The following is a 112,988-nucleotide window of genomic DNA, read 5'->3' as shown; positions in this document are numbered from 1 at the left end:
CAACCTGAATGATAGTGCGGAACCATTCATCCTTGCATCTCAAGCTAAGCAGGTGTTTTACGTGTCTGACCCTGCCGACTCAAAATGGTCTATTGTGCTAGCCGGCAAAAGAAGAATCCTTGGCGTTGGAGATGTCGAGGATGAGGAAGAATATGATGCCTTTGATGACTCGGCACCTTTCACTGTTCCTAGACCTGCTGTGGCAAATGAGAAAGACGACCAAGCCAATTACATGAGATCAGACCACGATGAAGGAATATTAGATTGAGGTACTGTATATTTTCTAGCTAGTTTGAATTGCAGGCGTAGAAAGAACTAAAAAATCACATTTTACGTGAAAATGCATGAAATTGTTGAATTACTTGGCCATTTTTCCTATATTCTTTTAAATGAATAAAGTAACTTACATCACCATTTTCTATGTTTATCTCTATTATAATTAAGCAATTTATATATGATTATAAGTTCACCTTACAATTCAGCAGCTAATAACGTGTTATGTTTGTAATGACAGGTTTTAACATCTAATGGCGGACGATCGATTCCGTGTTCGAGTTGAGGATGCTGAATCTAACTCAGATGATTCATCTAATGATGGGGACCAGCCGTATGATGTGAACAAGGAAACTGATTTGGGTGAGCCAGAAGATCAGGCGCAAGATGTATTGGAGAGAATGATAGATGACTTTGAAATTGCAGCTGAGCAAGCGCCTCCAATCGATAATGCCATTATGGAGCCGTTTCGTGAGGATCAAAGTGGAGCGGGGGTGCGGGCACCAGCGAAGAAAAAGCAGAGGGGTCCGACGACAGCTTTCAAGAAACGTGTCGGTCCTATGGTCTTGGAGTATGACAGAGTAGGGCAACCCTCGGGTAAATGGCGTCGTCAGTATGCTGGTCAAGTTGGGATATGTGCGCGCAAAATCCCCATTACGCTTCGTATGAGCGACGTGCCTACAGGCTTGATTGACACGTTTTGGAATGATACTAGGGTAAAGTTTATGGATTCCACATTATTTATAAACAATTTCAATTTATTTGGGATGTTATGGGAAAACTAACAATGTTTGTTATTTGTACTTGCAGAGTCTATTTAACATTCCAAATTAGTACTCCAAGCGTAGGGTGTTTGAATCCTTACTTGCGGCAAGATTCAGAAGCTTCAAGTGTAACTTAGTTCGTCGGTTTATCACAAAGAAACTTGTGAGGAAACCAAAGAACAAGAAAGGAGGTGACAGTGATGATGATGTCATCGATGAAGAGAAACTCCCATGGCAAATATGGCCTAGCATATCGAAGGATGATTGGGGCGCTTTCGTTCTTCAAAAATGTAAAAAAGAAGACATTGTAAGTTTAAAGAACTCTGATGAAAATTGTGTTGTAATTTATCGTCTTTTTTATTAGTAATGAAACTAACATATATATCTTTTTATGTAGGAAATGAGGGAGCAAAATTCCAGGAATGCATTGCAAAAGCAATACCACCATCATATGGGAGCAATGACGTATGATGAATGGAGGGATACGTGGGTGAGTGAAGGAGTATACCCCACTGCGCTTCTAGGGTCCTCCACAGCGCCGTCTGACTCCACGACCAGTACTTTGGTGAGTCGTGCTGGGGATTTCTTTTGCTCTATGCATTCGCGGGACAAGAAAACCAAAAAATGGTCCATCAAGGCTCCGGAAACCAAAGAAATGACAGATAAGCTAGTAAGCAACTATGAACTAGTGAACTAACTTATTCATTTGCATGTATATCACTTTATATAAACACTTACTTCATGTTGCCATTTTGTTTTTGCTACAGCTTGAGTACACTGGAGAGCTTGTTGAAGGCAAGCTCGTCCCGACGGTAGAGAAGGACCCCTTCACCTTGGCTATGGGAAAGCCCTACCATCCGGGACGGGTATTAGGTGTTGGGGGGAGCTTGCTAGGATGGGAGAAGGTAATGGGTCCCGAATATACCAAATCTGGAAGATCCCGAGCAAGTGTGAACTCGCCACAGAACTTCGATGCCACAGTGGCATCAATTAAAGAACAAGTGCGCAATGAGATGCGCGAAGAGTTCAACGCATGGGCGAAGCAAATGAATTTGCCGACCTTGCCCTTTTCCTCGACAACACCGGCCGACTCAAGTAGCCACCCATGAAGAGAAGGAGAACAGGAGGTAAATGATTAGAATTCAATTCTATAAGTTTTGATATGTTGAGTTATGTGGGTACGGTTCTAATTAATGTTTCACTATCAATACACTATTGCAGATTGGTACTCCTTCACATGCGAACTCAAGGGGGCTTGATACTCCGACACCTCATCATTTTCCTATTCTACAGGTGATTTTGTGCTTACTTGTTTGGATAATGATATTTGTTTTTTGATTGTGCTGTGAAATGGTTAAGTTGGCTGTGAAATGGTCAAGTTCGTTGTGTTGTGTTGTCAGTATGCTTTGTTGATGTCATGTGTTGTTGTTGTTTGCTCTTCCTTCTCATTCTCCTCATTCTCCTCTTCCTTCTCCTTCTCCTCATTCTCCTCCTTATCCTCCTCCTTCTCTTTCTCCTTCTCCTTCTCCTCCTCATCCTTCTCTTTCTACTCCTTGTTAAATATTATGAACAAAGGATATTAGTTTATAAGAAAAAAAAAATAAGAAAAAACCAAAATTTTCATGAGTATCACAACACCGAAATGCACCAATATCATAGAAATTCACCGAAAATCACGAAAATGGCCGAAATGCACAAAAATCACATGCATCACATGCGTGTGCAGGCTGCTGGGCAGCTGCCTGGCTGGGCTGGCTGCCTGACTAGGCTGCTGCCTGGCTAGGTGCCTGCCTGGCTGCCTGGGAAGGTGCCTGGCAGGGCAGGTCCCTGCTTGCCTGGCTGGGCTGCCTGGCTGGCTGGGCAGGTCCCTGCCTGGCTGGGCAGGTCCCTGCCTGCCTGGCTGGGCAGGTGCCTGGCAGGGCAGGTCCCTGCCTGCCTGGCTGGGCTGCCTGCCTGGCCGGGCAGGTCCCTGCCTGCCTGGCTGGGCTGCCTGCCTGGCTGGGCAGGTCCCTGTCTGCCTGGCTGGGCAGGTCCCTGCCTGGCTGGGCAGGTCCCTGCCTGCCTGGCTGGGCAGGTGCCTGGCAGGGCAGGTCCCTGCCTGCCTGCCTGGCTGGGCAGGTTCTTTTTTTTTTTTTTTGCACTCATTTTGGTTTTTTTTTTCTTTTTTTTAACTAGCACCTAAGATACTTAGTGATGAATATGTATGGCTTGAAACGATCTAAAAAAAGCAATTTCACAAGTTCGAGGTTCATTTACAGTATTTACGGCTCGAAATGGCCTAATTCAGTTCTAACTTGCCCATTTTTCACGATTTTAGCTCAATGCTTGATTTAACTCCTATCTTACACCTAAGATACTTATTTATGAATATTTATGGCTTGAAACAACCTAAAAAAAGCAATTTCACAAGTTTTAGGTTCATTTAGAGAATTTACGGCTCGAAATGGCCTAAATGAGTTCTAACTTGCCCATTTTCCGTGATTTTAGCTCAATGCTTCATTTAACTCCTATATTACACCTAAGATACTTAGTTATGAATATTTATGGCTTGAAACAACCTAAAAAAAGCAATTTCACAAGTTTTAGGTTCATTTAGAGAATTTACGGCTCGAAATGGCCTAAATGAGTTCTAACTTGCCCATTTTTCGTGATTTTAGCTCAATGCTTCATTTAACTCCTATATTACACCTAAGATACTTAGTTATGAATATTTATGGCTTGAAACAACCTAAAAAAAGCAATTTCACAAGTTTTAGGTTCATTTAGAGAATTTACGGCTCGAAATGGCCTAAATGAGTTCTAACTTGCCCATTTTCCGTGATTTTAGCTCAATGCTTCATTTAACTCCTATATTACACCTAAGATACTTAGTTATGAATATTTATGGCTTGAAACAAGCTAAAAAAAGCAATTTCACAAGTTTTAGGTTCATTTAGAGAATATACGGCTCGAAATGGCCTAAATGAGTTCTAACTTGCCCATTTTCCGTGATTTTAGCTCAATGCTTCATTTAACTCCTATATTACACCTAAGATACTTAGTTATGAATATTTATGGCTTGAAACAACCTAAAAAAAGCAATTTCACAAGTTTTAGGTTCATTTAGAGAATTTACGGCTCGAAATGGCCTAAATGAGTTCTAACTTGCCCATTTTCCGTGATTTTAGCTCAATGCTTGATTTAACTCTTATATTACACCTAAGATACTTAGTTATGAATATGTAAATGAAGTATCTTTGTAATTGGTGCAGGAAGAGACCCATTGTGAACTTCTTCACCCGGGCGAATCATATGATGGACCTTTGCATGTTGTTGCCTATGGTAGTGCACAATCGGCCGAACAAGGTACGGTCCATCTTCGACCTCTTCTGCCTGAGCATTATTCTGTCGGGATCCATTCTGTGGTTCTCGGGTCCGAGGACCTCTTAATACCTGTGCCCGTGGAGGAGGATGAGTTCACTACATTCTGGGCAGCAAAAGGTAGTTTTGTGCAATGGCCATCTGCTTGGATACGGTTGATGAACCAGGTAATTAAGATTTAGATTTCACGCTTTAATCCTTTCTTCCCATGAGTTGGATGGAAATCTTTTCTAACCATTTGTGTGATCATACTTATTAGCCATCGAGGAAAAGCCAAACGCCAAAGAAGAGGGTGGAGGGGCCAAAGAACAGAAGTGAACATGGATCGGTGAGTGGAAAGGCGTCGGCGAAGAGCCCTTCACGAGGTTCAGCTACGCAAGCTACTCCATTAGTTGAATACACGGTGCTTCAATCGCTATCTCAGGAGTTAGCTTATTTGCACAACCGTGTTTGCGTGTTGCCTAATGACAGCCCCATCCAAATCCAACTTCCTAAGGAAATGTTCCACTACGATGATGATGCAACGGCATGGCTATTCAAAGAAGATGTGAAGGAATTTCTAAGTGGTGCAATGCTTAACATTTCCCTCATTCAAATATCCATGAGGTAATTCAACTGGTACTCAATTTATGTTATTCAGTTTAGTGGTGTTTGTCGGTTTGTTTTCGATTAACATTGTGTTATATATCATGCATGCAGAGCACTCCAGGAGCAAATATGGGAGCTTGAATCTCCTTGTCAAGTTGGGTGGTTGTGCCCTGAGCAGATGTCCACTGCTAGAATCTTAGGCAACTCCGCTGACGTGTTGTACTATGCTGAACGGGGTATCAGGCAATCAGTGAGTGCAGTAGACAAGTTTATATTCGTCCCATACTATGAGGAGTACGTCTGATTATGCTAGTCAAGTTCATTTGTTTTCCCGGTTTATTTGTTGAAACAGGCTAACCATTGATTTGTTTGTCTCGTGTGTAGTTATCATTGGACCCTACTTGTGATTTGTGTTTCCAGTAACACAATCTTCTACTTTGATTCTGCTCGGTTACCTCAAGTAAGAAAGCGCCTCGTGAGGTCCATACTGCAAAAGTAAGCATCTAGTTTGTTTCACTTCTTGTTATTCATTTTGGTATTTTAACTCATATGTATTGATTATACTAGTCAAATTTGAACTTATTACTTTGTTTTTTTGTAGTACCATGAAGAAGATAAATCCTCGATCTCCTCGAGGTCCTACATGGAAAGCACCCAAGGTAATTCACCCATGATGTTGTGATTTTCTTAATGTACAATGCTTAAGACGTTGCTTATTTGCTATGCATTTTGATTCATGTGCTTTGTTCCTCATGCTAGTGCGCACAACAGGAAAACGGAGTTGACTGTGGCCTATACGTGATGAGATTCATGTATGACATAGTGATGAGTCATTGTACAGACACACGTCAGCTTGAAGAGGTATGCCATTTTGGTTGAAATTGCGTCCCAAAACCTCCTACTTGCTCTTTTCTTGTAATCTCAAGCATTAGTCACCTATAACTAAGTGATAATGACATGTTTTAACTAGTTATGAGTTCAATAGACATGAATTGTAGAAAATAGGCATCCTAGTAGCCAAAATGGCCTTACTTGAGCCATTTTGGTTGAAATTGCGTCCCAAAACCTCATACTTGCTCTTTTCCTGTAATCTCAAGCATTAGTCACCTACAACTAAGTGATAATGACATGTTTTAACTAGTTATGAGTTCAATAGACAACAAATATAGAAAATAGGCATCTTAGTAGCCAAAATGGCCTTACTTGAGCCATTTTGGTTGAAATTGCGTCCCAAAACCTCTTACTTGCTCGTTTCTTGTAATCTCAAGCATTAGTCACCTATAACTAAGTGATTATGACATGTTTTAACTAGTTATGAGTTCAATAGACAACAAATATAGAAAATAGGCATCCTAGTAGCCAAAATGGCCTTACTTGAGCCATATTGGTTGAAATTGCGTCCCAAAACCTCTTACTTGCTCTTTTCTTGTAATCTCAAGCATTAGTCACCTATAACTAAATGATAATGACATGTTTTAACTATTTATGAGTTCAATAGACAAGAAATATAGAAAATAGGCATCCTAGTAGCCAAAATGGCCTTACTTGAGCCATTTTGAAGCAAATTGCGTCCCAAAACCTCTTACTTGGTCTTTTGTTATAATCTCAAGCATTATTCACTTATAAATAAGCGATAATGACATGTTTTAAGTAGTTATGAGTTCAATAGACAATAAATATAGAAAATAGGCATCATAGTAGCCAAAATGGCCTTACTTGAGCCATATTGGTTGAAATTGCGTCCCAAAACCTCTTACTTGCTCTTTTCTTGTAATCTCAAGCATTAGCCACCTATAACTAAGTGATTATGACATGTTTTAACTAGTTATGAGTTCAATAGACAACAAATATAGAAAATAGGCATCATAGTAGCCAAAATGGCCTTACTTGAGCCATTTTGGTTGAAATTGCGTCCCAAAACCTCTTACTTGCTCTTTTCTTGTAATCTCAAGCATTAGTCACCTATAACTAACCCCAATTATTATTATTTCACTTCTACTAACTCATGTTTTGTGTATTCTAAGTTTTGCAAGGAACTCCATGTAATTCGGGAGATGTTGGCGACCTACATCACATTTAATTTGTAAATATCGTCATACATTTTTGTACTATATCATCTCTTCATCAATCCTAGCCTTATCTTATTAATTATGTACTATACATGAAACATTTTTCTAATTTATTATATCATCTCTTGGTATTGTTATTATTAATTATTTATGTTTTGTTATTAATGTTACTAACTATTGTTACTGTTATCATATATAATCATAATAATTATTATTATTATTATTATTAATATTAATATAATAATAATAATTATTATATTAATAATAATATTGCAGCCACAAAAAAAAAAAAAAAAACCAGGTCAATATTAGTGCAGCAAAAAAAAAAACAAAAAACAGGTCAATATTATTAATGCAGCCAAAAAAAAAAAAACAATACAGGTAATTGGCAACGGTTAACCGTTGCCACTATTTTAAAATAAAAAATAAAAAAAAAGCGCGCCATTGGCTTTGGCAACGGTTAACCGTTGCTAATTCAAGCAATTGGCAACGGTTTTACTTTTAAAAACAAAAAAAAAATGCAGCATATTCAATGGCAACGGTTAACCGTTGCCAATTGCTTGAGTTGTTGAACCGTTGCCAATTTTTTTGGGATTTGGCAACCCTCAAATACTCAACGGTTCAAAACCGTTGCCTTTGGGGGGGTTTGAACCGTTGCCAATTTGTTGGTTTCGTGTAGTGTAGCTTGGTGGTAAGTCACTTAGTTTTAGAATTAGCAGTTGTAAGTTCGAATCTTGTGGGTAGCAATTTTGTATAATAAATTGATGACATGCATAAAATGAGAAATGATGAGAGGAGAGTGCTTCTCATATACTTTTTTTATAGTATGGACCACCCCGAATAGTGAGCTACCATTATTGCCCTCTTTTCATCAAAGGATTATTTCACCAAAGCATACCAAATAAATTATTTCACCAAAGCATACCAACTAAGCCATTAACAAGCCCAGAACTTGAATTCTCATTCTTAATACCACTCCCACCCCTATCTTCTTCAAATGCTCATTCCCACATGGCAAACGCCCGTTAGAGCACCCACGTTGGTGGAGTAGCTCACAATTTCTCTCTCCAATTTTAACTCTTCCACATTATATTCACTAATTTAAGTCACTATTATGAGTCACTCATTTATTTTTTCACAATGGTGAGCTAGCCTACCGACAATTAAAAAATTGTTTTATGTTAATTTTGGGCAAAAAATTTAAATGAAAATGCAAAAATTTGTCACTTGTCATCTTCATTTGCATGTTTGTTACTAGGCTCGTGTGCCGAGACGGTCAATGACTTGGAAGTGGGAGGAGCCTCACCTCATGAGTCACCATCCACAATTATGAGCTACCTCAAAATAGGAGAAGGAGTATTGTGGAGAGGGTCTTGAGTCACCCATTGTAGGTGCTCTTAGAGCATCCACATTCATTGGAAATTAGGGTCTCCATTTGACAAAAAATGAAAATGGGGACCTTCCCACCAATGAAACTACTTTCCTATTTACTAATTATTTTTGTGGAGGTTATTTTGATTGGAAGCCTCCCAAAAAATCAAGTGATCCCAATTTGCACAATAGCACGCCAAAACCCACTGAGGCACTGACCATGTACCTTTTTCTTTTTTAAAAAAAATAAAATAAAAAGCTAAACAAAGCAAAGCATTTCAACGGCTATATCAACGGTAACATAATTTTTATGTTCACTAAACGGTAATATTACAGTTTTTATTGAATAACTTTTTTAATTTAATTACTCCCTCCGTTTCTATTAGGGGTAAAAGTTCAGTTTGCTATGTGGTTTATAGCCCAAACCAAAATCAAACCACATTAATCCGGTTTTGGGATTTTTCAAACCACACCGCACCATATTATTATTGAAACCGAACCAAACCACATTGTAGGGAATATTTCAAACATCAACTTTGAGCCCCACGGTAATCATGCTTTTAGGCATGGTGGCGTCCAAAGGGAAAGAAGCTAGAAATAGAAGAGTCGCCAACAAGTTTTAGGAACTTGTAAACCGTTCACGGGTGTGAAGGTTACACCCTATTCACGATCACGGACTTCGCTAACTCCATATATAGTGGTCTGGAACCATGACTGGATATTCGGGGGTGATGGTACGAATCCAACCTAAAAGAGATTGAACCCACCCTAAAACGGCCTTAACTTAATTCTTATGATATTCATGTGCGCTTTTCAATCAACATACATCCAACAAGTTAGCCCTAAACCTGTTTAATCTATGTTGGTTGATTATTAATGCACAATCAAATTTATTATTGGTGATCACTTGAATTAAAATCATATTAACCTAAATCAAATTATTAATTATCTTATTAGGCGTGATTTCAAGTACAAATTCCCTTTAAACCTGCAAGAAAGGGTGTGATCAAGCAATAACAATAAATCATGAAAAATCAAGCAATGTATAATTGACACAACAATTCATCATCATAATAATATCCTCAAGCATAATTAGCAAGACCCTAGGCATGATACTAAACGGATTAATAACAAAACCTAGCATGTCACTAAATAACAAAAATAAAAGCTTTAGCCTGAACATGATACCAAGAAGCATGATATTAGAAATATTAGAACATATCCTTGATACTAGAAATCATAAAGACATCCTAACGTGATACTAGGAATTAATATAATATCTTAAACATAATTTATATATCAAAATCAAGGAATAAGGATAAAAGATCTACTCACTTTGATGTCTCGTACTTCTTTTTATCAAAACAACACACACGTTAGTAACTTCAAGAAAAGATTAAATCAAACAATAAATGTAATACCCCAAATTTTTTTTAGTATATTTAATAACGATTTTTCTAGTATAAACTTTTAAATTATAATTATTTTTCAAATTTATATATTATAGTAAATTTTTTAATAATTATTATTTTTATTTTCGGATTTATTAAAAAAAACAAAAAAACTGATTTTGGATAATTTCCAAAAACTGATCTTTGAAAAAAAAAAAAGAAAAAAGAAGAGAAATTGATTTCCTAGAGTTGGTTTTATCGGGTTGAAATCAACAACAAACTTATTTGAAAATCAATTCTTACCTTGTAGAACTTCTATTATAAATCCACCTTCACAACACTAAATTTATAAATTCCCAATCCCAACCAAACTTTATAAATTCAAGAAGCTTACTTTTTCTTTTTCCTCAAACATATTCTTCTTTAATTTGTATTATATGCTACAATACCAACCATATGTTGTAGAACTTCTGGATAAATCCACCTTCACAACACTAAATTTATAAATTCCCAATCCCACCCAAACTTTATAAATTCACGAAGCTTACTTTTTCTTTTTCCTTAAACATATTCTTCTTTAATTTGTATTATATGCTACAATACCAACCATAATTGTTGAGTATAGTGGTAAGCCATGGTCCTTCACCTTCATCTTTCTTGACAATAATTGTCAGCCAACCCACTACGAACTACGTCTTCATTCATTGACCTTGAGTTATATTTTTTTTATATGGCTTCTTACGATTCATAGTTAAGGAGTATGATTTCAAAAACAAAAACAAAATTTAAAAGGGGTTTTGTTTTTTTTTTTTTTCGTAACTGTAAGACAATTCTTAGTATTATAGTAGGCGAGTATCAATGGTGGAAAGATGAATTAATCACCTTATCAAGCTTTTAAAGTGTTGCAGATTTTTTTTTTCTTTCTTTTTTTTCTTTTAAAAAAAAACAATTTACTTTTTTTTTCCCTTTCTTACGTAATGATGAAGTATTGGTTCATTACTATAATGGATATTAACAAGTGTCAGTAATGTGGTCTAACTATTTCGATTATTAGTGTACTAAGACTAACTTAGACCCGTTTATTTGTAGACGGTGAAGGCTACTAGGTGAACGTTTCGGAGGTTAATTACCTTGAGACTTTACGCGCAACTCAAGGTAATTTTCAATGTCCATCATCTTTAGAATCCCGTTAGGAAATTGTTTTGAAATATTGTGTGCCAACTATGTGCTTGTGTAATTATATGTGATGAGTGTGTTACTGTAAGATATTATGGAATCAAATTATATACTAGTTTTCTATATCTGTGTACTAGTATAAATATTTTCGAAAATTTGATTAATTGGTATCGTATAAGTTTTTTTTTTATAATTAAAATCTTGGGAATTGGATGATTATATGTGATTGATGGTCTCCAAGGCCTATTGGGAAACGAGTTGTAACTAGTATGTCACGTAAAATGACTATGTTCTAATGATACTGAAATTAAAACATTGTTACTTGGGATTAAATTGATTTGTGCAATACTTGTGTGCAATGTGATCGGACAATTTAATCTATTAAATGTACATTAAAATTAAGAAGGAAAATGAAACCTGAAAGGGTGAAGAGCAGGTTGCCCACTAGTAGTTATGGTTGCTACTAGTTGGTTTAAATTAACGTATTTTGCTGTTTAGTCTTCCTCCTAATTAATGAGTATTAGTGAGGGGTGTGCACACTAGGGACATTCTGTTTAATTTATGGCCATTTGGGTTTGCGCACGACCCTCTGTAAAGCAGGTGGTGACAGGGACTAGTCCCGGCTTACTGGCGTTCTCTTTCCCTTTCTTAACTAAGTAATAAATTGTTGTGTGACAACTTGATTTTGGCTTAGTATTATAATGTCGATGAAATTGTGTTGTGTAAGATGTTTTCGAACTAAAATTATTTATTTTACGGGATGGAGTTGGAATTACTCAATTTATCTAATTTTGGGATTTTTCTCTTTTTCCTTGTTTCCGATTTATTTTGCAGGTTGGTAAGAGGGTACTCGGTTACGTGTGAGGAGACGTTAGAATAATCACGTAGCTAAGACAATTTAGTTTACTTCCGAATTTATTTATTTATTTTTACTTTATTTAAAATGTTACAGTTTGGATGTAATGACTACTTTAATTTGCCGCCACTTAGATCACTTAGTTTATAAAATGGTATTTTGTTTTGCTTTGCATTTGTTTTCTACGGAAAATAAGTGTAGCAGTAACACACCCAAGGTTCGATGGTTGGGTTTGAAAGGTAAAAAGGTTACTCTTATTGTTTTACAAAGACTCGAAATCTGGGGGTGTTACAATAAATCTAATCAAAGAATTGAAATATAGATTTGGGACCAAACCTTCAGAACTATCAACCTTTCACGTCAAGGTCTAAGCAACTACGAGATTGGCTTGGAGTATTCGAAGCTCGTGAAGGAAGTATGGTGTATGATATCAAGAAGGTGTTGGGATGTGTTTAGGCTAGGCTAAGGCAGGAAAAAAGAGAGAGAGAGAGAGAAAAGCTTTTAGCTTAGAGAGGGGATTAGATGATGATTGTTGATGATCAAGCTTGTTGATGACTGAAAACGGGGTGAAACGACCTCTATTTATAGGGAAAAAAGAAGGTTGAAGATCAGAAAAGAGCCAGAATCCGACTCAAGTAAAACAGGTTTCTATCGCGACGCGATAGATTTATCACCGCGCGATAAGCTTATCGCGACGCGATAGGCTTATCGCAGCGCGATATTTCTATCGCTCAGCAATGCTTTTAGAAGATAGAATCCGCACGGAATCCGACTTTCAATCAAATTGGGTTAATCGAATTTCCGTACGTATTCTAATTTTATCAGAATTAAAATCCTTGAAAAACAAGTGTTTTATCCGAAGTAAAATTCTTAAATCTTTATCTTTTCAAAAACTGGATAAATTAGAACCTTCTAGAGGATTCTAGAAGCTAATAATAAATCCTAAGGGATTTAGGACTGAAAACAACCTTCTAGAGGATTTTAGAAGCTTATAATAAATCCTAATTGGTTTAGGAATGATGTTAAGGTTAATGGACCCTCCAGATGGTCATTGGGTCGCAGGTAAGACTCGGTTTAGTATTTTGGCTATAACTTCTTCGTTATAATTTGGATTTGGGCTTATGCAAATCGTTGGAAAGCTCTTTTCAAGCCTCATCCAACTACACAATAATTGGACCAGGATTACGGACCAAAATAATTAGGTTTGGACGTTTTATAAAGAGGACACGAAATGAATGATTTTCAAAGACACGAAATGAATGATTTTGGATTTAAGGACACGAAATAAATGATTTTGGATTAAAACATTTAAGGAAAGGTTAGAAATGGTCAAGGCTAAAGGAAATTCACGAGACTCTTCAACTCTTTACCTAACTCGATAATAAAAGACGTGAAAGATACTCATCACTGAGTTTGGCTTTTGGGGAGACACAATCAGGTCTCTACACACACCGTTTTAAATTCGGTTTTTCAAAAGAAAACCAAACCATACCGAAATTTTTCATCCTCTTCCTTTTTGCTCCATCTAACTGGTCTTTCATTCCAACATCGCCCACATTGGTTGACATTTTAGGACTTTAAAAAACACGAGTTTTATTATTTTTTGACTTTTAGGGTAGAAATTAGTATTGGGCTAATCTTAATTTCTGTTACTATTACAAATAAACTATTTTGATGTTTTTGATTTAATATCCTTTTCGTGTTATATGCTGATACTTTTGATTTCATTTTCAGTTAGCTCTTCTTGCTCACTTTTGAAATAAAATTAACTGTAGGTTGAAGCCAATCTTTACCAATTCTTCAAAGGATATTCCACATGTCAATTTGATTGTTCTGGGTGGCCTGTGATGCTGAAGTTAAATGATCGGCCTCATACTATCAAATTTGAGAAGCGATTGCCACGCCATGGTGCTGAATTTATTCGTGCATTACCATTTAAAGAGTACACACATCCACGAAAAAGGAGTATTAAATCTGGTTACCAAATTGCCCAAGGGATCTTGGATGCCAGATATGGGGCCAAAGGCCTACATAGCTTATGGATATTTTGAAGAATTGGGTCGTGGAGACTCTGTTACAAAGCTTCAATGTGATATGTCTGACGTGGTATGATGGACTTATTACATTTGCGGGTGTCTTCGTTTCCTTGCCTGTGTGGCGGTGTCAGTGTCTTCTTCTTGTTTCCAACTTGACTTTTTGTTTTGTGTGGGCTAGCTGGCTCTTAAGGTTCAAGTTGAAGAGTCAAGAGTCTTAAATAGTTTTCTTCTAGATATCACCCAAACTATTTCAGCTTGACAATTTAATTTTTATCTGGCAAAGTTAAATTAAAATCTGATATGGTTATAATAATAATAGAAATAACTTACTACTTGATGCGTATATTGAATTGTTAGATGATGATTATCTAGAGGTAGAGTGTAACAACAGCAAAAATAACAAGCAACAATGTAAGGTACTTTTCTGAGAGAAACTTGTTATATATACACTGTCAAATGAGGTAATTGTTTGTAATAACTATTCAATGTCATTACTATTTACTAAGAAAGAAATGTAATATCGTAGAGAGAGAATGCCGATCATAGAGGAAAGTAGCAGTTCAAGTATTCACACAGAAACTATATTCATATCCAATTTCTCTGATCGTATAGTCTCAGACTAAGAAGACGAATTATTCATGGCAGACTGAACTCCTAAGGTGTGCTAAACCTGATTTCTGGTTTTGACCCACTGCTGGTACAGTGTAGCTCTCGATCTAATCTTTCATAGATGGAATATGATGTCCAATATGCTGAATTTGAATTGCAACTACTCTATTCATGCTGTCTCTTGTGATCTTGAACTCAGTCTCTAATTTCTTTGCTGAAAATAAACATTAGGAATGATGCTATATTATAATTTGTAAATGTCTAAATGATGATAACCATATATATTGTTTAACAACTTGAACATGTAATTACCTTCATCATCAGTGAACTCAACTGCTAATCCCTGCTCTGACACTATGTACTCCAAGCCCAGGCCATCTATCTTGATACTACGGCTATCCAGCAGATTAGACAAAGCCAAAGCCAAAGAGTCTGCTGATGGATCAACTATGAAACCACTTCGACTATCAGTATGTTTTATGTCTATAATATCCGGACAAAATTCCTCAAATCCATCCATCAGATGCAGCTTTGAATGCCACAGGGATAACATGGTTATGGTCTCGTCACACACAGCTTCACAATAAGGGCAGATTCCATTATAGACATCTTCAAAAGAAAAAAAGAAAAAAAAAAAAAAAAAAACTGTTAGCTGTCAATTATATATGTGAGGTAATATTACCATAAAAAATTATATCAATCTATCTATCTCTCCAAGGATTATATCTATGAAGTATCTCAAATTGAATAAGAAGGCTCTTCATCTCATTACTATACAGAGTACTACAAATTCTATGTTAAGCACTAATTTAATTTGTTCTCTTCTCAAATAAACTAATCTTTCTAATGTTTCTCAAGCTTAGCTTGCATACTCACTCACTCACTTAATGTTATTGAAAAATGCAGCACAACATCAACATGCTCAACCTCCAACTATTGTTGATTGAGAGATACAGCAATGGTGAGAGTTCTCTCCAAGCTAAGGTGTCATCATAGCTTACATAATTAACAACTAACCGGAACCAATTCATATTATTATACTAGTATATAACATTACACTAAGATAAATATATACCTGTAACCCATAAACCTGGAAGGAGATTAGACACAAAGTGTCCATGTTGATTCAAGTCAGCACTAAGCGCATGATCTAATGCTCCAACCCATACGCTTGATGACATGATCACACCTCCGAGCCTGGCTCCAGCTGCCAACAATTTTTACTCTATTTAGATCACTAACAAGCAATAATGTACAAGTTTAGGGTTGTTCAGGTCAGGTCAGGTCATACCCATTAGACAGTCAGCATATACATAGATGGGATTGTACTGGGGTGCTGCCTTGAATATAGTGTGTCATATGTATCCTTCCAAGTCACATCCTCCAAATCTGAAATTCCGTCTACTGGCATTGTCATACGGAGGTCACGAAGAAGCAATTCCTTCCACAATGAGTTATCGGAGATGATGACATCCGCAATCCAAGTCCCAGAACATATCAAGTTGTACATCGAGCTTCTATCCAATCTCAAAACAATATTCCTCCATATATCCTAATAAAAAAAATTAAAAAAAAAAAATCAATCAAAAGGAAATTCAGTAAGAATATTATAGTGAATCAAAGATCAATTGCGATAATTATTCAATTTTCCACTTACGGGAGGCAGTTTATCGATTTTCGTCCTCACATTACCTTGTATGATTGTATCTCTATCTCATTCTCTGTCATCACTTCAACCGAGAAAAAGAATAAGCAGAGAATTAATGACATTTTATTATAGTACCAAACATGAAATTCATCATAGATCATACATACATATTCAAACACAATCATAACTTAAATTATTCTAAGATTGTAATTATCATCAAAATTTGTTAATAGAGCTGAAAAACGACAATAAAACAGTAAAATTACAATGTGATTGAAAATCTTCAAGCGAAAGCTAAATTCATCAAGAAAGAGAAACTGATTAATTAAGGAAAACAGAGTAATCAGCAAAATTATATATCATACACAATGCAGTGAATAAAACTTACAAAAAAAATGATCAAACTATAATAATAATAATAATAATAATAATAATAATAATAATAATAATAATAATAATAATAATAATAATAATAATAATAATAATAATAATAATAATAATAATAATAATAATAATAATAATAATAATAATAATAATAATAATAATAATAATAATAATAATAATAATAATAATAATAATAATAATAATAATAATAATAATAATAATAATAATAATAATAATAATGTGTAATTGAACTAATGAAATCATCATCAAAATATGTTAATAGAGCTAAAAAAAACAAAAATCCAACAGTAAACTCAATACTTGATTGAAAATCTTCAAGCGAAAGCTAAATTCATCAAGAAAGAGAAACTGATTAATTAAGGAAAACAGAGTCATCAGCGAAATTATATATCATACGCAATGCAGTGAATAAAACTTACACAAAAAGGATCAAACTATGATAATAATAATGAATAGAACTGTGCACCTGAGATAACTGAATAACGATCCTCAAGATCTTTCCAGATTTCTTCTGCAGTCGCAAGGAACATAACACTCGTGTTATCCATGGATCTCAGAAGGTATGATATCACCATATTGTTACACCTTTCCCAGGCGTGGTACAAAGGATCTCCAGGTTCTGGTTTAGCCACGCTTCCATCTATGAATGCAAGCTTATTCTTCATCGAAAATGCTAAAATCATTCCTCTCTTCCAATCTGCATAGTTATCTCCATTGAATTTTTCAGAAACCAGAGAAACTGTAGGATTCTCTGATGGATGAATGTAGTATATTGAACCTACATCTTGTGTAACAGATTGTCCATTTTGAGAATTGTTTGCCATGTTTTTTATTGAAAAAAAAAATCTCTAAAAAAAAACTTTGATCAAAGAAAAATTGCTTTGAATTTCAGATTCAAAGATGATCAACGATCAAAAAAAAATTGAAAGATATGCGGAAATCACAGAAAGCAGTAATCAAACCTGCTCTGATACCATATTGAAATTCACAGAGTGAATTGATTCAGGAAGAACATCAGAATTACAGTAGCAAAAGAAGAAGAAGAATTAGAGAGAGAAAATGAGCTGATATTTTTTATTGAATGAATAATGAAAAGAAGATACAGGAGAATATTTATATAGCTATTACAACTATTAACAAACCCTTCTTTTCATCATAACAGAATTGTAACAAACTCCTTGTAAGTAAGGAAATGGGTATAACAGAATGCCACCTAAGCAGAATTGTTATAACAAACTTTTTCTGTAAGATTTGAGCTGGCAGTCATTGTATCAGTAGTAACAATAGAAATGGTGAATTTAATAGAATGAAGAAGAAAATTTACCTAAATCCAGGTGTTAGCTGTTTTTCAAATTTTTTAGAGAGAGAAGAGAAGCATATGAAAAAGGAAGAAGAGAGAGAACTGAAGTTTTGTTTCCCGCTAATTTGCTCGAACGAGTACGTATAATACTTCATTTTTTTAACTCTCACAATACACAAGGGTGTTAACCTTGCGGGCACTTATATCACGTATACATTCCAGAATTTGTTATTATTTCACAAATATTTGTTTTTGCTTTTTTTTAATACAAACAAATACGAAGTACAGAATACGGAGTATTAATCTATATTAATATTAATACTTCACCATTCTTATCTTATATTACGTTTGTCGATGCATAAATTCAATCGTAAACATTCTTAATTATCAATAATTAAAATTATAAAAAAAAAGTTAGGAAAAAGTTATTTTGAAAATACACATTAAGAGGGTTCTAATCAAGATACCATATAGCTATATTTTTCTTATCTATAAATTACAAAAATTAGTCAAAGTAGAGTTTATAAATAATGTCAAAAGTTAACATGTGTCATCTAATTGATAGAGATGAATTATGTAATAACACGAGAATTTTGTTAGATGGCATTGTCTAAAGATAATTAAAATAGGTTCATTAAAAAAAAAAAAAAAAAAAAAAAAAAAAAAAAAGCATTTTAGAGTTATAAAGTTACATATATAAAATACATCTTCAGTCATTTACTAATCACTACATATAGTGGAGAGACACACACACATTAAGGAAAGAGGTAAGAAAGAGATAGAAACATATTTAAAAAATTCAAAAAATCATGTGATGAGTAGGGAGAAAGAGATAACATATTATCAAATACAAATGTATAGCAATTAGCTAATATAAACATTACAAATGTGAAAAATGTAGCAAGCAATAAAGAATAGAGAAAGTACTGTGATATCAATTATTTTACCCGGCCTGAACTCAATCCGAAGTTGATATGATCCGACTTGAACTCAAATTAAACCGATTTGACCTGACCTGAACTTAAGTCGACCTGAAATTGATCGGATAAAAAGTCGATTCAATCTAACCTGTTTTGACCCAAACTCATCTATATACTCGAAGTTTATTTAATAATTTTATTCAAGTTTTTATACTATTATATTTACTAATTAATAGTAATAATTTTTTTTTAATGAATAGGAAGTAATACGGAGTAACACGTTTACTTTATGTATATCGAAAGTATATAAAATTAAATTCTAAGTTTAAAACATGGCATTCTTTATCGTATATATCACCATTTATGGCTATTCTCTATCAATCAATCACTAGTTGATCTGAAAATTATCCGCAAATTATACCTGATCGGAACCCAAGAACGACTTTGACTCATTTTAACCCGTTGAAACCTGAACTTAATCTGACTTATTTCTAACCCGATCTAGATGCAACACAACTTGCAGGACGACGACCCGACGTAATCCAACCCAAATATGACTCGACTCAAACCCGAACCACATAGGAATATAGGATACTCTACAGCTCGACTTGACCTGACGATCCAAATTGATCAAACCCAAACACAAACTATAATAATAATAATAAACATAATAATAATCATTGATCTTTCATAAATTACAGGAAATGTATCAGATATCTAGATGAATCAAAACAAGTATTAACTCCCACAAAACAAACTGGACCACGGCGGATCTATTGATAAACTATAATCAATGATAAACATGTTAATAGAGGACTTTAAACTGTCCCGAACTTTGCTCATGAAGTACCCAATCAAGCAAGATAAACATGGGCATGTTAATAGAGGACTTTAATTAACTAAAGAAGCTACATAATCTTTCGTTTCTTAGTAATCTTCTCTGAATCATCGGCGTATTGAGCTGCTATTCTTGCTCGTAGTTCTCCCAAAGTTTCGTCTTCATTTGCTCTTTCTGTAACCTGAAAGTTGAAAGAAGATGTCACAACACAGATAATCCGAAGAGAGCTTATGTTAAAAAACATGTGTACTTCAATAACCAAAAATGTATAACTAAGGCATAAACAACATATGAATAATGACCACAATTCATACCATCGGCCGCCCATAAAAATGGATCCTGGATAGCGCTTTCAATGCTTCCCGGGCCTCTTGCTTAGTGGAATACTCCACAAAACCAAACCCTCTGTGTTCTGCTCCCCCATAATTCTTCGGAAGCCTCAAACTTTTTACCTGTATCATATTTAACAAGCCAAGTGTGGGTCTAAATTATACCAACTTTTGTGTGTTCAGGAAATACAATGAGATTATAGATTATTGTAACAATCACTAATTTGAAGTGTTAGTATTAACAATTTAACATAGATAAGAGCCGAGTTGAAATTGAACTATATATAAGAGTAACCCTTATCTACCTTCGTCATATATAGAACACAGACATAAAAGAGTAACCTTTGTCTACCTTCATCATATTAAGAACATACTCCCTCCGTCTCAAAATTAAGTGCCCATTTTTTATTATAATATAATAGGAAATGAGCACAATCACTAATATTTCTCTGGTGGACAAAGCATGGCACTTACCTGACCAAAAGGACTGAACAATTGCCTTAACTCCTTCTTTGTTGCTTCAAACGGCAAGTTTCTAACTATTAATTTCGTGGAACTTTGACCCTGCTCAACTTTCTCAAGAGCTTTCGTATCTTTCTTGGGCTGAGAAAGTTGCAACTTCAACATATGTCCATCCAATATAGTCCCCTACATGATGCAGTATAACAGAATTCGGCTACAAAATTAAACCCATTTTAATAGATATGAACTTGATGCAAAATACTATTCCGTAATACCTACCTGTAATTCCCTAAGAACATTATTTGCCGTCTTTGAAGAATCAAACTCCACAAACCCGTAACCACTTGAGACATACTTCCCACCTTCTAAGTGCTTCACAACCTAAAAACATCAACCAGAAGCCTAAACAGACAGAACAAAACTAACATATATAATATCAAATGTGGAATAGCCCAAAATACTTACCCTGGCACTCAAAACCTTTCCTTCATTCGCGTTTTCCCTGAAATACTTCCCCAGCTTTTCATCGGTTGTGCCAAAATGAAGGTTCTTCACATACAGAGTTCGTAACTGAAATCCGCCAATCAATCATTTATTAAACTTAGAAAAGTGTCTTCATGAGCACGACATAATAAATATATAGTGCATCCAACCTCAGCTCCGTCAGAATCAATTTCAACTTGGTTCATCTCCTCAGGTTGCTGCTGCTTTAGTAAAACTTCCTTAGCTTCTCGATTCTTCACGGAAACATCATTGTTTGAGTCATCACTAGGCATCAGATCTTGACAGAGGATATTGCTGGGAGCCCATTCCAAGTACAATATAGAATCCCTGAGGGAAAGGTGTTATAGAATATTTGTGACACTGTTGTAGAATGTGACCACAGAATGGCACAATGAGGTTTATGATAACAAACAATGATTTGGAACGGAGGGAATATATCAATCTAAATCTCATGCACAAGACAATTATACTTGAACCCAAAATATCAATGGACAATGTATCATATACTTGATAGGAAACAACGTCCAAAAATGTCACTTTCCACCCACAAAAGAAAGAGAAAATATTGAATAGGGCTTGGAAGTGAAGCAAACACAGAAGGTATCTCAGTTCCAAAAAAGAAATATGCATGCATTCCTTACAAGATTCAAGATCAACAAGTGAGGCTTTGTCAACACCACTTGCCAAAATTTCAAGAAAATGGAGCTATTAAGGTGAACCCAGTCTTAGGGTATCTCAATTCTCAAAGGCACAGATTAGCTAGTTATATAGATCCAGGCCACCTGACCTGGATATTCTAAGGTCAGGTGGCTCCAGCAATGATATGAAAAGTATGTCAGCAGGCTATCTTATGCAATCACAAGGCAGAAATAGCTCAATCAAGAGGCAGAAATAACTGTAAGCTCAGAAATTCAACATGGTGAAATAAGGCATATATATTCGAGATGAAATAAAGTATAATATATTATTTATAGTGAGATTGTAGGAACTGGGTCCTTATATTGATATGATTTTGAGAGAAAATTAATAGCTATTCAAGGGAAAGCAAGAATGCTACTCCGTAGTAATTTGTAACTTTATTAAAGTCCCCAGTATTGAGCACATATGTAAGTTAGGTTGACAGCTAAATTCAGGGGAACCACAAATTCCTAGGAAGTAAAAGTTTGAAGAGTTGTTTAGTTGATATGAGCATAGGAAGTAAGTGGATGTCCTAAATCCCACAAAAAGGGGGAAAATTTTGAGAAGCATTATGATTGAATCTGACAGTTCATTGTTTTGTCCCCTTCTAAATAAGTTCCTCTAATACTAGAACATACAAACATCTCAAGTTGATCTACTGCCATCAAAATCTCACAGCACGAGTACCAGCATTAGACTTGGAAATGGCCTCTTAGAATGTGCATTTCACGCCATGATCTAGAGTCCGGTAATAATGGTGCATGAGATGGAATAAGGAATTTTGATTTGAAGAGTAAATAGTTTAACCTCTATCCCACATAGTGTCTCATACAGTGTCCAAATAATTCACATCTTGTTATCTCACCACTTTCATTATTTATTTGAGGTGATTAATATCAGATCGATGAGATGGCAAAATTAGAAACGAAATAACCTACCAATTTCCTGTTTCAGAGATAGATAGGCACATGAAGCATGAAAAAAAGAACAAACAAGCACTTGCCTGTAACGCTTGTAACGGAGGCAATTGAAAGCAGCACGAGCTTCAGCTGGTTCAACAAAGATAACCTAGTAAAAAACATTAAGGAAGCAATGAGGACCTATATATTGCTCTCAGCCATTCATAGCAAGTAAAGTCAACTATCATAATTTTAACCAAAAACAAAATCAACAAGAAAAACATAGCGAGATTAGAAAAGGTGAAGTAAGGTGAAGTGATATTGTATAGTGAGGATACAGAAGTAACAAAACGAGATACTAACAAGAACAGCAAATCGACTATCTGAGATAAATCATCAAACCAGAAGTTGAACATATTGGTATTATGCACCTTACAGAAGCACCAATAAACTACAATTAGCATAAGATTGTCGTACCAACGCCAATGTTCTTGTTGGAGGAAAAATTACATTGTCTAGACTCCCAAATCTGCCAAACATTTCAGAGAGTTCATCTTTGCTTGAACTGAAAGGCAAATTCTTGACTAGTAGGACATGGTTGCTTCTATTAGCACCTTCAGATTTCCTAGCAGCAAATTCCTCCAAGGAAACCACATTTACTCCAGCTTTTGTTAGAGCTTTCTTAGTTTCTGCAATAATACTAGTTTCTCCAAGAGCAATGCGTACAGCAACATCATCAGCTTCACGATCTAGCAAGTCACTCTTACTGACCCCGTATTTCCTAGCCAAATTCTCAACAATCTGCAAAAAAATCGGAGCAACTGATGTATAAAAGCTAGATTATTGGAGAAGGCATAGACATAACAGACAGTAAAGCACAGAGAAGTCATGCAAAGAGCTAACTGAGAAAAGGAGATGGATGCTCATTTTCTAAAAGCATCCAGCAAAATTCATAATCTAAAGCCATTGTTGAACTGACACTCTAATTAGCAAAAATAGTTCAGTTTAAAAGTTCCTCACAATTCTGATGCACAGAGTTCCAAACCAAAAGTGCTCTTTCCAGGATGCCAAATAATTAAATGCTTGTAAAAGCAAGAAGCAAGATTCTCAAAGAACCATATACTACCTCCATTTCGTATTATTTGCAACAAAGGAATAATTTATGTATCACAAATAATACCACTTGGTTGCAAACAATATGAAACTGAGGTAGTATTAGTAGAAAAGAAGTTTTCTACAAGGCATTTGTTCGTGTTTCCAAGTCACTGATATAAAGTTAGTTCTTACTCTTCATGCCATAAGCAGAACACAGAGTTGAGAATGCACATACACTACAAAAGTAAAATGTGTAGAACCAGATAATAAGTCCCAATGATTGCTCAAATACCAAAAGTAAAATGTGTAGAACCAGATAATAAGTCCCAATGATTGCTCAAATACAATAGTTACTGGTAGCAATAATGAATGTTCAGAGAAGACAACAATTTAGTTTCTGGAAAAAATCTGAGAGGAAAGGGTTCAACCACTATTTTAATTGAAAGCTCCAAGATAGACTCATGCAGATAATACCGACATCAAGATGGCAGGACATAGATGACATTTATTAGACGTGCCTCCTGTGATATACAATTGCTTTAGTATGCTAAGCTAACATAATTGTATAATTTGGTTCTGATATAGGACACCTATCTAGACATATTTACTTTTCTTCTAAAGAAGTAGATCATACAAATAAGCCTATGTAGTCATGAAAAGAGGGGAAAAAAGAAGGAAAACCTCTAAGTGTTTCTTATTAAAAAAGTAAACTTGAATATATGACCTTAAGAGCAGATATGAATGAAAGTAAGTACAAGAAGCAAGCATAAATGGAAAAGTGGATCTAAAGGCAAACAATTATCCTAAAATCACAGCACCATTAAAACCATCATCATATCAATCAAATTGTCCCTCCACCCTCAGTAACGGAAGCCACCCACCAGACCACCACTAATATAAGCAGCCACAACACCCCCATAATCATTTATAGGATGGTGAAGAGAAGACAAGAGGCTAGGAGGGATATTGGCATGGTAAAATGTGTCAAAGATAAGAACCAGTGCAGCAGTGCTATTAAAGAAGATGACGTGGGACAGGTGGAGGTTGTGGAGGCGGCATTAGTGGTGGGATGGCGGTCATGGTTGTCGGAGGATGGGAAGGGTGAGGAGAAGGGAATAGGGAAAAATTTAAGATGGGAGGGGATAGTGAATTAGTGAAATGGAACCAATTTTTTTTTAGGTCTTCAAAATTTCCAGATACACATAGCAAGGAGCAACATATCAACATCCCTTAGACAATTAGCAATGACTAAAATTCTTTAGCTTAAATCATAATGATAATTATATATAATATGATTAGAATATAGAGCATACAGTATCAGCACGCATAAACAAAGTATTCCATGCTCGAGTATCACCACTTGCTTCCAAGGCCTTCCTCTTTTCCTCCTTATGTTGTTTATATGTTTTGCCTTTTCCCTCAGGTACATGGTTTCTGGTATGATGTTGAATCAAGAATCAAACCCACATTTATAAATTTAGCATAAAATAAATTAACAGCAGACCTTAAAGAAGCTTACTCTAAATTATTTAAACCACGTGCATTTTCTGCTGGAACTACATGAAGAACTCTCCCCTGGAAAATATGATCACCAAGTACCCTGAATCGAGGGGGACAACACCATGACAAGTACATTATTATATATATATATATATGTATTTTACATAACTATAAACATAAGGGAGGATCAAATCTCTACTTCTCGCACACACTGGATTTGAGAAAAAACTATACTACATCATTGATGGTTATCACTTGTAACTGCAAGTCAAGAAGCACAGCTTTTATATCTCCACCAATAAAAATCAGAGTTATTACCCTTAACCAAGATTTGCAAGACCAAACATCCAACTATAACTGAACAGCATAATTCACATCAGATGAGCCTTAGAATTATACCTTGCAGCTTCTTCTGGTGAGTTATAATGAACATAGCCAAAACCTCTAGGTTGTTTAGTCTCTTTATCAATGACTAAATGGACATCTTTGACCTTTCCAAATTTATTAAAGAACTCTTCCACTTCATCTTCCCTATCAAATATGTAATGCACATCAAACCAAAAGGATTAGGATGACAATATTTACAAAACAATCAAAACCCACAAGTCTACAACAAGTCAAGAAGACTAACGTTGCAGCATAGGGAAGATTCCAAACATAAATACGAGAGGTTTGAAGCATTTTGTCTGCATCTTCTAAATGAAAACTTTGGTTACCAAAGTTTATCGATTCATCGTGAAGACCACCTTTTAGCATACATTCTTGTTTCTTTAAATCAAAGTTTCCATGAATATCCTGCTGCTCCTGAATTATTCCTCGAAGAGGACAACCATTACCCTGACTTAAATTAATACCATTTTCATCAGTATCACTTTGTGAATCAGACCAGTCTTTTCTAATTCTGCTTTTAAAGTAATCCATATCTGAAGAATCACAAGCCATTTTTTGAGATTTTGTTGGGTTTTCATGATGCATCCCACCCTCCTTTTGAGCACTTTTATCTATTTCTATGGACTTATTCCAAACTTGTTGATTTAACTGAGCAGGCTTCTCTCTTGCGGTACAAGCTTGTTTACACATAGGAGATTCTAGATCATTGGCCCAAAATTTTCTTTTAGAACATGGCCTCATAACTTGGAGAAATTCTTGAAGCTTAGGATCATAACTTTCATTAATATTGTTGTTGGTCTTCCTTTCTATTTTAGCATCAATGCCAGAAACCAATATATTTTTTTCAACAGAATTCTCTTTCTCCTTTGAGTACCGACTCCAAGGGCGAGGAATATTTGGATCTGCAGATTTCCAACCAACCTGACAACATACCATGAAAGATTCTTCATCATGTGCTGAACATCAAGTCAAAGCGTTGCAATAAAAAAGGAACGGCAGAAGTATGTATGTACAGGTGAAGAGTCTTTGTAGTGACAACACTATTTTTTCAACCAGGTGAAAAGTTTTAGTAGTGGCAGCAGTAATTTTTCCATCAAAGCATTAGATTTAGAAGTAAATTATGTTATATTGGTCAATGCAGAAATTACAGGTCAATTTCATCAAAACTAAACTCCTAATAGTCTACTAGAAGACTTTGGTGCCTAAACTCCATCTAATGTTTTGATTGTGCCATACTGTGCTTCTGCATTGTCCTCTTCTACTTAAATAATCAAAATTTTCAAGTTGTTCAAATGCCATGAACAGATAAGCAATATTATTACTTTTATTATACCTAATTCTTCTCAAAGTCTACATCTTTGCTTGCACCCACAACTCGAAACCCAACATTATAACTTCTATCTTACCCCTTGTTATTTTAATATTCACCAAACAAATCCACATTATAACCAATCGAACCAAATCCATATTATAGTCATAGCAGTTTATCTATGCTCTATTTAGATCCAAAGGGTACATTTGGTTGAGAATTTTCACTTGAACAAATTTCCCTTTTTTTTTCAAAATTATGATGGAACTATTAGAGTTTTGCTTGTTTAATTAAAAAACAAATTAAAAAAAAAATTAAAAATTCACAGTTTCACTTGTTACATATTCCTCCCATAAACTCCAAAAGGGCAACTGCTTAGCTTATATGGTACATCCACAAAATAACTATCAATGATCATCACTTTTATCTCTTCCTCCATCTATATAAAGTAATTTGCTCCAATCTAACTATATATTACACGCACAATGCAGTGACTCCAAATAGTACATAAACAAGTATAGTGGTCAACAACAGAATAGTAATTGAGGATTAATTATTGTTTGAAGCAGGAAAGCAAACCTCACAAACAATTCTGCAGCAATCTACATAGGATTTGTTGAAATATTTGATAGCCTCTTCCGCTTGTTGCTCAGTCCTGTACCCAAGGAAGCCCATACGCCTACTCGTCCCGTCTCTAACAAATTAGTAAAAAAAATATAACGGTTATGATATATGCAACCCTAAGTGTAGTATTGCATATAAGAAGTATAAGCATTCTCTAAAATAGTACTTAAGATTCAAGGATTTGTGTCCAAATCAAGCATCGATTAGTGTTATTAATATTTAGTTCATGCTTAAGAAATATACTACTTCTATATCATATTATTTGCAACTATTCATGTCAAATCGTTGCAAATACCGTGTAACGGACGAAGTAATTTAAATTGAAGACGCAAGAAAAATACTTGGTACGGAGAAGCATGGCATCAGTGAGCTCCCCTATTTGGGTAAAGTGAGCTTTGAAACGATTCAAAGTAAGGTATTTTGGCAAATTCTTCACACAAACTCGAGATTTCTCTGTAATTTCACTGCCACCATTGGAATTCGCTTTGGAAGACCTAAATTTAGCAGCAGCAGCAATACATTACATTACATTACATCAACAAATTACGATAAATTACCTAAATTAACAATTAAATTCACGGTTTAAACCAGCAATCTTACCTTGAAAGCTGCTTATGCTTCATTAGAGGAGAGAAAGCTCCGATCAAACGCGTCAATTGAGAAAGACTCAAGAGAACACTGCAATGATATTTAGATATTATAGAGAAAATTTTCAAAAGATAATATTTATACAGCCCACGCAAGATTATTAGATTAATGTTTCCAAAAAACCCCACAATTTAATCAACCCAAATTATAGTATTCAGTGGCGGATCCAGGATTTGATTAATAGGTTGTCCCATCATCGTCCATCGACCGCATAAAGTATCAACAAATAGCCAAATCTTGTATAATGAACAAAAAAAAATACATTGTCCACCCTTCAACCCCAAATCTCCAAATTAGCAATCACCATTCTCAATAGCTAATAAGCAAGTTGGACAACTATTATCATTTATCAATTAAATAGAAATAATACTATAAATCTATAATAGGGCTCAAATGGTCAAATATCGGCCACAACTCACATTCACAAATCACAACATTCAAGCATTAATAAAATCATACAGATAATCAAGTGACGATAATCAAGTCATAACATTCAAGCTCTGATAAAGTCATACAGATAATCAAGCTCTAATAAAATCAAGAAATTTCACCCAAAAAAAAAAAAAAAAAAAAAAAAAACAACTCATACAGTGAATCGGTGATATACAGATAATCTGATAATTTTGATAATTAAACATTTAAACTGATGATTTGATATAGATCTAATCAATTTATATATTATTGCAATGTAATTGTGTAAATTAAAAGTTTAAAACTAACCTCAAAAAAAAATCGAATTCACAGAAGGACTGAAGTGCGCCTCACGAAGTCACGAGTCACGCCTGAGCCTGAAGGACGAAGCTTATATAGGCGACGGCCGACGGTGAGAACAAGGAGTGATGGAGCACGAAAAACGGCCGGTGAACGGCGACGGGGTTGCTGCGGTTGCGGGACAGACGGACTGAAGTGACGCCTCTGTTCTCACGCCTCAACGCCTGACGGACTGAAGCTAATAGGCGACTGTGAGAAGTTGAGAACAAGGAGTGGTCACCTTATTTTTACTTATTTCAAAAAAAAATAAGTTCAGATCAGATCAGAAAAAATAATTTCAGATCAGATCAGAAAAAATAAGTTCAGATCAGATCAGAAAAAATAAGTTCAGATTAAATCAGACCAGAAAAAATAAATTCAGATCAGATCAGATCAAAAATAAATTATTATTGATTTATATTGATTTATGATGTATCAGATTTGATTTTATCGTTTGTTTGAACTAACTACATTTTCTATGTTATTAAATAGCACAAACAATAAACGATAATAATTAAAATTTCATTATAAGCTCCAAATCATAAACGTTTACAAATATAATTTTCATTACAAGAAGTTCCAAATTTCCTTCGCTATATTAAGTTGTACTTCTTTCATTACAGCTTTACGATTCTCGTTAAACAAATCATAATCTGCTCTTGGTTTGATTTCTATACCGCTATCAATGGGTATATCCAACTCATGTAATCGAATAAAATTGTGAAGTGTGAATGTAGCAACCATAATTGCCAATTGATGTTTAGTGTCCATATTTGGCATCATTGTCAATATTTTCCATCGAGATTTTAATTGTCCAAAACATCTCTCGATCGTTGTTCGAAGTGAAGATAATTAAAAAGTTCAAGTATGCCTTGTGGTGGTGGACCATTTCGAAATTCGGGCAAATGGGTTCTAATATCTTTATCTTTTATTGGACTCAAATATCCAACGGTATTCGGATATCCAGAATCTACTAGATAATATTTTGTACTGTCATCAGACCATGCTACCCTACCAGCCATTACACTATGATCAAGAGCACTTTGAAATTATTAGTTTCATGCATGAAATATATAAGTAACTATAATTTAATTTATGTTATCAAAAAATTCTGGTCGGGTTACTAATAGGTTGGGTTAGTGACAGATCGGGTTAAAATTAGGGAAAGAAAAAACAAGATATGATGTAATCCTAGATTGCTTGTTAATTTCGGGTCAATAACAAGTCGGGTTGATTTCGGGTCGGGTTAGTGACAGATCGGGTTGAATTTTGGGTCGGGCTAGTAATAGTTCGGGTTAAATTCGGGTCGGGTTAGTAATAGGTCGGGTTAAATTCGGGTCGGGTTAGGAATAGGTCGGGTTGAATTTAGGTTAGGTTAAATTCGGGTTTTGACGGGTTAAAACGGATTTGGGTCAATTTCGGTTCAGGTCGGGTTCGGTTCAAGTCAATATTTTATGGGTTATATTCGGGTCAGGTCAGCTCCAGTTCGGTTCATGTTCGGGTTCGGGTCTCAAATACTCGGGTTAACTCGGGTCTAGGGTTGGTTTCAGGTCGGGTCATATCGGGTTCGGGTCATCATTTTTTCGGGTTTAGATGGGTCAGTTAATAATCGGGTTCGGGTCAGCTTTTGACAGCTCTAGTCGGAAGAACCTATGAGAGGTTCCGACTCGGTAGAGTCTTTTTCTTTATCAACAAAAAAAAAGTTCAGTAGAGGAACAAATGAATAAAAAAACACTTAAACACCCTAAACAAGTTAAATATAAAAGCTTAAATAAAAAAAGGAAAATGAAACCTAATAATCTCACCTTTGCTCCATCTTCCAGAAACAATCTCAGCTTTTGAAATTTTAGAAACAATTCCATTAACAATAATGATATTATTATTATTATTATTATTATTATTATTATAATATAATATAATATAATATAATATAATATAATATAATATAATATAATATAATATAATATAATATAATATAATATAATATAATATAATATAATATAATATAATATAATATAATATAATATAATATAATATAATATAATATAATATAATATAATATAATATAATATAATATAATATAATATAATATAATATAATATAATATAATATAATATAATATAATATAATATAATATAATATAATATAATATAATATAATATAATATAATATAATATAATATAATATAATATAATATAATATAATATAATATAATATAATAATAATAATAATAATAATAATAATCATAATAATAATCATAACAATAATAATTAAACATTAATATTGATTAACATTAAAAGTAGAATATTGAAATAATTAAAATAAGTTCAAATCAGAAAAATAAGTTTAGATCAGATCAGATCAGAAAAAATAAGTTCAGATCAGATCAGATTAGAAAATATAAGTTCAGATCAGATCAGATCAGAAAAAATAAGTTCAGATCAGATCAGATCAGCTTAAATCAGGTGAACTAAACAATGCCTAAATCTTGAAAATTGAAAGTGAGGTTGTAAATAGGGGTGAGCAAATCGGGTACCCGATTAAAATTTTAAAATCCGGACTTGGGATTGGGTCCTAAAATTTGGAACCGAAAGTGGAAACGGTACATCTGAGTCCTAAAATTTAGGAATTGCAATTGGTTCCGCCGGGTACCGGTTCCGATTCCGGGTACCCACTTATATATATAAGTGTTGAAATATAATACAAATCATAATTTTTTTTTTTTTGATTTATTTTTACTTTTAGAGTTTAATACTTATATTTTTATATACATTAAGCTATTTTAATTATATTAAATATTAATATTTCTTTATTTTACTAATTGATTACGTTCAAAATATTTTGTTTTTTAAAATATATTCTGTACAATATATGTTGGGTAACCGGTATAGTAGAGTGGAGAGAAAAATCTAGAAGTTTTAGGGTTTTGTTTGATAGTGAGTTGAGAGTTTTATAAGCAACTGGGTTAGAAATTAAAATGGGTTGTACATAACTCTTTAGTTTCTTAAAAACACAAACAATTCACATACTACATCATATACAATCGGGTGCCCAGTGGGTACCGGGTCCAAAATTTTAGGATTTGGAACCGAAACTGGTTACAATCGGGTCCAAAATTTTGGGCCTGGTCCCGGAACCGATGAGACCAGTTCTGGGTCCGGACCCAGCGGGTCCTAGCCGGTTCCGGGTCCGGTACCGGGTACCCTGGATCTTTGCTCACCCCTAGTTGTAAAGCAAAAAAAGAAAAATTTTGTGAGTAATGGGATTTGAACCCACATCTCGTGTGTGGTGGAATAGGAAAAAAACCACTAGGCTGCAAGCTAAACCTCTTGATATTTAGTTTTTTTTATATAAAATAATAGGTTGTCCGCGGACCCACTATGACTACACGTGGGTCCCCCACTGATAGTATTCACCCAAATTTCAAGGGTTTAAACTAGAAAACAAACAAAATTGACAAATAAAAAAAAAAGATAAAAATAAGAAGTGATTTATAGGGTTAAACTAAAAAAACAGAGCTACTCTCTATATACAGTTAGAATGGATTGCGCGCGAAACAGAACGTACAAGGATGAAGGCGCTTTTGGAGGAGAGAGAAGGCCAAGGGATGGTGGTCGGCCGGCTAGGAGGTACGCCGGCAGTGGAGGGGTGCCGGTTTCCGGCGACTTGAGGCGCGACAGCAGCAGCGTGAAGCAGCACGTTGAAGCGCTTCCCGTGCTTCTCACGCAAGAGGAAGAAAAAAGAGAAGAAAATTAATAAAGGAAAATTAAATTAAATTAAGGCTAAATTGACTTTTGCTACCAGCAAAAGTCATGAATTTGAATTTTGCTACCAGTTTTAAAATTTATTAAATTTTACTACCACCAAAAATCACTTTTTTTAAATTTTGCTACCACTTAACGGGATCTTAAAAGGATTCCGTTAAGTGGAAAAGGATTCCGTTAAGTGGGGCCCATTATATAATTAAATAATGTTTTAATTTATTAAAAAAAAAGAAAAAATAATAAAAAAAAGAAAAAACTTAAAAAAAAAAACTTGTCAGCCCCCCTCCCCTCCTCTTCAGCCACCCTATACCCACCCCCCTAACCCATCAGCCACCCAAACCCCCCCTCCCTGCTGGCGGCCGGTGCCCAGAGGTGCGTCCGGCGCCGGCAAACACCGCCCCCCTCCCTTACCCCCACCCATGCAGCCCAGCCCCCTCCCTTTCCCCATTCCCGTTGCCCCCCACCACCGTGAAACCTTAAAATAACCCCTCTCTCGTTCCCCCATGTCGGAAAAAGCCTCGTCCCCCTACCCCACCCTAAATTCCGACGAGTGGGGTAGGGGGACGAGACTTTTCCCGGCGTGGGGAACGGGAGAGGGGGGTTTTTTGGGTTTTACGGTGGTGGTGGGGCAACGAGAATGGGGAAAGGGAGGGGGCTAGGCTGTGTGGGTGGGGGTAAGGGGGGGGGGTGGTGTTCGCCGGCGCCGGGCGCACCTCTGGGCACCGGCCGCCGGCAGGGAGGGGGGTTTGGGTGGTCGACGGGTTAGAGGGGTTGGGTTTAGGGTGGCTGGGTTGGGGAAAGGGGAGGGGCTGGGTTTTTCTTTTTTTTGTATTTTTTTTATTTTTTTTAATTTTTTTCAATATAAAAATTATTATTCAACCAAAAACCTAACCAAATCTGTTAAGTGGTACCAAAATTAAAAAAAAGTGAATTTTGGTGGTAGTAAAATTTAATAAATTTTAAAATGGGTAGCAAAATTCAAAAACATGACTTTTGTTGGTAGTAAAAGTCAATTTAGCCTTAAATTAACCTTGAATTCTTGATTTTAGGAAAGTTTCACTTTTGCTACTTAAAAAAAACATCCCTTTATCAATTATCACTTTTACTACCCACAAAAATTATTTTATTTTGCTACCCAAAAAAATTACTTTTTTAAATTGCAATGCCACCTAACGAAATACGTTAGGGTTTCGTTAAGATTTTATTAAAAAAAAAACCCCAATAGTCAGCCACCCTCCCCCCACCCAGTCACCCACTGTCAGCCCCCCTGTCGTCGACTACCAATCTCCCCCCCAGCTGGCGGCCAGGGAATCGCCAAGCACCTGCAATCTCACCCCACCCCCCTTTTCGCCACCTGCGCAGCCCACCCTCCTCCCATTCCCCATTTCCGTTGGCTCGAAACCACCCCCTCCCTTATTACTCCGACTGGAAACGCCACCCTCCTCTTCCCCCCACATTGAATTGATCCCCCTCCCCTTCTCCTACCCTTAATCGGTCACCACCACCTCTAAACTACCCCTAAACGCTCCCTTTCCCCTTCCCCCACCCTTAAATGACCTAAGCGTGGTTTTAGGGTGGTGGTTTAGGATTAAGGTGGTCGATAAATGGAGGGAGAAATAGAGGGGGTCGTTTAAGGGTGGGGGAAGGGGAGAGGGAGCGTTTCGGGTTGGAGGAATAGGGGAGGGGATAGTTTCAGGGTGGTTTCGGACCAACGGGAATGGGGAATGGGAGGGGCTGGGCTGCTCAGGTGGCGGAAAGGAGACCCTTGATATTTTAGGCGAACACTTCCATTGGCCTAGAATGATCAAGGATGTTACTCATGTTGTTGAGAGATGTGCTTCTTGTCAAAAGGCTAAGGGACACTTCACTAAGGGTCTCTACACTCCATTGCCGGTTCCCGATTCTCCATGGGAAAGTGTTAGTATGGATTTCATTGTGGGGTTGCCACAAACGCAAAGGGGAAGGGATATCATAATGGTAGTTGTGGATAGATTTTCTAAAATGGCACACTTTGTAGCTTGTAATAAAACTGATGATGCAGTGAAAGTGGCCGAACTGTACTTCAAGGAAATTGTCAAACTCCATGGCATTCCTCGAAGTATAGTATTTGATAGGGACTCCAAATTCCTTAGTCATTTTTGGAGGACCCTATGGAAACTTGTGGGTACCAAGTTGTTATTTAGTACCTCTCATCATCCCCAAACTGATGGGCAAACGGAGGTAACTAATAGGACTTTGGGTACTTTGTTACGTGGTCTTGTAAGCAAAACGCAGAAAGATTGGGACATCAAACTAGCCCATGCGGAGTTTGCTTACAATAGGGCTCATTCATTAACTACTTCTCGTTCTCCATTTGAAGTAGTTTATGGAGTGAATCCGTTTGTGCCAATTGATCTTGTTCCTATGGTTAAGAGTGACATTGTGGAGAAAGATGCTAAAAAGAGGGTGGAAACCTTTCAAAAAACCTGTGAGCAAGTGAAGAAAAGAATTGAGGAGATGAATAAAAAATACCCAGAGAGAGCAATAAGAAACGCAAACAGCCTATTTTTCATCCCGGGGACTTGGTTTGATTACATTTGAGGAAGGAAAGGTTCCCTAAGCTTCGCAAAAACAAGCTTATGCCTCGTTCTGATGGTCCTTTTAGAGTTCTTGAGAGGGTGAATGATAGTGCTTACAAAATTGAGCTTCCTGATGAGTTGATGGGTGTTAGTGCTACTTTCAATGTAGGGGATCTATCGCCATACTTGGATGATTCAAGTTTGAGGGCAAACTCTTCTAAAGAAAGGGGGAATGTTCCAAAGTCAACTTCTTTGGCTCATGAACCAGTTGCTTTAGTCTTGTAAACTCTTGGGTTTTATCCATTTTCAAAGAGGGCCGAAATTCTATGTTGCATTTCATGGGTGGATTGAAGATTGGAAGCAATTGGCATACATCACACTTAGGCCCATTTTCACTACTATTTTGGGCGTGTGAATCATGGTCCATTTACTTATTATTATTAGCTTAAGTTTTGTAACTTATTTTGCTGAAATAATGCCAAGAGTTAAGTTCTTTGGTCAGTTGTAATAGGAAGAGTTTAGCTCTTCATAATTAGGCTTAATTATAGCATTTAAAGTTAGCTTGAATCAAGGAAAAACCGTTGGCTTTTGGTTCATGAACCTGGACGGTTTCTCCTTGTCTTTTGGTGTTCTAATTTGCTGCTCCTTTCCACTATAAAAGGGAGAGCAAACCAGAAATAAAGGCAGGGTTGAAATATTAAACAAAACCTTGTGTTTTTTTTTTAGTGTGTCTCAATCAAAGAGTCTCCTTATAACTTTGAGTGTGTTCTTGAGTTATAAGATTAGGGGAAACTTTGTGTTTTTTCTTGAGTTTCTAGCCTAAGAACCCAAAACTTTGAGTGTGTTCTTGAGTTTTGGTCTAACTATCTTGTTTCGTGTAATTTGTGAGTGTTCTTGTTCTCTTGAGTTTAGAATCATCATCCATCACTTTGGAGGGTGTTTTAGACTTAGATCATCTGGTATCAGAGCCTAGGTTAGGGTTTTCTTGAAGAAAATCAAGTTTGAAGGCGTTTGGAACAAAACGGCAGAATTCGATCAGTTTGGAGTTGCGGTTTGAGAAAGCCATATCTCCTTCGTTTTCTGTCCAAATTGAGTGATTCTTTTTTGGAATCTGGATATTTTTTTGTGTAGAATACTCACAAAAAATTTCAGATTTTTTTGATTTTTTCTGATAATAAACTGGGCAGGTTTTCCGAAGCAGTGCAGAAAAGAAACAAATCTGGGAAGGCAGAATTCAGTTGAAGATTTCTCCCTCATCCGAAGAGCTTTTGAGGAGTTTCTTTTTTTCAAATTGGTTGTTTTGATCTGAATTTTCTGAATTTGTAATCCTTTGAGAGTCTCGAGGCAAATTTTGTTTTGCATTTTGTCTCTAATTTCGGCAGTTTTTCACTCATTGTACTTGTAATAGCCTAGCAAAATAGTGGAAATCATGGCTAGTGAGGAGCTTTCTAGAATGTTGCAAGTAATCACTGAAAAATTGGAGATTTTGGAGAAAAAAACAGAAGAAAGTGAGGAGGAGAAGGCTAGGCAAAATTCGAGGATTGATACAATTGCCGATATGGTGTTGCAAACAACTAGAAAAGTGAACGAGTTAGAAAATGAGGATGTGGGTAGTGGAAATAACCTTAGGCAGTTTGATGAAGATAGGGGACTTAAGATTGACCTACCAGAGTTAGATGGGGGACATGATAGTGAAGCCTTTCTAGATTGGGTGAGGCAAATTGAAACTGTTTTTGAGTATAAGGGGTTTAATGATAAAAAAGGTTCAAATTGTCTGTTCTAAAACTCACTAAACTTGCTGCCCTATGGTATGAAAACCTCAAAGCAAATAGAAGAAGAGAGGGAAAAGAAAAAAATGACTCATGGGAGAAGTTGAAAAAGAAGATGAGGGAAAAATGGGTAAATAGGGAGTATGAACAAGAGCAATACCTAAAATTAACCCATCTGTCCCAAGAAAACATGAGTGTAGAAGATTACATTAAGGAGTTTGAGAAGTTGTGTTTGGTGTGTGACTTGCAAGAGAAGGAGACCTTCAAAATGGCTCGTTTTGTAAAAGGTCTTCTAAAAGTATTAGCCAAAAGGTGGAAGTGACTCACTATACCACTTTTAGTGATGTTTGTAAGTTGGCTATTCGTTACGAAACTCAATTGAAAGAAGAGAAACCCAAAACTTCTTCTTTCAAAAGTCATATGAAATTTACTCCTACTTACTCAAAGGGGAGTACATTTCAAGACAAGACAGGTGGTCCCTTTTCACATAAGTCTTCCTCTTCTAGTTCTAAGTTTGACAAAGGAAAGGAAAAGACTGTAATTTCACCTAGTGAACTTGCTACTAGGAGAAAGTGTTTCAAGTGTCATGGTAGAGGTCATGTAGCATCCGAGTGCCCTAGCAAAAATGTGTTGATTGCCGCACAATATGCAATGTTTGATGAAGAAGAAAACCTCTACAACTTTGTTACACAAGGGGAAAACGAAGAGCTTGATGATGACTATGATGAAGAGATTCCTCCAGAAAATGAGTTTAACATGATGGTTGTTAGAAAGGTGTTGTTTAGTGAGCCTCAAGTTGATGAGAGGCAAAGAAACAACTTGTTTCATACTAGATGCAAGATTGGAGAGAAGACTTGCAATGTGATTGTTGATGGAGGAGCACAAACGGATGTTGTCTCATCCGAAGCCGTGAGTAAGTTGAAGCTTACCACTAGAGATCATGAGGAGCCTTACAAGCTCAATTAGTTGAATGATGGCAATGGTATTAGGGTAAAGAAGCAAGCTTTGGTTTCTTACTCTATTGGAAACTTTGAAGATGAGAGATGGTGCGACGTTCTTCCTATGGATGCATGTCACTTGCTACTTGGAAGGCCATGGCAATTCGATCATGATTCGGAGCATAGAGGCAAATCTAATGTATATCTTGTAACCACTAGAGATGGTAGAAAAGTGAAATTGCTTCCCCTACCCCCTAAAGTTTCTAGGAAAGACAAAGAAAAGAACAACTATCTTGTATCTTGTAATGAGTTCGAGAAAATAGTGGAACAAAATGGTGTGGGGTATGCTTTGGTTGTGAAAACCAAAGATGAGGAAGTGAATTCTTGCAATGACTCATCACTTTTGAAAGAGTTGTTAGAAGAATTCAAAGATGTGTTCCCCAATGACTTGCCCAAGGGACTCCCTCCAATAAGGGGCATTGAGCATGCCATTGACTTGATTCCAGGAGCACCTTTGCCCAACAAGGCTTCCTATAGGTGTAATCCGGAGGAGAGTAAGGAACTTGAAATTCAAGTGTATGAATTGATAGAGAGAGGCTATGTGAGAGAGAGCCTTAGTCCTTGCGCCGTTCCCGCTCTCTTAGTACCAAGAAAGATGGTACTTGGAGAATGTGTGTTGATAGTCGTTCCATTAACAATATAACCATCAAATATCGTTTTCCTATGCCTCGCTTGCAAGATATGTTTGATGAGTTGAGTGGTGCCTTAGTCTTTTCGAAAATTGACTTAAGGAGTGGTTACCATCAAATGAGAATTTGAGAGGGAGATGAGTGGAAAACGGCTTTCAAAACAAAGCAAGGGTTGTATGAGTGGTTGGTGATGCCATTTGGGCTTTGCAACGCCCCAAGCTCCTTCATGAGGTTGATGAATGAAGTTCTCCGTCCATTCCTTAATGATTTTATTGTCGTTTACTTAGATGACATTCTTGTGTATAGTAAAAGCAATGAAGATCATGTAATTCATTTAAGGAGGTTGTTTGAAAAATTGAGGGAGGTGAAGTTGTATGGTAAGCTTGAGAAATGTGTATTCATGACTCCTAGTGTTGTATTCTTAGGATACATTGTAACAGGAGAGGGGGTACATATAGATCCTGAAAAGGTGAAGGCGATTCAGACTTGGTTGGCTCCAACCAATGTTCACGAAGTAAGGAGTTTTCATGGGCTAGCCTCATTCTATAGGCGATTCATAAAAAACTTCTCATCCATCATGGCTCCAATCACGGAATTGACAAAGAAAGGTGATTTTGAGTGGAATGAAGCGGCACAAAAGGCCTTTGAGAGGGTCAAATATCTTCTTTGCAATGCTCCTATACTTGTGCTACCAGATTTCAACAAAGTCTTTAAGGTGGAGTGTGATGCAAGTGGGATTGGAATAGGTGCTGTTTTGATTCAAGAGAAGAAGCCCGTGAGTTACTTTAGTGAGAAGTTGAATGGGGCAAAGTTGAACTATTCCACTTATGACCTTGAGTTCTATGCCATAGTTAGAGCCCTTGATCATTGGTCTCACTACCTTAGACCAAAGCCATTTGTTCTTCATTCTGATCACGAGGCTCTAAAGTTCATACATGGGCAACAAAACTCAACAAAAGGCATGCTAAATGGGTAGAGTTTCTCCAATCATTTACTTTCAGCTCTAAATACAAAGATGGTAAGAGTAATGTCGTTGCCGATGCATTGTCTCGTCGAAACTATTTGCTTTCCATGGTTGATGCTAAAATCTTGGGTTTTGAACAACTCAAGGAGTGTTACATAGATGATCCCGACTTTTCTAGTGAGATCGAAACTCCGACTAAGGAGTTTGTGTGGCAAGATGGTTACCTCTTTAAGGGTAACAAGTTGTGTGTTCCGAAAAATGGAGTAAGGGAGTTGTTGGTAAGAGAAGTTCATAGTGGGGGATTGGCCGGATATTTTGGGATAAAAAAAAGTCAACTTCCCAATCCTCATCCTTCATATCAGCCGGCATTTTCTCTTTCCCTAATAATGCCCTATGCAATTTTTGTGAAATAAGCAAATTTTTCATTTGCATCCTCCAATAGGAAAAATCATTTTTTCCATTAAATTTTTCAATTTCATATTTGCCTACTTTGACATTTCCACTAGTAGAAGCCATTTTACACTAAATTGAATTTTACCACTCAAAATTTAGACGTTGGCTCTGGTACCAATTAGAATCAAGATGCATGATGAAGTTGTGAGAACCTTGAAGGATGTGAGACATATTCCAGATTTGCGGAAAACCTAATCTCTATAGGTTTGTTAGAGAAAAATGGTTGCAAAATAGTTGCGGAGAACGGGGTTATGAAAGTTGTTCGTGGTTCCTTGGTTGTGATGAAGGCAGTTCGTAACAGTAATTTTTATCCGCTTTTGGGAAATACTGTTTCAGAAGATTTAGCAATTGGAATCAGTGGAAGTAAAGACCACACAGAATGCACGAGAATTTGGCACATGCGGCTAGGGCATATGTCGGAAAAAGGTCTATCATTGCTTAGTGGACAAGGTTTGCTGAAGAACATGAAGAAACCACAAATGGAATTTTATGAACATTGTGTGTACGGAAAGGCGCATAGGGTGAAGTTTTGCACAAGCAAGCATAAAAGCAAAGGGTTGTTAGACTATGTGCATACAGATGTATGGGGTCCAGCTAAAGTAACTTCCAAGGGTGGTTCCATGTATTTTGTTACGTTTGTCGATGATTATTCAAGGTATGCTTGGATTTACTTTCTCAAGCTTAAGAATGAGGTATTCGACACTTTCAAGCGGTGGAGAGCAATGGTTGAAAACAGAACAGGGAGGAAGCTGAAAACTCTGCAATCTGATAATGGCACAGAGTACACAGATGTTGCTTTCAAGGAGTTTTGTGATCAACAGGGCATTGTAAGACACTGGACAGTGCGAGACACACCACAACAAAATGGAGTCGCAGAAAGACTGAATCGTACACTACTTGAGAAGGCAAGGTGTATGCGCTCTAATTCTGGGTTAGGCAGAGAATGGTGGGCAGAGTCGGTTGCTACTGCTTGTTACATAGTGAATCGATCCCCACACTCTTCTCTAGATGGAGACACACCTTATAAAGTGTGGTCAGGGGAACATGCAGATTACGGGAAACTTAGAGTTTTTGGATGCACGGCTTATTATCACGTCAAAGATAATAAACTTGATGATAGAGCTAAAAAAGCAATCTTTTTAGGGTATCCAAAAGGAGTTCAAGGCTATCGTCTTTGGAGTGTAGAAGATTCTAAATTTGTAATCAGCAGGGATGTGACCTTTGATGAACGATCTATGATAGCTTTATCCAAAGCTATGACGCCAAGTGATGGTGATGTTAGAGAAACTTCAAATACTCAAGTGGTGGAGATAGAGTCTAAAGAGCAACCAATAGACTCTAGTCATGTTCAGGTGGAGCATCCTAGTGCAACTCGATATGAGGAAGAAGATGAACTTGATCATGAAGAGATTCAGCAGGAAAATGCACATGTTTTACAACAACAGCAGCAGGATTTTTTGGCATCAACAAAGCCAAAGAGAAATTATAAACTAGTTCAGAAGTTTAGGTCAGACAAACCTCTAAGGCATTATGGGCAGTTAAATTTGGTAGAGTATGCACTCTCGGTGGAGGATGATGAACCTGTCACCTTCAAACAAGCTATCAGGGATAAGGATAGTGAGAATTGGTTGGTTGCCATGAAAGAAGAGATGAAATCTCTTCATAAGAACAAGACATGGGAGGTGGTCCTATTGCCTATAGGGAAGACTACTATAGGTTGTAAGTGGGTCTATAAAAGAAAAGAAGACCCTACCGAGTCAAGTTGTACAAGGTTTAAAGCCAGGTTAGTGGCTAAGGGTTATGCTCAAAAGGAAGGTGTAGATTATAACGAAATATTTTCTCCAGTCGTAAAGCACACATCAATACGGGTGCTTTTAAGTCTTGTTGCTCATGGTGATCTTAAGTTAGAACAATTAGATGTGAAGACAACGTTCTTGCATGGTGACTTGGAGGAGGAAATCTACATGTATCAACCTGAGGGATTCAAGGTTGAGGGTAAAGAAAGTCATGTTTGTCGCTTGAGGAAATCACTTTATGGATTGAAACAATCTCCTCGACAGTGGTACAGGCGATTTGACTTCTTTATGTTAAAGCAAGGTTTTTCCAGAAGTAATTATGATTGTTGTGTATACATTCGTAAGCTTCATGGAGGTGATTATATCTATCTTCTATTGTATGTGGATGACATGCTTATTGCTTTGAAAAGCAAGGTGGAGATAGACAGATTAAAATTTCAACTTGGTAAAGAGTTTGAAACAAAAGACTTGGGTGCTGCAAAGAAAATACTAGGTATGGAGATTAGAAGAGATAGGTCAAGCCGGAAATTGTTCTTAAGTCAGAAAGGATACATTGAGCGAGTTATTGAAAGGTTTGGTATGAAAAGTGCCAAATCGGTTGTGACTCCATTGGCTCCGCATTTTAGGCTTTCTAGTAAACAATCTCCCACAACAGCAGAAGACAAGGCTTACATGGATAATGTACCTTATGCTAGTGCAGTAGGCAACTTAATGTATGCAATGGTTTGCACACGCCCTGATATTTCACAAGCGGTAGGTGTTGTTAGTAGATTCATGGCGAATCCTGGAAAGATACACTGGGAAGCTGTGAAGTGGATTCTTAGGTACTTAAAAGGTACCATTGATACCGGATTATTCTTTGGTGGAGATAACTGTCAAATTAGCCGGTTTGTTGATTCTGATTATGCTGGTGATCTGGATAGACGACGATCTACTACTGGTTATGCATTCACGATATTTGGTGCTCCAGTTAGTTGGCGATCAATGTTACAAGCTACAGTGGCTCTATCTACTACAGAGGCTGAGTATATGGCCGTGACAGAAGGGGTAAAGGAATCATTGTGGCTGAGGGGTCTTCTAGATGATCTGGGCTTACGACAAGATAGTGTACAGTTGAGTTGTGATAGCCAAAGTGCTATTCATCTAGCAAAGAATCAAGTGTATCATGCTCGGACAAAACATATAGATGTAAGATATCATTTTGTTCGAGATGTTGTAGAGAAAGGTGATATTTCTCTTATGAAAGTGCACACAGATAAGAACCCTGCAGACATGTTAACCAAAGTGGTGTCAGGAAGCAAGTTCCAACATTGCTTGGAATTGCTAAAGGTCATCCCATGTTAGGTATTACATGGATAAACAATCGAACTACGATTGGTTTGATCCCGGCCAGGGGTACGTAGGCAGCCATTTTATAAATGGTGCAACCGGATATACTAACCACAATTTGTTCGTTCAAAATTTTGTTCATCCTCAAATTATGAATGAGGTGGAGAATTGTAGGAATAAAGGTGAGGAGTATTTTTAGGAGAAGAAAGAGAAAAGTTAGGATTCTTAAGTTATCAGAGAAGCAGAGAAAACGTAGGAAAGGTTTTCTCTTTTTCATTTATTTAATAGAAATGGAGGCAGTGTATATATATTCCTTATGTTGTTTAGTTTTTTAAATCAATCATCAGTAATTCACATTATTCAAAGTTAATATGAAGTTTATTTCTTAAGTTATATTTTGTTACTTCATATTGGTTATTTTGTCTCATTCCTATAATTTGCATTTTGTGAAAGGTGTTATATTAATATTATTTTATAACTATTAGAAGACCAAATTCCGCTGCAGCTCTAACACTTATATTATTTATCATTAATATAGTAGTCATATTTCAAACGACCGTGTAGAAAAAAGTTCGATGCCACTTGCCCACTCCAATGCACACAACTTTTGAATATGGTGAATCAAATACCTAAGCTACCCAAATTTCTATCTTGCCTCGCTCATATAATGCATTGATTATGTATAATTATTACAACAAAACAATTTTTATATATTTATTTGGCTAACTTAATGTAATTTTCATGTATTATTACAACTACAATTATATTCTACGTAGTAAATTTTTGAGAGCATAATGTAAGTTCATCTAAATATAAATGTGGGAAGTTTGATTGAACAAGGTTGGATGAGATAAATTAATTCTCATTTTTGTATTTTCCCAATTATTAAAGGGCAATCAAACAAGGCCGCCTAAGCTTAACTTTGTGAATTTTTTTTCCCTAGTTATTGATGTACTCTTACATGTACATTTTAAATGTTCGGCATTGAGCCTTGAGTTGAATTGAGGCATCTATCTTACTATTCAACCTTCGAATATTCAGAAACCAAAAAAGTAAATAAAAAACATAAAAATACTATTCCACGCTTTGACGGATTTTTATAATTTGGGAGCTTAAGTTTCATACTATATTGTCTATATAAAAGTGGGCAAATACAACCTTGTTCAGTAAACTCTTTTCTAAAATACCTGAATTAAGAGAAAGAGAGAATGGAAGGAGAAGAAAAGAGTAGTAGGCAAACATCAACAGCAAGAACAAAACCATGTACCCCAATTTCTCAAGGTTTGTCATCGATCATATGAATCAATCAACTGTAAAATATTTGTTTTACACACGTGTCTAGTATCTGTACTGAAAATTCTGTAATGGCCGTTTGAAATATGATTACCATAATTTTTAATGATTATATAGTTTATAAATTAACGTATTTTTTCTCCAAGTAATAAATTATATTACTTTATTTATACTATAAAATATTATTATCAACATTTCTTTAATTTATCAAATTTTTAGTTTCATTTATGTATTTTTTTTATTATTCTTATTTTATAGTTTGATAAATAAGAATAAGATATATATATATATATTTATTTTATGTTGGATTAAAATTTTCAAAAATTATATTTGTATTGTAGATATTAGAATACTAATTATGTCCAATTTATAGTGTGAAAAAACAGATCACTCATATTGTTTATCATTAAAATAATATGGTAGTTATATTTCAAACGATCGCTGTAGAAACATCTGCACATTACTGAAACACCCACCAAATAACCGAATAATGATCACGTACATATACATGGGTGTATAATATAAAAATTAAGTGTCATTTATATTAAAGTTGACACATTGTTGAATTTGGTTTAACTTGGCATGTACAAGTATTTGTGTACATGTCCAACTGATTGTATTGCCCAATCAGTAAACCAGCAAACCAGTATCAATAAACATAAATTTTCTTGTAACTTCATCAATTCATTATAATAAAAGTAGTAAATTTATTAGCAATCTAATTTATGCATGAGCATTGAAGAAAATATTCATCATATTTCAGGTATGAGTAAGAAGACTCTTGTGTTATTTGTGCTTGTTGCTAGTTTGGCTTGGGTTGATAGGGCACTCCGTCCACCACCACCAAAACTGTGTGGTTCGTCTGGCAGTCCATCGATAACGGCTCCGAGAATAAGGCTAAGGGATGGAATGCATTTGGCCTACAAAGAGTATGGTGTCCCAAAAGACGAGGCTAAGCACAATTTCATCTTTATTCATGGCTTTGACTCTTGTAGGCATCATGCTTTCATTGCCACTGAAGTTTCATCGGTATGTTTTACCCTCTTTGTTCCTTTTTGTTTGTTCTTAGGTAATCTTTTGACACATTTTTTTAATGCACTAGCCTCATTATGTTCACTTACATCAAATAAAAATTAAAAAAACGAGATAACTAAAATTTAATCAAAATTTACGTGAATATGTAGTGTGCATGAGTTGGTTTTCTACTTTTATTTTCTTATAATCTTGTATATAAAGTAGTCGATAAATATTACGATCATATATTTTACCTTATGTTTTAATTTAATTAAACATTAATCAGCTTAATCAAATTTTCTCGTGCACACTATTATGAGTTAGATTTCATACACATCCATTTAGTATGATTAATATTTTTTTTGAAGGAAACGGTCGAAATATGATCATTTTTTTTCTATTTTTTTTGAAGTATAGTAGTATACGATCGAAAGTTTGGGGCTACATATTGTGGGATTTGATAGACCCGGATATGGAGAAAGTACTCCGGACCCGAATCGAACACCGAAAAGTCTTGCATTAGATGTAGAAGAGCTAGGCTATAATTTGAATATGCGCCATAATTCAGTTTGGATTTTGATTTTTGGTTTTTCAATCTTGAAACCGAAACCAAATCATATTAACTCAGTTTTGGGATTCCTAAAACCGCACCACATTTCTAATTCGGTTTGGTTTGTGGTTTGGTTCGGTTTTAAACCACATTAGTTTCACCCTAGTTTTTATATGATAGTCCCATTGGAATCAATTAAATAAAATTAGAAAAGAAGAATATTTGGAATCTAACATTAATGTACAAAAACAGTTCATTTTGTCTTAGTTAAATTTTTTGATTTTTTTTTTTTTTTTTTTTTTTTTTTTTTTTTTTTTTGAAAAACATCAACCATAACTGCATAATTTAAGGGAGGAATTTCCTTACTTAGAGCTATGTCATCAATCAACAATCAATTAATTTAACCAATCAAAATTTAATATGTATAAAATAAGAAATAAAAACTAAGTTAAAAATGGAATATATTCAATATAGGTAGATCTTTTTGAAACGCCTAAAATAGTATATGGGACTAACATTATAAAACGGAGGGAATATTTTTCTTAAAAAAAAAAATAATACCTTTTGATCATATTTTTTTTATGTTAATAATAAATTTTATGTTGTATAGGCTTAAATTTAAAACCTTGGCGCCAAAAACTGTTAAAAAGAGCAAGTGTAGCATTGTAGCAACTACCAGCAAACACCAGAAGATCATTTTCAGAGCGCACAATGTTGGAGCTCTTCCAATCCTCTCAACTCTTCTCTCATCAGCAACTCTGCTATGCCGACATTCTCTCTCCTTGTCAGGTCATCTTCCTCTCTGAATTCTTCTCCTTCTCTCTCTAAAGAACTCACAAATTCTGGCTGAATTTCCAACAGGTTCGAGCACGAATCGAGGTTGCAGTCTTGAATTTCCTGAAGATCTTGAACTCGCCAAATCCAGAAATCTCCGATCTTCCTTTGGTTTGATTTCATCTTCATCTTCTTACTCTATCAATTTCAATATCAAAATTTCACCGTTTATTTTTGAATTTTATTGTAATAATGTTGGAATATCTTGAGTTAATGAGCAGACAAGTCGAAATTCGAAGAATACGAATGTTTATCGAGGATTAATGAGTGATAATTCACACATTTTTCTCTCGCACTCGTTCTCGAAACGATCATTGATGAGAGAAAATGCTACAAAAGCCTTTGTTCGAGGTCGGTCTATCTGTTGCCTTCTAAGTGTTTGTTAATATGTCAATGAGAAATTTCTTTATTTTGTTCAGTTTTTGATGGTTTCAATGTATTGTACAGTGTGGAAGGTGATGGAAATGTGTTACCAGATATTGGTGGAGGAAAAGAGAGTAACTCAACGAGAACTCTACTACAAGTTGCTTTGTACTTCATCTGAATATTTTAGCTCCCAAACACAGGTCAATAGGACTGTTCAAGGTCAATATTTATGCTCTCGTTTTAGTTTTCGTGTTCTTTTATTGAAAAACCTTCTAGCAATTTGTGTTGAGACATTCATGAAAATAGAAATTGCATACATAAATTTTATTATGGAATAAAATATACTCCCTCATATTCAAATTATGTCATTTTAGCTGATTTTGTTGGTTATAAACAAATATTAGTCGTTCTATATATGTATGTTACAGGTAATATCAAGTATAAAAACATATGAAAGGCCACTTTACCATATTGATGCAGTTACCAATTTCTTAATGTAGGAATATGTTAATACTGTGGCTAAAATCACTCATATTCTGGATTATGAGGACTAGACACTAGAGTTAGTTACTTGAGGCATCTCATTTATTTTTTCCAAGGGCGCCTAAAAGAATCTTAACTTTCTTGTTTCTGTGGCAAATTTGGACTAATCACTTGCTACAAGGTGGGTAAATGTTTGCTATATATGTTGCAGATGTGGTTGCATTGCTTCATTGCAGCCGGTATAGTCTTGGGATCATGGCTTCTACAAGAGGGCTTATTGCTGGCCGGATACTGCTTCAGGTACCAATTCTCTCTCTTTCCTGGTAAATACTAGTACATTAATAAATTCAAACTCGGGGCCAAGGATTTGGTTCAAGTTCGGATATGATGGTCTGACCCCAATTATTATAGTTAAATTGAAGTGTCCAAGACTCCAAATGTCTACATATGTTGATATTCTAAGTTGCAGTGAAGTGTCCCAGAAACATAAGTTGACAATATTGATTAGCAATGGTGCAATAGCAATGCCTGAGTTGTGGGTTTCTTCCTTTTCCAAAAATGACCATGTAGCTATATTCCAAATGTTTCCATATTTAACATATGAAGGAAAATTTATAGAGCTTTGAAGAGATTGCTGCCTCTGTCCACAATATCTACATACTTGTATTATAATCACAGGTCATTTAGTAGATTTATACAGAACTTGCTGACTTGTTGCATGCGTTTTCTACGATGGATAGGAGCCAAACAAAGAGGTCGTGGACTGTTCAGTTTGTGGGTCATCAGGGCATCCTATCTCAGGCGATCTTAGCATGCTAGAATCTCTCAATATGAATACAGATGCACGATACATAATTGTGATAGAGAAGGTATTTTCATCGTTTTGGATTGAACTATTGAAGTAGCCACCAAATGAAGGCTAGTTGCATTTCTTCAACAATTGTTTTGATCTGTTCAGCATGCCATATTCCAACGATTGGTTGAAGATTGCTTCTTTAACCAAGTCCCAAGCATACTTATCACAGCCAAAGGGTACCCAGATCTAGCCACAAGGTATGCTCCTATGCTACACGTTAACCAACTTGCAGCTTATTCTAGGCAAGATTCATAATCAACTCCCTCATTGCTCTTCCAAAGCAGGTTTCTGCTTCATAAGATGACCAAAGCTTTCCCAAATCTGCCTATTCTGGCACTGGTTGATTGGTACATATCTCTTTTTCTCTTTCTATTTTATCCTTGCGTTGCTGATATATTGATCTTTCTAGCGTCCACCTGTGAAGGAATCCGGCAGGACTAAGTATTCTGTGCACCTACAAGTATGGAAGCATTGGAATGGGACTTGAGGCATATAAATATGGTAACTGCAGCTAATAATTGTACAAGCACATAGATGTTACTTTCTCGAGCTGCGGTTTGACTCCTATCATGTTTTTGTGTTTCAGCTTGTAATGTGAGATGGTTAGGAGTGAGAGGAGATGATCTGCAGCTGATACCTGAAGAATCTATGACCCCATTGAAGCCGAAGGACAAACAAATTGCAAAAAGCCTCACATCTTTGGAGATACTTCCGGTAGTCAATAGAAGCTCATCATGTTCAGCACTAGATCTTGTGAAAATTACTTTGGACATAAACTTACCTAGAAGTTTTTTCAGCCTAAATTGAGCACAATTCCGTCTACTGCAGGATGATTATCAGGAGGAGTTATCCCTAATGGTTCAACATGGCCAAAGAGCAGAGATTGAAGCTCTCTATTGTCATGGATATGATTTCTTAGGAAAATACTTGGCAAAGAAAATAGTCCAGGCCAATTACATATAGAAGATGAACAAGAGTGGCACATACACAGCATCATAAAGAGCGAGTCTGGTAAATACTTGAACCTTCTTTGAGGAAGACTGATCAATGTGATACACCAAACAATTACGTGCTGCTTTAAGTCAATTACATCAACTGAGGATGTAGAACAATTTAACGCAAGTAAAATAGGCATACTTGACATTCCTTTATACTTTGATGTATGTAAATTATAATACCAAGAGTAAACAATGACTAACATGTATAACTGTCACAACAAGCATCATAGTATTAAGTGTGAGAATGTGAATGAAGCACCCTTATTCTTTCATAGTGAATGGTTGCACTGATTTTGAACTAACAACTATAGTACTTCCTCTATTTTTATACTTGACGTTTTAGCCTTTTTCACTTGTTAATGTACTTAAAAGTTTTTAAGTGATTTTGTATAAGAAAGAAAAAGTTTGGCTTCATTTCTCAGTAGTCTCAATGTTTGAAGTGAATTTGGAACCATATCAAATGTATTACGAAGTCCGTCATTGAGAGAAATTGAAATCCAAAACATTATTGCACCTTAAAATTCAAAAAATTGTGTAGAAGCTTAAGAAAAAGATAAAAGGACAATGAGTAATAATTATTGTTATTGGCAATATTTATTTTTAGGAATAATTAACTCTTCAATATGTGTCTATGCTTTTTACTTGAGTTTAGAATTGTACTTTGCACATTGCTATTTCTTTGGTAAATATTAATGCGGGATCTAATAAAAGGTTAGAACAACAATTAAATGAATCAATCGGAAATCATTTCCATGGCTATAATGGATTTATAGATCGATAGACTCATAGACCCCCTTGTTGAAACATGAAAGAGGGTATGAAAAATCTTCCTCAAAATACTCTTTAAATGATGTTTTTAACTATAAAAGCAAATGTTAAATCTCTTAAAATCCTATATCATGAAAATAAGAGTAGAGTAATTGAATAAGATACTCTCATAATACAAAGTAGCAAAGAGAACTTGCCTCGTGTAATAAATTAAACAACACTCGTAACGAGTGAGTACAGAAAAGTCTTGCCGATGGTGACAATCTCTAATTTATTATTAAAAAACTTTCTTAAAAGAGTTAAAATTAACATTGTTTTTAAAAAAACCACAATAACAAAAATAGTAGTCTTAAACATTAAATAACTTCAAAAAATTTAAACATACAATTAGACCTCCAAATCTTTCTAGGAATGTTAAATATCAACAAGATTAATTCATCCCCAAGTAAATTCACATTGCGCGTGCCTTTATCTATCTATTGTTTGTTGATATTTTACTTAGTTTCCTTTTTTAATTCTCTTCAAAATCTACTTCTTTTGTTAATAATTTACTTTTCTACCAAGAAATAAAATATGTTAATAATTTACATTGTTTCCTAATTTAAACAACCGTGTTAGAAGATAAATGAATGAAGTTCCTTGTTCGTCAAGCACTGCTTCTCATTATAAATACTGTACATCTCTCACCATTATAATTATTGTAACCTCAAATAAACCTCAAGCCTCAAATCTTCAACCTCGATCTTAACCTCAACCTCAACCTCAACCTCGTCGAATTCGTTTCTGAAAAAATGATGGTGAAGTACGAGCCGGTGTGTATGGAATTCAGTCTAGGAAGCCATAACCTAATCAAAAACAACGATCCATACGCCGAAGAAACCATAACCATGATCATTCACGTCAAAGACAAACGAGCAGGGATACCCCCGTGTGAAATCTACACAGTGCAAACGTTCAAGACTAGTGCTCACGAATTCAACAATACTAAAAATCCCGAAGATATCATACAAGGTTGGCTTAAACAAATGGAACTGCTTCCTGACTTTTGTCCTGATGCCGTCGATTACATCCTTAGATGCTCTTCTTATCAAGTACCTATGGGTTGGTCACTGCATTTGTCCGTCTTTCTAGAATATTCTGATTTTTCAGGGCCTTACGACGAATGCCATAGGAAGGAGCAGGCCGTACTAATGAAGTGTCCTATGAGAGTTTCATACTCGGACAATATTGAAGAATGCCAGAAAATTGTTGTGAATATATATTGTCAAGATAGTAGAGAAGGTGTTAAGTCGGAGATGTTTTCGGTTTTTGAGGAAGATTGTGGTGTTATGTTTCCGGTGTATGGAGGGAAGAAACCGTTGGAGAAGATACACGAGTGGTTGGAGTTGATGGATGTTGATCCTTATTGTTATTGGTATGGTATTGATACTATTCTCAAGTTTGCTCGAATTTCGTACAAAGTTTCTTGTGGTAGGTCTCTTGAGTTGGATGTTAATCTTAGAATCTCCGATGCAAAGGGAGGTTGTCCGGTGGATGAGGACAACGAGGCCGAGGCCGAGGCCGAGGCCGAAGCCGAGGAGGAGATTGATCGTGTATGGGAGCTCATGTCAACTCTCAAGAAGTTTCATCGTGGTGTGTAGTAGGGGGGTGTACGTTAAGTCGTTAAGATCGTTTGTTTTGTTTTTCAAAATTCAAGTACGATGTGATTGATGAATATTTTTGCCAAGAAATACAAGTTGTTTGTATTAATTTTGTTTGTTTTAAGATTACGGAGTACTTGTAATTATTTTTTAACCGATAAGAGTTCTTTACTTTTAACAAGAATAATGTATTACGGAGTATCTTACCATTTCAATGCAATCTACTTTTAATTTGCAATATCTTATTTTGTTAAGGTTTTTTCATGCATAAATTTCATGATTGGATAATTTATAATTAATGAATAAATTATAAATAAATAATTTAAATCCTAAATTACTATTTGTTATTTTTTACATTTTAAATTAAATTTTCAAATTTCTTTCGTTAATTTTGCTTACATGACGATTGATTTTTTTTACTGTTTTTTATACTTAAATCTCATAAAGGATTATTTTCTTAATTACATCCTTAATATTTGATTAACTTGCTATTGCGGTTTAGAAAAGGACAATTATTATTTTTATATAGTTTAAAATGCAACCAAATGTGATAATTTTTAGTTTTTATACTAAAAATCTCACAATTTATGACAGTTCACCAAATGTGCCGGATAAAGTTTTTCATGTAAAAAGATAATTTTCTTGATTCTAAAATAAAATGTGAATTTTATTTTATTAGCTGACTCACCAAATATCATTCATTGATTCTTAAGTGGCTTTATTTTTTAATTCAAAAATAAAATATAATTTTTTTTATACGTTTATTTGTGTGAGACATTAGATGGGTTTATATGGGATAGTAAAAAAATGTTGAATTTAAAGTGAAGATAAAATTTTATCATTAGACTTGATTATACTTTAATATGATAACTTTGTTAATGTAATATTTAATCTTTTAATGGGATAAATGATAAAGGATGAGACGATTTTTTTTTTTTTGAAATATAAAAAGAAAGGGTATTTGTTAGTTTTATATTTTTGTATTTTGTTTTATTTAATCCAAAATTGAGTTTTTCTAAATGAACATGGTTTTAGTTGAAAGCAAAATAATTTTATTATTTATTTTTATCTAATTCAATTGAACATTTTTATTAATTTAAATTGAAGGTAATCTATTAACTAATACTAAAACAAAACATTGCTAACATCATCGACTCTTAAACTATCTTGCGTGTCACTCTCACATTAAAAATTTTCCCTCCAATTCTATGTGTGATGTCATCAATTATTAATGATTTTTTTATTTTTATTTTTAATCTACACTTTTGACTTCAATGCATAAGTGTCTATATAAAATTCAATTAACTAAGTTTCTCTACTAAATTATACTTTCACATACCTAATTTGTTTGATTTTTTATCATGGTTTCAATTTTTTTTTTGCTTTACTTAAGTGTAAATTATTTTTATATCTAACTAGGTTAAAATCCCTTGCAATGCACGGTTGTTAAATATTTTTGACAATAATATTACAAAATATAAAGTGTATAAAAGATATTCAGAAATATTTTATTTGTATATATACACAAAATGATTGTCAAACTGGAAAGAAATTATCATAAGGTATATATATATAGTTTACTTAAAGATTTTGCGAAAAGAAAAAAAGAGAGAGAGAGAGAGAGAGAGAGAAGCATAATGACAAATGTCATGGAAGGATTTGCTTTTAGTATAGGTTAATAGATTCTAATCTTCATATACAACGTAATGCTACAAATTATAAATTACAACTTACAAGAAAGATAATTCTAACAGTAAATTATACTTTCACATACCTAATTTGTTTGATTTTTGATCATGGTGTCAATTTTTTTTTTTTTACTTTACTTAAATGTAAATTATTTTTATAACTAATTCTAATCTTCATATACAACGTAATGCAAAAAATTTATAAATTACAACTTACAAGAAAGATAATTCTAACCGTGCATCGCACGGAGATAACCTAGTTTTAATATATAAAGTTAACCCTTTTTCCTATGTAATTAAATTAAAAATTATGAAAAACACATTCAATTAAAATTTAAAATGTTCAATTTAATGTTCTTTTTCAAAAATAAAAATCAATAGTGACAAATTATGAAAAATACATTTAATTAAAATTTAAAAATGTTCAATTTAATGTTCTTTTTCAAAAAAATAAAAATCAATAGTGATATGGAAATCTACATGGTGTTCTAAAAACTTGGAAAAAAAAACTCATTTATATATAGGTTTTTTTTATAAATTATTTTGTATATTTTTTTAAAAATAATTTAAATTTTAATATCTAAAGATAATTTTTTAGCTTTTAAAATAAAAAAAAGATAATTTTTAGTTTTTGAAATAATTTAAATCCTAATAAATCACTATACGTTATTTTTAGTTACGTGAAAAAATACTTAAATATCATCTGTCACTTTTTGCTTAGGTGGCGAGTGAATTTTTTAATTCTAAAATAAAATACAAACCAAAATTTTAATTGGTCAAAATAATACCTTTGCTTATGTGGCGCGGCGAATGCTCTTGAAAAATGGCTACTTTATATATATATATATATATATATATATATATATATATATATATATATATATATATATATATATATATATATTAGATTTGTATTATTTTGCTTATTATTCGAATTCGAAACAACATAATTTAGGGTTTAGGTCAACTATGGTTTAGATGGTAGATAATCAAAAGATTTTACACAAATTTTTATATGTGGCTGGTCACACCGTGTGACAGGGGTTATTTATAGGAGGTTACTCGTTTGCTCAGGGGTTACTTGTAGGGGTCACTCGTTTGGTTAGGCGTTACTTGTACATGTTACTTATTTTGGGGTTACTCATTTGGTCAGGGGTTAATTATTTAGGAGTTACTCGTTTGGTCAGGGGTATATTATAAGGGTTACTTATTCAAGGGTTACTCCATCGGTTAGGGGTTACTCTCACATAGAAAACACGCTAACCAACTCAGTAAGTACCCCCTACAAGTAACCCTGGAATAAGTAAACCCTACAAGTAAACCCGTAATAAGTAACCCCTACAACTAACCCTTGAATAAGCAACCCATACAAGTAACCTCTGAATAAGCAACCCATACAAATAACCCCTACCACACGTTGTGGCCAGCCACACAGAAAAAGTTGCTATCTCAAATTCTTATTTGTGGCTAGCCACATGATGTGTCACATAATCACAGATAAGGTAATCAATTAAGTAATAGGGGTCATGGTGATGAGCAAATGGGGTTACCTTACCGTATGTAGGTTATTTAAATGAGAAAAAGGGGTTACTCTCTTAAATATGTTTTTTTTAAAACAAAAGAATAGGGGTTACTCGAATGAACAAGTGGGGTTACTTATTTCTAAATTACTTGATTTTACTCGTATAATGAATTTGAGTTAATTTTATGGACAACATGGGTTACTCTTATGAAAAAATGAGGTTGCTCATACATTTAAATGAAGATTACTCTTATAAACCAATGTGGCTACACCGTGTGGCTAGCCACATACAAGACTTACCCAATCATAATATTATCAAAAAAATAATTTTCAATTTTTTATTTGATTATCTCATTCATGATATATTTACATTAATGTCATTATTTTGCCTACATGGTTAAAATTATTATCTCATTCATTGGATATTTACATTAATATCATTTTTTAAAAACATTTTTATTTAGTTTTTAGAAATAAATTAAATCATAATATCAAAAGATAATTTTCAATTGATTTAAATCATAAATTACTCTTTGTTGTTTTTTTTCCTAAGTGGTTAAATTTTTAAATCTTATTTGTTACGTTTGCTTAGGTAATTTTTTGTTTCTAAAATAAAATATAAATATAATTTATCATTGATCAAAATAATACTTTTTTTGTGGCACATTGAACCCGTGTGAGGTACGCTTATAATTTTTAGTTTTTTAAATAATTTAAATTTTAACATCTAAATATAATTTTTAGTTCTTAAAAAAAAAATAGTATTTAGTTTTTATATAATTCAAATCCTAATAAATCACTATTCGTTATTTTTATCTAGAAAAATTCTTAAATCTCATTCGTCACTTTTGTTTGGGTGGCATTTAAATTTTTTAATTCCAAAATAAAATACAAATCTAATTTTTAATTGGTAAATATAATACCTATGCTTATGTGGAGCGTCGAATCCTCCTAAAAATGCCTACTTTATTTATATAATAGTTTTGTGTCTGGGTGATGTCCAGATGATTGATTGATAAAATTTTAGTATGAACTTTTTGGCTTGAATGTTAACTACGATCATATAATCCTTTATGATAATGGAGAATATTTAGAAGATTTTTTTTTTTCATCTAGTAAACGGTTACTTGTATTATAGAAGAGTTTTTTTTTTTTTTTCATCTAGTAAACAACTATTATAGACCTCTTCTCTAATACGAAGCATCCTCATACTTTATAACTTTACAAAGTTTCATATGTGGCTGGCCATACCATATGGCCAACCACAATATGAGGCCCATCCGCATTTTAGGCCGGCCTAGTCCGTTTATGGAGTTCTGTTATAACGGACTCCGTTATAACCCTTTTTTTTAATTTTTTTTTGTTTTCCTTTTTGTCTAAATTTTGTTAACCGCCATTTCGTCTCCCTTGTCACTTCAACTTTGCAACTTTGTCTCTTCATTTCCTCTCTCTCAATTTCTCTTTCTTCATTGATTTTCTTTGTTTAATTCTCTTTCTTCTTTGAAATTCTCTTTCCTTCATTTTCCTCCATTAATCTACTTCGTTCTTCAATGGGAAAACTAAGAATCATTTACGGCAAGAGTACCAAAGGCTCATCTTCGAACAAAAATGGTGACAATTCAGGTAATTTCGCAACCTATTTTTGCAGCTTTTATGAACTTATGCTTGTTTTCGATTTCTTTTGTATTTTTTTTTTGTCATTGTGCATTTTGTAATTTGTTTTCAATTCTTTTTTGTAATTTGTTAAATTATGTACTTGTTTTGAATTTCAATTTTTAAACCCTAGGTCTTCATTATTTTTTTAGTTTCAGATGTTTTACCGCTTCTATTTTGTTTTTTAATTTCAATTTTGAAACCCTAGGTTTTTTATTCTGCTTATTTAATGTTTTTTTCCCTGTTTGTTGATCATTTTACTTGTTTTTCTTGTTTTCCATGTTTATACTTTATTTTTGTTATTCTGATGTGATTTATTTGACTTCATTTGTTTTGTTTTTTAGGTTTTATGCTTTGATTTTGTTTCTGTTTTAACAAAATCTGATGCACAATCTTATTGTGTTATTTGTATTTTGTAGCACATGTTTTATAATTTTTATAATCCTTATTTTTTAACAACTTTTGATCTAGTTTTGACCTAGTTGTTTAAGACAATAATTATGACTTTGTGCTTTTGACTTAGTTTGATTTGTTAGGGGTTACTAGAACCATACATTGCTCTCATATAGTCTTCATATGTTAGGGATTACTTGAATCATACAGTGTATTTTAGGTCTAATTTATTAATTATATATGTTTTTAGGGGTTACTAGTTGTTATCATAGGGGTTACTTATTGTTTTCATCTTCATATCAGGTTATTCTATTGACGTAGGATTTGTTAGGGGTTACTTTAATCATATAGTGTATTTTAGGGGTTACGAGGTCTAATTCATTAATTATATATGTTCTTAGGGTTACTAGGTGTTATCATAGGTGTTACTTTTTGTTTTCATTTATAATTAGTTGCTGGACAGAATTAATATGTGTTGTCATAGAGGTTACTTATTCTTGAGATTGTTGATTCTTAGGTGCAAAGATAGATAAGTGTTACTTAATTAGTAATTTTATTAATACTTTCTTTGTTTTTTTTTCTCCTTCAACAAATGCTAAAGAGGTTGATAACCAAGAGGTTGATTATGGAATTCATGGTGGATTGAGTGGTCTTTCTGGTGGTGTGAGTGATCCCAAACAGGTTGATATGTCTGTTTCTGGTTCTATGAATGAACACACTTCAAAAGAAGTTGATGCTTGTGATATTGGGGTAGTTGGTGATGCTAGGTTTAGTGGTGCTACTGGTGTAGGTATGGTAAGTGATGCTGGGTTAAGTGATGTCGCTAATGCTTGTGTCAGTGTGGGTACTGAAGTTGTGCAGAATGCTTGTGTAAATACTAATGACCAGAATGATGTTGATGTAAATGATGATGCAGCTGCAGACATAGATGATGAGATGAATGCTCCGATTATTTCTTCTATACCTCCTACTAAACAATCATACTTATTGTCTAAAGATAGTTCTCTGTTAATGAAGAGTAGTGATGAAGATCTTGAGGTAAAGCCAGCTGTTAAGAAGCGAGGTAGGAAATTGGCTAAAGATGAAGATGCAGATGTAAAACCAAAGCTTAGAAAAGCAAAAACATCAACAGCTGTAGTTGAATCTGTTGATTTAAAACCTGTTGATTTGAAACCTATTAGAACTTCTAAACCCTTTACAACAATAGTAGCAACAGAAGCTGAAGTTGTTGAAGTCGTAGACGTTGAAAGGGGTAAGATAAATTTTAAAGCAATTTGTTCTGATTTGTGTCTTACTTGGGTTACATATGTTTGCCTGCTATGTTTTTTATGCTTAGGGTTAGTTCATATTTCTGATGTTAATTTCAGGGGTTACTTTATATGTTTTTGTCTTAAGGGGTTACATAAGGGGTTACGTATGGGGTTACTTAAGGAGTTACTAGAGGGGTTACATAAGGGGTTACTTAAAGGGTTACATAAGGGGTTACATAAGGGGTTACTTGTTATGTTTTACTATGTTTTATTATTTCTAATTGATGTTTTCTTTCTTTCTATAGGGATTTTGATGTTACTGTTCCATGTAGACCTTCAGGGGTTGTTGATTTAATGAAGCTGTTAAATAAAAATCCAAATTAAAAATGAGCTGTTTATGATATTGGTTTTGGGAGTCTGTTTTCTATTAAGATGACTGGTAATTCCCAAGGGAAATAATGATACGTTGGCTGTGTAAATGCTTTGTTCCTAGTAGTAGGATGTTTGTTATGCCCAATAGTGAGAAGTTCCAGTTGACTGCTGCTAATGTGCACGATGTCTTTGGAATTACTATGGGATCTCTGCCTATTCCATTGTCTACTCGTGGAGATAGTGATTTGAAGGCTGATTGGAAGAAAAAATATGGCGGTAAAAAGTTGGAAGTCACTGTGAAGCAGTCGGAGGGATTTTTGAAATCTGATGTAGGTATAAAGTCAGGGAATGCTGAATTTAAGAAGTGTTTTGTGATGTTTGCAATGATTACGTTGCTAACTCCAACTTCAAACAGATTGGCTGATTTTAAGCTTGTTTTGGCTTTGGGTGTGTCTTGTTGCTTCAAGTTTGTTATTTTCATCGGCTTCAATTTAGAGGGATTGCTTGTCCTACTTCTCTGCCATTGATCAAACATTGGGGTAATCATGAGTTGCAAAGGTTGGCTGATGAGAATGGAGTTTCTGGTGTTGGTGAATTGGATAAAGTTACATATCCAATAACTACAGTTGGTTCTGTTCCGGAGCTTCCCGTTCTTGAGGAAGAAGATGAGGATCAACAGGAAGAGGAGGAGAAAGATGAACAAGTAAACAAGGAACAGAAGAAGAAAGTTCCTTCAAAAGAGAAGGAGAATATAGAGAAGAAGAAAGGAGGCAAGAAGAAACCTCTGAAGAAAAAAGGAGAGAAAGAAAGTGATGCTGCAGAGGTGGTGCAGCATCAAAAGAAAAAAGGAGAGAAAGAAAGTGATGCAGCAGGAGTGGTACAACATCAAAAGAATGAAAATGTACAACCATCTTCATTTGCTTTAGTTTTGTATGTAGAGAAGCAGCAGGAGAAGATTCAGGATGTTGAGCCATCTTTATTTTCTTCGCGGGTTGTTGCATTTGATCTTCCAGAAGAATTGAATCAAATGAAGAAATCAATAAAGTCGCAAAGAATGTAAGTACAATCAGTTTTTTATATGTTGTTTGATAGTGGGCTTACTTGATGACGTGCTTTACTTATTTGTTTTTGGGGGTTACTTATTTGTTTTTTTGGGAGTTAATTTTACTTATTTTATCTTGTTTTAGGATTTTATCTTGTTCTGGGGTTACTTATTTTTTTTTGGGTTTATTTATGACTAGGTTGTTTCAGGGTTACTTATTTGATTGTTTTGGGGTTACTTGTGATTATCATGTTTTGGGATTACTTATTTGCTTTGTTTGTTTATGTTACTTTTGATTTGTTTTAACTCTTTTATCTTATTCTGGGGTTACATTTTAGTTATCTATATTAATGCTTTGCATCCTGTTCTGGTTATAGGAATTTGTTTTACTTTTTTCCTATTTTCATTTACTGGAGGAGGAGTTTTTTTGAACCTTGGGTTTGCATCTAAAGCCTTCTTTAGAACAAACAAAATCTTTTCCCTTTATTTGTTTGTTATCTCCTTGAGTCCATCTGGTGGTTGATTGTCTTACTTCAATTCCCATACCAAATGCATGCCTTTTATATATCTCATAGATTTCGTCCAAGTTTCTGCAGTAAATCCTATTAGGCTTCCTGTAAAATCAAAATCTTCTTCTTGCTGAGCTTTACTCTGTTGTGTTTGCATATTATCATTTATGCTTTCTTTTGTTAATGTGCTTGAAGTATTCTCTACTGTGTTGTCACTTGTTTCTGCTGTTAATGCACAAGAAAAATTATCATAGTTACATCATGCACAATATTTAATTGAATTACAGTTAAAAGGAACAATAGGGTACATCAGGGGTTACGTCAGGGGTTACTTAATGGGTTACGTAAGGGGTTACTTAAGGGATTACTTAATGGGTTACTTGAGGGGTTACTGAGGGGGTTACTTAAGGGGTTACTAGAGGTATTACTGAGGGGGTTATTTAAGGGGTTATTAGAGGGATTACTTTACTAGAGGGATTACTAGAGGGGTTACTAGAGGGATTACTAAAGGAGTTACTTAGGGGGTTACGTTGTATTTAGGGGTTACTTTGTATTTAGGGGTTACTTGTCAAGGTTTTCAGGGGTTACGTAGGGAGTTACTGGGTAATTCATTGCAAAGATGAAAATTTAAACATATTTACCTTGTAATTCGATGTTTTAATTTGTCATATGTGTTCTTTGGTTTCTCTAATTTTGTTTTTGATCTCCAGATTCATTAATGAATCTCCAATCTCTTCAATTTCCATTGATTCTTGTGAATCTAGAAAATTTGGTTCTTCGTCTGCCATAGAAAAATCGAATTTGGTTCTTCAATAATTTAAGATAATCTGAAATAATCGAATTTTGAGAAAAATCGAACTGTGAGAAATTGGTGAAAAATTAAGGTGTGAGAAAGTTGGAAAAAAATTCTGGAATAAAGTGAAAATGAATGGCTGTAATACCCCGTATTTTTATACGTATTTTAACTTAAATAAGTATTTCTTAAAGTATTTAAATAATTCGAAATGAATTATTTATGGTGTTTCATTAATTTAAAAAGAATTATTTTAATTAAAAGTTTATTTTTAATTATTTAACAATCTTGAAAATATTTTATTTCATGATTTGAAAACTTAAGGGCATATTATTTTATAAAAGTTAATTTTTAAAGTCAATGGTTTTTAAGGAAAGTCAAAATACTAGTTTGAATAGAAAAGGGATCATTAAGGGTAAAAAGGGAATTTAAGTCTAGGAGGGTTTTAGAAAGGGAATATAAATACCCATCACATGGGCAAATTAAACTTTGCCCAAGGTGCAGAATACCCAAGGTAACACTCTTTCCCTCTCTCCTCTTATTTTCTTTTCCCCTTCCCCTTTATTTTTATTTTTGTTTCAGTCACCACCCACACACACACCACCACCGGCCGACCACCACCACAGCCACCACCAGCGAGCGCTGGTAGTAGCAGCACCGTCCGGCAGGCGTGACAGTAGCCTTGCTGTGGTGGTGCCGTGCGCGCACCTTAAAAAAAATCTTTCTTTTTGATTTTTAATTAAATCTACCTTTAATTTAATTATTGATTTTGGGTTTTGTGATGATTTTTATGATGTTGGATAGTAAGTATTTTGTATATAAATTTTCAGATTTGGTTTTGAATTAAAAAGCCCCAAATTATAAACCCTAGGTATCTAAGTTTATGTATATTGATGGAATTTGTTTATGGATGATTTAAATTATTGAAATAAGTTTTTTAAAACACAATTACAGTAATTTTGAATGATTTAATAAAGCTGGAATTTTTATATATAAGCAATAATTATGTTTCTTGAAAGGATTTTTAATTACCCATTAATTGGGAATAAAAGTAAGTGTTTTAAACTAAATTTCAGCTTGTTTTAGGGTTTACGAGTGATTCAAAGAGTGTATATATTGCTGGAAATTTATATTGAATAGGTAATAATGCCTCTTTGTAATTTTGGTTTGTAGGAGTTTTCCAAGTGAATGATTTTATTTAGTCATGGCGATTTTGAGATCATATTCAAGGTACATTCACGTACTTGGTGATTATTTGAATATGTAGAAGCATGCTAGGCTTTGATAAATTAATTCCAAGTAGTATCATGATAGGTGTTGGTTGGAATTTATTGATTGGATTGATGTTGGTGAATGATTTGTGATATATGAATGATTTGTGATGAGTTGGTGATTGGAATTAATTATGTTGGCATGTTGAATATGAACCACACTTTTATTATTGGCATGATTGAGAGCATGTTTAATTTGGTTTGGAATATTGAAAAGGAATTTTATTATGGTTCATATAATTTTTATTGATGTTATAAGCATGAGGAAGGAGCTATTTAAGTGTCTATGTACACGAGGATTAAATTATATTTTGGTGCCTAAGTGCACTCAAGGTGTTCTAAACACCGAGTGATAGGATTTGTAGTGATTTATGCACTTAATTTTAACACTGAGGTAGTTTAAAAAGGATTCAACATTTAAATTTATATGGTCACTAATTATTCAAGAATTAAACTGGTATGTTTGATTGCTTGAATGAATTATAATGTTTGATTGTATTATGGTTTGAGAGTCATCACCAAGTCTAAAATTATGTAAACAACGTAAAGTGAAAGAGATTACGCACCAAAACTCTTGGAACGTATATACCTTGAGTATGAACATATGGGGGGAGTTATGCGACTTTATATTTGACCATAACTTCTACTGGGAGTACAGGACGCTGTATATTCCTTTTTATTATGCGCAGGAATTCCGCCACTTACAAGTGATTCTTTTATAGTGGCACGATTAGCTCCCGTGTTAGTACCCCTTTATTGGTGTAGGTTAGGGGGAAACCCGTTCGATGCGTAATCAAATTAAATGGACATTGGTATTTGTCTAGTTAAGTGTTGAATGTCTTGTATGCTTGTTTACAGGTGCAACAAGGTAAGTTGTGTGATGATAGGATAAAAGCATGATAGTGTGTTTTATTACGCTTATGTACTTAGCATTGCTGATTGTGTGTTGTATATTTGTTTGGCCTTGTCTTTACCTTGACCCTACGACGACCCATTTCTAATGGCGAGTAGTGGGGACAAGTAAAGAGAAGCTTTTCAAGTGATGGAGCATATTCATGATGGGCATGAGTGAAGAGCGAATCATGCTTAGTTTCCATAGGAATATGATGTGTTTTATTTACTTTGAATATTATTTCTTTTATTATGATTATGAGACTAACGTAAAGGTTTTCAATATTGTTTGGTTAAGGGCCTACAATGGTTCCAAGTTGTAGGTTGACTTTGTTTGATTTTATTTTCGTTTGGTTTGACTTTTAAGTTTACTTGTTTTGAATGGTTTTAAAGTTAATCTTCCACTATGTGTCTTTGACATTTGCCTTAACCGTTTTCACGATGGCAGTAATGTCTTAGATTTTCCTATTTCGTATTTTAAAAAGGGCAAAACAGGCATTTTAAAGGAAAAGAATTTCTAGGGTGTTACAATGGCGACGTGTTTTGTAGGTTTTGGGAAGCGTTTGTCAAGCGCTTTTTCCAAAAATATTGAGTGCGCGCTTTTTTGGAAGGTTTTGGAGAGAGAGTCCGTTATTTTGGTGAATCCCATTATGCCGCACGGTGTGGCTGGGGGCACCAAAAATGCGCTGTTATAACTTTTATTAAGGGTATCTTGTTTTAAATGTGAAGCAATTATTTATCATGCCATAGTGTCACTTGACATAAAATTACAAAAAGTAGCCTAGAACATCGAACATGATAATGTTTACCCAATTACCCTTATATACATAACTAAATTACTTTGGATTTTGAGCTGTAATTCAACCCGACTCAAACCCAATCTGAAACCAACTAGAAAGTGATGGATTTTGTACCAAGTTTAGTGACTCAAACCTAGATTGTAACCAAACTCGCAAAACCTATTCATTAACTTAATTGCAAAATAATTCGTTCACATTAGAGTAGTTGGGTTTTTTTTTTTTTTTAAAGAAGTTTTAAAGGACACTAAATTTCATTAATTTAAGCCATACAACTCTATAATTGACAATTAACAATAATGAAAACGAATTTAACAAAATCAAACAAGAATTAATCAGGGAAGGGCTAAGAATTCAAATACATAAATATAACAATTCGGCACATTCTCGATTCGTTGTCTCATACAACTTTTTGAGTGGATCCGTCGTCACTTCGCAATTTTGTGAGAAAGTAAATTCATGTGTTGATTTCATAACCCGAATCCTAGCCATAATGAATCGTAGCCTCGCATAACCAGAGACCAAATTAAACACAAATAAAACCTTGTCTTTCAAAGGAGTTCGAAAAACCTTATCTTTCAAAGGAGATCAAAAAAACCTTGTCTTTCGAAGGAGATAAACCCTTTCTTTCGAGTAAGACATAATTATAACCTATGAAACAAAAAGCTTAAAAGAAAATAAAGATTGGGGATTTCCACCGGTGAAATCCGATACAAGCCCCTTCAAAATTAACAATGGAGGCTAGAGTTTAGGAAAGAGAAGAAAGAGAGGAGGCTAGGTTTTTTTTTTAAAGAGTTAGAGTAGTTGGTTTTTAATATGGTTTTAGCTGAGTAGATATCAATTGTATGGTTGAAAGTGAACTTAAATGACTAAAGTCTATTAACACGTGTCTATGTATTTCTTTCCAAAAAATGAAATAATAATATTTAATTCAAGACATTTAAAATAATCCATTGATTCAAACCAAAATCGCACTTTGATTATTGAACAACCATCATTGTTCAACCTAAATATGAAAATATTTTACTTTAACTCAACTTAACCAACCCTTTGGACAAGGTTTAGTAATAGGGAAGCTATAGCGTGCGGATGTCCGCATGCAAATTTCCGTACGGCTGGCTTGGCTGATATGTTTACTTGTTGACTGATATGTTTCATGTGTTGGCTGATATGATTTTTGTGTTGGCTAATATATTCTTTTTGTCGGCTGATATTTTTTTTTTTTTTTAATTTTTGATAGGTTCCTTTTGTTGGCTGATATCAGACATCATTTGGCTTATATTCTTTAGTTGGTTGATATATTTATTTTGTTAGCTGATATGTAAATTTTAATTGTTGGCTTATATGTTTCATTTTGTTGGCTGATATGTTTTTTTTGTTAGCTTACATGTTGCTTTTGTTTGCTGATTTCATCCTTTTGTTGGCTTATATACTTCATTTGTTGGCTGATATGTTTCTTCAGTTGGCTGATAAGTATCTTTTGTTGGTTGATATATTCCTCTTGTCGGCTGATGTATTTCTCTTGTTGGCTGATATATATCTTTTAGTGGCTGATACATTTTTATTAATGTCTTATATGTCCCTAATGTTAACTGGTATCAGACATTAATTGACTTATATGTTCAGTGTAATGGGTGATATACAAACTTATTTTATTTCCTTCTCTCTCCTCTTTCCCCCTCTTCCTCTTCCTCTCTGTACAAACTTATATGGCTGATATGTTTGTTTTAGTAGCTCCTCACGCCACAAATTCTCATGCCCACTCCCACCGCACCCACCAAACACCAACCATCGACCAACCGTACCTACCCACCACCACCTCTTCATCGCACCTCTTTCTCTCTCTTCCTCCATTCTCGCCTAATCACAACTCCACCAGCAGCAAACCATGGCCACCACCAATCGAACCTCCAATTCCCCTGCCTCACTCCCCTACTGCTGCCCTGCTACGAGCAACCTGCACAGCCACCCTAACCTCACGCCACCACCCTAACCCACGCCCTAACCTCACGCCACCATCAACCAGCCATCACCAACCCACGATCCCTAAACACCAGATCTGTTACGAGCTCAGCCACGCAGCCACACAAAATCGCAACACCACCTCCAGCCACCATCAGCGAACTCCACTAGCGAATCGCTACTACCGCTGCACATATCAGCCGCCTACAGCACCTCCCTCACTCAACCACCAACTGACCCAGCCACCTCGGTCGGCGGCGCCGCTCCACCATCGTCCATAATGGCCGCGCATCCATCATCAACAGTAGTACTTGAGGGTTCTGGGAAGTATACGAGTTTGATGGTGACAGTGGCGGAGCCAGGAATTTCAAACCGGGGGGACAAATAAACATCATCACTTAGTTTAATATTGGAGCAAAAATATGCTTGAATAGTTAAAGTTTTACAGCTCAAAATATAAAATACGGAGTACTTAGTCAAAAAATCAACATCGTATACCACTTTTCTCCATAAACTATTTGTTTAGGGGTTCATAATTTTTGAAGATTTCAAACAATTAATAATATAGTTATTTAAATGTAGTACTGTCATAATTATCTATTAGGCTATAACAATCGTAATTTGAGGTAAAGCTCATGCAAAACTACAATTACAAAGATTCAAATACGTATATGGAGTAATTGTTAAGAAATGCATTGAAGTAATATTATCTTATAAAGATTTAGGTTTCAAAATCTTATAAAGATTTATTAAAAAACAAATAAAATAAATAAATAAATAAAGGAAACTACAGTTACAATTATTCAAATAAGTAAATGGGGTAATGTTAAGAATTAAATTGAAGTAATACTATCTTATAAAAATTTAGGTTTCAAAATCTTATAAAGATTTGTATATATAATAATTTTTTTTAAAAAAAAAAAACAAAAAAAAAAAAAATAAATAAATAAAGGAAAGAAAAAGCGCACAGGAAGAATCGAACCTGTTTCGGGGTTTTCTGATGTCCTGCGGGAGAGTTACAATTCCGAGACTGGAACCGGACGCCTGTACCTGCAAAATAACGGAGACTCCTGAGAGCTCCGCCTCCAACGGTCAAGTTAGTACCTGATTAAGGAGTAACCAATACAGAAATTAAAGTAATCAGATCTCTCTAGGTGAGAGTGCTTAGTGTTGGCAATCTGCGTTGTTAGCGAGATTAGCCGGTTGTTAATAAGTCTGTTCTTCTCTGCTTGATCTCTTAATTATTCGGTTGTTCGATTAATGAGGATTAATCGAGTATTTATAGCCTTGGGAAGCGTGCAACTCTTTAGGTTTAAGGTAAACCTAGGGCTGATCGGGCCTCTAGACTGAATTGGGCCTTGATGGCCGGTTGTCCCACTTGGCATGGGTGGACACGTGGCGTGTCTTAAGTGGTCCGTGGAGGACGTATCTGTGACTGACACGTGGCAAGCTCCTGTTGGCCTTCGTGAAGGACACGTGGCGGAACCTGGTTGGTCCACTTGTCAGACGGTGATTGGTGGATAAAAATCCCCTAATCATTTGCCCCTCACAGGTGGCACGCGACTGGTCACGTGTCGCCTGTGACAGGTGTCGCACGGTGACAGGCAACGGCCCGTTACAGGTGTCACCTTGTAGACGGCCGAGAGATTTTCCCGCCCAAATTTGAATTCGGAAGCGACCCTTCGCCTTCTCATTTTGCCTATAAAAGGAAGTGCTGACTTCGGTCATTTTCACATTTGAGAACTTTTGCGAGAACATTCGGACCCCTGAACTTGCTCTGACATTTTCGGACTTTTTCTGCCTACCGCCTGTTCTGACAAGCCGACTGACCCGAACTTCCAGGACTTCATCAACCGTCACCCGTTCAGGTAACTCAGTTCTCTTACTCTTAATTTTCTTTTTATTTTTTGAAATGGCACCATGGAAGCACACGACACGCCCTAAGTTAGTGATCAGCCGGTCACCGGGGACGGCTGAATCTAGGACTAGGAGTGCCGCCTGCCCTTTTCTGGACCCATCTTTGCCCTTTATACAAAGTCCGACTGAATCTGTGTCTATGCAGAACGTGATGGCCAGAACAAAAAAGACTGCTATGATATCAAACTCAGACGGCTCCTCCCAAAGGGTGCTCCTTAGCGAAACATCTGACCAGGCGCCAGATGTAGAACGAGGCGACTGTCAAGCTGACAGTTCTGAGAGAGGGACCAAGGTGTTCCCTTCTCATCTAACCGTGGACATGTCTAATTTTCCTTCTGCTCCTTCTAAGGGAGAGGAGGCGGGCCCCTCTAGGAGAGGGGAGGAGTCGTCCTCTTCGGACTCGTCAGGGGACGAGTCCGAATCCAGCTCTTCTGACCATAGTTCTTCTGGCTCAGAAGAAAAACATAGCCGCCTACAAGAGGCGAGAAGTTCTCATGCAGTGGAGAAGGGGGATAATTGGGCAGAGCCGTCCGCCTCTTACAGAGAGGAAAACGCCCCCTACTACTGCAGGGTGCCCCGGGGCCGGATTGCAACCATGCGAGACAACGTGGCGAGCTTTATTGCTAACCACAAAATGGGCCCGGAGTATTTACTGTTTGTGCCGGATCCAGAAGATACTGTCGTCTGGCCGGCTGGTACCAGCTATGGTGACGGCTGCTTTGGCTGCTATGTGGCGGCCATCAAAGCTGGACTGCGCTTCCCATTACATCCGGCTGTTCAGCGGATTTTAGATGGGTATGATCTGGGGTTATGGCAGTTAGCCCCCAACTCTTGGGTAAACGTACTCGGCTATGTGGCCGGGTGCGAATTGAACGGGGTGGAGCCAAGTTTTGAGGCTTTCGCCCATATGAACTATCTCAGCCGGACCCCTAAGTCGGGAGGTACCGGCTGGTATCAACTAACAAGCCATAGGGGTTACCTCATGACGAGAGGTAAGGCAAACAAATGGAAGGATTGGCGGAACACCTTCCTTATTATCGAGAGTTCAGACACGGAGCTGAACAAACGTTTTAACAAGTGGAACAGGGATCCGCCTCTTCTCGCAGGCGGCCGCAGCATGCCGCCTGTTCCCCCAAAGGCTAAAAAAGAGATCCTAGACAAAGGACTCTTCAAAGTAGAGACTAGGGTGAACTCTACTTCAGGGGTACGAGAGCAAGTACCCCTAAATTGCGTCCCGAGCTTCAAGTGGCTCTATGACGAGTACTTCTTGGCCGCCTGTGGCCTCGGCAGTCGGTGCTCTAGAGGTAGCCGGCCTGACGAATACTCTGTTTTTTCACGCCTTGTTTACTTGGGATTTTTACTAACTTTGCTGTTTATTTCTTTCAGCCGACGCCATGAGTAAAATAACAGCATCTAAGACTGCGGCGGCCATGCTGCGGGTCTCACTAATGAAGCAGTCGTATGTCGACTCCCCCAGCAAGGAGGCACCCTTGGTAGGCTTTGAAAACTCTTCTCCTTTTAGTTGTATTATGCATATACTAACTCTTTTTGTTTTCAGTCTGGCACTCCAAGGGCTTCTTCCTCGCAACAGCCGGACCCCAAGGCCCGGAGGACGACTGTTGCCAGCTCTCCTGGGTCTTCCAGGAAAACAGTGGCGGCTGAGAAGCAGCCGGCCACTTCTTCAAAAACCCAGGCGGGGCCGCCTAGATGTATGGACCCTCACTTGTAAAAAACTCACCCTTGCTTCTTTCTTGATTAAGTCTAACTTGTTTTATCCTTTTACTTAATGCAGCCGGCCCCCAGGGACTTGACTTGGTTGAGGTAGCCAAGTCAATGGTTAAAGTAGTTCCTCCCTCTGACAGGGAGGCGGTCAAGGGTGCCGGCACCCTTGACCTCGATGGAATTTCAGGGATCCTAGCTGAGGTATACTTAGCACCTTTTTGAGCTTTTGAGTTCCAGGACGCCTGTTAACTCTTTTGATTGGAAACTGACGCCTGTTTTTCTTTGTACTTAGGCCCTGCTCCGAGTCAACAGCCTTCGCAAGCCGATTGATCGGAAAAACAAAGAGGTAAAGGCCGCAAAGGCTATGGCCGCCTCCAGCTGTGATAAGGCAATGTTTCAAATTGCCCAAAATGAAGTACTGACCATTGATCTTCTTTATTATCAGGCGCAGGCGACCGCCGCTGTTCGGGCTCAGCTAGAGGCGGCCCAAAAGAAGGTTGACGAGCTGGAGGGGACCGTCACCAAACTTAAAGCCGAGCTGAAACCCCTTCGCCAAAAAATGCACTCTTACGAGGCCATGGAGAAATCTTTGGCTAACGTAAAAGAACGCCTGGTGAACCAGGAGAAGAGTCTTACCCAAGAGCTCTCGGACAAGGCCGAGCAAGAGAAACAAGAGCTCGTCCGGGAGATGGTGGAAGACTCCGCCCAAATCCAACGCATGACCTGGGAACGACTGTTCCCCAGTGCCGACTTTGCCTCATGGGAAAGAACGTACCGCCAGTGTTCGGAAATATATAATCAACAGATCCTGGCGGCTGCTGAAGAAGAGGCGATGGACGTTGCGTTGGAGGAGGAAGAGCCGGTTGTGGCGCTTGTGCCACTTGGGGGTAAGGCATCAAAAGATGATGCAGCCAAGGCCGAGTCCAGCAAGAAGAGTGCTGACCAGGCGGCTGCTGCTGATACTGAACTGCCCCCTTCTTAAGCTTTAAGTATATTTTTCTTTTCACGGCCTGCGTGCCGTTTGCTTTGTAATTACCCGGCCAGGGGGCCGGGGTTTTGAATATTCTGCTGGCCTTTTATGGCCGGCTCATTTTAATCAAATATTTTGTTTTTGTTCAAATTTGTCTAAGTATTTGAAATTTGCTCACTTGACCGACTGTTGTGTATGGCCAAACGTTAAGACAGGTAAGTATGCCGCCTATGCCCCTGGACGACTGGTTGTCTGTTTCCAGGATAGATGATCAGTCGGCCATTTTATCAATCGGTATTCGAACTCTTTATTCAATTTGACCAAGTAAATAGAATTACCTAGTAGCCAAGGAATTTAAGTAGGAAAACAAGCGGCGGGTACCGGTTGTTTCCCTTTATTGCCAATGTTGGCTTTAAACTCGTTATTTTTTTAACCTAGCAAGAGTATTGGTTGAGAGCCTTTGTTTATTAAAAACAAGTGGACGACTCATACCTTTTAGGCTTCACACTAAGTTTGAGTGACTATTAAGTTAACATAGGAGTTACTTAGTCTTTGTCACAATCTTGATTGAGTAGTAGAGGTATCAGGCGGCGTAGGCCGGCTAGACCCCTTGATTCACCAATGTAAGCTATTAACTTAATAGGTTATCCAGTAGGAATAAGGGTTCGAGTGCCCTTGTTTGTTAAAAACAGGCGGACGACCCAAACTTTTTAGGTTCCATACCAAATTTGAAGGAGTGACTATGAGTTAACTTTGGAGTTACTCAGTCGCCGTCACTTTTGTTTGAGAAGTAGAGGTACCAGGCGGCGTACGCCGGCTAGACCCCTTGATTCGCCAATGTTTGTTGGCTATTAACTCAATAGGTACCCCCTGCATTTATCCCAAGTAATACAGGCGGTTATCTGACTCAGATGTCAACTGCTACCATTGGTTTGGTTAGTGATAGAGTTATCTTTGTCTCAAAAACGGCTACGTGGTTGCCCTTGGGGACAGTCGTATAGGTGCCGTGTAATTAGTTTATAGAACAATGTTCCACCCAAAAGGGAGCTGCTCTCTACGACGAATTTCATCCGGAGGGATGCCGTCGGACGCCTGCTATGATGTTGGGACAGGTCGAATTAGTTTTTTAGTTTTGATCAGGTGGCTTGGCGCCTGGTCTGATCATTCGGCCGGTGGCCTTGGTAAGTTCTTGGTGAACGTAGGTGCTAAGTAAAAGAAGGGTAGCCGCCTGTTAGGTACAGGATCGGCCAGGCCCTTATCTTTTTAGCTAAGTATTGTGAGTAAAATACTCGATGGAGAGTAGCCGACTGTAAAGGAACAGACGACATGCCCCTCTAAAGATAGTGAAACTCAATGGAGAGTAGCCGACTGTAAAGGTACAGACGGCATGCCCCTCGTAATACAATATTGAATAGTAAGTGCAAACTTTATTAAGTAGCTCTTTACTTTACATCATTCAGAAGAAATATTTTTTAAGGTTATCTACATTCCAGGTTCGAGGCAACGGTTGTCCGTCTGGTGTTTCCAGACGGTAGGTACCGTCCCTGACTTCCGCATAGATTCGGTAGGGTCCTTCCCAGTTGGGAGTTAGTTTTCCAGACTCATTGGCCCTACCAACTGCTTCCATTTTTCTAAGTACAAAGTCCCCTACTTTGAGTGGACGCCTGTGTACTTTCTTGTTGTATGATCTAGTCATTCTTAGGCGATAGATCTCATGGCGCAAAACAACATTGCCCCTTTTTTCAGGAAGTGAGTCTAATGCCAGGCGCATAGCTTCCCAGTTTGCCTCTTCATCATATAGCATTACTCGAAGAGTTGGCTCGTAGTGTTCTATTGGAAGAACAGCTTCTGCACCATAAGTTAGGAGGAAGGGAGTTTCTCCAGTTGCCCCTTTTTCAGTCGTCCTAATGGCCCAAAGAACATGTGGTAGTTCATCTGCCCATAGGCCGCCTGCTCGTTCAATCTTTTTCTTGAGACCGTCTGTGATGATTTTATTAAAGGCTTCTACCTGGCCGTTTGCTTGTGGACGGCCGACAGATGCAAAGTAATGTGCAATTCCTTGGTCTCCCAACCAGCTTTTGAGAACAGGCGTCTCAAATTGGGGACCATTATCAAAAACCATAGACATGGGAACCCCGAACCGAGTGATGACGTTTTTCCAAATGAATGAAATTACATCTTTCGTCTTGATTCCCTTTACAGCCTCCGCCTCTACCCATTTAGTGAAGTAGTCAACGGCAACAAGTATGTACCTTCTGCCGCCTGTAGCAGGCGTATATGGCCCCAGAATGTCCATGCCCCACTTAGCAAACGGTAGTGGGCTGTGAATGGTAGTGAGGTCAGTAGCCGGACGGTGAATTAATTTGCCAAACCTTTGGCACTTGTCACATTTTTTCACCATCTCCATTGCATCTGCTTCCAAAGTAGGCCAAAAGTAACCCTGCCGCCTTGTCCTTTGAGCAAGCATCCTACCACCTATATGGGAAGCGCAGAAACCAGAGTGAAGATCATCTAGTATCTCTCGTCCCTTTTCAGGAGTAACACACTTTAAGAAGGGTTGAAGGTGCCCCCTCTTGTGAAGTTCTCCCTGTATCATTTCAAAACAGGAGGCTCGTTTTTTCAGTGCTGCCGCCTGTTGAGGATCATCCGGCAGTGTACCGTTTTTCAGATATGCCCTGATTGAATCCATCCAGGTTGAGCTTCTGTCTAGAATTCCAATAGGATTTTCCTCGATGCTTCTCTTCTCCATTACTTCCCAAAACACAGTCCGAGGAGTATCGGAGGAGGCGGATGATGCTAATTTCGAAAGTGCATCTGCCTGGTTGTTTTCTGATCTCGGCACTTGGATCAGATGGAAATCCTCAAGGGAGCCGACTGCTTGTCGGACCGCCTGTAAATACTTGATCATGGCCGGATGTGTTGCTTCGTATTCGCCATTGTACTGACTCACTATCAGTTGTGAATCAGAACAGGCGTCTATTTTCCTTGCCCCTGCCGCCTTACACATGCGGATCCCGGCTAGTAAAGCTTCATATTCTGCCTCATTGTTTGAAGCCTGGAAACTGAAGCGTAGAGCATACTCGAACCTGTCGCCCTCTGGAGATTGACATACGACGCCTGCTCCACAACCGTTTGAAGTGGAGCTTCCGTCCACATATACCTTCCAGACTTGGTCTGGAACTTGAGAGTCAGGAGGACGGGTCATCTCTACAATAAAGTCAGCAAAGGCTTGCCCCTTCACTGCTTTTCTAGGCTCGAAAGTAACTTCGAGACTCTGCATTTCTATGGCCCATTTGATCATTCGTCCGGAGGACTCCATGGTGGTAAGGGGCCGCTTGATCGGTTGGTCGGTATACACGACGACTGCATGTGCCAGAAAGTAGGGCTTCAATTTTTTAACAGCCATGAAGAGTGCAAGACCAAATTTCTCCACTAGGGGATACCTCAACTCGGCATTTTTCAGTACGTGACTGACAAAGTAGACCGGAAGTTGACAGCCGTCCCTTTCAGCAAGGAGCACCGCGCTTAACGCATGATCAGAGACGGCCAGGTACATGTACAGATTTTCTTTGGGCAAAGGGCTGACCAGCCTCGGCAAGGAATGCAAGTGAACCTTTAATTTCTGGAAGGCGGCCTCAGCATCCGGCCCCCATTCAAACCTTGCCTTTTTCTTAATTGCCTGGAAAAAGTATAGGCATTTGTCGCCTGATCGGCTTAGGAATCTTCCCAAGGCCGCCAGACAACCTGTTAACTTCTGAACCTCTCGAACGGTACGAGGCGACTGCATGTCAATGACCGCCTGTACCTTCTCGGGGTTCGCCTCTATTCCTCTCTGGTTGATAAGGAATCCGAGAAATTTCCCAGACTCAACTCCAAATACACATTTCTTGGGATTGAGCATGACATGGTGCCGCCTGAGTGTGGCGAAAGTTTCTCGGAGGTCCGTCAGATGATCTTTCTGAAGTTTAGTCTTGACAATCATATCATCAATGTATGCCTCGACGTTTCTCCCAATCTGATCAAAGAACACTGTGTTTATCATTCGTTGGAAGGTAGCCGGAGCATTCTTAAGACCAAACGGCATGACCGTGTAACAGTATAATCCCTGATCAGTGACGAAGGCCGTCTTCTCCTGATCTTTCTTCCACAAAGGAATTTGATGAAAACCAGAATAGGCGTCCATAAAACTCATCAAGGCATGGCCGGCTGTTGAGTCGACCAGGTTATCAATTTTAGGCAGAGGGTAACTGTCTTTGGGGCACGCCTTGTTCAAGTCTGTGTAGTCTACACACATTCGCCAGGTGCCATTCGGCTTTTTAACAAGAACCACATTTGCAACCCAATCTGGGAAGTAACATTGCCGAATGAACCCTGCATCAAGTAATTTTTTTGACTTCGGCGGCTGCCGCCTGACCTCTTTCTTCACCATGGTTCCGTTTCTTTTGTCGTACCGGCTTCTTTTTCGGATCCACAGCGAGTTTGTGTACTGCCAGATCAGGACTAATGCCTGGCATTTCATGGACTTCAAATGCAAAGATGTCCTTGTATTCTTTCAACAGGTTGTGAAAGTCGTCACCAAGGTTTCTCAGAGCAGTCGTCCCTACCTTGACTGTTCGGTCAGGATGGGAGTCGTCTAATATCAGGTCCGCATGTTCACCAGCCGGCTGAGGGCGGAACTCATCCGGCCGGTCCTCTGCCAATGATTGCTATTTTCTTGCTTTTCTTGCGGACTCAGTCTGGAGTGCCTTTCTCTTTTTGTCGCCTGTTTCTTGAACAGGCGCACTTTCCTTGATATTGTCAAGGTCTGTTTTTTCTCCACTTGACCCAGTGGCCATAACAGTGGGCTTGACATCCGAGAGATAGCACTCTCGGGCCATCCTCTGATCTCCCCTAAGGGAGCCGACTGTTCCATTGTCCCTTTCAAACTTAAGCAGCATAAGTGACGGGATTATAACAGCCTTGGAATTATTCAGGGTTGGTCGACCCAGAATCATGTTGTAGGCAGAGAGTTCCTCTACCACTAGGAACCGGACTACCATGTGTCGTCCTTCCCCTTTTTCGCCCAGGCGGATGGGTAGATCTACTCGTCCCAGTGGGTGGACGACTCCTCCCCCAAACCCTATTAAAGGGTGGGAGGCCGGATGTATGCAGTCCGTCTGATATTTCAGTTTTGATAGACATTTGCTGCTGATGAGATCTGAAGAGCTCCCGGTATCTATGAGGATTCGACCAACTCTCTGGTTGGCCACTTTACATTCAATAACGAGAGGGTCATCATGCGGCCCCCTTATTCCTCCTAGATCCTCTTCAGTGATGACAATCTCAGGAAATGTATATTTGGACGGTCGTTCTTGGTGAACGGAATTTACATCTAACCGCCTTATATTATCTTTGTTGCCCCTAATAGTGGGGCCGCCTCCTGAGAAGCCGCCTGCAATGGTGTAGACGACTGCATCATCTGTATCAGAACTGTCGGCCTGCTGATTCTTTTTGGCCGACTGCTTTTTTGAGGAAGTGTTTCCCGCAGATTTCTTGACATAAGTGTCAAGATCACCTTGATCAGCCAATCGGTCTAGGTACCGCATGAGACTGATGCAGTCATTGGTGTGATGACCAATGTCATCATGATAAGCACAGATTTTGTCTGGGTTCCGGTTGCTCGCAGAACCCTTCATGGGGAGCGGCTTCTCAATTGAGAGCCGTCCCTTTATTTCTTTTAGGATAAACTGGTTATCCTTGTTAAACACATATTTTGGGGAGTATGGTTTGAATTCTTTTTTCTTTTTCTGGGCCGGCTGTTTAGAGGAATCAGCCGCCCAGACCCCTTTTCTTTTTTCATCCTTGTTGGACGACTGTTTCTGTCGTCCCTCTCTATTGTCGAACCTCTTCCCGTCCGACTGTTTCATCGTACACAGATCAGTCGCCTGTATATAGGCTTCTGCTTCAATCAAGGCCTCTTGAAGAGTCGCCACCCTTTTTCGAACTAAATCAAATTTGAAGGTAGACCCGTCTTTGAGACCTCTAAAAAAGTCAGTATAAGCTACCTCATCCGGTAACCCTTGAATCTGTATTCTCATCAGGTTGAACCGCCTGATGTAGGAACGAACCCCTCCTTTTCACCCTGCTGAATTGTTCCCAAATCAAGGGTCGTTTTCTTCGCAGGGATGTTCATTGCGAAGTTGGAGGCAAATAAGTAAGCAAGCGTCCTGAAGCTGTTTACACAACCAGTCGGCAGGTTGCCGAACCATTGCTGTGCAATTCCCTTGAGAGTCGCTGGGAAACACTTGCACCAAGTGGGATCATCCAACCCTTGAAGGTACATCAGGTTGGTGAATGCCATCAGATGGTCTTCCGGGTTAGTAGTGCCATCATAGGCGCCTACTAAAACATTTTTTACTATGGCCGGCTGAGCGGCTTCAGTAATTTCCTTGGAGAAGGCCGACGGCTGTTCACCAAGTCTAAGCAGCCGTAGCTGCCAGTCCATAGGTTGGACGTTTTTTGCTGCAGGTCCACCAAATGGAGGTGGCTGCATAAAATACTGTTGTTGCGGCACAAATGGTAAGTTTGGTACCGCCTGGGCACTATGAAAGTCGGACTGACGGGAGGTGCCGCCTGACTGACTCTCATGGTACGACTGAGTTGGCCTCATCGAGGCGTTTCGCAAACTGTCCTGAAAATTTGAAGTAGAAGCCGACTCTGATAATCGGTCACTCTTCTTCTGCTCTAGCAGGTGCCGAGCATCTGTGAACGTTTGCTTTGACCCGTCCGCCTGAATATGACGAACCGGTTTCCTATTTCCCGTAGGGTAACGGAATTTTGTGAAATCAAGAGCAGACGGTTCCCGCTTCTTGGATTTAGGATGGGGAGTCGCCTCTCGCCCTTGAACTGGCTTCCTCCTCAGTGAAGTGGAAGGTTTCTTGGCCGACTGCTCTTTGACTGAAGCAGGCGGTTTTTTGTTGATCAACTCTTGGATCTCTCCCTTGAAGTCCCTCATGAAGGTCATGAGTTCGTTCCTTGTGATGGGAGCAGACCCATCAGTCGGCTGTTGCCGAGCAAGCGGTGCGCCTGCTGGCTCGCTTCCTGTTTGAAGATACTCCCGTTCCCTTATTTCAGTATGACGGGTACGGCGGGCCCTTAGGGTCCCGTCTGGAGCTGTATGAGTTTCAACTTCAAATTCACTTTCGGTATCATGGTCCGACTGAACTTGAGGGTCGTCTAGGGGACGCCTCTCTTCTGGAGTCGGTACAGACTTGGATGCCATCTCTGAAGTACTCTCCCCACAGACGGCGCCAAATGTTTCGGGGTTTTCTGATGTCCTGCGGGAGAGTTACAATTCCGAGACTGGAACCGGACGCCTGTACCTGCAAAATAACGGAGACTCCTGAGAGCTCCGCCTCCAACGGTCAAGTTAGTACCTGATTAAGGAGTAACCAATACAGAAATTAAAGTAATCAGATCTCTCTAGGTGAGAGTGCTTAGTGTTGGCAATCTGCGTTGTTAGCGAGATTAGCCGGTTGTTAATAAGTCTGTTCTTCTCTGCTTGATCTCTTAATTATTCGGTTGTTCGATTAATGAGGATTAATCGAGTATTTATAGCCTTGGGAAGCGTGCAACTCTTTAGGTTTAAGGTAAACCTAGGGCTGATCGAGCCTCTAGACTGAATTGGGCCTTGATGGCCGGTTGTCCCACTTGGCATGGGTGGACACGTGGCGTGTCTTAAGTGGTCCGTGGAGGACGTATCTGTGACTGACACGTGGCAAGCTCCTGTTGGCCTTCGTGAAGGACACGTGGCGGAACCTGGTTGGTCCACTTGTCAGACGGTGATTGGTGGATAAAAATCCCCTAATCAGAACCCAGTTCCTAAGACTACAAGTACAAACTCATGCAACTTACTTTAACCATTGCGCTAACTCCTTTGGTCTATTACATTATGCACAAAATATTGTATTTATACTATTTTTTTTTGGAAGTGGGGGGACAACTGTCCCCCCTTGTCCCACGCTGGCTCCGCCAGTGGATGGTGAGTGGAGAAGGGAGATTATGAGGGTGTTTTCAATGGTAGTGGTGTTTGAAGGGGTTACCGCACGAACTGTTGGGTGCGAACGTCCGCACCCAATAGTTTATGTTAGTAATAACCCAAATCAATACAAATTGGATCTCGTATTACCAACAATCTAACACCATAATCATGGTTTTCAATCTACTTACTTAAAATCCTGAACATGGGATGATAGCTATTGTCCGAGATCAAATTCTGTTTATATGAGTACTATATGAGTGCATATCAGTGCATTGCACCTATTGACAAACGAAGTGTATAGGAGGGCAGAAGCGTAATTTACCAGGTATTAGAAAACTTGAATATTCCACTTAACTGTGCTAGTGGTACATTTAATACTCCGAAAATGTACCACTGAAATCACATTGGTACATTTAATCAAAGTGGTACGTACGTTTTGTACTTTAAATTGTATCACTAGAAAACCAGTGCCATCCTATACACTTTCTAAGCACATAGGTGCTATGCGCTAATACTTATTCGTACTATACTACTATGATGAGTTTTTTTTAGAGGCGTCAAAACCACACCCGAAACCGACCCAATCCAAAATCAACTCGAAAAATATCTGATTTAGATTTTGATTCGCGTGGTTACAATAATTTATCATGACTCAACTTTAAAAATTAAACCAATCCAACCCGACAAAGCCTCATCAAATCTAATTCGATCATCCGAATTGACACCTCTAGCTTTTTTTCCGTCCAAAAACACAATCTAACACCATGAGCACTTCTCAAGAAATACAAAACACGAAAAAGCAAAGATTGTCGTTCTCACAAAAGAAGATGACGACTTGAGTTAAACTTCAACAGACACTAGGAAACCTCTACTAGATACACCTCACGTGAACTTGGGTCTTCTTTCCTGACAATTCCACAAACAATTTTGAAAAAACAATGCCAAACCCCCTCAAAAATTACCAAAATACCCCTCTCACCCAACTTAGCCGTTGAGGGTCCCTTTTCTTTCTCCTCCAACTTTTAACCTCCTCTCTCACACTGTTCGTTTTTTCTTCATTCATCCCACTTAAAACCCCCCCCAAAAAAAAAAAAAACAATAATTTTGGGTTCGTTTTCAGTATTATTATCTTGTTTACATAGGATACTTATTTTGAGTCATTATTTGAGTAAATTTATTATTTTTATTTAATTATCTTCATTGTTACCGTTGGAAGTGGTGGTGGTGGAGGGGAGTATGGCGTCGACGTCAAGCGGCGATGTCGGCAGAGTTGGGGTGGCGACAGTGAATATGACATCGGGTACGACAGCGGCTTCGGCCGCGATAAACAAGAATAAGGAGAGCAGTGAGAGTGTTGGAGTGGTGTTAATGAAGAAAGTAAAGAGAGAAAGAGGAGGGTCTACTGCTAAAGATAGGATCAGTAAAATGCCGCCTTCCACTGCTGGTAAACGTAGTTCCATCTACCGTGGTGTTACCAGGTTTTTCTCTCTCTCTTTATTTTTTTCCCCTCTTTTTTGGGTTGAATTTGATCTGATTTTGAAGTTTTTTTTTTTTTTTTTTTTTGAGTTTTTGTTAGATTATGGAACTGAATTTTATTTGTAATTGATTTCGGTGTAATTGATTAGGTTACTCTGCGTTCCATAGTCTGTTAAAGTTAATCACCGAGGAAGAACTTTTAGAGACGGTGGGAGTAGTTATTTGTTAGTAGTGTTTAACAAAGTGAGTTGGATTAGTAAGGAAATTGCTATTAGGGAACGAGATTTCGAGAAAACCCGAATGCACTGCTAGATTTAGCCTTGTTGTCCTTGATTAAGGTGTTGAAATGCTAGATTGTGTACTAGGATGTATGTTGCTGGGGTTTGAATACCAGATTACTAGTAATGGATTTTACGGAACCTTTGTATGGGGTATGTTGTGGTTTAGGGTGGAGATATTAGATTGTGTATTAGCCTATTAGGAGGTATGTTACTTGGGACTCGAACTAAATTGACTATAGGTATGTTGCTAGCTTCTCAAGTGTGGTAGTTTTATGAATATTTTGCGTATTTTTAGTTTAAGATGAAGTTTAAAGAGTCCGTACCCACGTGGAAGTTCGAGCATCTAATACAGGCCCTTGAAGTGAATTAAAGTCTGAGTAATATAGAGTAGGAGCTTATGTAACAATACGAATGAGGAGTGGATGATCTTTGCCAGTAAGTGATGGTTATGGTGATGAAAATACTAAGATGTACTAAGTACATCCATAAGTTAATTTTCAAGAATTAAAAGAAACTTTATATCTTCGGTCTATTTAGAAGTCAAGAGAAGTGAGATGGAATATTCAGGGATGATGATCGATGTGTAAAGCCAATGCTAATTTGTTTCTCCTTTTTTTTTGGGGGGTCTATTTTGGAAAATTTGAAACATCAGGCATAGATGGACGGGTCGATATGAAGCTCACCTTTGGGATAAAAGCACTTGGAATCAGAATCAGAATAAGAAGGGAAAACAAGGTGATTCTTTGATTCTTTCCTCCCTTAAATGCACTTTTTTCCCCTTTTCTGTAGTTTCTCTCTTAAGGCTGTTAGCATTTATGCTTCTTTCCTGTACAGTGCTAGTTTGATTGAAATTATAAGAAACTGACATTATTTTGCTCGCTGTTGGCTATCCTAACCGGTGAACGCTGCTCAATCTACTCTTTGCAGTTTATTTAGGTGAGTACATGATTGCTTTCTTAAATTTATAGCTTTTTTAGTTTGATCTTTTCACTTAAAAAGTAATATCTTGTGCTCAGGTGCATATGACGACGAGGAAGCTGCAGCTAGAGCATATGATCTTGCTGCCTTGAAGTATTGGGGCCCAGGAACTCTAATCAATTTTCCAGTGAGACTCCAAAGACCTAATCCTCTGCCATATATTTAAAGTCAACTTACTAAAGACATGGTTAATTTGGACTTCACAAAAAGATAAGTTGAAATTTTGGATTCACATGAAAATTAATAATGCCGGTAGTGTGATGCAGGTCACAGATTATAGTAGAGATTTAGATGAAATGCAAAACGTCTCCCGAGAGGAATATCTAGCATCACTCAGGAGGTGAATACCATTAGCTTTCACAACCTCCCCTTCTTCTTGTTACAATATACTGTGTGCATTTTGAACTAACACTCTGTGTCGATTGTCTTGTATGGTCTGTGCAGAAAGAGTAGTGGATTCTCAAGAGGTATAGCTAAATATCGTGCGCTTTCAAGGTATGCTTTCCATAATTTTAAGTAGCTTAATCGCTATTTTTTTACCCACCTTTGTTATTCTTACATTTAATTTTCCTTGCAATACCTTTGTCAAATACATCAGAGTAGCAGAAAAGAGCTTTGCCTTTATTCTGTCCATATTCGTCATTGACACTTGAATCTGACAATTTTGTTGAGTTGACAATCTTGGCATGGTATCGATTATACTTTGTGTATGTATAAAGTTCTAGCAGCCAGCAGGGTTTCATTACAAAGTGGTGAAAAAATTGCATAATCTTCTTTCTTATCTATCCAAGTTTTAATCCATTAGAATATGGAATTCAATTATTATACTCACACCGCAAATATCCTTGTTTCTATATGTTTATGGGTGCCAAGATACCCGTGTTTCTATGACTTCATCACTTATCTTAAAGTCTGTTAGCGAGCTCAACAATTTAGCTTGAGTTTTTGGAGGTTTTGATTCTAATCTCTTGATAATTCTTTGATCCAGTGGCCGATGGGAACCTTCACTGGGCTGTGCTACTGCAACTGAATACCATCATGGAATTCACTATGGTATTCTAGAAATTTCAGCTGCTTTTTTCTTTTAGTGTTATCCTTAAGCTTTTTTTTGCATTTTTTGTTCCTTGATTGTTATAATTGAGCTTAGTTCTATACTTCATCCTACCTTGATTTTCACTTGAACAAACTAATTTCTTGTCCCAAGGTAAAGGAGAAGATATGCCAGCCGAGGGTGACTATCCTGGGGGTTTTCCCATTGAAAGAAAACTCGATTTGACAGGTTATATCAAGTGGTGGGGCCAGAGAAAAATCCGACAATCAGATAGCGGAAAGCATAGCAGTGCTGAAGAAATGGGGACAGAGCTCAAATCACTTGAACGGGATATCCAGTCCACAGAGCCTTATCAGATGCCTCAGTTGGGAACTTCATATGAAGCAAAGAGAAATAATAAAGGGTCTGCTACTTCTGCTTTGAGCATATTGTCAAGATCTGCTGCATACAAGAACATGCAAGAGAAAGCATCTAAAGCAAAGGAAACTACTAATGATAGTGATGAGAAGGAGAACAAGAGTTATGTTAGCAAGATTGATTGTGGCAAAGCTGTCCAGAAAATGAGTGATGATTCAGGAATTGAGAGATTGGGGTCTACCCTTGGAATAGGCGGATCATCTCTTCACAAGAACATGTTTCCTTTGTCTCCGCTGCTCACTGCTCCACTTTTGACAAATTACAATGCTGTGGATCCTTTAGCAGACCCTATTCTTTGGACGTCTTTAATGCCTTTATTGCCTACGGCCCCTTCTCGGACTGCTGAGGTTTGCATTTGTTACTGCTGCTTAGTGTTCTTGGCAATGCTCTCTTTTTTTTTTTTGGGGGGGGGGTGGTAAGACTCTTTTCTGGCATTCATTAGGGCACAACTTGATAAAGTATAAGTAAATAAACGTTGGCCTGTTGGGTGATGGGAAGTCATTTTTTCATTAAATTTTAGGCTGAAATGCTGAAGAAATAAACTGTTTACAAATAAACTTACAAATAAACTCTTTTGCATTTGTTATAGGTGCTTGGTTTCAAAATTTTATCCTATGTGTCAAGGAATTGTATTGTAGTTTAATGAATTTCTAAATGATGAAAAATCGTTCAAACTTAAGCATGGTCTTATAAACTCAAGTATAAGAAGGGAGTTCAATTATGAACTTGTCATCCATGAATTGTTTTATTTTGCGTCATAGCATCTAGTTTTGTAATATAGATTTCTTTGTGCTCACAAGAATTTAACCCTGTGTGTCGAGGAAGTGTATTGGAGGTATGAATTACTGAATGATGGAAAATCAACTTGAACATTTTAGGCTTTTGAAACTTATAAATTAAAATGTGGCTGTCTTCCACAAATAGCATCTTGTTTTGTGTTTACAATATTATCCATAATTACTCAAATACCTGAACAGTTCTGCTACATGACATTTTATACAGGTAACGAAAACTGAGACCAGCTCAACGTACGGCTTCTTCAGGCAGGAAGAAGGATGACAAAATCAATGTTCTAAGTTTTGATGAAGGGGTATTTTGCCACTATAGACCAGAGAACTACAATATTGCAATCAGAGTATGAAATCTTTATGATAGAGCACAGGGCATGCTTATATGAGGAGAAAATAAAACAGCATGGGCGGACTGTGTACCTATTATGAAATGCATATCAGGAAGAATTATCTTCCTCTCCCTATGCACCTAACATCTAGGCTTAAGCTGTAAAAGGTGAGACCACTTGTTAATATGTAGCCAGTAACAGTTATTTCACATTACTGTAAACTCTATCGTTGCCTGAGGCAACGCTGCCAGTATATTTTTCAGGGCTGCTTCATAGTTTCTCTTGTTCCCAGGTTAGTTATATAGAGTTGATATTTTGGTAAATGAACATATATATAGAAGAAAGGACACTCACTTGACATACTAGGTTAAGACCCAATTGGTATAATGTTGAAAACCATACCATGAGAGGCATAAATACTAGGTTAAGAATGTGACTTTGATAGTTTCTATTTTCAATTTTTTTGTAACTCAGTAATTTTACCTTTCAGATTTCTCTTTCCCTAATTGTAGTATGAAAATTTTAATCATTGTTTGTACACAGCTTATTGAAATATACTGACTAAATATTATTAGGTTTATAATTTCAAGAGTTTCCTGACACTACAGAGTATGATAGTAAAAAAGAAAAACATTTCAACGGCTAGTAATATTTACTCTGAACTGCCGCGAGCAGTACTGATCATTGAATCATCTGTGCAAAATTGTTTTGTGCACATTCTCGTTTGGTATTCTGTTCTGCACTGTTCAGACTTGAGGTTTTGGAGCTAAGCTGCCTGTATGTGCTGCATCTCAAGCTGGCTGTGTTCTTGTAGAAAACACCCTTCTCGTGTACGGGATGAAAGTATACCACTATCTGAACATAGAGCTACAAGTAAAAATAGACTAACAGAAGCAATAGAAATACAACTATAACTAGCAGAAAGCTTACTCCTAAATGTGATGCTTTCTTAATGCAAATTTGCAGTTTACAGCTGCGTATAATGCAGCACAGCAACATGGATGACTAATATTAGAGGTAGCAGTCAGCTTGGTTAATTTTGCTTCCAATAGCGCCAATTTGTTTGAGTCATATTCAACTATTCAATAAATGAGTTATTTGGATTGGTTTCACTTCATCTTAGGCTTGTCAGTTGATCATAAGAAATTAATCACATTAAACGTTCAGGTCACATTAATTTCAGTTTTGGTCAATATTAAGCATGATTCGGGGCAAGTCAAGACTTTTGTTTCGGATTAGTTTTTGTATTTCTACTAGTCTTGTCAACTGCAATTTCCCTGAAAAATAAGAGGAAAGATATATTGCAGCCATAATCAAAAAAATTTACAAAAAGATCTATAATTACAAATATTTACTAAAAGATCCATATGATGGAAAAACGCGAGCAGCCTACAGACTTGGAATATATGACAGTGACACAGGTAAAACCAATATACAATATTGACCAATATACAAAATTGACCTAAACTGAGCATATCCTTCAGTCTTTCGTACTATAACTTTGAACAAATTGCACAGATTTATGTTGCTATTTGGGGATGAAGTTCACATTCCTCTGTCAACTCTGATGCTGAAAGTGACGAACTGCACACCTGGTTTCGTGAAGCCAGGTTTTGAGGCCTACTTTTCAAGGAATCTGGCATAAATTTTAAGTTCAGTTTGAACATATAAAACAAATAGCTAACGTTTAAAATAAAGGGGGAATCTCCTGAGAAGACTTACCTATACGCTCTTGAATGACTGCAGCAAGGTCAGAGCCACCGCTTCTTTGAGCAAAGTACAACACATCCCGGTACATTGCAACTGAAGGTTGAAGTCCTGCTTCTTCCATCCATTGCAAAACCTGCAATGTGATTCAGACATTTTGCAAAATTTTATTAGATCTAAATATAAAAGGAATAAATGGAAGACATGATACAACTATTACAAGATTTTTTCTTAAGATTTAAATGAGTTTATCTACAATTTTATTAATTTTCAGAAGAGACATACTACCAATCCCTTTGAAGCTACTACCACTACTGAAGCTGGCTTGCTTCTTTTGGTTACCAGTAGGACTGTAGCAAAACACTGAAATTTTGGCAACTTCAATTTTAATGATTTTTCACAGAAAAGAGGAATCTTATCTGGGATTGTCACTCATGATAGTGGATTAAGAACTGTAGATGAGCAGCCTAATACTGATTAACAAATTACCTCAACGTACTTTCTCCAATTTCCAGCCGCCAGAAGATTTTTCAACAAGGTTGAATAGGTAGAAAAGTTGATCTCTGAACCTGATGCTACTATCTTAAGAAACAACTGCATGGTTGAAGATACATAACAACTGTAAGCACTAGTCAGAATTCAGAATCCAAAAGGCCTGTGCAGAAATTTGGATTACCTTCATCATTGCCTCCATTTTCCCAGATTTTCCAAGAAATTGCAACAGGTGATTCAGAAAACCAGTAGAGATTTTAAGGAATGTAGGTTCCATCACATTAATCAGATTGATTGCCGTTTCACAATCCCGAAGCCTTCAAACAGAGCAACAAAGTTCTGAAGTTAAACAAAGAGCACCAGGAATATAAAATCTACTGCACATAGAGATATTTGAGCTACCAGTGTCTAGCACTTTTATTTCCTTGTGAAAGCAACACATTTGGTCTGTGTATTTGCCATTAAAAAAATTAGAAAAAAGATCACAGAAAGGATATATCATCACAGCACCATTACAACCATGCAATCATCAAATGTCATATAGGTCCTAATCAGATGTCAACAAGTAGTAAGAAAAAACCCAAACGATTACAATGAGCTTGCATGAGTTGAAAAGAAACAAACATGCACAGGATCATGAATCCAAACGCATACATTTTGCTTAATGAGCCCAATATAACAAAGTACAACACTCATGCCCCAATTAATAAATGTAAGGGCATGCGGAAATAAAACATTAGTCTGCCACATCATTTCAGCCAATTTTATTGTAAATCAGAACTTGAAATAAAAAAAGTAGTAAAATAGCACTCTTGTTTTATTAAAGATATTAAACACAGTTTAGGACGATAAATCAATTTTATTTAAAATGTTAGTGACTGAAGAGAGCCCGAAGCGAATAAATAACATACAGAAGTAAAACGGACAAGCAATGATTAAATAGTGCAAGAACAAACAATATGCTGCCAGTAATTGTCTAAACTTACAAGCTACAGGCAGATAAGACTTCAAAGTGCACGGCATTACTAAGTGGAAGGTTTTTTTCTTTCATATACTCCAGTAAGATAAGAACTTTAGCTGGTTGACTTCCTTTATTGAATGCCCTCATCAAAGCTGAACAGGCGACAACATCAGGTTGGATATCATTTGCCTCCATCTCCTGAAAAATTGCACATGCTTTGTCCCACTTCTCTGCAGTTAAAATCCATTCTCTCTTTAGATATCAAATCCCTCCAGAAGAGGTACAAGAATGTCAGAGCTCCATGTTTCAACCTTACCAGCTTCACTATAGGCGTGAATCATTTTTGTATATGTAATGACATCAGGTTGACAACCAGCTGTTTTCATTCTAGTAAACATAGAATCTGCCTCTGCCAATCGTCCCTGAGACAAACACAGAGAGGAGGCAGAAGAGGAGTCAGCTTCATCCATACAAATTAAAAGAAAACAAAAGATAATGTGTAGGCCCTTGCCTGCTTACTATAGGCACTGATAGCAGAGGAGTACACCTCCTTGGTGACAGGAATGTTCAAATCTGTCATTTCGTTAAGAAAATTAATAGCCTGATCATACTTTGACACCTTACAACAACCACTTATCAGCACATTGTATATGCCAGAGTCTGGTTTCACATTCTTTTCCCTCATAGCTTTAAACAGAGATAATGCCTTGTCAAATTCTCCAACATTCATATAGCTTCCAATTGCTGTGCTATAAGCAACTAAATTTAACTCAATGCCTCGCTTCTCAGCTGCTGAAAGTACTGAATCGATTACTACCTTCTCATAACAGTGACCACATGCTGCCAGAAGAGTAGATATTGAGACAACGTTAGGCTGAATACCTTCTCTTTCCATTTCACGCAATACTTCCACTGCCTCAGCTAAACAACCATTTGAACCATAAGCATCAATAAGTGCATTATAACTAATGATATTTGGCTTCAAGCAATGTTTCTTCATCAAGTCAAATGCTTCCTTTGCCTTTTTCGGTTTTTGTGACCTTCCATAGGCATTAAGTAGAGAAGTGTAAGACACAACATCTGGACGAATACCATATTGCTTCATCTCATTGAACACTTTCAGCGCTTCTTCACTCATTCCTTGAGAGGCATATGCACCCAACAGAGTGTTGTAAGCCACAATATTGGGTTTAAGACCCTCACCAAGCATTATGTGAAACACAGCCTTGCAATTCTCAAATTCCCCACAAACGGAGTACATATGCATGATGCTAGTAAATGTTACTACATCAGGGCGACACTCAGATTTCTTCTCTCTCATAGATTTTAAAACACCAACAGCTTCCTCATAATGACCAAGTTTTGCCAGGCAGTATATTACGATGTTAAGAGTTGTAGTGTCAGGGCGTATATTTGTCCCTTTCATAAGTTCAAAATAGGACAAAGCTTTAGAATATTGAGCACCGGTTTTATAGGAAGACAAAATGATGTTGTGTGTTACCAAGTCAGGCCCAACTCCATTATCAGTCATTTGTTTGCAGATTTTAAGAGCCTCTCTCCAATTTCCACAAGATCCACACGCATTGATCAAGTTATTATATGTTGATCGACTTGGAGGAATCTGTAATATTGCATTAAATTCAGTCCAAACTCATACTCAGATATAAGATATGGCAAGGTACTTATTGTATATGCAAAAAACCTGAAAGTAACTTAAAAGGCTGGAAAGGAATAGGCATGTAGAACAATATAATTTCCATGGTCATCTACTAAAGATGGTAATAGAACACAAACAATCATGGGAAAATCCCCCCCCCCCCCCCAATCCTCCGTAAACAACTAAGCAAAATTATACAATTACATACAGCTGCACGAAGCATATCTTCCATAATATTTGTAGCCCAACGCCATTGACCAGCTCTACCATGGGCATTGATGAGAGCATTATAGGTTTCAGCATCTGGCTTGCACCTGGAAAAAAAATATATACATTAAGCAATCAAACATACTTTTGCAATGCAAGTATGTTATCTTGTAATTTGAAATTAGAACCATCGCTTATGAGATGCATCTAGCAACCAAAGAATGATACAATAAGAACTTCTGATGGATCACATTTGAACTTACTTCCACTTTTGCATCTCAAAAAATAAGCCACGAGCCTGATCTACATTATTTTGCCTGGCATGTAATCTGATCATCATATTGTATATGTCATTCCGTGCACAATAATTCTTCTGATTTTTCATCCAACTGAAGACATGAATTGCATGCTCAATAGAACCCAACTGAGTCAACTCCTACAATCAGATATCAGATTTTAAGTCCATTGTGAAAATGCAACTTACCTACTCAACAATCTGGTTCACAGGTCACAAAACCTAGACTACCAAGTTCCAAAGAAGTAAAGAGAAAAGTAAGAAAGAAAAAGGGTACAAATTAATATTCTTCAAGTCTTGATCATTTTAGAATACAAAAATGCTCATAAATTCATCAAAAAGAAAATGTTTTATGGGGGAGCAAAACTAGAATCATTGAAAGCTTCGATTAAGCATTGGTCAGGGTTCACGAGAAACAGAAGCAAGAAAAGGAATGAATAACTGAAAGTTTATACCAGTTCCATGGAAGACCATCACTTAGCAGAACAGGTTAACCCAATAAGTTCATTTCCTGAAAAAACGATTTAGGCCAAATTGGGATGAAAACAGAAAACCTGGAAAATGTAAATAAACTATTTATATTCATCCAAAAAAAACTACGCCTTTTTTTTCCTTGGGGGGGGGGGGGGGGCGGTTGTGGAATTCCATGGTGGAAATGTGCAAGCAATGAGCACATAGAAAAAAACAAAAAGGAACAAATTCCTGGAACCTTCAAAATGTTCAATGATACTTGGCATTAGAACATAAGCAACAATTGACAATTTCTTAACATATGATGCTGGACAGCTTTAGCACTCAAATCTAACCTAGGAGGGGGGAAAAAACCCTTCAAGCTAGGTGTAATTAATATCATTAAGGGCATGCTTGGATTGGGAGTAATACATTAAGGGGGTAATAAAAGTCAAACTTGAAAAAATATAAGTAACAAGAGGTGTTGTTGTAGGAGCTATGGTGTTTACAAATGACATAAGGTAGTTGTTCCATGAGGAAAAGAGAGAGATGGGGGAATTATTACCCTCATAATGAGGGTAATAGTTACACACCCTCCCCCTAGTGTAACTATTACCCCCAAAATGAGCCTCTTTCCTTCACCTCATACCTCACCATCACTACATAATTTTTCTTACAAGCACACCATCACTATCTTCTCCTTCCCTATTTACTTTCATTTTGCTTAGTTTGACTTTTATTACCCTAGTAATACATTTCCCTCAATCCAAGCATGCTCTAAACGTGCAGACTACGGTTTCTCAAGAATAGCCAAAGATGGAAATGTTAGAACTTGGACAGGACAATTTCACGCATCTCGAACTGTTAGACATGGATTTAATGGAGAAAACCCTTTCATTAAATTAATTGGGAGATTCTAACTCCATAGGCCATTGAACAACAGTTACAACACAGATAAGAGCACATTTTCAATAGTTTGAAGGATCATAAAGGTTAGGAACCCTAGAGTCAACTCAAAGGCTTGCTATATTTTTGTCAATTGTTTTGAATTAACTTCAAATGTAAGTGGAGAGCTACCTTCAAAATACCAAGGTTTTATACTTCCAACTTCTAAATTCATCAAGTTTTCATCTACATGTAATAATGTCCTCAAATTTACCCCAAGCAAATATTACAATCACAAACTCATTGACCAACAATGCCACTCATCCCTATCATCATCATCATTATCAACAAAAATAACCAAAAGCAGCCAAACTGCCAGTTTGCATAATATTTTTTAAAATGCATTTAGCACAAAAGTTTCTTGAAATTACCCAACAAAAGCCACAGCATTTACCTACACCCTTGAAACCCACATAGTGGATGTCAACTAGCTTAATTGGTTAAAATTGCAAGAGGCCTTACCCAAGACCTCGGCTCGCATCCCGTCTCCATCACTACTACCTTCCATGGCTTATTAAACACCCTAGAAAACCCCCACATAGAAAATCCTCTTTGACACACATTCACATAAATTTTCACTATAAAAATTAAAAATAAAAATACTAGCAATAATAATAATATTAAGGAGAATTTACCTGAATTAGAACAGGATAATTCTTCCTAGCAAACCTGCCAACCCAATGATTCAAAATACCCTCAATATCATCCCCAGTATTTAAAGCCAAAATCTTCTGAACCACCTGAGTAATAGACCAATCCTTCTGAAACTTATCTGCTTGCACCTTAATCCTGTACCTTCTAGGAATATCATCCTTCCTCAAACCACTCACGTGCTCGCTCACATGATGTTCTCCTTTGTCATAATCTACATAGCCTTGCTTCTTTCTCTCCCATTTTCCTGGGTTTTTTGTGGATTTCTTGCCATCAGAATTTGTTTTCAAAGGTAAAGTTTTGATTTTTTTGGGAGTTTGGGAGGTGGGTTTTGTTGGGTAAATGGTGGATTTTATGGGATTTGAGTAAGATTGATGATGATGATTGGGGTGTAATTGTTGGGTGAAGTTTAATGAAGATTGAAATTGAGAAGTTATTGCTGTCATTAGAATGAGCGTCAGAGAAGAAGAGACGCAGTGGTTAAGGGAAGATGTTGCAGAAAAGGTTGTGAAGAAATGGTGGGAAATGTGAATGAAGAGATAAACCTTCCCACTCTTCTATTGGGGTTTTGCCAAAAATTGCCAACGGTTTACTACCAGTATTTATTTTGACAAATTTTAGTATGGGTGTAAGACTGTAAGTGGATCGGATAAAGTCTATGTCCCATGGCTCCATGAGTCCATGACTTCCATCTAGGAATGTTAATTGGGGCTGGTTAAATAAGAGACCTACCTCATCTTCATCTAAGGGGCGGTTTGGCTAGATATGGAGTGAGATGGGGATAAAAATTATACCCGTCATGGGTAATAGGTCAAATATGAATTTTACACTAGACCCGCCATGTACCCACTCATCCTGGCAGCCGCCCCTCTTCTCATACACCCAATTTAATCACTATAGTTAGGGGGATTATAGTCATATTAATGAATGTATGGTAGTGGCACATATGTACAATTATTGTTGTTAACATAAGTAGTATGTGGTACTATATTAATTTTTTTGGTGGAAAAATGTAGCAGCTAGCGGGTTTGGAGCGAGTATGGATAGTCAAATGGGTGGTGGAGCAGGGATGCTTTTAGCTTGTACCAATTCGGGTGGGGATGGAATGATGGATGTAAGTATTGTACATTTGTACGAACCTGTGGGTGCTGGGGTGGGTTTGGAATGGATATGGATAACCAAATGGGTGGTGGGCAAGGATGAATTTTAACTTGTACCAGTTAGGGCGTGGATGGATGTAAGCATTACAGAGATTAAGTGAATGAAAAAATTGGATCTATGTGATATGACAGAGATAGATAAAGTTGTTAACTAAAAAAGAAAAATATCCATCAAAAAGGCTTGGAAGGTGACTTGAGTTTGTATTGTCAATACTTGGTTTGTATAGTTGCGTGGATCAGATTTCATTAATCAAGTGATTCGTTTCTTGAAATAGTTTTAATTGATTGATTTTGCAGTTTTGTTTGATTTCATAAGGTCTTTGATTGATTCGTTGATTCCTTGATTGGTCCAATCAAATCCTTGATTAATGAGCTAGAATTCTATTGAATATTCTTTGATATCTTTGACCATGCATCTTTCCTTTCTTAGCTCTTTCCTTATTTTGTGTAAGTCAATTTTTGTATTCTTTAATTGATTCTTTGCCTCTTTTCAAAATCTGTGGGCTACTAAGAATCTAATCCCAATTATCCCAACACTAAGATCATGAGAAAGCAACTTAACGCTTTGATATCCATAAAATCAAATCATCACCAAGGAAACAATAATAGTCAATAGTTAGAATGGCTGTCAAAGCAAATGGACATAAATGAACATATAAGTGATCAATCGTGTCAAAGCAAATGGACATAAATGCAAACCATGATAAACAGTACATGACCACATCGCATGATGTGCTTCATTGCATTGAAATGAGGCTCCATAGAATCATGCATAATTTGCAAATTAGACGAACAACATAAAAGTGAGACTTTGTAAAACACCTAAATACAGTATAAAGTGAGTAAGATACAAGAGGGTATGTATCAACACTAAGATTGAACCGTACAAGTGCTGAAGTGCATGCAAGCCTTAAAATTTATTATCCTATTTTTACTAAAGAGAATCACATAAGAAGAGGTGTGAGTGACAACAATTCCTGAGACATAACTCAATGCCACAAAAAGGACATAAGAAATTTATGATACAAACCTGTTGCTCATCAGACAAAAGTGATTAGAGCAAATGAACAATACCATCAATGTATAGAATCACAATAAGCCATATTAATGCCATGGTTAACGATAGTTAAAATAGAATTGGATATTTTACATATACTCTTATCATTATTAGAGCTGTCAAACGGGTTGTGTCGTGTCGGGTTCGTGTTCGTGTCAACATTAAATGGGTTGATAAACCCTTGACCCAAACCTAACCCATTTATTAAACGGGTTGAAAATCCTTGACCCAAACCTAACCCGTTTATTAAATGAGTTAGTCGTGTAACCTTTTACCCACTTACTTTATTAATTCATACGATACATTATATAGTTTAGTACTTAATAAACTAATTAATATTCATATTTAAAATTAAAAAAGAGTAAGAATTAAGGGTGGGTGACTAAGGGTAAGTCAAAACTATATAAGACTTTAAAGTGAAAGAGTAGTAAGATTTGTCCGCCCAAACCAAAAGTATTGCCCCGCTAAAAGTTTTTACTAAAGTTTTTATACTACCAAATTATGTAGTTAGAAGGGTTAGTAAGATTGGCACAAGAAAATTCATTATTTTAACTACTTCAATAAACAAGTTAAGCATGTCGAATTCTGGTTAACGAATTGACATTCAAACCATTAATATAATTAGGTTATGCGTGTCGGTTTCGGGTTGAAAATTTCCACCCAAACCTAACCCGTTTAATTTCATGTTTGGTTCATGTCGATCCAATTACTTAAACGGGTCGAGAATTCTTGACCCAAACCCGCTTATTTCGTGTCGGGTTCGTATCGGGTTATCGTGTTGTGTCAGCTTTTGACAACCCTAATCATTATTAAACATAAAACACGCCAAGCAAAACTTTTAAGCCTCATAAATCACAGTTTATTGTTCTTCCTATGCAGCTCCTAATAGTTAATGAATCCAACGAGAAGTATCAAGACTATCTACACCACTTAAAGTCTCAAAGCTGCAGCTAATGCATACGAAGATCGATTTCATTTAAGAAGGTTAAACCTTTCTCAATCAAAATTTTACAAGCCAACTATATTGTAGCTGTGCTTAACAGTTTCAGAAGCTATTCAAACAACCCTACCTATAAAGTGGGTTGTTTTCTGATCGACAATCTTACGCATCTTACCTTTTGCGAGATGAACTTCATTAACGAGTCACCCTGTTTTACAAGGGCAGGTGTGTACTCAACTGAAGCTGTGTATTCACTGTTCTATTTCGCTTATGTTTTGTCAGCTATATTTTCAAAACTTTGCCAACACCTGCATGATTATGACTTTCGGCCAAATCTTCCGGTATGGCCATTCGTTGGTCCAGGTCTCTTTTGAATACTGCCAGAGGCTCGATCGAATTTCTGTCCTTTTTGATTTTGACCTGTTTTAGAATTATTACGCTTAAATTGATTGGTCTTTCTATCAGCTCCCACATCAGCTCTCCTAGAGCCTCCGGCAGACTGAAAATCTTGCATATGTTTCCTCCTATGGTTCCTCGGCAATTTTGAATCTCTTCCATTGTCATTTGCCTCGTTATATGACCTCTTCTTTGACCTGAAGGATGAAGAAGCAGCAAATAATAAGGAATATATATAGCATTAAAGATTAAAAAAAAAAAAAAAAAAAAAAAAAAAAAAAAAAAAAAACTACGAATCCAAACCCGTTTGTCTGAATATTTGATAGTTGTGGCTTCGCATCAGCTGAATCAGCTTCCTTGGAGTTTGTGTTCCCATGACGATTCTGAATTTGTCAACAGGGAAACATGAAGAGGGCAATACTTACCATTAATGCAGATGCAAAAGTAAGAGATCATGCATTCATACCTGAGAAACTTTTCTCACGAATGACTGGTATCTTTCAGGAGTCACAGACTTAATTGTAGGAAAGCCACACTTTCGTATTATGATCTCTAGTATCACAGTAACCTAGTAATCATAAAAACGAAGAATATCACATGAAATTGTGCATTCACATCAACAAGCAAATTATAAGTCATGTTCAACGAATAGTTACTTTTGATCTGAAATGATGTCTTGAGATAGATGACCATGGGAGAACTCCATCAACAATAGCTGGTAAAAAATTATGCATGTCTTTTGCTTCTAGAGATGAAACCAATACTTTGATAAAGCCTAAAACAGCCTGCACGGGTAACAGCCAAGAATGATCATCCAAGATAATGGGCAATGGGCTACCAGATAACCACAACATTTTCTAGTGTACTAACCTTGATAGTTTCCACAGCTTTAGTCTGTAGCAAAGATACAACAGAGGAAACTACATTTGGAATTTTCACACAGAGCTCCGGTTCCTTGAATACAAACATAGACAATGCAGCGATGGCTGCACTTGTAACATGAGGTGATGGGCCAGAGAGATACCCCATAACCTAGTCATTTTGCGGTAACAATATATTAGTCATTACCGAAGTATACTAGAAACACATACATGAAATTAACACTTTAGAACAATCCAAGTGCACAAAGGATATCAAATCAATCAGAAATTTACAAGCCACAATCCTGTTCAACATAGTACAGCCTACTAGCCTAGCATTATGGAAAATAGAATATTTCTATTAGTACTTGTCTAGTTCTTTTTGTTCTACCCACTTTCCATAATCATCTTCTTCTTCTTCTTTTTTTTTTTTTTTTTTTTTTTTTTTTTTTTTTTTTTTTTTTTTTGCTAAATTACTTTCCTCCTTTTTTCTCTGGGAAGAGTTTTTTCATATCCTATCCTCTCAGAGCTCACATTCTGGGACCCATTCATATCAACAATTAGATACCTTAATTTTTATTTATCTCATCCAAAAAGTAGCATTACCCCATATGGGTGGTCCTGCCTCTCTCTTCTCCTTAGTATTTAGTGTTATAGTAAATGGGTAGAACAGTAAGAAACAGAGAGTAAGTCAGCTTTGAAATAATGTTCCTACCATAGTAATCAGTTTGTAGTATGGACCATCAGGATCTGCGGCAGATGAATCTACTAAGCAAGAACTTATTCTGAGCAAGAAGTCATAAGCTATTTTCCTGGCCTCTTTTCTGGACTGAGGACAATAGAACACAAAATAAGAGTTATTTTACACAACAATGCTACTAAGTGAAAGGATGTAGAGAAAATTAGAAGAGCACATTCAGATTAATTCTGAGATTAGCACTTACATCTTTTAGAGCAAGTATAATCTCATTTAAAATTTGAAAAGGTTGTGTGTTCTCCACATCAGAATTGCTCTGCAAAATTGAATACCTCATTGTCAATATCATTTCAAAGTCAGTTTAATCCATACAGATGCTCAAAGCTATCAAAATGAAATTAGCCTCCATGCACAGCGGATTTCATATTACTGGCGTTAAAAACAAGCAGGACACACCCCCCCCCCCCCCCCCCGAAAAGATCCACATTAAAGTTTTCAGATAAGCTACCAAACACTAGTAATGCCACAGTTTGCACTAACAGTGAACCATGACACACAAACAGTACAGAACTGCCTCTGCAGCACATAAATAGCACAAGACTCCAAAATAACAACACACACACACACACACACACACACACACAAACACAACTAAAATAGACTAATTTGCAGATTAAAAAAAAACTAAACTTCGAGAGGGTTTATCCCTTACTTCTTCCCTTCTTCCTCCGACTCCACTCCACTCCACTTCACATTCAACAACATAATACTATTAATTAAATAAGCATGTCAATTTTCCTGCAATGTAAAGCATATAGAGAAAGGGAAAAAAAAAATTACACCTTTAAAGCATGGACCAACAATAAGTGAAAACAACTTAGGCGATTGCTGAAAGAAGCAATATCAGCAGGAGACTTCAAGCCAATTATAAGATCCACAAGCTCATCCATTTTCAAAGAACAGAACCAAGGGTGTTCCTGAACCAGATAAAAACGTGTAGAAAATGAGTACAAACATATCAAATTTTCAGAGCTTACTTTTGCCAAAATTAAAAAATAAGCACCAACCTCTAGAATACAGCTCAAAGTATAATAAGCTTCAGCAATACATTTGTCATCACCAGACTAAGTCACAGGAACACATATGTCAGCTCTATACATACAAGTTGGACAAGTCAACTATGTGAAGAAAACAAGACAAACCTGCAGCGCGTGCTTTGTCAATCTAAAGATCAGACCGACAAGATCCTCATCAGCTCCCTCCACAATGGATGAAGCTAAATCCAGTATCAAAGGCCTACACAAAGTTGAAATTAATTGACATACATCATGAGAGTGAACAGGGAACATTATCACAGCACCAAACTTTAGAGTTTAGACTGAAACCACTCTTAAATAAGTGTAAGTAAAAATATTCAAGTTTCTTTTCAAAATCATAAGGCAACAACAGAGATCCCATACCACTGTGAATTATCATCTACAGAGCTTGAATCCGATGGCACATCACTAAGTAATAAGTTTGATGGATCAGAATCTTCAGATACAGAAACAGTCTTCACCACTGGGAACCTCTCCAGAGACGAAAAAAAAATCTTCTTGGTGGAAGAAGAATCAGAAATTGAGGCCAAGCAACTGATAGCTTTCTGGGCGAATTTGAAACCAGTGGTATGAGAAATTAGTGACCATAAAATGCATAATATATAGAGGTTTTCTATAACACCAATAAAGTCAAATAAGGTTTTGTATGAAGATTTAATAAACGGTTTAAGACAGTTAGCAAAACCTTTTTCACAACATCCTAATCAATATTAGATTGCTAAGAATGAAAACCTGATCATCTCATAGCATGGATATTTTGGCAGTGTATTTCTGAAACCATTAATTATTTTGTAAACAATTGACCCATGTTACCCACCATAAACCCCCCTCCCTTTTGGCTTCAGCACTGTTTAATGCACCTTATGAGAAAATCTACATCTCTCGCAGTCGTCAACAATGTGTCCCAAACCAGCCATAATCCAAACCTCATATATGTAAACATGAGGTAAAGAGACAATACTTTATACTAGTGGAGAATTTGAAAGGAAGACGTGTATAGATAAACACATATATTAATAACAATGAACCATCATCACATTAAACATGGTGACAAGCTAATAATTTTAAAGATACCTTCAGAGATGTACGCTTTGCAGGTTTTGAATCAAGAAAAACAGTCATCAGAGCCAGAAGCAGTTCACAAGAATACAACGCCAAAGCCTTAATGTTTTTTATAGCAGTTTTCTTGGAATAAAAGAATGATTTTCTTTTCTCCATTAGATAATCTTCCAATGAAAAGTCAGGTGAGTGCTTTACAGGTTCAACAATAGCAGCATCAAATTTAGGAAAGCACTTGTTTTGTCTAACAAGCTCCTACACAAAGAAGATTATCAAAAGGTTACACAAAGATGTGACTATTGATAAAACCAAGAAAGAAGAAATCAAAATAGGCCATGTTTAAACATTTGGGAAATGTTAGAACCTGCAAGGCATCAGCAATATCTTCACGCATGGATGCATTTTTCTTCAGCTGGAAGAGCATCAATTTCGCAAAGGATTGAAAACTCTTGCTGACATCAATTGGATGGCGACAAAATGCAGGTAAAAGACCCCATAAACCATGGCCAAGAGCCTGCAGATCTTGTCCTATTTCTGACTTTTTAACTGGAAAAAGCACCAATCTTAAGTTACGATATTGGTAACTGGTTCACCATGTAATTAACAGAATAGAAAAACAGCTCTCACTAGAAACGGTTCCATAAACTAAAAAATTAATAAAAGACGTAAAGAAAAACTGAATACTTCCTAGTACTATTACTATATATTGATATCTAACCCTGACCCCTAATTACCTATTAACCAATCCTAAAACAATATCCTCAAAAAAAGTGTCATTGAAGCCCAAGGAAAGAGAAACAAAGAAAAGGATTTTTTATAAATAAGAAATTTCATTGGAGAAAACCAAAGTAGTGTCACTCTTTCAATCAATCAATCAATCAATCAAAGCCTTAATCCCATAAGTAGAAGGCTACATGAACCAAATTTGATTATTTCGTGTAGTCATCGACAAAAATCTTCCTCCTCCATCCCTTACGATCCAATGCCTCATCCTCATGCATAGAAGAAAACCAAAGCAGTGTCACTCTTGCTTTGCACAATCTCAATTTGGTGTCCTAAATTGTAAAAACAATTTTACTTTAATGTTTGAAATTGCAGTTGAAAGATGATGTGTCATGCCTTGAAAATTATAGTCAGCAATATTTTTTAAAAAAATCATAATAAATTCACTTCATTCTTTTATTATAGCAACATTTCTTAAATTACGTATCTATAGTAAGTGAGTAGAACAAAAAAGAACAGAGGTAGTATATAATAATGGTAAAAGTTATATATTGTCAAACATAAAAGTAAATGTGCAGCAAAAATATAACAAATAAATGCCATTAAGTTTAAGTTCAGCAGTTTTCTGAAAAAATTCTCATTCTGAAGCATAAAAAAATACTTTGAATTTTTAATTTATTATAATTCTGAAAATAATCTCTTACAATGGGTAAACTGCAAAATTTAAAATTATTTAATAAATCTTTTAAAAGCTAAAGTGTGTTGATATTCCTGAAGTACAAAATTTATACAAAAATTCAAGAAAGGGTACTTTTATTAATTAATTATCTTTTTGGAATATCTTTCCAATTTTAAAACCAACAGAAGATGCCTCTACAGGTACAACCAAAACTGAGTATTAAAAAAATGCAGGGTCTTTCATATGGGTTTTTGTGATTTGCAAAAGGCAAGAAAACATTCCATCACTAGCAATCACATCACTTTTTCTCCCTCCAATATTCTCATAGCATTGACAGGAGGACAATAGAACAAAATTATTTTAGAGGAATGACAGTATTACACAGGCCATAATTTACCTTTGCGAGAAGCCTTTTGGAGTGACTGAGCGATGGGCACAATATTCTCCGTGAAATATCCGAGGGATGCCCCACAGGTATACTTTTTTAAAATGGGCAACATCCACATGTTTGCATATGTTAAATTATCCACATTAAAAGAAATTGGTACAAGGCTTAGAATATTTTCAGCTCCCATAGAAACTACAGCACAGCCAAAACAGATTTGTAGCTGCAAAAAAAGCCAACCCCTTTTGTTAGCTAGTAGACGTTAAAAAACAAAATGAAGCAACAGAGTGCAAAAGGAGCTAAGAGCCAGGCATTATCTATAAAACTACCAATCTACCATACAATTTTGTTAAAATAAGTGCACTACAAAAGCCTAAGGATGTGATAAGCATGGACAAATATCACATTGAGGCATGAGTGCATGACCGTTAGATGGAGCAAAAACATTACATTCATTCACTATGAATGAATCCAGGACGACCAAGTGCAAAAGTAGAAAAAAAAAAAAAAGGTAAATGAAGATAAAATATTTGATTGCAGTAAAGTAGACAGCGTAAATCCAAACAAATTTGACAAATGGGCAGAGCTGTGAAATCAAAGCTCAGTCGTTTTGTTACATAACAGCCTTTCTGTACAGATTTTGGAATTGACGTTCTTCAAAACCCTGGTAAGTATGTCATCCATTACGTGACTCCCCGCATTAGAACCTTTTTTCTGGCTACATCCGTCCATTTGTCACAAAAGGCCATAAGTTTTTGGTTTATTATCCTTTCTCTATTACTGAAAAATTGCATCACTTCCCTTTTACAATCTCCAATGTACTCTTTATAGAAGGTTCTCTAAAACATAGACATGCCCGTTTGATAAGTGATAAGAAAAGGTGGTAATGGGAATGCATTTGTAGGTAAGTTTGTACAAAAATCTTATGTCATTCCCATGGTAACTCTATTCCACCTTAAAGTATCTCTATTTCTTCATAAATTTGCATTTTTATCCATCACCACTTAGCAAGTTGTATTAAGTGTTAATAGAAATTTATGAAGCAAAACACAAGTTTGGCCGTTTGGGGATAGAGTTGCATTACCGGACATTAAGATGACACTTTTCTTTCAAAATTATACTATAAATTATTCCCATAACTACCATTTAGTACTGACAACCATACGGAGCTTTAAAGATATAAATCATAGAATAAGAACTTGTCGAGTCAATGGTGACCTGCATATTATCAGCAATAGCAGAATATACAGATGAGAAACGATGAATAACATTAACTGGTCTTTCAAAAAGTAAAAGTCCAAACATACTCAGTACTAAAAGATACCCATTGAAATCAATACAGACAAACAGACAGAGAAGAGAAGCACACACAAATATCGTATACACATGCAGACACCACAACATGAGCATAGACACACTTGCAAGCGCACAGACACTGACAAAGATTCTTACACGATCTGTGTTCTGCTTGCTGCCATCAACATGTGTATAGATCTCTGTCAACTTAAGGATAATACTCTTCATATGTGAGAATGAATTGCGACCTAAATTTGAAAAGGAAAATTATGGCTCGTCAGGTATGTAAAAGTAAAGGTGAGAAATAGACACATGAATTAGGCATATGTAAGTGTGCAAGATCAAAGTTGATGCTGTATGCATGATCCACAAAAAAAATCAGCAATCATCAGTTATCAGTAAGCTCTCCTGTATTGCTATACATATTTACAGAGATGAAGTTTGACGTTCTTATTAAAACAAAGAGAAGTGACAAAAATTAATACACCCAATCAAGAAGATGCTGCATCAGATTAATGATTAAAAAAAATGACACTGTCTTTCCCAACAAGTGAAAAATAACATTGGAGATGTGACTAAAAATATAAAACAGATACATGCCTTCTGCCTAGAAATCTAGAATGGATACAAGAACAGGAATGGAAACTTAAACCGGACTGAACAAACGTCAATTTTCAAATAATGAGAAAATGTTAATTAAATTACAAAAAAGTCGTATAGACTGTCTGTGCTTCAATTTTCCATGCGACATATTACAGAATTTAGTACTCAACATACTACTACAGGATCCCTAGTCAAGGCTATCAAGTACCTCTGTCTATCTCCCCTCTCACTTATTGAGGGGCACTGGCCCTCTATCGAATAACATATTGATCAGACAACCAGAAGTATACAGCCAGCAGAGGGCAATTTTGTATGAATCCAAAAACAGGGAATTGGAAATCTGGGGAGAAAAAGGTGGTCAGGAGGTCTCAGCAATGAAGGGAGATAGACTCTCAATTCCAGATAATTGAGGACGATGGCTTGAGAGGAGAGAGAAGGGAATGATTCAGACCAGTAATGTATACAGACCAGTTCACAATCAAGCAAACACACACAGCAAAATTTGGGGAAGAAAGACTGATTGTTTGATTAATGTTCAAGCCAAAAGGTTTCTAACAAACAGCGGTTTTAGCCCACAACTCTCCTATGGTAACTTTAGGTTACCGGTCTATAATACACACAAATTGACTACCTAATACAATGCTAACTTCCCTTTTTTTATTTACATCACACATCCGTAAGATGATTCTAGTGGCTGCTTCATTTGTCTTTTTGTGCAGCTATCATTTGCTCATTCCCTGCTGCCAGGTCATTGATGTTTCCCTTGGGTGAGGTCTGTTGTTTTGGCTGCTCTAAATTTGCTGCAAGAAGACCGTTGCCATTTGCCTCCCTTCTTCCTTCAATAAGTGAGGACCATGGCTTTAAGGAATACCTGCAAACTCTCTAAGGTTGAGTCCCCATCCAGTGAAACGAGTACTCCGGCCACCTGAAACTGCATAATATGAGTTCGCCCATTCATGACAATCGAACCTAACATCTCGAGCACTGCATCCCTAAAATCACATCCGCGTTTGATCACACAACCTCTTAAAAATATAACTCGAACCCCCCTACACACTCCTCTACCCTTAATCATCTCTCCATTCCTCAATGACACTTCAAACTCCCGGAGTCAATGACGGAAAGCTTTAACTCTTCCACTCTCTTCGTCGAGATGAAATTGTGTGTGGCTCTGAGATCCACCATCACCACCACCACCTACCCAATTTGATCAATTGTGCCCCTCAACATGGTGGGAGAATTCGAAAGCCAGACCACTGAGCACAAGGATACCTCTGTCGGCGTTCCAACCTCTTCCATCACCACTTCTTCCTCCTTCTACTCGCCGAGTCGCCAAACCCTTCTTTATCATCTCCAATTAGAAGCACACTAAGTTCCTTCTTCCTGCACCAATGCCCTATTCCCCACCCCTCGTTAGAGTTCCCCAATCATTAACACTAATCAGTCGGGTAACCAATAACCAATAACACAAAGAAGATATCTATGAACTAAACCGATAAGTTCAAGTATCCGAATTTTCGGATCAGTTATCGAATATCCGATATGATATCCAATAATAAAAATTTAAACTTTATAATTTAGTTTTTATGATATCATTCAACACTAATTAACAACAAATCAACAATACCATATGATCTTGACCAAATTACTAGTAATATTACTAATCATTCAAGTTATTAAGTGATTATGCACTAATGTAAGTGTTTAGATCTTGGATAAATACATTTAAGTAGGAAAAAAATATATATATATTGCTTATCGGATTGGATTGAGTAATCGTTACCTTTAAAATGATACCCGATAACAAGATCGAATACCCGAACCGTTATGGTTATCACATCAAATACCATAATTTTCGAATCGGTTACAAATCGAGTTTTTAGAGTTTTAGTTTTTCGAGTACTTTTGCTTAGCCCTCGTCACATCTAAAGCAGAGCCCTTTTTCTATTTTCTCCTAAAGCTCCTTCTCAGTTAACCTCTTAGTTTGGCCTCTTAGTTTCGCCAAATTCCCTTGAGGAAGAAGATATATTGCAAGTTAGGTTTACAGATCCTTGTGATTCAACCCTTTTGTCTCCCCTTTACTAGGCCCCGAACTATTGGACTTGTAAAATAAGATGAGGATCGAGCATACATCTTGTTAGGCTGAATAAAGGAACCCGATTTCGTAGACCCAAACCTAGATTATTTTTTTATGTTACCTATCCAGTTTCCTCCACTCTAGTGACCTAACATGGCATGTTAAAGGTTGAATGGGCCAAAAAGCTTGATGTCGGCCTTAGATGACAACATTTAGTCTATTTATAAAGTGGGCCAACATGATGGTTTCCGGAATAAACTTCCAACGCTATTCAGCCGCCACTGTGGAAGTGTGTTTCACGGCTAACCAATGTTCGTGCAGTGATCCCACGTTGGTTAGCCAAAACTGTTGGAGCACCCTTCTCTTCGGATTGCCCCACCCAATCTCAGGGCGCCGCCGAAACCATATCAAGGCAACCCCCTCTTAAGGAAACCACCGTTGAGTTCCTCAACCTCCCACAACCAATAAAAAAGTTAAATTATTGGTGGCTACGGAGAATCCACCCATCAAGGTCGTTCACGTCAAATAGTGGAGTTTTGATCTTCTATACTTCCGATTAGTGCCTCCCCCACCATCAACCTACTCTCTTTGTGTCTCCTGAGGTTCTTCCATCTACAACTTCCTCTTCTCCGTTATCAAGATTTCCGGCCACCACAATTCCGAAGTTTGGCGCAGGTCACCGCACATTTGGGTCTTCCAACGCCTTATCTCCTCTCCAAACTTCTCCATCTGCCTTCTCTCCAAGTTTGCTTGAGTTTCATGACCCTATCGAAATCGGTCAATTCGCCCCTTAAGGCAAGAGACGACATCCTACACGTCCTTCTAGTTCTTCTCGTTACTCACTTCTAGGGCCGCAAAGAGCTGCTCGGCGAGAGCCTTTTAGGCCGCCTCAGCCACCCCTTCCGCCAACGGCCACGGCGTTGGAAACTACCATGCTCGCCAATTCCTCCTAAGTATTAAGTTTCTCTTCCAAAGAAGCTATTTTTTACTCTACTCCAGTAAATCGCTCTTCTAGAGCATTGAGCCTCTGCGTGGTTGAATTCACCATGACCAATGTGCTCTGATATCACTTGTAATGGATTCAAAGTTCACAATCAAGCAAACACACACAAGCAAATTTGGGAAAGAAAGAATATTCTTTGATTAATGTTCAAGCAAAAAGGTTTCTTACAAACAGTGGGTTTAGCCCACAACTCTCCACTTTAGGTCACAAGTCTATAATATTCCCTCAAATTGATTGCCTAATACAATGCTATCTTCCCTTTTTATATTTACATCACACATCCCTAAGATGATTCTAGCGGCTGCTTCATTTGTCTTTTTGTGCTGCTGTCATTTCCTCATTCCCTGCTGCCAGGTCATTGATGTTTCCTTGGGTGAGGTCTGTTGTTTAGGCTACTCCGAATCTGCTGCAAGAAGACAATTGCCATTTGCCTTAGTGCCTCCCTTCTTCCTTGAATAAGTGAGGACCACTTCAGGGATACCTCGGTCCATTGCAAAACATTTCAGTGAGATATCAAAACGTGGACGTTTTTCATGTAGCATAGCATGTCTCAAGAAAATTGATCCCTTAACGACTCTGTCCTAACTTTCAGAATGGAAAGTATCAATGATTTTTCTAAAGCGCACCAAAGGTGTCCAGCATGCACCTAAAAACAACGTTATTCAAGATACTTAGTACGGAGTACAAAGTAAAAATTAACCAAAGTCAACTCGATAAGAACTCAAATTACATTCTAATTTCAACTGGAAAGTGATAAAATCCAGAAGATTGATATCATTTTAATTTCCAGTTTTCAAACTATTTAAAATTGAAAAATTGATTCCAGTTTAAGTTGTGTTTTTTTCAAAACTACTTCGTACAAAACATCTAATTTTGACCATTGGCTTACAATCCACTACGTATTGACTGATTTTATTATTTCTTCAGACAGCTTGCTTCAATCAACCATAACTGCCAACCTAAAGTAATCTACAGATGACACACTAGACATCTGTAAGCCTATAAAACCCAGATATTAAAGGAGTCAACACTCAACAGAAGAAAGTTAAACTTCTTTCAAACTGCTTTCTCTCTCTTCTTCTATCCCAATTATTTTCTTTTGCATACCAATAAAAATAAGCTTCAACACGACACCATCCTAAACACATGCATCAACACAAAATCAGCATTGTAGACCAGAGCTTTATCTCCATCAATTTAATTACGGGAGTTCCAAATTAAGTGAAACAGTGAGCCAAGAGCTTTATAGAAGTAGCAGAAGAGAGAATTTCACAAGAGGCACAGTGGAGACAAAAGCATGGAAGAGAGTGAAAAACCAAGAGAACACATATTCCACAGTTCACACAGATAGTGACGGCATTGAATCTCATTCAACAATACAAATGTAACACAACAGATCTACAGAGATTCAAATTTTTTAACTTTGTAAGGACCAAGCAAGATGAGACATCATCTAACATTCAAATAAGTAAGACTACAGTTGAAATTGATGTTCAAAATAGTTGAAGAACAAAACATGAAATGAATTCAGCACCAAACCACCATAGAGCAATAGATTTTGAATCTGCTTACCAAGTTTGAGGAAAAGAAAAGATAGAACGGCTATTGTATGTTCATTGGGAATCCCATCAAAAGAATCCACCAATTTGATGAAGGTTGAGCAAATTGATGCAATTGCTTTTGATTCCTCTACATTAGCTAGTTGGAAATTAATGTCATCAGACAATTGTTCATCAATCAATTTCCTCAAAATGCTCGAAGACTTTGAAGCAATATCAGCCTCACGTGTAAGAAGCCCTGCCAGTCAAAGTAGAAAAGAAAAAGAACAAAGAGCAGTTAATCATACCTCTAAAACTTGAAGTTTCATCAAAATTTGCAAATAGAAAAAGTAAGATCAAACTGTACAAGGATGATAGCTGACAAACTTTAATAATGTGGGAGAATACTGAGTAAAAAACAACTCCCAAACAAAGATCAAGACACTGCTGCTTTTTGCTTGAGAAGATTACTTAAAATCATTTATGCAGGCGTAAACCTAAGAACACTGTCAGAATATATCAAAAAGGTCAGCAGGGCAACCTGCAATGGCATTAACTCCAACAGGAAGACTCTTATTCCATTTGCCAGTGTCTCGTGCATGAAGTTTGTCAAGAGTAATCTTCAGTAAGTTTGCTGCAGAAATGATGCTGTCATTGGATTTCATTTCTGAAGATACATATGTCGAAAGGGCATCAATTACTTTCCCAGCTAATTGCGTACTAAATCCAACTTCAACTTTTTCTAAGAATACTTCAATAGCATTAAGAACAGGCCTTAAAAACGTAGAAGAGCGTGAATCAAGAAGTTCGATTAATTTCAAAATGATTTTCTCACTACTTTCGCCACAAAGATATGGTATAGCAACCCTCACAATGTTCAACGCATGCACGATGTCCAACTGCTCAGCTTCACATTGTCTCTCACTTCCAGATCCATCCACACTTTGTATCACACCCAACTTGATCGCAATAGACATAAAACTTTCCAATAAAGACATAACTAATTCACTCGCCTTTTTCTTCACAGTCTCAGACTGAAAAGATTTAAGAGCATTCTCCAAGTACACTAGAGCACATTTTCTAACCTGCAAAAGAGGAAAACAATGCCATTAGAACTTAGCACCAACAAAATTTCCAAATTTCCAATCACTCATGGAAACAGAACACTAAATACATTATCCACATGTCAAGTTCTATATTTTACAAATTTTACAACAAAAAACCATCTACAGATCCATTGCAGCTCCTTCAGTTTCCACTTGATCTTCTCCATTGTTCTCCAGCATGGAGAAGAATTGAAACAATTGGAAACTCAGGAGCAAAATACAGCAGGGCTAGCTAGCATGGCTAATAAGTTCCCAAAATAACAAACTTGACAGCTTGATAGCAAACAGACAACTACCTGCCATCAGCACTGTATACAAAGGCTCAAGGCGCACCAAGGCGTTTCGGAGTTCCTGGCGCCTAAGGAACGCCTATGTGCGCCTCATTAAAGTAAGGCGCACATAATAAACAGTAAAAAAAATTCTGAAAAAATATTTGTGCGCCTCAGGCTCAGGGGGTGCTCCTTAAACTGCGCCTTAATGCACCTAGGCGCACCAAGAGGCGAGACTTAGCTGGGCCTCATCAAAACCACCTCACCTAGACCACAAAAGGCGCATGACCCCTAACGCCTTGCGCCTCAACGTCTAGGCGCACCTTTTCAAACACTGGCCATCAGGAAACCTTCATATTTTCAATTACCAAATCAAATGTTTTTCCTCCTAACAACCTACTCCCAGTGGAAGCCATTCGAGTGTGTTCTCCTTCACCTGAACTTTACTTAATAAGACTTATTGTATTTGAATTTATTGCCCTTGTACTTGACTGAACTTATTTTAACTAAACCTAACTTAACTAAGTGAAAAATAAGGTGACAAGAACATAACCTAAATCTTAAATAAGGGTAATTTCACAGTGGGCAAATGCGTGTACCCGTTTGCAGGGGCAACTGGCCTAAACGTGCTACAGAGATGGTACCATTAGCTAACAGTTATGGTGTGGACAGACAAAGGCATGGGGTTCCAAGTGTATCGACACAATATTTATGATATATTTGCATAATCTTTTATCAAGTAAAGTACATTGGGAAGTATATATTGTATTAACAGTGTACTTTATATCCTTAAGTATACATATGTACTTAATCAATCAAGCAAAGGGCAACACAATACGCAATTCCTCCCATCCCCATCATGTCTACTAGCCATCAATATGTTCGGAGAACAGAATCAACAGATTCTATCTACAATTAAGTAATTGACAGGCATTATACAAAATGCTTCAATCAAACATAGTTTTTTCTCCTACAAATTCCTTTACTATCACCTCATAAAACCCTTAACGCCTCTTACCTAACAATACCTCTAAATATGCCAGAAAAGACGGTAATTACTCACTGAATCATTTCACTCCTCAAAAATGCTTGAATGACGTAAATATTTTAATTAATTTCATAACCAAACAACACTCAATAGTCAAGAGCAATGTTTAAAAAGCAATAATCCACCTCAAATTATCGTATACAATCACATAAACATATAAATGATTTCAACATATCAATGCAAGCCTGAAAGTCGAAACATTGCGATAATTAAAAGCTCGAAATTGAATTACCTTCGGGCGCTTATCAGTGCACCAATTAAGCAAAGTTTGGAAGGGCAAATCAACAGAACTCCAATCCTCAAAATCGGAAAACCCTAACAAAACCCCTAAACACTTAACAACACACCTAGCACTAGAAGCAGACCCAACAATCAATTCTCTCTCCTCACTCCCCAAAACCGTAACCAAAATCATCGCAGCCTCCGCCGCTTTCTCGGAAGAAATGGAACTTTCTGGAACAAGCGAGAGAACAATGGAGAGGAAAGTGGCGAGAGCAGAGGCAGAAGCGGCGTCGTTTAGAGGTCTGGAGAGTTCGTTAATGGCGGCGGCGAAGTAGGAGAGAGGAGAGAGAGGGAGAGATTCTTCGAGAAGGAGGGATTTGACGGCGGCGGCGGTGGCGATGAGGTGGTGGTGTTGTGGGGCGGAGGAAGATGAGTAGCGTTGCATCAGTTGAGATGAGATGTCGACCGTTGGATCGAATCCGGTGAGGTCCATTAGGGTTTCGGGTTCGCCGGAGGTGGGAGTTTGCTTCATGGTGGGAACTGGGAAAAGAGAGGCGAATGGAAGAGGGTTTTGTTTTGGTGGGAAAAAAGGATGGCCGAATAAATACCTTCCTATTTTCACTCACAGAAAATATAAGTTTATCGATCTGATAAAATCAGGGGTATTAGGGTAATTTTATTTATGTAATTGGGGCAACTTTGTATTTTTCACCATTTTCTTCCTTCATTAACCCATAAACTCACTTCCCCCTCCACCCGATCCGCTGCACACCGATGCCGCCACCGCCTATGACAATTCAGAATACCGCAGTGAATGAAAGGCTTTTCCTAAGGGGTTAATATGGCCCTAATTTACACTATATTCTAGTAGGGTGTCTATTTATTTTGCCACGAAGCGCCCATTGTTGAGGAAGAAGAAGAGGACGAAGAGGAAGGCTTTTGTGGATTTGATCGGAGAAAGGCGGAGAGATGGTGGTGGCTGTGATGGGTTCCGAGTGGTGGTGGATGTGATGGTGGTGGACCAGATGGTGGCTTTGGTGGTGCTGTCGATGGAAGACTATAGAAGATGGCTTGATTTATTTTAATAATAGAATATAAATATAGATTAACACTTTGTTTTGCTCTTGAATTACGAGGGAGCCCCAGTTGATCTTTGTGATAAACAAAAATTGTTTATCTAATGACATTTTCGTATATAAATCAACAAAACATCCCAGTCAGCATGGCATTTTCGTAAATAAGTTAACAACTTTTATTAAAATGCGTGTCCCACAAATGTTGACTTATTTACAAAAATGTCATACTGACTTGGATATTTTGTTAATTTATTTACGAAAATACCACTAGATTAACGATTTATGTTTATCACGAAGATAAACTTGTATTTTCTCCTTGAATTACTCATCCAACCATCTCATTTAATGAAAATTCCTTGTTTTTGTCTTCTTATCTTGTCGTAAGATTATAATGAGCATCATACTCATTTAAGTAACCCTAATGTTTCTCAAAAGTTGCAACCAATTGACTTATATATTCGGCATATGTTCAGCGACGCATAACTTGATAGTTAATATACTTATTCATTAATATACGGATGAAACTAACTCAAAAACAATTAAATCGGTATTTATTTTAATACATTAGTATATGGAGTATGATTAAAAAATAGTCCTTATGCCTATGTATAAGAAGTCAAAAAAGGGAAATATCAAGGATTGAAAAACATTAATTACACCAATTTACGAGCGATTTTGTCATATATAAACAAGGTCGTCTTAAACATTTTGGAGGCCCTGTTCTAGTTTTTAAAATTAGGCCCTTACTAAAATGCAAGTTTAGAATTATTTCAAAATGGTCATATTTTTATAAAATATTAGGCCCTTTTAAGAGGGGTAGATTGTAATCCTCCGCAATTTTGTAAAATTTATAATTATATAATACTAGATGAAGCCCGTGCAATGAACGGTTTGTTTGTATTTTTTCAAACAAAATATTTTACTAAATATATATTTATATCATAAACTTTGTGATATTCGCTTGTTTACTACTTGAATTTTTTATTATAAAATGAATTATTAATTTTGCTTTTCATATTTAGATAAATTCCTTATATAAAAAGATAATATTTTATTTCACAAAGTTTTATATGTGACTGGTCACACCGTGTAGTCGAAATTACTTGGTCAGGGGTTACTCGGTCAGTGCTTTGGTGTGTCTCAGCCGACCACACAATATGGTCAGCTAAACAAAAAAACACACTGATTTTATTTTTATAATTAATATAAAATTTTAGATCTAAAATAAATTGCAGTTCTTTTATTCATTGGCTAAAATGTAACATTTTCCTATGTGACGCTCTTATAAATTTTTATTTAGTATTATATTCCTACGTGTCGCTTTAAAAAAACTAATCTTACGTGGCATAATCCTATTGTAGCGTTTTAAAAATATTAATCTTACGTGGTGCTTTTTTATTATAATCCTACGTAGCGCTTTAAAAAAACTAATTTTACGTGGCATAATTCAATTGTAGTGTTTTAAAAATATTAGTCCTACGTGGCGCTCTAATAATTTTTTAAAAATTAAAATCCTACGTGGCGGTCTAAAAAATCGAGAAAAAACTCCCCTTTATATATATACTAGTTTTGTGTCTGGGTAATGCCCGGATTGTCCTAAACTTCATGTTATTATCTAAAATATTTAGATATACGATATCATATCGCTTATTTATATAATAGTGTACTTTTTATAGTTTTATTTGTAAATAGATATCTATGTTATATTAACTTGATATTTTTTATTGCACTTAAATTATTTCTAATGAACAGAAAGTATTTTTACCAAACTAATTTTTTTTTCTAATTAAAACTTATTCTTACCGATTTTCTAGTTTTTATTAAAATGTATTATAAATGGATCTCGTTTTAAAGAGCTTTTTAAAATGAATTTTATGGTGAAAATAGTAATGAGTTATAAGATATTTATTAAAAGTTATAATTAATTTTGTACATATGAAATATTAGAAGTATATTGATAATAAAACACTATACAACATTTTTATCTTAAAAAAATATATCAAAAATTCGCCTACTTAGCATCCTATGTGTCACAATAATACATATCTATCGCCTACGTAGCTCGACACTTGGCGAAAAACTGGGAATGATGTCTCATGGCCTATGTATATATATTGGATTGTAATTATTATAAAATTATATAGCGAGTTTAGGCCCTTTTAAGAGGGGTAGACTGTAATCCTTCGCAATTTTATAAATAAACGAAGGTTTAAAGTGTTGTTTAATTGGATTTTAAAGGTCGTAAAGTAAGTTAGTATTGCTGTAAATTTGATTGTTTGGGTATTGATTGAGATTTTGTTGTTTGGTTTAAGAGAAGACCTCTTAGAAGGTGATTTTTGGTTGGAAAAGTGGTTTACCAATTCGTTTACTCAAGGTACGTACA

At 36.6% G+C, this 112,988-nt stretch overlaps 6 protein-coding genes across 7 annotated transcripts; 2 read left to right on the top strand and 4 right to left on the bottom strand.

Moving 5' to 3' along the window:
* Positions 1 to 14,260: 14,260 nt before the first annotated feature.
* LOC110707126 lies at positions 14,261 to 15,548 on the bottom strand. The gene is made up of 2 exons (XM_021885139.1): positions 14,806 to 15,548; positions 14,261 to 14,707 (listed from the first exon to the last, which is right to left on the bottom strand). The coding sequence occupies exons 1-2, from the start codon at positions 15,044 to 15,046 to the stop codon at positions 14,601 to 14,603; spliced, it is 348 nt and encodes a 115-aa protein (XP_021740831.1). The 5' UTR covers positions 15,047 to 15,548; the 3' UTR covers positions 14,261 to 14,600.
* A 3,868-nt stretch (positions 15,549 to 19,416) lies between these two features.
* LOC110707296 (multiple RNA-binding domain-containing protein 1-like) lies at positions 19,417 to 29,020 on the bottom strand. The gene is made up of 16 exons (XM_021885314.1): positions 28,763 to 29,020; positions 27,995 to 28,072; positions 27,736 to 27,888; positions 27,350 to 27,464; positions 25,703 to 26,382; positions 25,471 to 25,602; positions 25,091 to 25,171; positions 24,885 to 25,005; positions 22,954 to 23,277; positions 22,581 to 22,645; positions 21,049 to 21,226; positions 20,861 to 20,965; positions 20,675 to 20,776; positions 20,408 to 20,581; positions 19,919 to 20,056; positions 19,417 to 19,785 (listed from the first exon to the last, which is right to left on the bottom strand). Exons 2-16 carry the CDS (start codon positions 28,015 to 28,017, stop codon positions 19,675 to 19,677), a joined length of 2,502 nt encoding a protein of 833 aa, XP_021741006.1. The 5' UTR covers positions 28,018 to 28,072; positions 28,763 to 29,020; the 3' UTR covers positions 19,417 to 19,674.
* Positions 29,021 to 46,524: 17,504 nt separating this feature from the next.
* On the top strand, positions 46,525 to 49,718 carry LOC110707125 (meiotic recombination protein SPO11-2-like). Its single transcript, XM_021885137.1, has 11 exons — positions 46,525 to 46,698; positions 46,771 to 46,854; positions 46,965 to 47,094; positions 47,191 to 47,328; positions 47,804 to 47,892; positions 48,333 to 48,461; positions 48,551 to 48,645; positions 48,733 to 48,795; positions 48,873 to 48,949; positions 49,035 to 49,162; positions 49,277 to 49,718. The coding sequence occupies exons 1-11, from the start codon at positions 46,621 to 46,623 to the stop codon at positions 49,409 to 49,411; spliced, it is 1,146 nt and encodes a 381-aa protein (XP_021740829.1). The 5' UTR covers positions 46,525 to 46,620; the 3' UTR covers positions 49,412 to 49,718.
* Positions 49,719 to 79,319: 29,601 nt separating this feature from the next.
* On the top strand, positions 79,320 to 84,393 carry LOC110707295 (AP2-like ethylene-responsive transcription factor At2g41710). Its single transcript, XM_021885313.1, has 9 exons — positions 79,320 to 80,104; positions 81,036 to 81,118; positions 81,311 to 81,319; positions 81,400 to 81,488; positions 81,628 to 81,701; positions 81,806 to 81,856; positions 82,350 to 82,414; positions 82,566 to 83,176; positions 83,832 to 84,393. The coding sequence occupies exons 1-9, from the start codon at positions 79,863 to 79,865 to the stop codon at positions 83,886 to 83,888; spliced, it is 1,281 nt and encodes a 426-aa protein (XP_021741005.1). The 5' UTR covers positions 79,320 to 79,862; the 3' UTR covers positions 83,889 to 84,393.
* Positions 84,394 to 85,187: 794 nt separating this feature from the next.
* Positions 85,188 to 91,964, bottom strand: LOC110707294 (pentatricopeptide repeat-containing protein At2g41720-like). Of its 2 annotated transcripts, none has more exons than XM_021885312.1 (10): positions 91,299 to 91,964; positions 89,237 to 89,409; positions 88,975 to 89,080; positions 87,621 to 88,730; positions 87,426 to 87,531; positions 87,135 to 87,339; positions 86,333 to 86,465; positions 86,146 to 86,250; positions 85,672 to 85,792; positions 85,188 to 85,569 (listed from the first exon to the last, which is right to left on the bottom strand). In XM_021885312.1, the coding sequence occupies exons 1-10, from the start codon at positions 91,758 to 91,760 to the stop codon at positions 85,508 to 85,510; spliced, it is 2,583 nt and encodes an 860-aa protein (XP_021741004.1). In that variant the 5' UTR covers positions 91,761 to 91,964; the 3' UTR covers positions 85,188 to 85,507. The 2 variants fall into 2 exon arrangements, with proteins under 2 accessions (XP_021741004.1, XP_021741003.1); XM_021885311.1 differs by having other exon boundaries at positions 85,189 to 85,585; positions 91,299 to 91,962.
* A 2,376-nt stretch (positions 91,965 to 94,340) lies between these two features.
* LOC110707293 (RRP12-like protein) lies at positions 94,341 to 110,649 on the bottom strand. The gene is made up of 18 exons (XM_021885310.1): positions 109,540 to 110,649; positions 107,426 to 107,969; positions 106,919 to 107,143; positions 101,820 to 101,911; positions 100,380 to 100,590; positions 98,945 to 99,126; positions 98,596 to 98,835; positions 97,885 to 98,066; positions 97,627 to 97,720; positions 97,492 to 97,548; positions 97,267 to 97,401; positions 96,672 to 96,740; positions 96,443 to 96,556; positions 95,738 to 95,899; positions 95,524 to 95,652; positions 95,334 to 95,435; positions 95,171 to 95,250; positions 94,341 to 95,064 (listed from the first exon to the last, which is right to left on the bottom strand). Exons 1-18 carry the CDS (start codon positions 110,059 to 110,061, stop codon positions 94,788 to 94,790), a joined length of 3,417 nt encoding a protein of 1,138 aa, XP_021741002.1. The 5' UTR covers positions 110,062 to 110,649; the 3' UTR covers positions 94,341 to 94,787.
* Positions 110,650 to 112,988: the final 2,339 nt, after the last annotated feature.

Source organism: Chenopodium quinoa, unplaced genomic scaffold, assembly GCF_001683475.1.
Source record: "Chenopodium quinoa cultivar QQ74 unplaced genomic scaffold, ASM168347v1, whole genome shotgun sequence".
Taxonomy (NCBI): Eukaryota; Viridiplantae; Streptophyta; class Magnoliopsida; order Caryophyllales; family Amaranthaceae; genus Chenopodium; species Chenopodium quinoa.
Note: the sequence above shows the minus strand (reverse complement) of the source record. Positions and strands in the feature narration are given on the sequence as shown.

Bases quoted from the DNA above. Each gene is read 5' to 3' on its own strand.
- LOC110707126 (XM_021885139.1), bottom strand. From the start codon at position 15,046: ATGTTATCCCTGTGGCATTCAAAGCTGCATCTGATGGATGGATTTGAG. The intron at 14,708-14,805 runs GTAATTACATGT...GTTTATTTTCAG, and splicing joins TGAGTTCACTGATGATGAAG to CAAAGAAATTAGAGACTGAG.
- LOC110707296 (XM_021885314.1), bottom strand. From the start codon at position 28,017: ATGAAGCATAAGCAGCTTTCAAG. The intron at 27,889-27,994 runs GTAAGATTGCTG...TGCTAAATTTAG, and splicing joins AAGCATAAGCAGCTTTCAAG to GTCTTCCAAAGCGAATTCCA. The intron at 21,227-22,580 runs GCAAGTGCTTGT...CCTTTCCCTCAG, and splicing joins CTCCGTTACAAGCGTTACAG to GGATTCTATATTGTACTTGG.
- LOC110707125 (XM_021885137.1), top strand. From the start codon at position 46,621: ATGTTGGAGCTCTTCCAATCCTCTCAACTCTTCTCTCATCAGCAACTC. The intron at 46,699-46,770 runs GTCATCTTCCTC...AATTTCCAACAG, and splicing joins ACATTCTCTCTCCTTGTCAG to GTTCGAGCACGAATCGAGGT. The intron at 49,163-49,276 runs GTAGTCAATAGA...CGTCTACTGCAG, and splicing joins CATCTTTGGAGATACTTCCG to GATGATTATCAGGAGGAGTT.
- LOC110707295 (XM_021885313.1), top strand. From the start codon at position 79,863: ATGGCGTCGACGTCAAGCGGCGATGTCGGCAGAGTTGGGGTGGCGACA. The intron at 80,105-81,035 runs GTTTTTCTCTCT...TTGAAACATCAG, and splicing joins ATCTACCGTGGTGTTACCAG to GCATAGATGGACGGGTCGAT. The intron at 81,857-82,349 runs GTATGCTTTCCA...TCTTTGATCCAG, and splicing joins AAATATCGTGCGCTTTCAAG to TGGCCGATGGGAACCTTCAC.
- LOC110707294 (XM_021885311.1), bottom strand. From the start codon at position 91,760: ATGACAGCAATAACTTCTCAATTTCAATCTTCATTAAACTTCACCCAA. The intron at 87,340-87,425 runs GTAAGGTTGAAA...TTTTAACTGCAG, and splicing joins TCACGCCTATAGTGAAGCTG to AGAAGTGGGACAAAGCATGT. The intron at 85,586-85,671 runs GTAAGTCTTCTC...AATTTATGCCAG, and splicing joins AGTCATTCAAGAGCGTATAG to ATTCCTTGAAAAGTAGGCCT.
- LOC110707293 (XM_021885310.1), bottom strand. From the start codon at position 110,061: ATGAAGCAAACTCCCACCTCCGGCGAACCCGAAACCCTAATGGACCTC. The intron at 96,741-97,266 runs GTGTAATTTTTT...TCAATTTTGCAG, and splicing joins TGTTGGTCCATGCTTTAAAG to AGCAATTCTGATGTGGAGAA. The intron at 95,436-95,523 runs GTAACTATTCGT...TATGATTACTAG, and splicing joins GACATCATTTCAGATCAAAA to GTTACTGTGATACTAGAGAT.